This window comes from Lissotriton helveticus (genome assembly GCF_964261635.1).
Source record: "Lissotriton helveticus chromosome 1_1 unlocalized genomic scaffold, aLisHel1.1 SUPER_1_unloc_8, whole genome shotgun sequence".
In the NCBI taxonomy this organism is placed as follows: Eukaryota; Metazoa; Chordata; class Amphibia; order Caudata; family Salamandridae; genus Lissotriton; species Lissotriton helveticus.
In genome coordinates this window covers 1,429,195-1,573,373 of record NW_027611725.1, presented here as the reverse complement: position 1 = coordinate 1,573,373, position 144,179 = coordinate 1,429,195, and the positions used below count along the sequence as shown (strand labels likewise).

The 144,179-nt window shown below is 46.8% G+C and overlaps 3 protein-coding genes and 1 long non-coding RNA gene across 5 annotated transcripts; 2 read left to right on the top strand and 2 right to left on the bottom strand.

The window, feature by feature from the left end:
• The first annotated feature begins 32,202 nt into the window (after positions 1 to 32,202).
• LOC144806488 (uncharacterized) lies at positions 32,203 to 39,560 on the top strand. The gene is made up of 3 exons (XM_078672842.1): positions 32,203 to 32,275; positions 33,286 to 33,339; positions 36,651 to 39,560. Exon 3 carries the CDS (start codon positions 37,884 to 37,886, stop codon positions 39,387 to 39,389), a length of 1,506 nt encoding a protein of 501 aa, XP_078528968.1. The 5' UTR covers positions 32,203 to 32,275; positions 33,286 to 33,339; positions 36,651 to 37,883; the 3' UTR covers positions 39,390 to 39,560.
• A 17,887-nt stretch (positions 39,561 to 57,447) lies between these two features.
• Positions 57,448 to 59,229, bottom strand: LOC144806521 (uncharacterized). Its single transcript, XM_078672862.1, has one exon. It carries the CDS (start codon positions 59,227 to 59,229, stop codon positions 57,778 to 57,780), a length of 1,452 nt encoding a protein of 483 aa, XP_078528988.1. The 3' UTR covers positions 57,448 to 57,777.
• A 368-nt stretch (positions 59,230 to 59,597) lies between these two features.
• LOC144806491 (uncharacterized) lies at positions 59,598 to 105,101 on the bottom strand. Its single transcript, XR_013605812.1, has 4 exons — positions 104,844 to 105,101; positions 95,832 to 95,882; positions 92,997 to 93,116; positions 59,598 to 60,619 (listed from the first exon to the last, which is right to left on the bottom strand). It is a non-coding gene; the product is annotated as an uncharacterized LOC144806491 (long non-coding RNA).
• Positions 105,102 to 105,248: 147 nt separating this feature from the next.
• LOC144806508 (uncharacterized) lies at positions 105,249 to 143,130 on the top strand. 2 transcript variants are annotated; one of them, XM_078672853.1, is made up of 4 exons: positions 105,249 to 105,376; positions 117,075 to 117,209; positions 122,164 to 122,218; positions 137,390 to 143,130. In XM_078672853.1, exon 4 carries the CDS (start codon positions 138,553 to 138,555, stop codon positions 140,728 to 140,730), a length of 2,178 nt encoding a protein of 725 aa, XP_078528979.1. In that variant the 5' UTR covers positions 105,249 to 105,376; positions 117,075 to 117,209; positions 122,164 to 122,218; positions 137,390 to 138,552; the 3' UTR covers positions 140,731 to 143,130. The 2 variants fall into 2 exon arrangements, with proteins under 2 accessions (XP_078528979.1, XP_078528980.1); XM_078672854.1 differs by lacking the exon at positions 117,075 to 117,209 and having other exon boundaries at positions 105,255 to 105,376.
• Positions 143,131 to 144,179: the final 1,049 nt, after the last annotated feature.

The following is a 144,179-nucleotide window of genomic DNA, read 5'->3' as shown; positions in this document are numbered from 1 at the left end:
TCGTAACTTAGACCTATACTCCTGCTGTGGAGTCTTTTCTAGTAAAGGCGGCGCAAAGTCTGTATTGTCCTTAATGTCTTTAGTGTCGTTGTTCTTTGCAAAAGTTCCAGATTGTCCAAAATATCGCTTACAATGCTGAGCGTGGATCCATCCCTTGCGTCCCTCCACCTTGATCGCAGTCCTCGTGGTGAGTAGCACTAATTTCGGTGTCTTCCAGCGCGGCTCAAGGGGGCTTGAACGATCAAAATTCCTCACCAAAACGAAATCGCCTGGGACTATGGCGTGTTCCTTGACCTGGGTGTTGTCAGGGAAGGCGGCAGCAACCTGTGAACGACAAGAGAGTAGTGCAGACATCAAGGAAGCCAGGTAATCTGTCAGCATGTTACTGTCAACATCAGTTATTTTCTTAGGCATAGGCGTACCCCACATATTTGGCGGTCTACCGAAAACCACTTCATACGGAGATAGACCTGTTCTGGAATGAGTTACCATACGCATGTAAAAGAGGGCAACCGGCAAGGCTACCATCCAATCCACGCCTTTTTCTGCACAGATCTTTGCGAGTTTTGTCTTGATTGTCTGATTATGTCTTTCTACAAGGCCTGCTGCTTCAGGGTGTCGGACACAATGGAACTTCCAATTATATCCTAACAGAAGAGACACTTGTTTCATTAATTCAGAGGAGAATGGCTGACCGTTATCTGAATAGATGACACGAGGCAATCCATATCTGGGAAAGTACTCGCGCACCAATTGCCTGGCTGTTGTCACAGCAGTATAATCTGGAACTGGATATGCTTCTGTCCATCTAGATAGTGCACACACAACTACCAAGACGTACTTGTAACCTCTACATCTGTCCATTTGGATGTAATCCATCTGGAGAACCTCGAAAGGGTGGTCAGGAGGATGAAATCCGCCTTGTTCCACCGGAATGCCTTTACCTGGATTGAACTGGCAACAGATCATACATGTTCGTACTTTCTGTTTCGCTGCTGCACGCAGGTGCTTGTTAAACCAAATATTCTATCATTGCCTTCTCTCCCAAGTGTGCTGGACTATGTGTCGTGTTTATGATTAATTGTACCATGGAATCTGGAAGAAACCATGTGCTTTTTCCCTTAGTCATCCAACCTTGGTCAGTCTGGACCCCTCCTTGTTCAGTCCATTTCTTTATTTCGTCTGTAGTGGCATGTGTCTGTATGTCGAGTACATCTCGGGAAGGATCCCTGACTGTCATGCTTTTTGTCAGTAATGGTACCTCTGTCCTTGTCGTGTCTGTTGGTGTCTGGGCTGTCTGGGCTGTAAGTTTAGCTGTTCGGTCTGCCAGGTCATTACCCTGGGAAATGGTGTCTGTAACTTTGGTGTGTGCTTTGCACTTCAGGATAGCTATGGCTGTAGGTAAATGTATTGCTTCCAACAGGACCTGAATAAGCTGGCCATGCTGGATCTTGGTCCCATGAGAGGTCAAAAAACCTCTCTCCCTCCACAGTACGCCAAAATCATGAACGACGCCAAAGGCATATTGTGAGTCTGTATAAATGTTCACTTTCAAGTGCTTAGCTCTTATGCAGGCTTGTGTCAGAGCGATGAGTTCAGCTGCTTGTGCTGATAGTGTGTCTATTCTCTGTGTCACGATGACTTCAGTAGCAGTGGTCACAGCATATGCTGCCACTAACTCTCCTGCACTCGTTCTCATGCATGATCCATCTACATAGAGTGTCAGGTCAGGGTCTGGAAGTGCAATATCTGTCAGGTCTTGTCTTGGTTTCGTCACTATATTCATTACTTCCACACAGTCATGTGGTGGTGCATTTACTGTACTTGAGGGCAAAAGTGTTGCAGGGTTCAGAATATTACAATGTCTGATCTCTATGTGTGGCTGAAATAATGTCAGTTCATATCCTGTCAGTCTCGCTACAGTCAAGTGTTGTGTCTGTGTCCTGTTTAAGAGAACTTCTACTGCATGTGGTACCTGTACTGTCAGGGGGTGACCCAGCACTATTGAGTCACTTTGTCTTATGGCTAGGGCTGTTGCTGCAACTGATTTCAGGCACGCAGGCAGAGCCTGGGCCACTGGATCTAGCGTACTAGAAAAATAAGCACACGGCTTGTGTTTTTCTGCTTGATCTTGTGTGAGGACTGATAACGCTGTTCCGTCTCGTTCAGTTACGAAAAGCATAAAAGGTTTACTGTAACTAGGAGTCGCTAAAACTGGCGCTTGACATAATGCTCTTTTTAATTCCTCAAATGCCAAGGTGTGTTCTTGTGTCCAGGGGAGGACAGTCAAAGTGGCTGCCTCCTGTGTAGTTAACTGTATGAGTGGTTTGGCTAGATAGGCATACTGGGGAATCCATTGCCTACAGTATGAAGTGAGGCCAATAAATGCACGTACTTCCTTTTGTGTCTTGGGCTGTGAAAGGTTAGCAATGAGCTGTATATGTTCTTGTGTTAGCTGTCTACCCTCCTTGGAAAGCAAGTGTCCAAGGTACACCACTTGCTTTTCACAGAATTGCAACTTTGAAGGGGACACCTTGTGCCCCTTGTCTGCCAGGAAGTGTAATACTGTCAGTGATGCATTTTCGCAGTCTGTTTCTGATCATGCTGTAATCAGGATGTCGTCTACGTACTGTAGTAGCGCAGTGTTGGTAGGCATATGAATACTGTCTAGCTGTCTCTTCAATGCCTGACTGTAAATACTGGGGCTTTCCGTAAAGCCTTGTGGAGCTCTCGTAAATACAAAGCTACGACCTTTTAAACTAAATCCGAAAAGGTACTGGCTGTCCGGGTGAATGGGAACACTAAAGAAAGCGTTCTTCAAGTCGATGACAGTAAAGAAAGTAGCCTCACAATCAATAGCAGTCAGTAACGAAGAAATGTCTGGAACCACTGGATATGGCGGTACTACACATTTGTTCAATTCGCGTAGGTCAACAATTAGTCGGTACACTGGTAGTACACTAGGGTCAGATCGTTTAGGGATAGGAATGACAGGCGAGTTACAAACATTCGAGTCTGTCTCTACCACTACCCCCCGTGCAATGAGTTCGTCAACTATTTTCAGTAAGGCTGTTTCGGCGTCAGGTGGCAACTTGTATTGTCTAATACGTGGAAGTAGTACTCCTGCCTTGAGTGTGACTTGTTGTGGCGTTACGTCCATGTAACCTACGTCAGTCGGTCCTTGTGCCCATAGGATCTGTGGCACGTTCTTGAGTCTGTGGTCAAAATCAGTCAGTACATAATGTCCCTTAAAATCACGTAAGAACAGTTGTACTCCTTCTGGAGAACAGCAGATAACTGCTCCTAGATCTTTTAATGTCTTCATACCAAGTACGTTTTCTGGACATGACTTAGTAAGTAGCAAGTCAGTGGTACGTGACAGTGGAGCAACCCCTAGGGAAACTGGTTTCGATACTTCATTAACAATAGGCTTTCCTGAAAATCCCAGGGAAACATTCTGTGAGCTCGAGAGAGGTGCCCCTGGAACCTCGTCATGACTGATGGTAGTTCTGCTCGCCCCCGTGTCAATCAGGAACTTTCGATCCTGACCTAGAACACGACTATGTACATACGGACCCTCTTGATCTACAGGAACCTCAATAAGGGGCAAGCCAACTTCCCTCTCGAGGCTGTTTCATGAGAACTGTTGATATTCTGGATAGTCAGACTGCGTGTACTGATACATTTGTGGTGTGCCCTGTACAGGCGGTGGTGGAGGAAAATTCGCTACTGTCTGTTGTGTGTTCTGTTGCATGTTATTCTGTCTAGGAGTGTACTGTCGTTCTTTTGTCTTGCCTGTCGCCATATTGTGTTTCAGAACAGTGCAGTCCTTTACATAGTGACCTGGTTGTTTGCAATAATTACAGTTCCCTTTGACAGGTGTCGTGTTATTTCTGATCGTGTTTGCCGGTACCGTCTGGGCAACCAGCACCTTCATTTTTGTCTCTTTCATGCGTCTTTTTTCCTGATCCTGCTCTTCTCTAATCCTGTTCTGGTGATACTGTAACATCTGTAACATTTGTGAAGGGCTGTTTGCTTGCCAAGTACTCTCAACCTTCAGTACTCTATTCTTGATCTGGGGTAAGGAATTTTCTACTAATTTGCTCACGAAAAGATGTGGAAACGATTCGCTACCTGGCTTAAGGCCACTATTAATAGTAAAACATTTCTCAAATCTAGAATAGAAATCACTAGTGTCCTCGTCTTCCTTTTGTTTACAGGCTGAAATAGCATCCCAGTCTTCCTTTTTAGTAATCAATAATCTCGGCAGAACTTGTATCAGGAATTCAGGTAGTTCCTTAGCTCTTTCTCCAAGACCAACTCCCGGGAGCCTGCCTTTTTCTTCTGTTTCCAATGCATCACAACTTAACTTTTTCTCACCCACTTCCCACTCTTTTTCCTTAAGCTTTTCATAAATCCCTGCAGGTAACAGTACTTTCAATAGCTTCAGAATGTCAGCGTACGTATAATCTCCTATGCGGAGGATGTCTTTTAATTCACGGTGAAACCCCCCCCCCCGGGTCTTTATCATGGCAAGGCAGCATCTTTTTCATTTCTAGTATTTCTATTTTCGTTAAGGGGGTGTAAACATACACTCGTTGTAACTCATTGGCCGCGTTCTTGACGGGATGAACCTCTCGTAGGGGGTTCTGTCTGTCTACGTGTACGTTATGTCTACCGTGGTGTAAGACTGGAGGCATGCATGTAGTCTGAGAATCCAGATACTTATGTTGTTGATCCAGGATAACATTAATTAATTCAGTACCTAAACCTGTCCATCTGTCTAGTAAAATGTAGTCTAGTAATTTATGAAAGTGACCAGGATCAGAATATCGACTCTCATACAACGTTATCAAGTGTTGGACCATGTAAATACCAGCCAAACGCTGTTCGTTCGGTGGCAGGCTTAAGAAAGTCTGAGCCACTATATCACTGCTATATATATTGGAATTGGACACCCACTGGGTGGCTGACCGGGCCAACTCTATTTTGTGTTGTGTGGGAGGTCGCTCGCTCCCTATCCATTGTTTCAGTGCTTTTTCAGTAGCTTGGAATAGAGCTTCAAGGGAATACCTTTCTTTTATAGCTGGTCCTTGTTTACGGTAATCGAGGCACTTGGGTCTGTCAAACTGTCGTGCTTTGCCTACATAATTACTCTTGCCTTTTGGATCTTCTACCTCTTCCGTGGATGACTCACCCTTCTCGTCAGACCCTACTCTGTGTCTTTCTATTATTTCCTTTCGTATTTTCTTGTACATGCTATCTATCTGTCCCTGTTTATCATGTCGACCGGCATCTATGTGATCGCTCCATTCTATCAGACCTGGTTTTACATCTCCGTCTCCTTCGTCTTGTTCCCTGATCAGGCAGTTAATAATAAAACGTAGGATATGGTTCTTAACCCCTACCTTTCTTTGTACCATGGCTTGTGCTATACTGTCGGGTCCCTCCCCCGTTCTAATTAAACGATACATTCTATCTAGGTGTTCTTTCATGTCTGGTAATGTCTCTAGATATGCAACGGCTTGTCTTAGTCTACGTGAAATCACGAGCATTGAACCCTTTCCTGGTTCTGGATCATATACACAAAATGAATTTCCTGCATCTACAGTAGGCACCCCTCCCACTGCCCCGGGACCTACGTCATCTTTTACGAGCGGCTGCTGGAGTTGCTGGAGCTGATCTGCTGGTGGGGGTGGAGGGAAACCTGCATTTACGTAGTCCGGAAGGGACTCGTCTAGATACGAGGAAATGAACGCCTCGGATGTTGTCGGCTTTATTCTACGTACTCTATATGGTACAGGTGGTGGCGTTCGCGACCTACTCGGTCTTTCTGAGATGGTCACTTTAGCTAGTTCTTCTGCCAGGACGGGATAAATACCAGTAACAACGGCATTTCTTTTTCTATCAACCTGTTCTGTTTTGACCCGTTCCCCCTCCTCCCGTAGTTCTTTTTCTTTGTCTTTGTCCGCTGCTAGTTTAGTTCTCTCTACTTTGTTCAGTTCTTTCTCTGTTCTCCTATGTGACTCTTTTCGCCATAACTCAATGGCATCTTTCTGAGAGGGTCTTGACTTCCTTTTCCATAGCGCTTCCTCTACTCTCATAATGCATTCAGAATCTCATGTTCCCGAGACAGGCCATCTATACTTTTCCTCCAAGTCCTTCATATAGTCTACCCATAAGTCTAAAAACAAAATGGCGTCTAGCCCGTGCTTATTATACATATAATGACCAGGTGTGTCTCTAGGCGGGATGTTAACTGACTCTTCTAGTATACCTTTTCTGGTCCCTATCTGACGCAACTTCGAAAACAGTGGCATGTTGAAAACAACACAATGAAAATACAATACACAAAAAGAGACTGAAACAATCAACAATCATTCACACTACAACATCATATTAAAATATTCAAATTGAATTCTATTTCCATATGAAATGTTCATTGTTCAGTATATTTCTCTTAGTATTTTAGTGTGCAGACTTTATTGCTTAAGGAAAATAATTAGTATTTCTTGTTCTTTATGAACGTTTCTATTGTTGAACTTTAAAGATTGCCCGAAATTAAGAATTGTGCTCCACATAACTTTGCTGTGTTACAGTATTTTATTTTTATGTACAAATTTTGTCTCATGTGCATAGCAACTGATGTTTTGTTTTGCTTTAATAATCAGCTTATGTTTATTAGCTTTTATTATTCAATAAAATGTTACAAACACAACAAATGGTAGTTGATATGTATTTACAACTGCAGCATTTTTATTGTATGGGAACTTTCAAAGGGGCCAAAAATATGGTCTGCGGGATGACGGAGGACCACATTGGCATCATCAGGGGGAGGTTTGGGCAGGTGATTGGGGGTATGTGTAAGGTTGGAAGTAGGGGGAACAAAGCATGTACATTGTGTGGACTGTGACTCCTGGAGTTATTGTGAGGGATACCATGCTACCCTGTAAATGAATCCCCTAGAGATTATTATCAACCTACCTTATTCGGTTTTATAAAAGAAAATGATAAAAGTCATACATAAAATGATAAAACATCTTCCAAGTTACAGATTGACAAATATAATATGTCTAAGTTCATCAAAACACAAGATAAAAATTCATGAATTACAGTACAGAAGTTAATCGCAGCTTGACCTGAGTCTAACAGCAACCAGTAAAAAGTTGTAAAAAGATAAGAGCTGGTCTCACCCTCCTAAAACCCGCTTTTTTGAGAATGGGAATAATCAATAACTTTCTAGGGACAGCATAAAAACTACAAAACATTACAAAGTGCATCATGTCCTGAGGAGACTCACTGTTGCAGCCACAGGGCATGAGGCACTGGCCTCCGTGGAAGCTGCAAGGGTGTGCCAAGAGGTAATGGAAGAGGTTGAGCTGAAACCGATCATGGATGCTTTTAAACCCTAGAAGATAAGGTTCGCTGGTTGGTGCAGTTTTTGACACGATGTACTTACGCACACTAGGCTAACACAGCTCATTTCCCTCTCTATCACAGCGGCTCATTCTTAAAAAAACACTCTTTGACCAGAGAAAGGTCCCTCTTACATATGCGCTCAGGGTTAGCGAATAGTTCCCACCTACCCTGGAGAGGCCAACTCTTCTATACTGGAGCCATCGGATGCTTGAGACACGGTCAAGTGAAAGGCATTCCCATAGGACATCTTTGCAAATTGTATTTTCTTACCTAGCCCAAATATTAAGCCACAAAGCCAGGGGACGGAAAGTCAGTACATCTGAGAGGAAAGGCATCCCCAACTCTTCATGCACAACATAAAATGGGGTGCTTTGTGGGACTGAAAGGCCCATCGCAGGAAAGAGTTTTCAGCACTTTGCACTGCCCCTACCCCAATGATGCCCAATATCTCCCTCCCATAACTAACCTTTGAGATATATTTAGCTTCATATGTCTTCAAAAGAGGCCCTATTGGCTTCCCTCCCACTCTGCTGGCAAAGTTAAAAACAGTTGCAAAAGCTTTCACTAGATCCCCTTTCCTCCAAGTAAGCAAAGGGCACCAACTCAAGGAATCGTCAAACACAACACCCAAATAGGAGAAAACATTGGTCTTTGGTATTGACAAAAGTCCGAGTTTAAAAGTGAACTGTTTAGCTTTACGAGAAGTTGTAGGCCCTTAGCTATCCTCGCCAAGAGGACTGCGTCATCCGCGTATAGAAGGACTGGTAGGCTACGCTTGCCTACCTGGGGACAATCCGCATTTGTGGCCAAAAGGGCCTTGGCTAAGGAATTAATATATAGGTTAAAAAGAACGGGTGCTAAAATGCACCCATGACACATCCCTCTCTTGACGTCAAGCAGACTGGACACTTTCAGGTCCTTTGAATAGCGGACAACCATGGTTGAATCACGGTGAAGATCCCTCAGAAATAAAATGATGTTACTGTCAATGCCAATGGAGGACATCAACTGCCACAGCGTGGACCTATTAACACAGCCGAATGCTGAGGACTGGTCCATGCAGGCTAGGTATATGGGGCTGGAACGAGCCACAGTGTATTTGTTCAGAACCATGTACAGGTGTAAACACTGTTCCACAGTGGAACGACCTTGGCGAAAGCCGTTTTGGATATCGGATAAAAAGTTGTTTTCATCAACCCAAGATACAAGTGTGTCAAGTACCATGTGGCCCACCACCTTCACCACAGAGAAATGAGCCTAAAACAATAGGTACTGTACCGATCTCCCTTTTTAAATGCCGGGACTATATAAAGCCCAAGAAACTGAGCGGCCAACCTGGACTGCAGCATTGAGAACAGTTGTGAGGACAGGCACCCAGGTTTCCATGTGGGCGATGTAGAGATCTGGCGGGATTCCATCTGGCACGTGGGCCTTGTTTTTAGACAGACCCAGAATACCGCCTCTCACCTCTTTCATGGTGAAAATAAGTTCTGACTTGCCTTCCACCCTTTCCTGCCCCTCAATTGGAGGGGTATCCGACTGGAAGATACCCTCGATATTATGTACCCAGTCATCCTCTGTGACATGGGCATCTAGTAATTCTAGTAATTAGCATTATTTCCAGATAGAAATGGGCTGTTAATAATGCCCCAGAACTTTGAGCTATTACGCAGTGTACTAGCCTCCACTAAATCGATCCAGGCCTCCTCCTTCAGGGCAGGCTTGCGAGTTGCTAGAGCAGCCTTATATGCTCTTCTTAGTCCTTTGACCGCCACCCGGTCTTGGTGCTTAACACCCAAGGCCAGTCTCAGATTCCTGGAAGCGTGGGAGCACGTGAGTCAAACCATCGTGGACCTGGTTGCTTACGGCCCCCACCCGGGGCCTGTAGTAACTTCCTTATGACTGTAGACATGGATCCAAATGCATCCATGATGTCCGGAGCACTTGCATCATCATCAAGACAGGTTGCAAACTCGCTGTGACACTTAGTTAAAAGGGACTCGTGGAGTAGCTCTGGGACAATGCACCCCCACTTTACGCTCCTTCCTGCTTCCACCACTTTAAGGGGGACACCAGCCCCCCAGCTCACTTTGGTGTGTCCGAGTGTTCGGGTCCAGCCTGTTAAGACACAAATGGGGTTGTGGTCACTACATTCACTTGCCTGCACAGAAAAATCGGTAACCAGAAAATAAAAGGGAGTCGATGCAAAGGTGAAATCATTAAAGATCTCACACCCTCTCCCAATAAAGGTGAGAGTAATGTCAGCTTATTCATTACAGATGTTAGATCAAATTCAAGCAAGATGGAGTTAATCTCAATACCCTGGGGAGTATGTTCCATGTGTAAGCCTGCTTGTCATGAACAGCCCATAGCTTCCACTCCTCGCCTGATGTCCACACATAAATGAGTGTTAAAAATCCCCTGTTGAAATTTTTTTATGATAACTCTTACCTTTCAAGATGCTATGCTGAAGTACAGACCCCAGCAGAGTTATATTGCCCTCATCCGGGTGTGTAACTCCCGCGTTGTAAAAGTTTACCAGAAGTAGCTTGCTCTTTCCACTGGACAACAACATCACATGTAAATTGAGAGAGACATAGAGTGAGGTAGCGGAGATGCCAAGGACAGCTGAGAAACAAAGGTGATAAGTCCCCACTTGGCTCTCCCTGACCTGGATGGGGTAGCTGGAACGAAGATGGTTTAATACCCATCCTGGTGATAATTATTGTCTACAGCCCATGTTTCCTGGAGGCATATCACATCAAAACTCTTAACAAGGGCCAACCATTCGGTGTTCTCGATCTTGCTCTCCAGCCCCGCTATATTCCAAGAAAGAAAGTGACACCCTCGGTTCACACTCAATACCTGTTCTGGGGAAATACATTTTCCTGGGATGCGGGTGCCACAGGGTCCGGGAGACCCACACATCGTTAATCACAATCTTCCAATGAGCTAGGAGGAGTAAACCTATTTGCTGTGTTTACCCCTGTCACCCCCTCTGCACAACCCCTATGGTCCACCTCTTGGAGCTGCTCGCGCTGGGTCCGTAATTGGTAATAATTGGGTCTGTAGAAGTATCTCAGCGGGAGTGTCAAGATTGCTGAGTTCCAACACCTGTAGTTAGACTGGGCAACAGAGCTTAAGATTCGGTTTACCATGACTGGATTGTTAAAATTGATGATAATGCAGTCCCCCAGCCAGGATCTTGGCGCTACCAACCCACTGTGTCCGGTGCACCATGAGAGTTTGGTTTTCCAGCCTAAGTCCAGGGGCAATGTTGGAATTGAGCCAGTGCACCACCTTATTGTTCAGCTGGTAAAAGTTTTCCTTGCTCCCGGGGTTGAGGCATGGTACTCTAGCTAACACAACAACAAGCGGAGTGGACTCTGGTAGGAGATGAAGAGAGCCCAAACTAGGAGAATAGTTAATCAAGTCCCCGGGGCATGGCTTCCAGCCCTTCCCACCTATCATCAGAACTGTACAATCGCCCACTTTGAAACCCTGAGATTGCAGAGACTGAAAAGATACTGGGTTCTGGGTGCCCCCCGCCCCCCTCCGGTTGGCTGGACGGTGCTGAGGGTCAGTCTTGGGCAATAGGTGCCGTTGTATCTCCTACCATGTGACTGGGCTGCGTCGTAATAGACACTGCTCTGTCTCCTGCTCCCGTGCCACTACCACTGGGACTGGAAATGGTGGTCGAGATCGTAGGCCTTGTAGGAGGGATACTTGTGGAGAGAAGGGCACGATCCCTTTGCAAGTAGCTATCAGTGAAGACAGGTTGCTTTCCAGTGCAGAAAGTCAGAGTAGGCTGGGGTCCAATTTAGTTCCAAAAGCTGACAGCAAGGCTGCTTTGAGCATGTCTAACGAAATACCATCCAGGTTAGGCACTTCTGGGTGGACTGCTGAAGATGACTGTGATCCAATGTTCTTTTTGCGTTTACAAGGGCCTCCAGCAGAGGGGCGCTTCCTCTTAGCTCCTCCTGGGCCCAACCCATAGCCAGGGATCATGTCAGGGGCTGACCTAAAAATTGGCGACTGGGCACCGACCCGTGTGACAACAACTGGTGTAAGGGGGCGATACCCCCAGCCTCGTCTTGAGGCATATCTTGAGGTATGAATGAAATGAATGAAAATTGCACTTGTATAGCGCTAGACTACCCGGAGGCCTCGCAGCGCTTGTGACTGAATACTCAACGCGAGCTCGGGCAGTTCAGCAGATTTTACAATACAGGTGCGTTTTCAGAGCTTTCCTGAAGGACATGTGGTTACTGTTACCTCGGAGAGATAAAGGGAGAGTGTTCCAGAGCTTGGCCGCAGTATGGGAGAAGGAGCGGCCTCCCCAGCGGGCTTTCCTGACTCTGGTGGGGGTGGCCAGCTGGAGGGTGCAGGAACGAAGGGAGCGGGACGGGACATAGGGTGTAGCCAAAGGATGAAGAATTGCGGGACCTGTACGATGAAAGACTTTGTGTAGAATGCACATGGCTTTGAATTGTACTCTTGCCGCTACAGGGAGCCAATGGAGCTCCTTTAGGGCATTCCTCGCTGACTGCCAGCGGGGGAGGTTATAGAGTAGACGGGCCGCACTGTTTTGTGTGACTTGGAGCTTCTGGGTGACGGAAGTCGGAGCTCCCATATAGAGAGCATTCCCATAGTCCAGGCGGGAGAGTATGAGGGCCTGGACCAGAACCCTCCTTGCCTGGAATGGGAGCAGAGGGAGCACCTTCCGCAACATCCTCATGATCCCAAAGCAGGTGGCGGCGGTCTTAGTCGCTTGGGTCGAGAAGTCTAGAGCTTTGTCGAGCCAGATCCCGAGGCTCTTTATTTGGGACTTAGGGACGGGAGGCAAGCCCAAACATGGTGGCCAGATGGATGCAAGGGCAGAGGGAGAAGGGTTACCCAAGAGAATGATGTTTGTTTTCTCCCCATTAAGTTTCAGACAGGAAGATTGCATCCATCTAGCAACAGCCTCTAGACAGGGACCTAAGGTGTGGGACGATCCCTCAGAGTGGTCTAAGGAGACCACCAGTTGGGTATCGTCCGCGTAGGTGACGATACGCACACCGAAGGGATGGACTATCCTGTCTAGGGGATCCATGTAGGCATTAAAGAGGGTGGGGCTCAGGGAGGAGGTATGTCCACCAAGCCTACTTGAGGGGACTGAGTATGGGAACCACCATATGGAGCAACAGAAGAAACCCCTAGGGAAGGGTGGAAAGGTGAGCAAGATAATTGTCTAATAGCCAGTTCAATCTCCTTGTCCAGAACCCAGCAGCATGCTGCAAAAAAAGCATCATATCTATGACTTTTATGGGTTTTTTCCATTTATAAAACCGAATAAAGTTTGTTGAGTCCCCTAGTGTTTGGAAGAAACATAGATTAGACAGTACTGGACCTTAAAATAAGCCTTTTCTGCCTGCTATTGCTGCATTTGGGGAGCTAAGTCTACACAGGAAGTAACTTGATTGGTATGAAATAAAATCTTAGGCATCGCTATCTCCTTATTATACCTTTAGGGCCCGATGTAGGTAATCTCAATTTACCGATTCTTAAATACCGAATTTTACCGATTCAGTATTTAAGAATCGGTAAATATGATGTAGGTAAAAAATAGCTAAAATTTACAGATTCTGTAATATTCCTTATTACCGAATCAGTAATACCGATTCGGTAATGAGGAATACCTTCCCATTCATTCCTATGGGCCTTGAATGAATAGGAAGCCATTCACTATTACCGATTCGGTAAATACCGAATCAGTAATAGCGGGAGCATATTCAAGGGTGGCTGGGTGTCACATTGACACCCTGTTACACCCCTGAACCGATTCCTTAAAATCACGAATCGCTAAATTACCAAATCCTTATTTACAGCCTCCTACATTGGAAAGGGCTAAATACCAGTCTGTAATGGAAAATTCACAAATTTTTTACCATTACCGACCGGTATTTAGCTACCTACATCTGGCCCTTAGTCTCTTATCGGTAAACACTTTGAGTGCTTGGAAACTGCCTCTGTTATAGTAGCGAGTGCTTTAAAAAAATCCTTGTGAATCTCCCCCCCCCCCCAACAAGGTGTTCACTGATTTGGGCAGCCACAAACCTCACTCATTTATTTGTGGCTTCAGCTCTTTGCCAAAATATTGTGGTTGAGAACTCTCTATTCAAGGTCTGGGCAGCTTGCACTCAGTAGCATTTCCATGATAAGAACAGTCCCGGTCTCACCATCACAGACAGTGACATCCACTAAAAAACAAGATGGCATCTATAAAACCAGGAGATTTGTTGTTTTTCTTAATTCTCAGCCTACCCTTGTGCCAAATTGTGTTCTCAAGATCAATCTCTTCGTTTTGAACAGTTACAGGAATAACTTAAATCAAACAAAATATTTGAAGTAAATTTGTAATAGAAAAACAGGACTGTAACCTTGGATAGTCTTAGATGCATACTTCGTATAATCCCACTTGTACCATACAGCAAGCGGCAGCTAAACCGCCACTCAACTGATCGGCCATCTTACACGAGGCCTTTGAACACTGCATGTACACGCTGCGGCTGCCAGCTACATCCCGTTTATGTTCTCTGCCATGTTTCGTTAACCAGAAGCGCGGAGAGAAGCCACAATAATGTATTCGTTCTTCAGAAATCGAATGTGGAGCATTGAAATTTCAAATGAATATATGAATCTTTTACTTATACTTTAAGTTCTTTGACTCTAAGTTCCCTGACTGATTGTAACAAAATGTACATTTGAGCTAGGACAAGTGGATACTGTCCTTATAGAATCCCTTTGGGATCGTAAAGAAGTGCCACACTCAGCGCAACTTCCTGCAAATTCGTTTTTCTACTGCCTTGCACTGAAAAAATAGGAAAGATTACATCAAAGATGGCATTATGAACTTTGGCACTGTATCTTATACAGGAATCCTAATTTAACTAATTTTCCTAATTATGTTACTTTGCCCTGTGGACAAAACATTGATCCACAGTTTTCATCTCATCCCGGCTGGTAAGTGAGTCTTAACATGCTTTCTAGTGTTGCGAGTGTTGAGATGAATACATCTAAGGTAGTTGGGTTCTTTCCTGGTAGGAGGGTTGGCGGGCCGGATGCTGGTGAAGCTGCAGTTCCGGCAGGAGAAGGGTCCTTGGGTGCGTTTCGGGGCAGCAAGGCAGCAGGTGCATGATCGTCCGGGGTTGAGTGCGTGGAGGGAGCTGAAGTAGTACCGGAGACGGGCGTCGTGGCGTTCGCGGTGGCCAGGTGTTCTGACTCTGGGCGCGGTCCAGGCGCGGACGCCATAAGAAGGGGAGGTAAAAGGGAGGAGCAGCTGGGTGGTGGGGGCAGATGAATGGGCGAGCGGGGTCGCAGCGGCCAGAAAACGGGGGAGAAACGGCAAGGGTACAGAAGGCAGAAAAGGCACAGAAATTGCACAAGAGGAAAAGGAGGAATGGGAAGGAAAACAACTAACAATCCAACAAAATGCAATACAAAATACACTAAGGCGGAGTGTAGCAAGTGGAGGGACGGGGCCGGAGGGGACGCAGCGGCGGAGAAACCATGGGAGGAACGGCAAGAAGGCAGAAGGGCACTGGGCACAGAAGTAGCGCAAGAGGCAACCGTGGTAAGGAAACAAACAAAATAAACAATACAACAAGCAATACAATTACACAAAGCAAACTACCACTGGTCACAAGGGATGGGGCACAGGTGGTAGCCTGTAGATGGAGGAGGGCCCGATCTCGCACCTGATCTCGCGTCCAAGGCAGCGGCAGCGATCTGGGAGACACGGGCAGAGAGGTGGTGCTGTTGCGGCGTGGGGAGCCACCTGCCTGTGCAAGGGTCAAAGGTCGTTCTCCTCACCGTGCAGCAGCCACCATAAGAAGGGAAGATGGGAGGGAGGAGCATCTGGGAGGTGGGGACGCATGAATGGGCGAGCGGAGGGTTTGGGCCGCAGGGGGCACAGCGCTGGAAAAACTAGGAACGGCAAGGGTACAGAAGGCAAAAAGTGCACAGAAATGGCACAAGAGGAAAAGGAGGAATGGAAAGGAAAACAACTAACAATCCAACAAAATGCAATACAAAATACACTAAGGCGATGTGTAGCGAGTGGGGGGCAGGGCAGCAGGGGACGCACCGGCGATGAAACCACAGGAGGAACGGCGAGAAGGCAGAAGGGCTCCGGGCACAGAAGTAGCGCAAGAGACAACAGGGGGAATGAAGCAAACAAAATAAACAATTCAACAAGGAATACAATTACACAAAGCAACCTACCACTGGCCACCAGGGATGAGGCACAGGTGGTAGCCTGCGGGTGGAGGAGGGCCTTGAACGCGTGTCCGAGGCAACAGCAGCGAGCTGGGAGACACGGGCAGACAGGTGGTGCTGTTGTAGTCTGGGGAGCGACCTCCCTGTGACAGGAAACCTATTGTCCTACCTTCCCCTGCTCGGCCATGGCCCAGCAGCAGGAGGGCAGAATTGTGTCTGGCATCGGCAGCAGACCTAGGTTGCTGTTAGGCTCTGTAACGTCGGTCCCGGGAGCAGGGAGGGTTCCCCGGAAGAGCTCTCCTGTGATTGGAATCATACCTTCAACACCGGATATGGTGTTGGGGTATGATTCCAACAGGTTTGATACCAAACATGCCCAGGTTCGTTCCAGTCAGTTTCGAGATGCTCATCGTGTGATGACTCCAGGCCTCTCTATTTCAGGATGGCTGTTCCACTTACAAAGCCTGGAGAATGGACTCCAGGGTTTGTAGGGGTGTCCCGCTCATGCAGGGGCACCCTCACACTTAAAATCGAGCACCCTGCCTATGAAAAGACCTGCCAGAGTGGTGACCTCTAGGGTCTAAGTGCAGTGGAGAGAGATATAAGTAACTTATAGCTCTGGTGAGAGGTGAAGGCACCAACTCACACAGTCTGCAATGGCAGGCCTGTAGGCAGGATTTGGAGGGACACTCATGCTTCAGCCCAGGGAGGAACCCTGGTGCACCTATGCCCCAGGTACTTCAGTACCATATAATAGGGACTTACAAGGGTGCACCAGTAGCCAAACAGGAATGTACCAAGGTACTTGCCATAGCCAATTTAGGGAAGAAAGAACAGAGGCTAGGGTACTGGTTAGCAGGATCCCAGCCAGACTAATCAGAAACATTATAACACCGGGCAAAAAGGGAAGGGAGCCACAGAAGCAGATCCTACTTTGCTACACCGCTGCAGACAGCCTTTTTTCAAGTGTCACCATCCACAATTTATGGTGTTTGTTGGAGCAGAGGCTGTGCCTCTCACTCTCTGAGGAGGACTCCCATGAACTTTGGAAAGACCATGGCAGTTCCCTTCAAGAGGCCAGGTTGAATGAATGAATGAATGAATACGCACTTGTATTGCGCATGGCTACCCAAGGGCATCCCAGCACTTCTTGTGACACCTTATCATTCACCACTGCTCAAGGAAAGAGAAACGTCTTCAACTGCTTCCTGAACCTAAGATAGTTATGTTCAAGACGAATATGGTCCGGACGCTGGTTCCAAAACTTGGCCGCGTTGTAGGGGAACCGTCGACCTCCCGCCCGTGACTGTTTAATCCTAGGGACTGCAAGAAGTTGTTTATTGTTAGATCCAAGAGTCAGATTGGTGCGATATAATTACACCAAGGACTTAATCAAAAAGGTTGAAATTCAGTTATTTCAAGGTCCTACAACACTGGCACTGGGCGCCGGAGTGGGTCTATAAAGCACATATGGCAGAGGATTCCAACTCCTGGAGGTGCTGAAGGTGTGGTTCACTGGCCTGTGACATTTTGCATTTCTGTAGGACTGTATAGTACTTTTGTGCTACTAGGGCTCAGTTTGGGATACCTTGATGACCAACCTAGGGGTGACACCACAATTAACGACCCGCTGACCTTGCTTCACAAAATGTCAATATTCCCAGATTTAACCCACCATGGTAAGAGTTGGCTGGCTACGGCCTTCGTAGAGGCAAAGGTGGAATTTTATGCCATTGGTCATCCACCACGCTACCGTCTCATAGTACATGGCTCTCTGACATGCACAACATGGCGACAATACCTATTTGTAAGCTGAAAGACCAACTGCAGAAGTGTGGGGACCCTTCCTACATCGGTAGCAGTATACGCTGACACCAATCGGCCTGGTTCCGTCCTCTGTGCCTGCCCCTTGATTACTTTGGGGGTGGGAGTTGGCTTCTTGAGGGGCTGCCAGGTGGCCTGGCTCCCTGACTTTTCACTCCTGTTCCCATGTCCCTTCCCCTCGTGTTCCCCCTCGTCCTCCTTCCCTAATCATCTGCGGGATCTTCCTGGCCGTAACACCTCTATCTCGAAGGGTTATGCTATTTGTTTTTCCTGTTCTCAATGCATTCTCATAAGTTCCAATTTAAACAGTATCTTGGACTCTGCTTAATAGATGATCTTTCATACCTGTTGATTGTATATGGAAAATCGATAAACAATTGAGATATTTAAAAAAGGCCCTCAAGTTTTTGAAAACTAATTGGCATACTGATGACCTTACAGGGAGTGATGTCACTTAACATTTGACTTTGACTATGTAAAAGGAAGAGACATTACTGAATTTATAGATATGATGAGAACACGTGTAACGTGATACAAGTAACAACCAAGTCTCACTAAAATAAACATTCACATCAGCATTCTATTGAACTGTAACATGTGCAGTGCTCAAGGTGAAATATGAGAAAGCTTTTGCCACCAAAATGTGGACGGGGAGTCTGCTCTGTACAGAAAGTTAGGGCGATGCTACTCAGCACACAGCAGATGTCATGTGTGACGTTCTAGGTCATCTCCATAGTTTTGAAGAATGAGCCAGGTTTGAGTCAGACTTCAGCACAACCTCTAAATGTGTGAGTGTCACTCGTGATGAGTGAGACTTGAGGGCTCTGATGTATGCACGTCTGAACTAATGTCATTGTTGTGTCACCCAAGGCAGCTTGCATGACAATGCTGCAAAGAGTTGATGCACTCACTAATAAACGGTGTATTGATGATGAGTGTACTGTGATATAGGGGCCTATGTGAAGGAGAACAATATTTTCGAGTAGTGAAATGCCCCTCCCCTGTTCTTCAGAGCAGAAACACCCACACATTTTTATGATTCAATGCACGCTGTGAGAAATCTTTGGATCATTATTGATTGCTCTATGATCTTAGGAGTTAATTGTTTCAAAGACATATTGCTTTATTTTTTTGTGACTGAATCTCTGTTGAAAGATGGAGGTGGTTACTCTAAAGATAACAAAGCATGGAAGAGGCTGCTTTCTTAATATTTTAGGAGACAGTTGACCTCTTAAATCAGAAAGTCAAAACCTAATTGGGGCCTACCTTTCAGTCTTTTCTACTGCCCTGCACTGAAAAACTAGGAAAGATGACATCAAAGATGGCATTAAGAACGTTGGCACTGTATCTTATATAGCAATCCTTTTTTAACAAATTTTCCTAATTATGTTACTTTTCCCCCGTGGACAAAACATTGATCCACAGTTTTCATCTCATCCCGGCTGGTAAGTGAGTCTTTACATGCTTTCTAGTGTTGCGAGTGTTGAGATGATTGCATCTAAGGTAGTTGGGTTCTTTCCTGGTAGGAGGGTTGGCGGGCCGGATGCTGGTGAAGCTGCAGTTCTGGCAGGAGAAGGGTCCTTGGGTGCGTTTCGGGGCAGCCAGGCAGCAGGTGCATGATCGTCCGGCGTTGAGTGCGTGGAGGGAGCTGAAGTAGTAGCGGAGACGGGCGTCGAGGCGTTCGCGGGGGTCAGGTGTTTTGGCTCTCGGCACGGTCCAGGCGCGGACGCCATAAGAAGGGGAGGTGGAAGGGAGGAGCAGCTGGGTGGTGGGGGCAGACGAATGGGCCAGCGGGGGGGTGGGGGCGCAGTGGCGCGAAAAAGGGAGGATACAGACGGCAGAAAGGGCACAGAAATGGCACAAGAGGAAAAGGAGAAATGAGAAGGAAAACAACTAACAATCCAACAAAATGCAATACAAAATACACTAAGGAGAAGTGTAGCAAGTGGAGGGTCGGGCCGGAGGGGACGCAGCGGCGGAGAAACCATGGGAGGAACGGTGAAAAGACAGAAGGACACTGGGCACAGAAGTAGCGCAAGAGGCAACAGGGGTAATGAAACAAACAAAATAATCAATACAACAAGCAATACAATTACACAAAGCAACCTACCACTGGTGCTGTTGTAGTCTGGGGAGGGACCTCCCTGTGACAGGGAACCTATTGTCCTACCTTCCCCTGCTCGGCCATGGCCCAGCAGCAGGAGGGCAGGATTGTGTCTGGCATCGGCAGCAGACCTAGGTTGCTGTTAGGCTCTTTAACGTCGGTCCCGGGAGCAGGGAGGGTTCCCCGGAAGAGTTCTCCTAAGACCAATTTCACGGACCAACTGATAGATCGAATTGCTATACATGTGCTCTCCTCAAATATATTTCTTTTGTTGGGGGATTTTAATTTTCATGGTGAAAATCATACGAACCCTGAGGTTAATAAACTCCTCTCTACTCTTGACATGATTGAACTCACACAAAGAGTTACAGGCCCAACTCATCCAGCTGGCCTCTCTCTAGACCTAATCTTTTCTAATATTGATCATCTAACCTGTAACCTCCCAGACTCTCTCACTTGGACCGACCATTCAATGATTAAGTTCTCTATCCAACAGCCATGCCCTAAGAGCTCAGACTTAAGTGCAGGGAAAAAACAAGTGGCGCAAGACCTTGGCGAAATCTTTCTGTAGAAGCCTTTAATGAGGATTTTTACCTGGAATCACCAAAGAAGGATAAGGATGCTCCTACGACGTTGGAAGAATTTAATACCGCCTTTGTGACAGTTTTGGATTCTCCCCAATGTCCACCATCAGCCCCCTGGTGCACTTCGGAGCTAAAGATTGAAAAATCCAAATGCAAGAGATAGGAGAGACTTTGGCGAGTTAGTAAAGACCCACAAAATGAACTACGGTTTAAACAATTCTTGTCTAGCTGTAATCGGAATTTAAAATCAGCCAGACGTCTATTTATTATTAACCAAATTGAACGTGCCAGTAACGTCCCAAAGGCCCTTTTTAATTTTGTATCTCTCCATGTCTGTAGACAATTGCCTATGGAAACACAAGATTTTTGTAATTCGTTAGCAATCTATTTTCAAGAAAAGATAATTGATATTTATGCTAACTTTTCATCGATCACCTCTCAAACCTTGAAGGCTCTATTAGAACAGAGCAGTACAAAAGGGGGTGGTGATGGACGGAGCATCTGAACCAATCAAACAATCACACCCAGTCAAAAGATCTGGGTTTGATCCATCACCGTTCTTTAGCCCACTCTGCCACCCCAGTTCAGACATAGCTATATGCAAATCAGTCTGACCCTGTGCCTCATGGGAACAGTCCAGCCCGAACTGCCAAGCCATGCCTTCCCTGGACCGGAAACAAGCTTCCGAAGACCGGTTTCTGGCATTCCAGCCGTCTTCAGCCCGGCTTGCTTGAATCCAGTGGCAAAGTGAGCAAGGGACTCACGTCTGAGCATACCCTGCCACACTTATGGCAGCCAAAGCGGTACAAAAGGGGGTGGTGATGGACGGAGCACCTGAACCAATCAAACACTCACACCCAGTCAAAAGATCTGGGTTTGATCCATCACCGTTCTTTAGCTCCTCGCCTGCTGATGAAACCCACTGAGCTGCACATTGGCTGAAAGGGAGAAGGGTTTCCTCTTCCGGGTCAGCGGCGACAGAGACAGCACCAGCAGCGTTGGTGACATCACTTCCTGTCTCTCCTCGCGTTCAGCCTGCTGCAGAGGAGGAAGGAGCCCTGTCTGTCTGTGCAGATCCCTTCATCTTCAGCCCCTCACAGACCCCAGATCTGCCCCCCTCAGGTTCCAAGGCGGAGGAGAGTGCCCGGACAAGTTTTTGCTCAGGTAGGAGCTCTCTTCCTGCTGCTGAGACTGATTAGGGAACGGAGGAGGAGGGGCCTGTCCAGGGGTGCAGAGGAGGAGAGGCCTGTCCAGGGGTGCAGAGGAGGAGAGGCCTGTCCAGGGGTGCAGAGGAGGTGAGCCCTGTCCAGGGGTGCGGAGGAGAGGCCTGTCCAGGGGTGCAGAGGAGGTGAGGCCTGTCCAGGGGTGCAGAGGAGGTGAGGCCTGTCCAAGGATGCAGAGGAGGAGAGACCTGTCCAGGGGTGCAGAGGAGGAGAGGCCTGTCCAGGGGTGCAGAGGAGGTGAGCCCTGTCCAGGGGTGCAGAGGAGGTGAGGCCTGTCCAGGGGTGCAGAGGAGGTGAGGCCTGTCCAGGGATGCAGAGGAGGTGAGCCCTGTCCAGGGGTGCAGAGGAGGTGAGGCCTGTCCAGGGATGCAGAGGAGGGGAGGCCTGTCCAGGGGTACACAGGAAGTGAGGCCTGTCCAGGGGTGCGGAGGAGGTGAGGCCTGTCCAGGGGTGCAGAGGAGGTGAGGCCTGTCCAGGGGTGCAGAGGAGGTGTGGCCTTTCCAGGGCTACAGAGGAGGTGAGGCCTGTCCAGGGGTGCAGAGGAGGAGAGGCCTGTCCAGGGGTGCAGAGGCGGTGAGGCCTGTCCAGGGGTGCAGAGGAGGGGGTGCAGAGGAGGTGAGGCCTGTCCAGCGGTAGAGGGAAGGCGAGACCTGTCCAGGGAGGGCAGAGGAGGAGAGGTGTGCAGAGGAGTAGAGGCCTGTCCAGGGGTACACAGGAGGTGAGGCCTGTCCAGGGGTGCAGAGGAGGAGAGGCCTGTCCAGGGGTGCAGAGGAGGTGAGGCCTGTCCAGGGGTGCAGAGGAGGTGAGGCCTGTCCAGGGGTGCAGAGGAGGTGAGGCCTGTCCAGGGGTGCAGAGGAGGAGAGGCCTGTCCAGGGGTACAGAGGAGGTGAGGCCTGTCCAGCTGTAGAGGGAAGGCGAGACCTGTCCAGGGGATGCAGAGGAGGTGAGGCCTGTCCAGGGGTGCAGAGGAGGTGAGGCCTGTCCAGGGGTGCAGAGGAGGTGATACATGTCCGGAGGGGTGCAGAGGGGGTGTGTCGTGTCCAGGGGTACAGAGGAGGTGAGACCTGTTCAGGGGGTAGAGGAGGTGAGGCCTGTCCAGGAAGAGCAGAGGAACAGAGGCCTGTCCAAGGGTGCAGAGGAGATGAGGCCTGACCAGTGTTGCAGAGGAGGTGAGGCATGTCCGAGGGTGCTGACGTGGTGAGGCCTGTCCAGGGGGAGTGGAGGAACTGAGGCCTTTCAAGGGGTGCGGAAGAGGCAAGGACTATCCAGGGGTGCAGAGGAAGCGAGGCCTGTCCAGGGGTGCAGAGGGGGTGAGGCCCGTCCAGGGCTGCAGCGGAGGTGTGGCGTGTCCTGAGCTGGGGGTGCAGAGGAGGTGAGGCTTGTCCAGGAGGGCTGAGGAGGTGAGGCTTGTCCAGATGGGGGGCTGAGGAGGTGAGGCCTTTCCAGGTGGGGTGCAGAGGATGTGAGGCCTGCCAAGAGCAGGTGAGGCCTATCCAGGGGAGCAGTGTCTCTCTTTGGGGCCTGTGTATAGCGCCCGAGACTCAGGGCGAAGTCAGAGGCTCTGCATGGGGTGGAATGAACTCTTGGGTCCTCTGTCCTTAATGAAAATCCTTCACCAGAGCTCCTGTGAGAAGCACCTGAGAGGCCTGTCCAGAGGAGGAGAGGCCTGTCCAGGGGTGCATAGAAGGGGAGGGGTGTCCTGGGGGTGCAAAGGAGATGAGGCCTGTCCAGGGCATGCAGAGGAGGTGAGGCCTGTCCTGGGGGGTTGGGTGCAGAGGAGGTTAGGCCTGTCCAGGGGTGCAGAGGAGGTGAAGCCTGTCCAGGGGTGTAGAGGAGGTGAGGCCCGTACAGAGGAGTGCAGAGGAGGTTAGGCCTGTCCAGGGGTGCAGAGGAGGTTAGGCCTGTCCAGGGGGTGCAAAGGAGGTGAGGCCTGTCCAGGGGTGCAGGGCTGCAGAGGAGGTGATGCCTGTTCAGGGGGTGCAGAGGAGGTGAGGCCTGTCCAGAGGGTGCAGAGGAGGTGAGGCCTGTCCTGTGCTTGGGGTTGCAGCCTGGGTTAAGCCTGCCCAGCTAGGAATGAAGAGAAGGTGAGGCATGTCTGGATAAATGTGCAGAGGATAGATAGATTTATGGTTTGATTAATAAAAATCATTACAGTATTGACGTACAGATACTAAAGCATATATCAATTGACTGTTAAGATGTTCACACACAATGAAAAGAATAAAAAGGAGGTTCACTCATTTCTGAATTCATGCTACATAGTTTCCTCACAATCTATAAAATCCAAATGCGGCCCTTGGGCCAATAAAGGTGTCATGTGTGATAGCAGTTGGAAGAAACTTATGATATTCAACAATAATAATTGCATAAAACCTAGTCAGCACCTGTTCGAATCTTTTTGGCTCTTAAGGTCATTCTACTTCAAGTGGGACTGCGTCACCAGGTGAGTTCTGAACTAAAGACCACTTCAATTACGTTACAGTCAAAAGTCACTAATAATTTGTTACATTTTAACTTCGTATTAAAAGAAGGGAGCTAGGGTCTCGCCTTTACTAAAAACCGACTAACAATCCCACTTATTTAGTACAGATCAACTTTAAAGGGATTGGGAAATTGTGCAAATTAGCATTTTTATGGAGTTGGAGCAGCCCAGTGCTGGTTGATTATTGTTGGCTCATCGGCTCTCACATTGAGTAAGCCTTTGTGCCGCTCTTGGAACAAACCTGGTGAACCGATGTTAAGCATCTGGTTCTCTGGGTTCATGGATGTAAGGCTGGCTTGATGGCAGGAGCAAACACCAAGCTTGTTCCATTCGCCCCGTAACAACATTTTTCGGTCATTAAGAAATACAGGGCAAAGACATACCACGTGCTCAATGGGTTCCTTACAACTCCCGCTCTCCTACACATGGTGTTATCGTTTGTATGGTGCCAAACATATTTTTTTCCAGTACTCTGAATAGGTATATGACAGATATGGGGCCTCAACCCCTGCCTTAAACCCTGATCCAAGTATGTGTACGATATGCCAGTTTCACTCTGTCCGACTGAAAAGACCTGGAACGAATGGTGGTTTTAATCAACATTTTGATGCTTGTTGAGAAGGATTAGTGTCCCAGATTTCTTTTGCCTCCAGAAGTTGTAAAGAATCATCTAAGTAGTATTGATATGATGGTCCCTGTTGACCAAGTGATATTTCCTGCCACATCATAGCCTCCAGGCTCAATTCTCTGGCCGAGCGTAGCTTGTTGCACAGCTTGATAAATGCTCCAGCTCCAACTGCTCAAGGATTTGGAGGCCAAACTCAAGTTGAATCAATGCCGGGGATCAGGATTTTGGTAGGCTCAACACTTGCTTAAAGAGCCTTGTTGTTATTTTATTCACCAGACTGTTGTCCTTCCCTAACATAATCTCCTGACTGTAAGTAAGATAATTGGAGATTCTGGCCTTCAAAACAGGTATTAGAGGGTTTTGAGAAAGTGAAGTGCACCTCCTATCCATGTGGACCCCTAAATATTTGTCTGCGGCGGCCTTTTCGCCCTCCTTGCTATTTCCTTCACCCGTAGGTAATCACCCTTGTCTTTGATATAGATTTAATTCCAGGTCATTTGAGGTGGTGTCGGAGAACAACTGAGCAGGCAGCCTCTGCAGCCCGAACCTGGTGTGACTAATCAGGATAAAGTCATCTGCGTACAAAAGGTTGCTGACCCTGGTTCCCCCGAGTTTTGGAGGGAGGGAGTTCACATCTTCATGTGACTGTGATAGATCCGAGATGAAGAGGTTGAAAAGGAGAGACGACAACACACAACAATGCTGAGTTACGTAGGTGCTTTAATTTCCTAATTTCAGCAGATGCTGTGGTTGAGTTCCCTCTTTTGGTTTTTTGTGAGCAGTTGGCTAGAAAAGATCTCCCATGATGTAGAGAGCGGGGTATCATCAAGGCTCCTTGTCGCTAACTGGGCTCGGCATGCTGTCATTAATGTTGCTATCAAAGGATTTGACCATTTTAACTTTTTAAGGTTCTCTGTAAAAATTCCTTTTGATGTCAGACGTGTCGTGGCGTGCCGAACTACACTAAGTTACAAGATGATTACTTGGGGTCGATGGTCACTATCACCTCGTGCAGCGATGGTGTAATTTATTTCTGATCAGAGGGAGCATCTCCTTATTGCATATAGTGTAGTTTAAAAAAGAATAAGTGCGGCCATTTGTTCTTGTCCAGTTTGGAGGATTGTCCATGGAGAAAAGACCATTCAAAGTTATATAGCCCAGATGTTGAACTGTGGTAACACCTATTCACTAAGTTTACTGTATTTGTTGCTGGTAGGCTTTGTTTGTTCCATGATGGGAGGGCTTCTTGCGTTGTGCTCGTCTGGAGAGTCTTGAAAGAGGTTTGTGTTGTAATCTCCAGTTGTCAGACATTCATACTCACTTAATAGGTTACACATGATTCGGAGCAGGTGATCAAACTTGAGCCTCTTCTCCCTGGCGCTTGGTGAAATATCTACGTTGATCAAGAGCATTTGTTTGGTAGATTTGGAGCTTCTGATTCTAATACCGATAATCCAATCTTTTTCGAATTGTAGCTGCCCTATGTTCACGTTTAACTTGCCATTGCCAGGTGCTGAGGAGGCGAGGCCTGTCCAAGGGATGCAGAGGAGGTGAGGCCTGTCTAGGAAAGGTGAAGGGGAGGTGAGACCTGTCCAGAAGGGCAGAGTAGCTACGGCCTGTCCTGTGCTGGGGATAAAGAGGAGGTGAAGTCTGTCCTGGGCTTGAGGGGTGCAGAGGAGATTAGGTCTGTCCAGGAGGGGTGCAGAAGAGATGAGGCTTGTCCGGAAGTGGTACGGAAAAGGTGAGGCCTGTCCAACGGGGTGCAGAGGAGGAGAGTCCTGTCTTGTGTTGGGGGAGGTGTGTAGAGGAGGTGAGGCCTCTCTAGGGGGTGCTGAAGCGGTGAAGCCTGTCCAGTGGGGTTAGGAGTCGGTGAAGCCTGTCCAGGGAATGCAGACGAGGTGAGGACTGTCCAGAGGGGATGCCCAGGAGGCGAGACCAATACAGAGGTGGTGCAGAGGAAGGGAGTTCTGTCCACGGTGTACAGAGGAGGTGAGGCCTGTCCAGCTGGTACAGAGCAGAGGTGCGGCCTGTCCTCTGGTGGGGTGAGGCCTGTCCTGACTCTGCATGATTTACTAATACTGTAATACTTCTTAGAAATGTTGCTCATTTTGCCCCCCTTTCAGTCCATATTAAACCAGTGTACGCCCCCCCACCCCACCCTCTTGATCCCTCCAGATAATGCAGGCTCACCTGTCGAAAGAACTACAGACAGAATAGAACCTTTCCACCTGGTGGACACTAAACACTTCCTGTTAGTCTCTCATTCGAGTGCACTCCTATTGGTGCTGCGGCTGCCCAGAAGCAAAGCCCTCAGGTACATTCCCTGACCTCACCTGTCAGAATGTCAGGAGCGCCCCAAGATCTTATCCCACATGACTGCCCTCGAGTGTGCTAATCAGCCCCAAATCAGTGAGATCGCCCTCCAAACAAACTTCTCTCCTTCAAAAATATGTTTCACTCAATCAATCAATCAAGATATTTGTATAGCGCGCTACTCACCCGGAGGGTCTCAAGGCGCTTGGGGGAGGGGGGTCCGCTACTGCTCGAACAGCCAGGTCTTGAGTTGCTTCCTGAAGGAGAGGTGGTCTTGGGTCAGACGGAGGTGGATGGGGAGGGAGTTCCAGGTCTTGGCTGCCAGGTAGGAGAAGGATCTTCCTCCCATGGTGACTCTTCGGATGTGTGGAACGGTGGGGAGGGCGTGGCTGGTCGATCGTAGCTGGCGGGTGGGAGTGTAGAAGGTCAAGCGGTTGTTGAGGTACATGGGGCCCAGGTCGTGGAGGGCCTTGTGTGCGTGGGTGAGGAGTCAGAATGTGATTCTCTTGCTGACGGGGAGCCAGTGCAGGTCTCTCAGGTGTCCGGAGATGTGGCTGTGTCGGGGGATGTCCAGGATGAGTCGTGCGGGGGCGTTCTGGATGCGTTGGAGTCTTTTCTGTAGTTTGGCTGTGGTTCCGGTGTAGAGGGTGTTTCCATAGTCCAGTCGGCTGGTGACGACTGCCTGGGTGACTCGTCATCTCAAAAGATTTCACCAGGTTCATCTAAAGGATGAGAGGTGAGCAGTGCACATTCGAACAGCCTCCTCGTATCCGTCAGGACACACCAAAGCTGCTCTAATGTATGTAAAAGTTGAAGATGCATCTCGTTAAAGAACCCTACATCACAAGTGCATTAACCGTCAACAAACTGCCTCCTCTTCTATCACTTTATGTCATGTTATACGCACTTGTAGAGCGCATGGCTGCCCAGCAACAGGGCGTCCCAGTGCTAAATCTGACAGATCAGACGGTGAGGAAGCTAGTGGTTGGAGAAAAGCTACCTCTTGATCATTTTCCTGAAAGCCCAGTGGTCTTGCGTGCTACGGGCAGCAAGGAGAATGGAATTCCAAAGGGCTGGTGCCAGTGCTCTGAACAAGCGCCCCCTTGCTCTTGTCCTGTGCACTCATGGGACACGGGCCAAATGCAGGTCCGCAGAGTGCAAGGCTCGAGCCGGGACATACAGAGAGCACAGCTCGCTCAAAATTTGTGGACCCAGGCCATACAGGATCTTGTGTGTCATACACAGATTCTTACAGTAGACTCTCTGTTCTTTAGATAGCCAGTGGAGCTAGCGGAGAAGGTCTGAAACATGGCAGTACTGAGGTAGTACAAAGAGCGCGTGGGCAGCCACGTTCCGGGCCCATTAAAGTGTTGGTCACAGCTTCATTAACACCAAGTAGCAACCCATTACAGTAGTCTAGTCGTGACAGCGCGGATGATTGGACAATCACCTTTCGAGCAGGTGCGTCAAAAAGTCCCAAAATGGGTTTCAGGCCATGTAAGACACAAAAGCAAGTGCCAGCCACTGTCTTAGCGTGCCCCTCAAATGAGAGAGCACATCCACCGAAACTCCCAGGTTCTTGACCATGGATTTCGGTTGAGGTGGGGTTCCAAGGGCCACAGGCCACCATTGATTGCCCCATCGATGGGCATCACGGCCCACCAGGAGCACTTCTGACTTGGTGGACTTCAGTTGAAAGTAGTTAACTACCATCCATTCAGAGATGGCCGTGAGGTTGTCTTTGATTTTCGCCTGACTTTATGCTTATCTTTGACCATCTACAGCACTCCATTGCCTTTTCCACTGGGTTCATGCAATAGTAATACCACAAAGCAAACACAAGAAGATGATGGACGGAGCGCTGGGACTTTTCAGACACTCACCCCAAGTCACAGATCTGGGTTGAATCCATCATCGTTCTTTAGCTCACTTCGCCACCCCAGTTCAGACACAGCTATATGCAAATCAGTCTTGACCCTGTGCCTCATGGGAACAGTCCAGTCCGAACTGCCAAGCCATGTCTTCCCTGGACCGGAAACAAGCATCCTGGGACCGGTTTCTGGCTAATCAGCCGTCATCAGCCAGGCTTGCTTGAATCCAGTGGCAAAGTGAGCAAGGGACCCACGTCTGGGCATACCCTGCCAACTTAGGGCAAACAAAGCAAACACAAGGAATGATGGACGGAGCGCTGAAACTTTTCAGACACTCACCCCCAGTCACAGATCTGGGTTGAATCCATCATCGTTCTTTAGCTGACTTCGCTACCCCAGTTCAGACACAGCTATCTGCAAATCAGTCTTGACCCTGTGCCTCATAGGAAGAGTCCAGCCCAAACTGCCAAGCCATGTCTTCCCTGGATTGGAAACAAGCATCCTGGGACCGGTTTTGGGCTAACAGCCCTCATCAGCCAGGATTTTGGTTCGGGCTGGACTGTTCCCATGAGGCACAGCGTCAAGACTGGTTCAAGACTGATTTGCATATGGCCAGGTCTAAACTGGGGTGGCATGGTGAGCAAAAGAATGATGGATTTAACCCAGATCTCTTGACTGGGGGTGAATATTTTAATGTGTTCTACATTTTGTCCATCAATTATGTGTCTTTGCTTCCTCGCCCTAAGTGTACCGGGTATACCCAGACGTGGGTCCCGGGCTCACTGTGCCACTGGATACAAGCCATCCTTGCTGAAGAGGTGTGAAACCCTGAAACCGGTCCTAGGATACTTGTTTCCAGTCAAGGGAGGACCTGGCTTAGCAGTTCGGGCTGGACTGTTCCCATGAGGCACAGGGTCAAGACTGATTTGCATATGGCCAGGTCTAAACTTGGGGTGGCATGGTGAGCAAAGGAATGATGGATTTAACCCAGATCTCTTGACTGGGGGTGAATGTTTTAATTTGTTCTACATTTTGTTCATCAATTATGTGTCTTTGCTTCCTCACCCTAAGTGTACTGGGTATACCCAGACGTGGGTCCCGCTCTCACTGTGCCACTGGATTCAAGCCATCCTGGCTGAAGAGGTGTGAAACCCTTAAACCGGTCCTAGGATACTTGTTTTCAGTCAAGGGAGGACCTGGCTTAGCAGTTTGGGCTGGACTGTTCCCATGAGGCACAGGGTCAAGACTGAGTTGCATACAGCCAGGTCTAAACTTGGGGTGGCATGGTGAGCAAAATAATGATGGATTTAACCCAGATTTCTTGACTGGGGGTGAATGTTTTGATTTGTTCTGTGTTCCGCCCTTCAATTGTGTGTCTTTGCTTCCTCGCCCCAAGTGCGCCAGGTATACCCAGACATGGGTCTGGGCTCCCTGTGCCACTGGATTCAAGCTATCCTGGCTAAAGGGGGGTGAAACCCCGAAACCGGTCCTAGGATGCTTGTTTCCAGTCCAGGGAAGACATGGCTTTGCAGTTCGGGCTGGACTGTTCCCATGAGGCACAGGGTCAAGACTGATTTGCATATTGCCAGGTCTAAACTTGGGGTGGCATGGTGAGCAATAGAATGATGGATTTAACCCAGATCTCTTGAATGGGGGGGAATGTTTTGATTTGTTCTGCATTGCGTCCATCAATTGTGTGTCTTTTGATAGTAATACCACATACATATATACATTCATCCATATTGGCATGCCCAGTTGGCCCTTGTATAGCTTCCCTGTTCGCTCATATACTTGCCTCACCCTATGCTGGGAAGCCGTGCTGCCCTCCATTCACTATTGCCAGCCATGGAAGGGGTGACCATCCATCGTTCAAGGCATTGCTTCACCCCTTGCCTTTCCAGGGCAGAGGTCACTAATTGCACATCATCATCCAATCTGCATCTTTTTCACGTGATCATGGGCTGTCTGGTTCCCATCACAACGGAGGGCCTTCAGGTCCTGCCATCTCGAATGTTCCTCATTTGACTCCAACATCGCCCACCAGCCATTTGGCTCACACGTTGTTCCTTCAGGTGGGTCTTCTCGCTTCCACTCCTGGTTCACCTTAAGAGCAGGGATTGGATGCATTGATGCCTTGTTGCTGCCATTTCTCAGCATTCGGTCGGACACTGCATCAGCTTAAAGTTGCTCAGAGAGCATGGTGTCTGTAAATCTGAGTGTGGTTGACTGATTTATGGAGGATGGGCAGAAATATGTACAAAGACTTAAACATGCTGTTTTGTTTTAATTTGTATATTTCATGGGCTCTAAATAGAAAAATTGTGTAATGAAGAAGTGGGCTTAGCTGTTTGGATATGCTCTCTGAGACTGTGAATACACTGTATGTTGTCTCAGACCTTGTTCAGCCTGTGGGTGTGCTGTATGTTGACTCAAACCTTGTTCAGCCTGTGGGTGTGCTGTATGTTGACTCAGACCTTGTTCAACCTGTTGGTGTGCGGTATGTTGACTCGGACTTTGGTCAGCCTGCGGGTGTGCTGTAAGTTCACTCAGACCTTGTTCAGCCTGTGGGTGTGCTGTAAGTTCATTCAGACCTTGTTCAGCCTGTGGGTGCGCTGTATGTTGACTCAGACCTTGTTCATTATGTGGGTGCGCTGCATTTTGACTCAGATCTTGTTCCGGCTGTGGGTGCGCTGTATTTTGACTCAGACCTTGTTCAGCCTGTGTGTGGGCTGTAGTTTGACTCAGACCTTGTTCAGCCTGTGGGTGCGCTATAAGTTCACTCAGACCTTGTTCAGCCTGCGGGTGTGCTGTAAGTTCACTCAGACCTTGTTCAGCCTGTGGGTGCGGTGTATGTTGACTCAGACCTTGTTCATTATGTGGGTGCGCTGCATTTTGACTCAGACCTTGTTCCGCCTGTGGGTGCGCTGTATTTTGACTCAGACCTTGTTCAGCCTGTGTGTGGGCTGTAGTTTGACTCAGACCTTGTTCAGCCTGTGGGTGCGCTGTATTTTGACTCAGTGCTTGTTCAGCCTGTGGGTGGGCTGTCTGTTCACTCAGAATCTCCTATACCTGTGGGTGCGCTGAATGTGCACTTAGACTTTGTTAAGCCTGTTGGCGCGTTGTCTCGTCACTCAACATTGTCCAGCCTGTGGGTGCGCTGTATGAGCACTCAGACCTTGTTTAGCTTGTTGGTGGGCTGTGTCTTCCCTCGGACCTTGTTCAGCAAGTGATCATGGTTCCTTATGTGTCCTTTGTAGTGCAAGGTTTGGATTTGGAGGATGTTGTGTGTTGTGGGTTTGGTCGTAGATACCAGAAGAATAAAAAGGTTAAAACAAATATTCTATTATTCATAGACCAACGGTGCTTCACAATGGTTTTGTAGAGAACAAGAGTTTGTTTTCCTTTGTAAGTTAAGGACAGTTGTTTTGGAAGATGAGATGAAGTGTGATTCACGTTTGATACAGATAAGCTCTTGGTTGACGCGTCTCTTCACTTACTTTCAAGGTATTCTGGGACGGGCCAGGTGGTGCGCTGCCTCCCTCGGAGGAATAAACAAGATAACTGTCAGGTAACGTTTCCTAGTGCATCCTGTTTCCTTTTCTTCTATTTCTTCTCAAGTCTCTCTCTGTGTCTGTTTTTTATCTCTCTTCAGCTTCAAGAATTTGACTCCCTCTCCAGACCATTCTCTAGCTAGATAGCATATGATTTAAAAAAAATAAAAAAAATAAAACAAATACGTGGCTTTAACGTAGTCCTCTTCCTTATTTGTTTTTATGCTAGCTGTTTTAAGCGTGTTTCGTGACAAATGTTGGTATACTCCAGGGTCAGGCTATTTATCTTCGGGTTCCTAAATTGTGTGATGTTTTTTGTTATAATTAACCTACATGGTACAACCCTCCTTTCCCCCTTTGTCCTGCCACATTTGGAATGCTCTATCATCTGTTGGCCTGAAGGTATGGAAGCTAATAAGGCACTGTTGAACTCTTTCAGTGTATTCTCTTCATACCAGTTTTATTCTTTCTGCCTCTTACTTTAGGGCTCTTATAAATGCTAAGGTTTATCTGGCAAAGCGTGCCGCCACACATGGTTGTTGTAGCAGTGGGCAGCCTCCCCATGTTCCCGCAAACCTCCCCCATCAATTTTTGAGTTTCCACTAACCCTGGCACCCACCTGATGCAGTCACATTCTCAAGGAATATGAATGTGGTGGGGCCCTAGCGCAGGTCTGGGCCCTTCTCGGGTCGGGAGGCACTGGGCCATCAACACGATTGCCTCCCATGTTCCCAAGCAGTCCCTTGACTGTCGACACATTTGTCTCCTCAACACCCCGTGATTCTATCCTCTCCTTGGTCTATACCTGCCCCATCCTTTCTCTCTTGATCTGACTTCCAGCTCTTTGCGTCCTCCCAGCCTGCCCTTTCCTGTCCTGTTTTTCACCCCCAGGGCCACACTGGGTCTCTTTGAAGAAGAGTGGAAGAGAGCCTCTTTTTTATTATTCTTCTGTCTCTGTAGTATTTGTCTTTTCTTATCCCATTTTAGTTTCCTTTCCCGTTATGCTGTTTTTTTCCTCTTTTTTTAGGTGTTGGAGTGTCTGGGTCCTGTCAAAGGAATGTGACAAGTTCCAGTCCACCAGGTAAGTCCTTATCCTCAACATAATTTGAAATGGTGAATTCCACTGAGCTTACTGGACACAGCCTCAGTCTACGGTGGTGATCCAGGGGAAGAGGTGTAAAATTTGTGAGCTCAGATATATGATACCCACCACATCGTAAACTCAGTCCTCAGCAACACAATTCACAATAACACAGAGTTTGGCCCATAGAAACTCTACAATTTAATCACAATCATATGGTCCTCCTTATGAGCTAATAGGGACTCAGATAACTAGAGATGGAAAGCCACTCCTTCATGAGGACCTGTAATAAAGAAGTGCCTAGCTAATAATATTCACACACTATTAATAAAATCAGCAATAAGTAAGGACAAACACATGGAATAGTTATCAAGTTATCTTTATCTAAACTTCAAGATTGAATGGTCAAAGCACAAACATGCACTAGAATGATTTAATAACGGTTATTCTTTTGTATACAGGTAAATCACAGCACATCACAGCTCAGACCAAATACATCGTCAAATAACACCTACTGTGGAAGGAAGAAAGAAAAAGAGAGAAAACATATTGCAAAATAGAACACGCAATTTGGAATCATACAAACTAAGAATTGGTTGTAGACTTATCAGGACACAAGGTGGACCCAGTAGAACGCTAGAGCACAGCGTGCAATAGCGGGAGTCATAAATTCTAAGGGTAGGTGAAGTTGGCGGAGTACCACTACGCAGAATTCTGCGGAGTTGAACAAAAACTCGGTGAAACTCCACTCCGTAACTCCGTCTCGTCTCATCCCAATTAATGAAACAGAAACCTCACATACTTTTGGTAAAACAACAAGTAACTCTATCATTACATGCTAAAATGCATATAGTCATCTCACAAAAGTGAAAATGAAAATTGAGCAAGCATGGGAGAGTTGATGATTTTGGGGTCCTCCCTAACCTAAGGAGAGAACTAAGCAGAAGCCTTGGACACAAAGAGCATATCAGGCTGAACGATTCAATGGTGGTCCCATCCTCCTAGGACCACCCCAAGCACAGTCAGTTATGGTCAAAATTACAATCCCAACCAAAGGCCCTGCAAAGCATTATAGGACGAGATTCTAGAGTGCAGTGAATATTATAGTATGCAATATCAAAACATTCCTCAAGCTGCATCTCTCCCGGCTCAGCTGAGAGCTAATACTATAATATTCACTGCACTCTAGAATCTCACCCCATAATGCTTTGCTGGGCCTTTGGTTAGCATTGTATTTTTGCCCATAACTTTGCTTGGGGTGGTCCTAGGAGGATGGGACCACCACTGAATGATATGCTTTTTTTTGTTCTGGGCATCTGCTTGTCCCTTCCCCTAGGTTAGGGGTGACCCCAAAATCATCACCTCTCTCATTGTCTGATATTTTAAGAAGCTCACTTTTGTGAATTGGTTATATGCTTTTTAGCATGTAAAAGTAAAGTTATTTTATCAAAGGTTTGTGGGTGTAGTCAGAGTTTTTGCATGAACTCCGTGTTTCAATGTAATGCGTAGTTAGCAAATCTCCGCAACCTCCACTAGCGGACCTGAGTTCATTGCCCACGGTTAATATATTCTTCAGCTGAAAGATTTGACCTGCTCAACTTCACCATCTGGTAAAGTGCGGAGGTAATCAGGAGATTTCAGTTCAGACCGACAGCAGGTCAGGCCAAGGATTTGCAAGGGAAAATAGCAGCGTGCCGTCCTTTTCCCAAGGGGCAATTATGCCTCTAAATGATTTCAGTTCCTGCCCACAAAATAACTTTTAGGTAGTTTGCATGATTTCCATTGGTCGAAATCCATAATGTAACCGAGGTGTGATCGTTCTCTAACCCAAATCGTCTGGAACCCAGACGTAATACCTTTGTTCAGTGGTCATTGTTCTTTAAGAATGTGCAATATCACTTCCCTTCGGAAATAGTAAATACATTTGCAACTCAACGTGTCCACTCCACTCGCTCTCTTCTGACTTTGCAACAAAGTCAATACAGCTTAATTCTAACAGAAAAGATGTCCATTTTTCAAACTGTAGGACAGAAACTTCAGGGATAATACTCATTGCTACTGTGCAATCAGGTCAACATTTTTAGTCCATTCGAAGGAAATAATGAAAGACTAAATACATTTTAGAGGCCTACATGGAAAACCACTAAATCACTATTTTCTAAAGAAAAAACATGCTAATGTTGAAAACATTAAAGAACTAGAGATGCACAAGAAATAATATAAAAACACCATTTCATTATACTTGTAAGCATTGCCTAGTTACGTTTCAATAAGAAATATGCAAGCACATTCTCTCAGAATTACATCTCAAAGAAAACATAAGCAGGACTCATTTTACTTGTGCATTTTCATAATCATATTTTGTTTTAAAACTACAGACTGCATTACTACCTTTCATATTATTTTCATAGCACATTAGTAGGTTTCTCTCTCTGCACACTGTTAGTCATGTTTCTTAAGTATGTATTATGTATTAGTATCACACCCAAGGGTAAGGAATTGATCAACCAAAACACTCTTAATAAAATTATCACACCAGTGGCGTTTAAAGCAGTGATTACAACAAGGCAGATTCCTTTGTTGGAAGAAGTGGAGTGGAGTGGAGAAGTGTGGCTGAATGGTTAGAGCAGGCAGACCTTGATGCAGAGCTCTGGCCAGGGACCAGGGTTCGACTCCCGCCTCGGCGGGTCTCCGGCTCATTAATTTCCCTGACTGGATATTCTCGCCTCAGTGCCTGTTCTGATCATGGGTCCCACGCTGCAACTCTGGGCAATAGCTTGCTTAGTCTCCACAACGGCCCCAAAAGTGCTGGGATGCCTGGCTGCACCTGGGGGGTGCCCAGGAGTGGACATTTCCCAGTAAAGCCAGGAAGGGTTCCTAAGCGGTATACGGACAGCGCCGGGAGACCTCCGGTGGAGGTAGCTGTGCGCTTTACAAATTCCGACATTTACATTTTTAAATTTTTTGTTCAATGAAATGTCCCTTCAAGGATGCCTGAAATAAGGAAGAGCAGAGTCCTTTAAATGGGCAGGGGAGTACACAACATCTGATAATTCATTAAAGGAGGTACAAATACCCTACTGTGATGCCAGTCGTCATCACAGAAAGAGTAAATTGTTGGTGTTGGATGCTTCTGAGAATCTGTGTCATGATGCATGTGTAACTTGTGTTTCTTTCTACAGTATTCACTACTTTTGCTCTCACGACATTGAGTTTCAGTGGTCCCAAGTTCCCTGTCTATGCAGTATCCATGAACTGTTTAACCCCCTTGGAGTGCAACTCATTTATAATTTCTAACTCTATTTTTACAGGTCACTGAAGAAACAAAAAGAAAAAGAAATGTTGTAATGCTGGAAACATTTCTAAAAAGGGTTATTATGAGGAAAGTAGAAACATTCTAGATCTCTAAAGAAGAAACCAGTTCTATGCACCAGGAATGGTGAGGAATTTGATGCGGAAGAAACTGCTAAATGTGAAAGTGATTTATCGACTTTCTTGCAATCATTATTTGTGGTCAAACCTTGAAGTGCAATGACCAGGAACATTTACCAAGTGTCAGTTATTGGGATTGAATAACCTTTGAAATAATAACTGTACCCGCAAGTAAATTGAAAATCTACTGCAACTACTAATTATAAGAATATTTTAACTTAAAGGAAACATTTCACGATTGGTCAAGCAAAGAACATCGGCAACAACTGATCCTCACACAGAGCACTTTGGAATAATCAGTGTTGCAAATTCTGTCTGATGGTTTATGAGAAATGCCATGGAGACCTAACCCTCTCTCAGCAAATCAGTATCCGTAGACGTGATGTGATGTGACAGAACTGTCAGGAAGGCTAATAACCTCAGTTTACACGAGCAAGTTTATGTCTCCGTCTCCTGTGAATCGGAGGAGAGAAAACCTTGTACTTCAAAAGTAACTGAAAATGTTCTTCTCAGATGTCATTACAGCAAAGACACTGGATTAACATCGACAATATGGAAAGATTTTTCCCACCAACTCTGTCTCTTGGGTTGATCTATGTTGTTTCCAAGTGTGCTAGACCTCCAAAGTTAATGGTGTACCTTTATGGGCCTCACCGGAATAGGAAGCTTAAAAAGGGCCAGTGTTACACTATTGATAATTCATAAACGACCCTAGCATGTTCTAATCCCTGTTCATTGGTTGTATAAAAAATTTACTTCACTTGTAAGTACTAATCCCCAAAGATCCAATCACTGCTTTTCAAACTCCTAAATGAAATGCGATAAACTGCAGTCAGAATGAGCTTAATTCCACTTGAGGGAATCCTTGTGGGCATTACTTGGAAAAAATGAATCCATGAGGGGCATCTTAATAAAAATAAGGGCCCCCTCAGTGAAAGTTTATAAGACAAGTTAGATAGGCTGGCTTCAAAGGTAAGAACATTGATCTCCAAATAAAAGCTATAATTAGTTAAATGCAAATGCAAAGAAGAGCTTCAGCAGCGTAGTTTAGAAGTTAATGTTGAGTTTTAACATAAACAAGTACAGACTCCGGAATTAGATTCAGACTTAAGATGGCATGTATCCAGGAACAAACCCAACTTGGAGATACAAACAACTTGAATAAGAGCAATGAATGTGAGAACAGCTTTGGTTATCAATCCCACCTCACTAAACACAAGAGAACTCACACTGGACAAAAACCGTATCAGTGTCCTGAGTGCCAGAAAGGCTTCAGTCGGAAAAGCGATTTCATTCAACATGTGAGAATACACACTGGGCACAAACTTTATCAGTGCACTAAGTCCCTGAAGTGCTTTAGTCAGAAAGACCATCTCATTCAACAAGAGAGAACTCATACTGGGCTCAAACCGTATCAGTGTTCTGAATGCTGGAAAAGCTTCAGTCAGAAATCTACTCTCTCACAACGTGCGGTAACTCACACTAAGCAAACACATTATCAGTGCTCTGAATGCTGTAAAAGCTTCAGTCGGAAATTCAGCCTTACTTTACATGAAAGGACCCACACAGGGCAAAAACCTTTTCAGTGCTCTGATTGCAGGGAAAGCTTCAGTCATAAATTTGGTCTCACTCATCATGAAAGAACTCACACTGGACCAAAACCGTACCAGTGCTCTAAATGCTTGAAAAGCTTCAGTCAGAAATCTGGTCTCACTCAACATGAGAAAACTCACACTGGACTAAAACCATATAAGTGCTCAGAGTGCCAACAAAGCTTCAGTTGTAAGGCCAATCTCATTCAACATGAGCGCATACACACTGGGCAAAAACCTTATCAGTGCTCTGAACGCTGGAAAAGCTTCAGGCACAAATATGGTCTCACTCAACATGAAAGAACTCACACTGGACTAAAACCGTATCAGTGCTCTGAATGCCAGAAAAGCTTCAGACAGAAAATAGCTCTCACTCTCCATGAGAGAACCCACACGGGGTACACACCTTATCAGTGCTCTGAATGCTTGAAAAGTTACAGTCAGAAATCCGGTCTCACTCAACATGAGCAAACTCACACTGGACTAAAACCGTATAAGTGCTCAGAATGCCAACAAAGCTTCAGTTGTAAGGCCAATCTCATTCAACATGAGCACATACACACTGGGCAAAAACCTTATCAGTGCTCTGAATTCTGGAAAAGCTTCAGGCACAAATCTGGTCTCACTCCTCATGAGAAAACTCACACTGGACTAAAACCGTATCAATGCTCTAAATACCAGAAAAGGTTCACATTGAAAAAAATCTCACTAGACATGAAAGAACTCGCTCTAGGCAAAGATCTTATCTCAGCAACATACCACCACATCATTCTCCAGTCTCTGTGTCTCTGTGCCACGAAAGACAAGACCAACCATATGCTAACCATTCCTGTCACCACCCGAAATAGTCCTAATGGCTTCTGTTCCAATGGGACACAGCTTCGTATTACAAAGATCAACTTTAGTGACCTCTTTCCAGCTCCTTTTTTGTTACAAATGGAACCTACTTCCCATCTGCTGAGGACAGTTTCAGTTTCACGAGCTTTAAAATCACATCAGACATACCCAAGAGAGTCTCACAGCTAATCTGAGTTGTACATTTTTAGTACTACAAAAGAACTACAAAATGCTTTTCACAAATTACGTGCGGTTGTTCTGCCTCTCCTATCTTTTTCTGTGTGTAGTTGTCTGCCCCGACTACACAGTTTCCGCACACGTTAGTATAGTTTTTAGTAGTAAATGTGGGAGGGACAGAGGGAGTGGCTGAAAAATGGAAATGCTTATTATTAAAGGGGAGGGATGAAGGCAGAACTAAGGAGGAGTATAGGGAGGGGTTTAGGGAAAAGACAGGCACTCACCCACTAAAGAGTAAGCCGATTGCTGTTTATAAACTACAACTCTAAAGTCACTAAGACATAATGTACCTAAAACAATCGTAAATGTACTTGTGCTCAGAGCGGGATTAAGTCCAACATCACACATGGCCATCCACTGGAACTGCAGAAAACTCCCATAAATAATAATGGTGGTAGGGACATAAAATAAAACCCCATAGGAAATAATGCTGAATTAAATATTTAAAACTAGTTAAAAAAATCTATATAAATGTAATTTAATGGCAAACAATAATTAAAGAAAACATTTCAATATTGTTTAATGTTTTAATACATTTTAAAAATGTAAACACTAGTACAACATTCATTATTAGTAAAGTCAAGTTACATGTGTTCAGCACATTTAATAATTATTAATACATAAACAAAATGTTACTTCAGATGGGAAACCTTTAATTTAATCTTAAGAAAAATTATAATCTTTAATATGTTCAACTAGGGTGGAGATCTCCCTGTGCAAAAATATATGGGATATTTTGAATGTTTTTTAAATTAAAAAAAGAAATCTTTTTAAGTTAAATATTATTGTAAATTAATTTTATATACTTTAAATGTAGAACAAAATGCTTGAATACTATTAACTTTTATTTTAATTAAATATGTATTTGATTTTAAATGTGTTAAAAATGTTTTTTTAAAGATTTGTTGAAAAATCCCACTGAAAGTATAATCCCTGTATTTTCTTATTATGTACTCTAAATTACTAAATTGCCTCTGTTCAGATGGGACGGAGCCTTTAAAAAAGTTTTGTGTAGAATTAATTGAAATTACTTTTTGTGAAAAGACAAAATACATTATTTTAATGTACCTTTATTTCTTAGGAGGTTCTATTTCTAGGTCTCGGCTAGACACTTGCTTGTGCTGTCTCAAAGAGACATGTTTATCTCCTTTATGGGCTTCAGCCCACCCACAGACTTACCATTTGCTGGCTCCACCATCGATCTAATATGATTTATCCCCATTTGTCCATGGCATACATTTGTCATGTCTCTACCTACTAGAGCATAGACCAATTACTACTATCCATCCCCAGCTGCCATTTTAGCATTTGTTTTCAGTGCTACTTTTTTCTTTAATTCAGAGCACTTGAGACGAACGCTCATGGTTTATGGAGCACCGCTGTAAACCGGAATTAAATTCTTGTTCTTATCTCATAATATTTGCTGTCCATTCAAACACCAAGATCAAATGTCAGATGCTGTCTCATCTGCTGCCTGTTATCATACTCAATGGTTCCGCCGTGTGTTTCGCCCCATTCAGGTTACCTGCACCCCCCCACTGCCACCACCATCCAGCGTGTTTGTGCCTCACAATGTGCATGAAAACTGAAGTCCGAAATCAAATGTCAGATGCTGTCTCATCAGCTGACTGCTCTCTGCACAATGGCTCCGCCCTGTGTTCTGCATCTGTCTCTCTTATCCCTTACACCGTTCTTCACCCCCCCACTGCCACGCCTTACAGTGCATTAGCGCCTCTCAATGCGCATGAAAACTGAAGACTGAGATCAATTGGCAGATGCTGTCTCATCTGCTGACTTCTTTACCCTAAACGAAGCGCAACACGAGGCTGCTTAAATAACAAAGGAAAACAAAGGAACAAAACTTGCGCAGGTCTCCCCAGCACAGCGAGAGTGCCCCTGCTACCGTATTTACTGCTTTCTCAGAAAATAGATCCATAATGCCTTCGGAGCCTTGCTGTTTGAACACCTTTTGGCCCATATATCTGTTTGTGGTGGTACCAGGATGACTGGACCACTACCAAAAAGTCAACACAATGCAGTCTTTCTTTTAAAGGTACTGTCAGAGTCCACACCCTTTGTTGGGGGGACTGCAAAATGATCACTTCCTCTGGATTTCCGTGTCTTTTTGAGATCTCTCACTGCTGTAGCTTTTACTCGCAGCCAGTAGTGTTTCAACTTATAGGGGCCACATGCATGGTAATTTAATGGCATTTATTCAGACCTGGAAATCCACAAATGTGATGTTGCTCTTATGCCCTCTAGAGGCTGACTATATAGTTGCAGTGCAATGCTTTTTCAGTGTGATGGCCTCTACGGGTTGTTTTTACCATTGCAGCTTACATATCAAACCCATGAAAGAATACACAGACACAAGGTTAATTACTGAAAAAATCTTAATGGGGTTACCATAATGATTTCAAATGTTTTATTGATTATCACAGTAATGTGAATGATTTTTGCAAATGGTATGCCTTTATTACAAAACAAATGATTGGACTAACTTGAGATGTTTGGGTGACTCCTCTAAGGGCTCCCCAGTGATTCATCAATGGCATCTATGTATGTTCCATCTGACAATGTACATATTTGTAAACTATTTTGTAGTTTTTTTAGAAGTGTGTTTTAAATAAATTTACTTCTGCTTTTTCTAAAGAGAAGGTACTGACTGGACAATCAGTTATTGGGTAGAATTTGAGGTTAAAGCAATGTCCCAATGGACATAAAGTTCAGAGTTCAAGGGCTCTGTGCTGTGCTTTACCTTCGCTCCTACAGCCCTGAGGAGTCGCGGAAACATGTTGGTTTCTTGCGACGAAACACGTGTCGGCTGGCTTTTGATAAATTAAAGTAAAAGAAGAATCGAGACTATTGTGGACCACTTCTTCGCCCTTGAACTCTGAACTTTATGTCCATTGGGACATCGCTTTAACCTCAAATTCTTTCCTATAAGTGTGCTGCAGCATTTGTGTTTCGTTTACCTGGTGTGTCCCTTAAACACACCTTGAGGGGTTTCAGGGCCTTGCCTCTCATCTGCATGCACCTTCTGTTTTAAAGCATCTAATAGTGCGCTAACCTAGCAGTGCGCCCAGAATTTCCCTCATATCTAAAACCCTGTTCCTTACAGTTAATCAGTTATTGGGTGTTATCAGTTCGTGCCAGTGATTGATGATTACTAGCCCACACCACCTCCCTTGAGTAGACCGGGGACTGCTCCGCCAGCTAACCTGTGAGAGTCGAGCGCTACAATGGGGTGTTTGGTTCCCAGTGAAGACAATTGTGGACAAATCTTTAGATATGCCTGACTGCTCTGTCCCAAGCTACCAGAGGTTGAACACAGGTTATCTTTTAGTGTGTATCTAGCTTACCCTGTAGAGAGCAGTGGTTCCTGCCTGGCTTGGTTGCATACCTCAGCCAACCAGGAATCCCATTGCTAACAGTCTATCAACCATCTTAAATCAGCTATTTAGGGTCAACAAGCCTCCTACAGATCATTTCATATAACCTGAATATCAACATTTCAGAGCAGCTTGAACGATGGAACCCACACCTGCAGATCTTTGAGCAAAGCAACATCATAGGAAGTGAACATTACATGGTCTTTGAGTCAGTGACCTCACATAACCTTTGACCAAGTGACATCGCAGAAAGTGACATCACATGGTGTTTCTTATACATTTCAGTCCCTTATTGCATGTGGTGTGTAATTGGTGATATATTTATTGCACCAAATAAAATACAACTCTACTGAGTCAGAATGTGTCAAGTGTGATAAATACCACCCAGTGTAAAGATACCATGTTTGTAACACACATCTTCAAAACAGGACCCAGTGAAAAATCCTTAGCTAAAAGACATTCACATCAACAACATCTATAGCTCTCAAATTGCTGAGACCTATTGGATTTGTCAATGCTTGTTAGGTCTCTGTCTCCCTTATTTTCTAAGGGAGGGTGTTGTATTACCAGTGGTTAGCCATGCGTGGTGCTGCACTCTCTATTGCTCCACTTTGGCCCTAGTAAATTACATTTGTACATTTTACTCCACCTCTGTTTAAGCGTGTACAGACGTGCAAGTCTACATTTTTGAGTAACTTTATACTCGTAATGGTGAATAGCTAAAACTAGCAACGTTACTCTATGAGCATTCTTGCATGTATAGATTACTCACAGGTGTAAGGTACCTTTGTGAATAGCCTTCGAGGTGTCCAACTCAACCTGGGTGTTTCATTGTTGTGGTAACGCTAAAGTGGACACAGCACTTGGGCTGTTATTAGAGCGAATGGGATGATCCTGCGCGAACACCAGAACATTCGTCCGATGTGTTTGTTTGGCTGGTTCTTTGAGTTGGTTTGGATCATCAACCTTGGACCATATCCATAACCTGGAAGGTCTGAAGACTTCACACCTGTTATAACTGCCTGACGTTTCACACATTTTGATGGCCGTAGATTTTGGTTTGACTTGATGATCCAACTCTTCTCTGAGAATTTTGTACTTCAAGCCACTTCTGTGCGGCTCGTCACCTTCTGTGATTGGTTCAGTCCAAACCCTTGCATCAAATTCCAGTGTTAATCATTACCGGAGACTAGACTTACCTTTCTCCCTTGAGCATTGACTATTTCATGTGTGGCTTCAACATTGCATCAGTGGATCGGCATTTTAATTTTATTTTTTTTAGCATTTGTTTTTGGTTTAGAATACATGACTAACTGTATCCTTTATTTCCATTGGGACAGTTGTTTTTGCTAATTAATAATCCCTAAATCACAATTATTCTTTTGATTTTGCTTCTGAATAATTATTAAATATTCTTCTTTATCTAAACTTGGTTAGAATCTTGAAGTCCTTGTCTCTTTTTTCTTTGAGATTTGTGACTTCCACTGTTTTGCTTTACCATCAAACGAGGCCGTACTGCACAAGTCATGTTACCAAAAGTGAGCTAAGGACACTTTGGTAGAAGACTCTTTTACCTTTTCTGAAAGAAGTATGAGAAGAACAAGGCAGGCTGACTCCACCGAGCTGAAAAGCTTACTGTCTTAGGTGGAATCAGCACTGAGTGTGGATGCAAAAAGTAAAGACTATGAGGGGAGCTGATGGTAGCTGTGTCTCCAGAATTTGAGACTGCCACCCTCTCTCAAAAGTTGAAGTATTTAAAGATGCATCCGTCAGACATTCAGGTCTCAACAACTAAGACTGCCCGCTCCTGTCATACAACACTTGCACTGGTACCTGAGTCACTTTACCCTGTGCTGTGTATAGGCATTTAACATAAACAAGTTTTGTTGTGCTTTGTAAACAGACAGCACCCCTCTTTGTAAGTAAATGAGCTTCTATGAGCTGACACCCCAGGCTCCCATCTCTTCTAGGGCGGATGATAATGTGAGCACTGTAAGGTAATCACAAACAAGGGCTGAATTGAGAAATAATTGAGAAAAATTGGGAAATAATCGGCTTCCAAGTCACACAGCTGTGGATATGTGGTTCTTTATGAGTTTTGATTTATGTTAATTTGCAGCAGTTCTCCAAGTTACTTTATTCTCAGTTCATCACTTTATATCGCTCTTTGCTCCATCAGTTAAACGTGAGGTTTGATGTAGGAGATGTTGTTAGTGTTCCTCAACCTTGTCACAATCCCTTTGTCCTCGATTTGACGGCATGTGTTTTGTCTTCACATTGGTCCAGGATGAGCCTTCTCAAGGCAGAAGGCGCTGTAATACGGATAATATTTCAGAAATATATGAAATTATCAGAGCTGCAAATTGTGACAGAAAAGAGCTGAAAACGCACCTCTTTAAAGATTATCACATCATGACACATCAACAGTCCTCTCACTCTTAGAAACCATCTCGCCCGCCAATCACATGTTGACTGTCTTTGTCTTGGACCATGTGCAGAGCTCTGATGCCTTCGAGTGATAGTCATTTGTATTTGTGGGTATTTATAGAGCGCAACCTATCGCTCCGGAGGGAGCATCTTGGCGCTAAGCGTGTGTATGAAATTTGGTGGAACATCTAGATGGCTGCCATCACAAAACTGTCAGATTGCTGATAGATCCATGTTTTCAGGTGTTTCCTGAATATACTTTCAGAGTCAATAAGTCTTAGGTTTAGTGGCAAGCTGTTCCATGCCCTTGCTGCCAAGACTGTGAAAGTTTTACCTCCCCTAGTTTTATATTTATACCTCGGGATTTTGGTGAGGTTGCCACTAGAAGATCTAAGGCAGCGCACTGGGTCGTAATGCACAAAACGCTTTGAGAGATACTTTGGCCCTGTGTTTTTCAAAGCTTTAAAAACTGTTAATAGAAGTTTATAGAGAATCCTCTTATGCAGTGGCAACCAATGAAGAATATTTAATGCTGCGGAGGCTGAGGATTTCCTGGGTAGTTTTAGAACTAGTCTTGCCGCAGCATGTTGTACACTCTGCAATTTCATCAGAGTGGCCCTTTTTACTCCCGCCATCAACCCATTGCAATAGTCGAGTCGTGAGAGTATTAAAGCGACCGTGACAGATTTCCTAGCTGCAATGGGGAGAAAAACGAAGAATTTCTTAAGGGATTTGATGAGGCCGAAGCAACGACCAGCTGTGATTCTAACATGCTCATCGAAAGAGAGGGCCGCATCAAATTGAACTACCAGATTTCGCGCCGCAGAGACCACTGAGCTAGGTGGGGCCACTGAATCCTTTGGCCACCAATCCTTAGGGCAGAAGAGATGGTCTTTGCCTAGTGGGAGGATTTCCGTTTTTCCGCTATTGCATTTCAGATGGTTCTTCCTTAACCACTGAAACACCTCCTTGAGGCAATTCTGGAACCTCTGTTCTGTGTCCGTACAATTTTTGTCGATCGAGACGACAAGTTGGGTGTCGTCCGCGTATGACGTGACTAGGATCCCATGCGACTCTATCACAGCTAGGAGGGGTGCCATATAGATGTTAAAAAGTAATAGGCTTAAAATGGACCCCTGCGGCACGCCGGATGAGATGGTTTTCTCGCTGGATAGATGGGGACCCAAAGATACAGATTGGGACCTATTAGTCAGGAAGGATATTATCCAAGCCAACGCTGTATCTGTCACGCCAATCTCTCTCATCCTATCAATCACGATGACATGAGAGATGGTGTCGAGCGCTGCCGTTAGATCAAGCAGGATGAGGACAGCTTTCCTGCCCTCATCCTGTAGGAACTTGATGGAGTCAGTGAGTTCAATCAGGGCAGTTTCGGTGAAATGTCTGGGACGAAAACCTGACTGTTGTGGGTGGAGGATGTTGTGTTCGTCCACAAAAGCTTTTAACTCATGATACACCATCTGCTCCGTGATCTTTCCCAACACTGGCAGGAGTGATATTGGGCGCATGTTCGACAAGTCCGTTGTTGCTTTGTTGGGTTTCTTCATCAGGGGCTTCACGATGGCTTTTTTCCATTCATTTGGAACTTCCCCTGTGTTTAGAGACGCGTTTACGATCGCATTGATGTTGGGGTTGACTGCGTCAATTAAATGATGCAGTATGCGGAGAGGACATGAGTCCATAGGAGCCCCGGATTTACAGGCCAGGATGGCTTTACGGGTCTGTTGGAGAGAGACAGGTTGAAAACAGACCAGAATGTGTTGAGTGTTAACGTCCTGATTAAGTGGTTCTAAGATCAAAGTGGCTGAGGGCGGAAGGAAATGGTTTTGGATGATTGTGATCTTTTCCTCGAAAAAATCTGCAATTTGATTGCATAGAGTTTCCGACGGAGGAATTTCGGGTTGAAGGGCCTTGGGGTGGGTGAATGATTTTACGATAGAGAAGACCATACTTGGCTTCTGGTGGGCGTCATTAATGAATTTGATATAGTAGTCTTTCTTGGCAGCTTTTATACTTGAGAGATATAATTTTCTCTGGTGGATATAGATGATTTTAGATGCCTCATCGTATGTTTTCCTCCATTTCCTTTCTTTTATTCTGCAAAGCAGGTGGCTCTCTGTTAAAGCCTGTGTATACCACAGAGCACTCAGTTTCCTTCTAGAGGACTGAGCGTGGCCACTTTTGGGATTTGAATTTTCTAGGATGATTTGATCCATCCAGTCATGGAAATTGCGTGAGTCTACAGACGCATTCCCCACCGGCTTTGGTGCCTGCGTCAATAGCTGAGAGTCCAACTTAATGCAATCAGTAACCTTTTTCCAGTTTACCGCGAAGGTTGGTGAAGATCGCTTTTTTGTTGGAGGTGTTTGCTCTCGTTGGTGGATTTCAAAGGGGATAAAACTATGATCTGTCCAAATTTGGGGAATGGGTGCGGACGTGGTCATAGTGCCTAAATTGGAGCAAATGCCATCAAGTGTGTGGCCGGCTTGATGGGTAGGGGCAGTCACCAATTGTTTCAGGCCGAAGATGTTCAGGGTGTGTTGAAAGCAGATGGCATGTGAGTCATCGGGCGACTCCAATTGCAGGTTCATGTCTCCCATCAAAGTAAAGTGGGGATAACGTAATATGAGTGTCCGTAGGATGTCACCCAGGGAGTCTAGAAAGGGGGTGGCGTTGCCTGGTGGGCGGTATATTAAGCCCCCTGAGAAAGAGGTAGAGGCATTAAGCTTGATCGAGAATCCGATACTCTCTCCTCCCTTGTGTATGCCCAGGTCAAACGTGTGGCATGGGAGGGACTTTTTTATGATAAGTGCAACTCCTCCTCCACGTCCGATTGGTCTGTCCTGTCTGAAGATGGTAAAATCAGGTGGGAGCGCAGTGACAAAATCAGGATTGGAGGAGTCGTTAAGCCACGTCTCTGTTATAAAGAGAAAGTCAAGGTAATGATCCATAATTAGATCATGAATGTCTTGACTGTGACAACACAGTGAGCGAGCATTTATTAAGCCTCCCTTACGACAGGGGCTACTGGAATTTTTCTGAATGACATTTTTGGGCGTCTATGGATATATCCAAGGGGCCGTCCATCGACAGCTAGAACATGAAAAGGGTCCCCAGAGGTGGTCCATGGGGAGATCACCCTTACACGTTTCGCCTGATCTAGGCCTTAAAGCCAGTAATTCCCTTCTATCATACCTAACGGGCAGTGATAGTTGCCCAGAGTGCCCAACGCCCGGCGCGGTCTTGGCGCGGACGGGCGCAGATGGGCTTGCCTTTGGTGCGCCTTTGGCGCGCCCGCCCCCTGCGCCGTCGGGGCCAGGTACTCATTATATAGGCGTAGAGGAGGGTGGGAGTAAGCGCCAGGCTAGTGCGCTGTCCCGGAATCCTCCTAAGATGGCGGTCCCTATAGTGTGAGAGCGCAAATTCCCCTGCAACACTGCTTCCCAATGCTGTGATGAGCAAGCTAAGAAATGCTGCAAATAGTCAGCTAAATGTAAGTGAGCCCTAGTACGGATTTTACACAAATTCGAGTGTCACAGAATAAAAACAATTTTTTTTTTTTTAAAAAGAAGGCAGTTTGTCAATGTGGAGATAGGCTGCTAAAACCCCCGGCAAAGCCTGCGGGGCAGAAAATATCAATGAGCACGCTAACTGGGCGCGCAAAAGGACTGTTGTTTAAATACCCTGGAGGGCGGGAGTAAGCGCGAGGCTAGTGCGCTGTCCCGGAATCCTCCTGAGATGGCGGTCCCTATAGTGTGAGAGCGCGAATTCCCCTGCACCCACTGCTTCCCAATGCTGTGATGAGCAAGCTAAGAAATGCTGCAAATAGTCAGCTAAATGTAAGTGAGCCCTAGTACGGATTTTACACAAATACGAGTGTCACAGAATAAAAACAATTTTATTTTTTTTAAAAAGAAGGCAGTTTGTCAATGTGGAGATAGGCTGCTAAAACCCCCGGCAAAGCCTGCGGGGCAGAAAATATCAATGAGCACGCAGTCATGGTATATTAATCGGATATACATAAGGTGAAATGTGTCCACACTTCATTAGCACTCATCCCTCTTACAGTGTGATGTGAGGAGCTACGCTCTGTATACTGGTTTCCATTTGTGATTCAATGTTGTGACCTGATATGTCAGACACATGATCTCTTATAAGGTCTTCCTGTTACTCGGTGTGGAGCTTGTAACCAGCTGGAGCTACCAGGTACCTATGGTATTTACGGATCGGTATATAGAGCGTTGAAAGAGGACAGAGATGACACCAGACTCCACATGACCTGGTTCGGATGTCAGCAGGATTATGGTTGGCAACGGGCGCCAAGAACAGTCTGTGAAACATAATGTTTCATGGAGGTTGGACTGAATATCCATCACGCTGCAGATTGTCAGACCCTGGCTTTCTTTCATCACCTAGCTCCTCTCCCTGTGCATCGTCTGTAACCAGGCGCCACCAAGCTCACATCTCCCACATATGTAAAGGAACACTAGGCTCCTATCCTCTTCCCTGTGTAAGCACGCTAGTGTACCATCTCTAACCAGGAGCCACCATGTATGTAAATGAGCCTGTGTGCCACCTGTAACCCGGCTCGCTTGTGCATATGTACACAAGCACCAGGCTAATGTGACTCCTCGCCGTGTAAACAAGATTGTGTGCCGTCTGCAACCTGAATCATTATACTTTTAGTAACCAAGCCGAGGTGTGGGGCCCTTTATAATCGAGAACAGCCTCTCCCATTTCTCATCTCTATGTAAAGAACATGGTGGCACTCTGTGAGCAGGAATAACCAGGCTCCTATCCTCATTCTGTAAATCGCCCTATTACGTCAGAGGATAAATCTGTGATACATAAATGCTATGGTGTTAGTGCACCGCCAGTGTTGATGGTCTCCGATAGCACCCAGTGATGAACATCTAAAGCAGACAGGCTAAACAAGGGGTAAAGTACCTTCTGTCATACATTATACGGATATTGCAAGTCACTAAGGAGTTCTGTGCCCATACAGAAGAACGAGACTGACGATAAAGCTCCTTGTTAGGGTCATGGAATTAGGAGATGGTTTAAAATATCCTTTCAATTAAGTCTGGGCAGTGAGCTCCGCTCAGTTCGCGAAGTATGCAGAGTTTTCCACACTCTGCGGAGCAAGCGGAATTTCACAGAGCAGAGTTTTTTTCCTCGCTCGTTCTCATTCCTCCACTCCAGGAGTCACAGTCCACACATTGAACATGATTTGTTCCCCCTACTTCCAACCTTACATGTATCCCCAACCACCTGCCCAAACCTCTCCCTGCTGATGCCAATGTGGTCCTCCGTCATCCCGCAGACCATATTTTTGGCACCTTTGAAAGCGCCCATACAATAAAAATGCTGCAGTTGTAAATACATATCAACTACCATTTGTTGTGTTTGAAACATTTTATTGAATAATAACACCTAATAAACATAAGCTGATGATTAAAGCAAAACAGAACATCAGTTGCCATACACAAAAGAGACGAAAGTAGTACATAAAAATCAACATACTGTAACACAGCAAAGTTATGAGAGTACAATTTCTAATTTCGGGCAAACTTTAAAGTTCAACAACAGAAACGTTCATAAAGAACAGAAAAGGAAAGAAGGAAGGTGGGATACAGTGATTTCATTGATGTAATGCTTCCTACATATAGAAAAACAAATACTATTATTTTCCTTAAGCAATAAAGTCCGCACATTACAATACTAAGAGAAAAATATTGAACAATGAACATTTCATGTGTAATTTGAATTCAATTTGAATATTTTAACCTCCTCAGCATTATTTGAGTCATGATTACAATCTGAATGCTTTCTGGAAAGGAACCGCCTCATGGGGTTCAAAATCACATCTTTTCCAAATAGGATTCAAATGATAAACATGAATTTCAATTCAATTTATTGATTTAGGCCATTTTGGAGATCAACAATTTTAAAATTCACACGTGTTTGCAAAATTGTCACCTACATTTTAATTCAATCCACTTTCTGATTAAACACTGCCCATTCCAGCAAGCATCACAGGACCACTTGTCGTTATCTTCCTAATTAGTGATAATGTTTCGGATGATTTTGAGGGAGGAGATTATCCCGGTCTGGCTAAAACTGTTTAATGGGATCTTAGAAGGTACATCTCCCCTGCCTGACTCTTGGAGTGATGCAGTTATTGCACTGATTTTAAAGCCAGGGAAGAACCCAACTCAATGTCAGTCATACCGCCCAATTTCTTTGCTAAATATTGACTATAAAGTCTTTGCTGGAATTCTGAATGCCCGGCTTAGCAAAGTTGTTGGGCCAATAATTCACACGGATCAAAAGGGTTTCTTGCCAGGCCGGCAGAACATACATACCTTAATTGGGTCGATTGACTTGGCTTTGTCGCAGGGTCTCCCTCTAGCAATCATTACTGTTGATGCAGCCAAGGCCTTTGACCGGGTGAACTGGCACCTTCTGGATAGGGTTCTTAAGGTCTTTGGTTTTGCCGATAGTTTTTGGGAAGTGTTAAAAGAAATATATAAATCCCCTCGGGCCCAGATTGTGGTTAATGGCAATCTCTCCCCGGTAGTTAAGATAGGGCATGGAACTAGGCAGGCCTGCCCGCTTTCCCCCATCTTATTTGATTTATATATAGAGCCGCTAGCTCAGAGCATAAGGCTGAATCAGAAGATTGTACCTTTTTAAATAAATGGGTTTGTACGAAAGTTAGCACTGTATGCTAACAACCAGATTCTTCTATCATCCAATGTCAGCACTACACTTTCAGAGCTTGAAGCTGAAACCCAAACTTTTGGAAGCCTGTCAGGTTATGAGATAAACAATGAGAAAACCGAGGTTATGGCCTGGAACATAACCGATCAGGAGGGGAATTTTGCTAAAGAACTTAGATACTTAGGAGTTATAATATCTCAGGACCCCGCATAATCCCCAAGATTAATCTAGATAGAGTTTCAAAAGAGGTCAATGTCCTACTAAAACGATGGCAGAGCATCCCACTATCATTGTATGGGTGAGTTAATCTCATCAAGATGTGTGTCCTCCCAAAATACGCTTACCTTTTTAACAACATTCCTTTAGAATTTGGAAAATCTGATATTCTTAAAATCCAGGGCAAGATATCTTCCTTTATCTGGGCAAGTAAAGCGATCTGGTTATCCTGGAATAAATTAAGGCGCAAACTCCAGCGAGGGGGGGTGGCCCTACCAGACTTCCAACTGTACTGTTGGGCTTATCAACTAAAGAACTGTAAATGCTATTGCTCTCTCCGGAAAGTTCGCTGATAGGCTGCATGCTTAAAGCCATGTTAGTAGGGGAAGAGGAGCTAGGTTTTATGTACAAGTTTGGCTCTCCTAAATTCTTTAAAAAAATGTGTTTAAAGACTCTGCGTTCGGCGGCTAGGTTGTGGTCGGACAGCCAAAATTGTTTAGGACTATCCTATTATAGTTATTGGGCGCCAGTTTGGGATCCTCCTGGTACAGCGGAGTGTCTTTTGGACTCTCTTGCTTACCCACTAAAAGAGGCAGGAGTTGTATATTAGAGAGACATTGTACTGGGTGACAAATGCCATTCCTGGGAATACTGGAACCATATTACTAACTGTACTTTGTCCAGGTTCAAGTTTTATCAGCTCTCGTCCTGCTGTAAGAAGGAAAGCTGGCCACTTATAGAGGATAGCAGTATGGAAAGCGAACTACAGGATCTAGCTCCTAGGAAAAAAGAAGTGGCGCAATGGTATAACCATCTTTTGGCAGCTACAGACAGAAAGATGGATCAACCATATAGAATCTGGGAGAACTACTTGCCGAGCGAGGAGTTGGAAACTTTATGGAAAGTATCTCTAGATACTCTTTACCCCCTGATTAAATCTGCTGCACTGAGATAAAACACTTTTTTACACTCCATAGAATCTATTGGTCTCCCCTTAAGTTATCCAAGATAAAGGGAGGTGGAGAAGCCAGCTGTATGAGATGCGGCCTTCAGAATTAGATGATGTCCATGTATTCGCGTCCTGTTTCAAGATACAAGAATTTTGGACAAATGTGGGTAAGACTATCTCTAGATCCCTGGGTCGCATCGTGGAGGTAAGCCCAACTCTTATACTATTTGGTTTTACTCCTGCACTGGGGGGAGCTTCAGACCCGATAGGGCCCCAACAAAAACTGGTGTTTTACTTAATTTTGCTGGCTAGGAGGGAGATTTGTAAAGCATGGCGCCAGACGACATTTCCGACTTGGACTGCTTGGTGGAGTTCTGTTAGAACCAATAGGATCAAGGCCACATTAATCTCCTCTATCCACAATGGATCTGATCTCTTCAGTTACTGCCGATAAGGTCGACTCTATACAGTAGTAGGGTCTGAACTCATGTTGAGCAGGATATTTTCAAAGAAGGTGGTGATTACCTGATTCATGTCCTTTTCTAAAATGTTAGCAGGAAGTGGAAGGACCAATCTGAGGGATCGAGGGAAAGAGTCTTTAGAAGGGGCAAAATCAATGCCTTTTTCCAAGCATCTGGAAACAAGCCAGACTTGAGCACCATTGTAATAACAAAGTGAGATGAGCAGAAAAGGTAGCTGAAACTAAATGGAGGGCAAGAATCTGCAGGGCTCCAAATTTCATGGTGTTGATAAAATTAGAGACTTTCTCTTCAGGAAGTGGGGTGAATGTACTCATTACCTGGAAATGGAAAGTTAGTTTATTCACCGTACGTTACCCCACTGTATCTGTCCCTGAAGATTATCTGGTTTTATCTTAAAATTCAGGAATATTTTTTTTACTTTGGAAAATAGAATTCGGTTAGTTCATCACAGCTTTTCGGCTGGGAGTTGCTAAGTTTTTATAACCAAAGGATGAAAGTGATTTAACTGTGTTGAACAGTAGGCTGTAACTCTTCCTCCAACATTGCTGTTGGTGCCTACATTTTCTTTGGCATTTCTTGAGATCATAGAAGTACCATGGCATGGAAGGCGCAGACAGATGGTTAGTCTTCAATCTAAAAGGCCCTACTTGACAAACTGTCTGGTAATGTGCAAGATGATTAGCCTTAAGTGGCTCAAGACTTTCACTGATCAGAAGTAGCTCTCACTTCAGAAAAGGTTGAAGACCCCTGTTGTAAACACTTAATATCCCCAAAATCAAATAATTGATGAATGCAAAACAGCAGGCAGGCCTTTTATTGGCCCATTGGCGAGCGCTGGCTCAATGCAAGGACGAGGTAGCATTCACTGGCATTTTTATGAAAAGTGCAGGCTTGTTACAAAACTGGCGATTTTTTTTTGCACATCGCTATATCCAGGAGGGTCTGAATGACAATGCTCCCAAATATAATCATGCCGTGTGGGAAACAGTGGCCTAAACTCTGCCGACGAACACAAGCTATTCAGGATAGATGTGTTGCAGCTGAGTTTGTACTATGTTGTGACTTGGACACAGCCAATTGCTTTGGTCAGGCGATTGACAGGAGTGTGGAACTTCAGGGCATTGCCTGGATTAGATCTATATGCTTCTCTAAAGATACCCAAGCATCGTTAATGGACAAGCTATTCGATGGCTCTCACCTTTTAAGCAAGAAAGCGGACTAGGCTCCATACAGATTCCTTGGGTCTGTCTGCCTCCGCCACGCAATTTCATCACAAATCTCGTCCCCTTTTGGCTACAGTAGGGTTTTTCAACACTGCCAGCGCCAGACCCTGCTGCAAACCCAACAGGTCTCCCAGTTCTTTCATGGCCATTGCACACAAAGGCAATGTCCAGGACATCATGCCACTGCATGACCTGCCTCTACAACTGGTGCAGCTGCAAAACCTCTTAGTGTCCTGCCAGACACTGACTCACCCTATTATAGGCAGTATCCAACATATTCTCCAGTGAATTAGATTATGCCAGTGGCAGACCCATCTCCCTATTCCACCCAGACATAACAGTGGCGACGGATGTATCACTTCTGGGATGGGAAGGCCATTTGGCAGACATAGATTAAGGAACCCTCGTCAGCGGCAGAGATCCAACTCCACATCAAGCTGTTGGAGTGGCGAGCATTTCACTTGGCGGTGAAGGTCTTCCGGCCCACCATCACAGGAGGGCTGGTGCAGCTTCTCACAGACAAGACAGTCAATGACGATATCTCATTAGGAAGTGTCACACTTGAACTTGTTTGACAGCGAGCCGAGGATTCACTGGCTGCAGTTGTTTGGTCCGAAGAACGGGCACTGGAACTGCTTAGTTGAATTTGACTTCCTCCCAGGTACGCTGCCCCGAGTTACAGAAGAATCCTTACTGGGGTGTATTGAATATAGTTGAGAAGCATTTTGGAGAGGCGGCGATCTACCGGCCTGATGAGACCATGGTAATTAACTGGAACGGTGAAAATATTGACTATACAGGGGCTATTTCATATAAATTATGTCTTCTAAGAATCGCCTTTGCTTAACTTGTATTGTACAAAAGTATTTACAGCCCTATTTCTGTGTGCAAAATGTGGATCAGATTGTTTCATCATCATATCACTTTCATCTTGAGCACTGCGCAGTCATCACTCAACGCTTTGTATATACCCTTGCTGCTGAGAACACAATTAGAATTTTTGGAAATGAAAAGGCCTCATCTGAATTCTAATCATGATAAAAATGGTGAATTAATATATGCCCAGGGCCTGCATATGTGATACAGACCTGTGAGTTAATGAACTCACAGACCCCTGTATTTGTTCACAGTGCGCATGGGAAGTGCTTCTATGCGTCTACGCTTGTCACTTCTGGAGCCGAATGACGTCGACACTGAGCTGCACAATGTCTCCTACTGCGTGTAGCAGGACTGCTTTAAAGTTTGCAGATCTAGTCTGGCATGTGGGGAATATTCACAAGGTAAGGAATCTGCAGGTAAAGGAGTATCCATCAGAAAGAGCGTTACCAAAGGCAAGTAACTGGTTTGTTATGTGTTCCTGCTGTTGTATATTATCTAATTCTGGGTGGTGAACTCCGCGGAGCTTGCAGAGTTCCTAAAAACTCCGCTCCGTGAAGCGTAGCAAGGTTTTTTTTTCAATGCTCATGCTCTTCAACGTCATGTGCTGGAGCGAGGAAAATCCAACACCTGATGAGATTTTTCCTTGCTCGAGCTCGCCAAGGTCTAGTTGGCGAGCAAAATAAACCTCCTGGCGAGATTTCTCAAAGTTGGTAGTCGGATTTCTCAATGCAAGTGGTCGCGGCAGTTCACAACCACTCGCATTGAGAAACCTTCCTTCGCATTGACAAAGCTGCCACTCGAGTAGAAGCAACTGCACCCTCTTGTGCTGCACATGGTGCCTTTGGCGATTATTTTTACAGGGCGGGACAAACACCCCTGGATCAAAATCACCAAGAAGGGCATGACCCTAACGCACTCCGCTGCTCGTGGAACTCCGAGTAGAGCGCCAGAGTTTTTTCGTCACTTCGCTGAGTTCTTCATTGAGGAACTCCACCTAAGCTTAATCTTATCATGAAAATATAGATATCAGTCATATGTTAAGAAACAAGGGTGTGTAGAAACATTTTGGGTGGAGTAAAATTTAAGATATTAATATTGTGATTTTTTGGGCAATTAGTTGATTTTTGCAAGCAATAACACTTCTCTGTGTAAAGTAAAGACCTTGAGAGTTATGTAACTTTCAGATACTCAAATTGTGGATTTTGTTGCAATTAAAAATGTTCAAGGCCTGAAATTTCTTTGGAGGTTGCATGTGGGCAGCCTAAATTATCCTGCAAGAGTTTCTTTATGAATCCTATTGCAACTACAATATGTGCTCTCTCATCTAAAGTCAGGTTGTTAGAAGCTTTTCTGCAACTCAAGATACGCCTTACTATTCACCTGGTGTGGATGCATTTGTCATGTTTAGTGAGATCTCCTTTCTGAGTAAAACGTTTCTGGCTTTCCCCTCCTGTATAAGGCTTTAGTCCAGTGTGAATTCTCTCATGTGAAGTGACATTGTATTCGTAATTAAACCTTATCTGACACTCAGAACACACATAAGGCTTTTTTCCCCTGAGTGAGTTCACTCATGTCAAGTGAGAAGTAATGTGTAACCAAACCTATGCTTGCATTTCGAGTACTCATAAGGTTTTTCCCCAGAGTGGGATCTCTCATGAAGCATAACACTGTCTTTCAGATTCAAGCTTTTAAGGCATTAGGATTTTCTCCAGTGTGGAGCTTCTCCTGGTGAGATAGCGCTTTTCTCTGCAGCTTTTCTGGCATTCAATGCACTCATAAGGTATTCATCAGTATGGAGTCACTTATAGTTAGTGAGGCTGTGCCTATCAAATAGGAATTTCTGGCTTTCACAGCATTGGTAATGTTTTTGCCCTGTGTGCGTCTGCTCATTGTAGAGTGGGATTGAGTTTAAAATTGATGCTTTTCTGGCATTCGGAGCACTAAATTATTCTGATAGTGTGGTTTCTTATGGCGCTTGTAACCATCTCTACCTCTGAATCTTTTCTGACATTTAGAGCACTGATAATTTTATTCACCAGTGTGGATTTTCACATGTACAGTGAGATTAGATTTTTGTCTGAAAGACTTTTGGCATTCAGAGCACTGATAAGGTTTTTCCCCAGTGTGGATTCTTATATGCTGAGCGAGAGTCTTTCTTTCACTGAAACATTTCTGGCATTCAGAGCACTCATAAGGTTTTTCCCCAGTGTGGATTCTTATATGGTTAGTGAGACTGCTTTTTTCACTGAAACATTTGTGGCATTCAGAGCACTGGTAAGGTATTTCCCCAGTGTGGGTTCTTATATGCTGAGTGAGATGTCTTTTTTCACTGAAACATTTTTGGCATTCGGAGCACTGATAAGGTTTTTCCCCAGTGTGGGCTCTTATATGGTGAGTGAGATTGATTTTTTTAATGAAACATTTGTGGCATTCAGAGCACTGATAAGGTTTTTCCCCAGTGTGGGTTCTTATATGCTGAGTGAGTTTTGTTTTTTCCCTGAAACATTTCTGGCATTCAGAGCACTGATAAGGTTTTTCCCCAGTGTGGGTCCTTGTATGTTTAGTGAGATTTGTTTTTTCACTGAAACATTTCTGGCATTCAGAGCACTGATAAGGTTTTTCCCCAGTGTGGAATCGCACATGTGCAGCTAGAAGTGATTTAACGTTGTAATCTTTTGGGCATTCAGAGCACTGATAAGGGTTTTTCCCTGTGTGGGTTCTTCTATGCCGAGTGAGACTGGTTTTGTCAATGAAACATTTCTGGCAATCCGTGCACTGATAAGGTTTTTCCCCAGTGTGGGTTCTTGTATGTATAGTAAGTCGTCTTTTATCAGTGAAATATTTCTGGCATTCAGAGCACTGGTAAGGTTTTTCCACAGAGTGGTTTAATACATGTCGAAAAAGACTTTGTTTGTTACAAAACCTTTTCTGGCAATCCGTGCACTGATAAGGTTTTTCCCCAGTGTGGGTTCTTGTATGTATAGTAAGTTGTCTTTTATCAGTGAAATATTTCTGGCATTCAGAGCACTGGTAAGGTTTTTCCACAGAGTGGTTTAATACATGTCGAAAAAGACTTTGTTTGTTACAAAACCTTTTCTGGCATTCAGAGCACAGATAAGGTTTTTCCCCAGTGTGGGTTCTTGTATGTATAGTAAGTCGTCTTTTATCAGTGAAATATTTCTGGCATTCAGAGCACTGGTAAGGTTTTTCCACAGAGTGGTTTAATACATGTCGAAAAAGACTTTGTTTGTTACAAAACCTTTTCTGGCATTCAGAGCACAGATAAGGTTTTTCCCCAGTGTGGGTCCTTGTATGTTTAGTAAGTCCTCTTTTGTCACTGAAATATTTCTGGCATTCAGAGCACTGGTAAGGTTTTTCCACAGAGTGGGTTAATACATGTCGAGAAAGACTTTGTTTGTTACAAAACCTTTTCTGGCATTCAGAGCACTGATAAGGTTTTTCCCCAGTGTGGATTCTCATATGCTCAGTGAGATAATATTTACTGCTGAAACTTTTCTGGCACACTGAGCACTGAGAGAGGTTTTTCCCAGGGTGCATTCTCTCAAATTCAGTGAGACGATATTTATGGCTGAATCTTTTTTGGCACAAGTAATTTTTTTCCGCAACTTGGGTTATTTTGCTTTGATTGAGGCAGGTTTGAACACTGAATTTGTTCTCACAGCCAGTGTTTTTATAAGGTGTATTCCTAGAGTTACATTTAGTTTTCTCTTGCTTAAATGCCACGGTAAGAGTGAACCCGATTTTAGAGTCGGGCTTGTTTAGATAATGTTCAGCATTTATCTCTAAAATAAATTGTGTGTAATCTTCTTAACACTTGAATTGAGCAAAATATGTCTGGATGCAGCCCTGTAACACCTGTTGAAATTGTTGTAGCAGACAATAGTCTTTAGGTAATAGCCTCTCTGGCAGCAACCTATTTTGTGACTGAAGTTTTTCTCACATCTATTTGTATAGGTTCTAAGCAATGCAGTGATAAGGTGTTAATCTGATATTTAATTATTAAACTGAGAAGTACCTTTTTGCACTGACGTAATGGCAGTAACTGAGGGAGTAAGAACGTGCACAGTACTATTGTGGCTCACCAGTCGCAGAACATCAGTTCCTTTTACCCTTTCTATGTCTGGTGTAAGGTTAAGGCTTGTAGTTCTGAAGACGAGGATTTATTTACATTACAGATAATGTTGAGGCGATTTACATAGAATTACAGAACAGTACACAATAAAAAGGAAACAATCTGAGATGGTCATGAACACAATAAAGTGGTGAATTTTTAAGGTTTTCGCCAGAATGAGCAGAGTGGGTCAAGGTGTTATATCCCGAGGCAGATAGTCTCAAACTTGTGTAACTGGTTAAAAACAGTTGTTGAACAAAGGTGATTTTCCAATCTTTTGGTTGTTAGCGTGTCAGGTTCTGAGTCTTCTTTCAGCGTCTTTTCTTCTATGGTTTGCAGAAGAAACCTTTTGTTTTATCTTTCTTTTATGCAGTGTGTGCTTCCACTCTGGAATTACATGATGCCTTAGATCACGCGTGATTTAGATGAACGTTATTCTGTCATGCTGAGGCAATTCGTCTTTCTGATAATATTCCAGATGAGGATGTTGTGATTGGTCTTTATGGCATTATGTCTTATGCTGTGTGGACAGATATGACTTTGCTCTGGGTTAATGAAATGCAAAATTAGAGACTTCAATTACAGGTATAGTACTTTCCTCGCCACACCTAGATTTTGGAAATTGTTTAAACTTGGAATGCTGGATGTCCTTCAGTTTTTCAAAATAATCCTTCTTATGGCACTGACTTCAGTTGCCTGGTGCTAAATCTTGCTTTCTTCGTCCGTAATTGCAATCACCTATAGTATTAAAATTAAATAGTTAATATATGTAAATTTCCCCAAAAATAATTTACAAGCCAAATCAATGCAGAATTGCAGAATTTTGAAAATGTTGAGCTGTTTTTCAGACAGAGCAGAGTGTAGAATGGTAGCCTGAGAGTACTTGGATGTAGGAGTGAGGATTTGTAGAATTTTCAACATTTCATTAAGCTCACAAAGGATACATGTACCCTATGGAGTTGCAACATAGAATCCCAATGACAGAAATTAAAGTCATATGGACTGGCACCAAACAGATATTTAAAAAAGAATACTATTAATTAATTTTTAATGTAGATTTCTAGGATGGGAAGTTCCCCTCCACAGACAACAGGCGTTTTCCCTGCCCTGAGTTTGCACCTACTTGTATCTGGTATCCTGACTTTTGGCCTCTGCCTCAAGCAAATTTATTGTGTGCTGCGAGGACTATGCCTAGACCTATCCCTCAACTATGTCCAGAGTATGAATCAAGGACAATGAAATTAAGGCGTACTTTCATGTGTTCATTTTATTCCACCTGATTATCAGTTGTTAGGCTTTTCTGCACCTGGATTTACCGGGTGCAGAAAAACAAGACACCATTTTTTCCAGACTGAAAAGACGCACAAGACTCTGGGTGCAGCAGAAGCAGCCAAGACTCATGCTGTTTTTTTACTAACTGGAAGAAACACACAATTCTTCCCTCTGTTAGAAAATGCTTTCCTCTTCCCACCGGCTTCACCCATCTCCCCCCAACCAACCACATGCATATATCTACCACCTGCTTAAAACAAGTGGTAAATAGAAGCAGAAAAACACTATGAAATAGTGAATGGCATGTGGTTTGACAGGCAGAAGAATCTGTTCCTCGTGGCAACTCCCCAGTCCATGGCGTCAAACTTGTAACTGCACTTTACTGGGGTAAATCTACCACAAAACAATTACATGAGATTTTTCTGCCACCCCAGTACTGTGCAACTTCTAACAAGGGACTATGAGAGATCTTGGACCGGTCCTGTGACCTGGAGGGTCACACCAAGTGTGCCCTTATTTAAGGCAGAGAACTGTCATGGGTTTAACAGCTAGAGCGGTGGTGGCAATGCACCCTGTTGTAAGGATCAATAGCCTGATGAGATCTTTGCATCATGGTCAGTGGAGGGGCATTCTACTGACACACCCATGTAATGCTCCATTTCTATACCTGTGCCCAGACTTTGCGCTAACATCAAGTGCATGTTTAGGGTGTTGGTGTGCCTAGCATAAATGCAATGTGAGAGTGCAACAGAGTAAACTGCATCTCCTGCCTGCCAGTTGTGTATACAAGTGGGACCACCTATCCCTCTTTTATACCCTAGTTCAAAGTCCTCTGGTACCAAGGAATAATGTGCTCTACATAGTACTCAGGTGCCTGCTGTGCCACCAGGGATGGTGGCACAGCAGGCACCTGACAGGCGCCTGACAGTTTATCTAAGTTGAAGGGACATCACCTGAAGGCTGAATTACTTAATGGAGAAGCTGTGTACCTGTCCTGAAGAGCCTAGAAGTCTGCCTATCCAGCAGGTGGACAAGGCTATCCTGGAAGAAGCAAGGTCCGAAACATCCCCGTTATCTGTAGGGCGGGCCGGAAACCCATCCAGCAGGACCAGCTAGTCTGAGGGACACCCCCCCCGCCCCGCCAAGACTCTCCCAACAGTTCAAGGCTGAGAATAAAACTCTACGACAACATGATTGTTGAGGCCCAGTCGGACGAGTGTGTGCTGCCAACAGGCCCGTTCAAGGTTGCATTTGCCAAAATCCTAACACAACAGGGTCTGAATCTATTGACTTCCTGGAGAGCCTGTGTTGGGCCTTTAGCTGCTGAATTTCTGTCTAATCTGAGGCCCATGAGGGACTACAACTACTCCAGTGTTGAACACCCTGTCTGAGCTTATGCCTGTGGTCCAGCCGGCCAGAGTGTGGGCTCAATTGCTGATGGTCGGGCCTCCAGAGGGGGCTACACTTCAGACAGGCTAGGTGTGACTGCTACCTTGGGACGGCTGATCTTCAGGCAACTGCAAAGAAAAGACAGATTGGGTGCCCTACTGAATGCAGCCCTACATCCAGGACAAAAGCGCTCCACAAAAGCCTGCTGGTGGTTCACTGCTCTCTCGAGTCTTCGGGCGTGCCATTCAAGTGTCGGGAAACAGGAAAAGACCCATACAAGACTGACTCATCCTGTGAAAGGGTAAGACGCTTACGACAGAGCATATACGCATTGGGATGACTGGATTGACAGAACTGACCCTATATTATATTCATGATACTCCTAAATGTCCCTAGAGGGGAAGAGGGGATCAGAACCGGACGCACCTGTCTGCAGCACATGGTAGTCTGGCATGCCTGCACTATCTTTTCACCCAAACTGTCCATAAAGATGATTTTAGAGCCGCTACGCACATAACAGGGGGAATCTCAGACCATTCGCTAGTGGAGGTGCAACTCGATGGTCTTGGTGTGGACTTCATGCTACCCCCAAGGGTTGATCCATAATATTTAAAAGACAAAACGTTCAAAGCTCGTAAGTGAGATGGAGCAGACTTCTATTTTAAGGTGAACGGGCGGCCTGTTGAATCAGCTTGCGTGCTATAGGATGAATTCAAGCCAGTGATCCTTGAGGACACTGACAACAAGGGGACGGAAATACTGGGAGAGACTTCATGAAAGACCTGACCCTGACAATGCTAACGAATGAGGACCGAGACGCACTAGACCACGAACTGACAGTAGACTAAATATATAAGACAATAAGAACCTTGCCAATAGGGCAAGCGATGGGGCCTAATGAGCTCCCCATAGAATTATATAAAAGCATGATGGATAAAATCAGGGAGTGCCTCCATAGGAGGTTTCAGACTGCCTGAAAATCAGAGGACCAAAGAACGTCTGAGGTGGTGATCATCCCAAAAAAGGACGAACCAGCAACTGAGTGTGGGTCTTATAGACCTATCTCCCTGCTTAATTTTGAGACTAAGGTCCTTGCGTAGGCCCTGGCGATCTGCCTGCAGACAATAATTGCAACAGTGGTTCATCCTGATCAATCGGGATTTATGCCACACCAGGGAACGCGCTTATATCTCCGACACCTTGAAGGTATACCACATGCAACAGGGGATTCCTTTGCTGAACCAGTGGCGCTGCTGTCAAGCTCTTGTATGTGGCCCCTCTAGCGCGCATGCGTGCCAATAAAACAGTCTCCCGAGTCTTTGCCGTCCGACAGGGATGTTCTTTGTCTCCTATGCTCTTCACGCGTGCGTGGGTTCGCCAGGACCTCTCATATGGGGTATTCCAGTTGATCAGGAGTGGGATGAGAGAATCTCCCTCTACGCTGACGTTTTGCTGTAGGACACGTAATCAGCCTTCTCGGTGAACGAATCCTACACATTTTTCACATATTTAGAGATTATTCAGGATATAAGATCAACTGGAAGAAGTCCTTAACATTCCTGCTGGTGGCAGGGACCCTGCGGCTGCACTCTAGGTGCACAGTTCGGGTGACACTACATGGCTTTAAATATTTGGGCGTGTTTATTACAAGAGAGCCACAGGCAGAAACATACTTCCGAAATTAGACCAGCTTTGCTGGGATGCTCCACACTTGCGGGCACTCCCGCTTTCCTTACTGGGCCGGGTGGTCCTATTTAAAGTGATGACCCTCGAGGGTCTCCTGTACATTGTGAAAAAAACGTCCTTTAAGATCCCACCAAACATTTTCTTTCAAAGGGTAGACTGAGAACTTTGGCTCCTGTTGTGGGATGGTGGCACTTCGCGCTGAGTAAGGTGCAGAGGGGAGTTTATTAATGTGGACCGGCGGTCCGGAGCATTCGCAGGTATTACTGGGCCACGCAGCTGGTGGCAGTCAACAACTGGGTTTTTGCAGACCGTGAGGATCCTGCTTAGCTTAGAGCAGCCGGGCGATGTGTGGAGGGGATAGGCGTATGTGTCCTTCACAATCCTACAACAAAGGTATATTAGGTGACTAAAGACGGTTCTGACATTTGCAGGTGGCCACGCTCTGCAAGGTCACATATGGGAAGGGGGGAATTTGCCTGATGCACCCCTACTGGAGGACCAGCTGCTAACTAATCCACTGACCGAAAAAGCAATCTCAACCATCTATAGCAGTGTTTCCCAAACTGTGGTCCGCGGACCCCTAGGGGTCCGTGACACATTCCCAGGGGGTCCGCAGACAGCCGTTTTAAAAGCACTGCAAATGTTCCAAGCATAATTAAGTTTTCGAGCAACAATAAAAGTGTCAAGACCAAGATAACACCAGTGATTAATGTTCCTGCTGGAGAGAGATGAGTTTTGTCCAGTGGCAGCTTGACTTATTTAATGTAGCACAGAGGGTTAATATGCCTCTTGCAAAGAAAGTGTGCCTATATTTATTTTTTTAACTGTGTTTGATCAGCATTGGTCAATGGGTTACTGCTTTTGTCACAGAGATTCTTTAGTTACTGTGCAGTTTATAAGTGACAATTGTGATCTAGCACAGAGACGTATAAAGCGGCATCAAAAAGATGTTTGCAAACTGCATGGTACAAGATAGTAACTTAAGTTTCTTCCCAGTCTTTCATTATCCTGATGCTGCTAAAAAGGTTTATTTGAATGAAAATAAAGTTTCATTGTTAAAGTCAATGCTAAGCACTGTGTTATGCCTACCAGTATGAATGATGTGAATCCTACAACTAGTGGTCACCTTTGCCTTATGTTATTACATGTATGATTCATTGTCTCTATGGGGCAGATTTACAAGGAAAGTGACTCAGTGAGTGCTGCAAGCCATTTGGCTGTGCTGCACTTAGTCACTTTCAAAGCACAGGATACGACACATTTACCATAGTATGTTGCATCTCAGTGCTCTCCCTGCGCTGGTGCACAAACTGCTGCCATGCGCCGGCACAGGCACCCTTGTACCATGGTGCAAGGATGCCTGCGTTGTGGGGAGATTGTTTATGTTCAGGTAGGATTCCCTTTCTGCACATAAACAATCACTAGAGGGGATTTCATAGTCCTAAACAAAGAGGAGAAATTAATACATTTCTTCTTGTTGCACCTCCCTACGCCTCCCTTGGGGAGGTGTAGCATTCGGACGCATTTCAAGATTCATGATTTCTCGTAAATCTGGAAATGTGTCTGGCTTCATGGGTGTTGTTTGGCCACTACAGGTGTGGCAGGGTATGCTCAGACATGAGTCCCTTGCTCACTGCATCACTAGGATTCAAGCAAGCCAGGCCGACGACGGCTGAAATGCCAGAAACCGGTCCCCGGAAGCTTGTCTCCTTACCAGTGGAAGAATTGGCTTGGTAGTTTGGTCTGCCCTGTTCCCATGAGGCATGGGGTCAGACTAATTTGCATATAGCCAGGTTCTGAACTGGGGTGATGCAGTGAGCTAAAAAACGGTGATGGATCAAGCCCTGATCTATTGACTGGGTATGAGTGTCTAGATTAATTCAGACATTCTATCCATCACCACCCCCTTTTCTGAATGGGAACACTCACAGCAAAACCCATGAAACGCACCTTTCACGCAAAGTCCTGTGTGCAAAGGCGCCATATTTATAAGAACAGGAATAGTCACACAGGGTGGCTTTTCCTGTTCTTATAAATATGGGGTACTAAAATGCGCAGCCGGAGCGTCACTTTTTGTGACGCACAGGTTGCGTAAGGGTCTTGTAAATCTGCCCTATATGTGTGTGTGTTGTAAAGTGCTCTGACATCCTACAATGGTATGAGAGATGCTATAAAACAAATGAAATACATGTGACAGAGGGACTATGGAGAGACAAGAGGCACTGTTGGAGTGTGATAAAAAGGGAATCACTGAAGAACCCAAACAAAGATTATCGTATCCTAGTGCATAGTAAAGTCATCATTTACAATTCTTTTCAAGCTAATACAATTCAATATATAATGATAAATGTGTTGTAGAATGCACTATTGTTTCCTAAGTTGTCTTGGTGGGAGAACCTCCCAAAGTCCCCTTTGTAGTGGTTTGACTCACTCACTGCACTTGGTGTGCACCCTGTGGGGACTGGTCTGAAAACATTTGCCAGGGCTGCTTTGAGTTTCCAGACTGGCCCTGGCAGGATCAGGAGCCTCGTACTGTGAAATAAAACCAACCATTTAAAAGTTAGTCATGGAGATGCAGCACCAACCTTCCCAATAAAGGTTTTTGTTTTTTGCAGATTCTTGATTCTTTCAATATAAAATACTAAAATTCAGGTAATTCGACTATTTGTTTTGTGTTCACACCTGTACTTATTTTTTTCGGATTGCTGTTTAAAATTTAAATTATACAGATTGCTTGGGGGTCCCCGGCTTCCAGTGCTGACTCAATGGGGGTCCTCAGGAGCCAAAACTTTGGGAACCACTGATCTATAGGAAGTTGATCTACAATTCTCTGGTGGCCATTCACCAACTTTTGTGTTTTTCAAAAACAAGCTTCCAAAGCTGAAGTTGGTTTTTAAAAACCAATAACTTATCACCCTCACACCCTTGGAACTTTCTTCCTGATTAATTTTCTCCCAGGAAGTGGGATTCATTTAAAAACAAATTCTCATCACGACTGCCAGGTATTCCCTGGTGGTCCTGAATAAGAGAAAAATACATCAGACTGCTTGATCTAGAGAGGAAGGGCCGTCCAATGTATTTACATCAATGCCACTCAAGTAAGGCTGGACACATGACAATCCAGCTGACTTGCATTAGGTCAAGCAGACCATCCGTTTGTTGGACAGGGTACTCCACCACGCTTGTGAAGGCGTAACCTGCTCACCAAACTCTAAATCAAGACCTTCATCTTGTCTGTGCTATTCATGTATCTCTAGGTCTGCTTCATTATGTCCATCAGTCTTTGTATTATTTACCTGTTATTGAGGCTTGTGTGTTTAGTACAGTGTAATCTTACGGTGTGTGTGGGTTTATTTGAACCCTGCGGTTTCATCTGCACTTGTTGTTTATGCGGTGTAATCACACCCTTGTAATTATAAAAAGTATGTTACAGGCGGCCAGGTGTCTCTTGCCCGTGACTTCTGAGGAAGTAATGGTGCACAGTTAACAGCAGCATCTTTGCAAAGTGTCAAGAGCCTGATTTAGAGTTCGCTGGCCGGGTTACTCAGACACAAACTTGACGGATATCCTGGCCGCCGTATTACAAGCGGCACTAAATATAATATATGGGAGCCTCATTTCTTTCTTTCGCACTTTCTATTTCCCTTGTTTTTATTATCTTTACTAGCTGAACCCGGCCACGCATTGCTGTGGCTCAGTCTGGTTAAATGGAAAAGAAAGAAAAGAGCAAGCGCACGTTTCTAATATGTTTAATTTCACAATGCTTGTGGGTATACAATATTTTTTGTTGTTCCATTGTCTGTGCAGATGTAGAGATTGTCTGGTTTGCCGACTCTAGAACACGCAATAATTGTCCCTGTGAGAAGCAATCCGTGTCCAGATCTAAACCGCACAATTCTAAAGGCCCTGAGTTTTTTTTTTTTTTTTTAAACAAAATTGTATTGAAAACCACAGTTTGTAGTACATGTATCATAGCAAGTACTCATGTTTTTTTTGTTTTTGCTGCTTGTTATCCTGTTTTTACCGATATCAATTTGATACATATTTAAATCACATCACATCAGTTAATAGGACAGAAACAATCAGTACAGATGGTAGCTTTTGGACGCATCCTTAAAATATAACATGTAACAGAACCGCAGGTCGCGGTTGCATCGTGTTCTTTTAAATTATGTTGCAAACTGAACCATCTCCTCCCCCCTTCCTCCACCCACCAACTGTCCATCCTAATACATGTAGACTATTGTGTCTATGCGTCCCTTGTAGTTGTTGCGCATCAACCAAATCGATAGGGTCTGTTCTGGCTTTCGATTAAAAACACGTGTGTATGCGACATGCGCGTTTCCGAATCCAACGTTGTGTATATAACAACACGCGCGTATTCGAATCCAACGTCGTGTAAAAATTTTAAAGCAATCAGTGAAGAACTTTTGGAGATTTAAGATTTTGAACAAACAAACACTCTACATTTTTATTTGTCTGTTCGGGTTTTCGATTAAAAACACGCATGTATTCGACATGAGCGTTTTCGAATCCAACGTTTTGTCAAAATTTCAAAGCAATCAGTGGAGTACTTTCGGAGATTAGAGATTTTGAACAAAAAACAGTTACATTTTTATTCATATAGATAGATTTTGCTTTTTTTGTCCTCTCATTTCTTTTTCTGTTTCTCTCTATTCCTGGCATACCTTTCATTCATTTCTTAATTTAAGAATGATTAGCCTCCTAAAGCATTTTATTCATTCATTTGCATTTATTCTTTCCTGTCATGGGGATGACTGCATAGATATCCTTACAAGTAGGATCTTTTGAATTCTGCATGAACCTGTTTACTAATGGTCCTAGTTGAAGTTGTCATTTAGAAGTTAAATATATGTTTCTTATGTGAAGTAGGGAGGGTATGTGTGAGAATGTGTGTGTGAGAGAGCGAGTGTGTGTGTGTGTGTGTGTGTGTGTCTATGTTATGTTATGTTATGTTATGTTATTTGTACTTGTAAAGCGCACTGCTACCCTAGGGTGTCCTGGCGCCGAGTACTGGTGACCTGGGGAGCATCAGCTGTTTAGTGGGAGAAGAATCATGTTTTCAAACCCTTGCGAAAAGAAAAATGCTTTGGCGCATTTCTGAGATGAAACGGAAGTTCATTCAATGCTTTGGAGGCGCAGTGGGGAAAACCTCTGCCTCTCCAGTTAGTTTTCTTAAAGGTGGAGGTTTGGACTAATTTGAATCCAGAGGAACGCAGGAACATACCATGTAAGTCTGGTTTTAAGAAACTCCGGACCAATCTCATTAACCGCCTTAAAGAAGACACAAAATTCCTTGAAGCGTGATCTAAGTGGAACTGGGAGCCAATGCAGTTTCTTAAGTTCTCCTTTGACCGAAGCAAACCTACGGGTTCCCGTCAGCATTCTCGCTGCCGCGTTCTGGACCAGTCCAGACGGGACATAATGAGTGCAGTGACAACCGTCCTTAGGTTGTCTGCCGATAGGAAGAAATTGATTTTTTTGCTGAAGTTACCCGATTAACTTGGTCCCCCATGGTGAGTTTGTTATCCACCATGACTCCCAAATTTTTAGCTTTCCTAGAGAGTGTAGGGCACGATCCCAGATCCTCCGTCCACCAGTCCGGGATCCAGACCCAGGGATTATTGCCAAATTTTAACACCTCAATTTTAGCTGAGTTGAGTTTTAAACAGTTGGACGACATCCAGGTGGAAATAGAGCTCATGCAATTATAGAACCTCTCCCCCGCCTCCCTCTCCGCTCCCTCCGTCACCGATACCACAATTTGTGTGCCATCAGCGTAGGAGGTGAGCAGGAAACCAAACGACTGGATGACACTGGCCAGGGGTACCACATAGATGTTTAAAAGCGTAGGGCTCAACGCCGAGCCCTGTGGCACTCTGCCGAGCCCTGTAGCCATCTAAATCTACCGTCTGAGCTCTGTCAGACAGGAAGGAATGTAGCAGTTTCCATGCTGAGCCCTTCACACCAATATCAGAGAGCCTGTTCAGCAGGACCTTATGGTGGACCCTATCAAAGGCCGCGGATAGGCCCAGGAGGATTAAGATGGCATTACCTCCCCTATCCACGGCTTCTCTGATTTCCTCGGTTGATTTTATTAAAGCCAGTTCCGTACTGTGAAAAGCTCTAAACCCATATTGCGATGGGTCCAAGGAGTTATTGGCAGAGATAAAGTTGCTGATTTGGCTATTTATTTCTTTTTCCAGTAATTTGGCAGGTAGTAAAAGCATAGAGATAGGACGATAATTAGTCAGGTCCTTGGGGTCAAGAGATTACTTCTTTAGAAGAGGAAGCACAGAGCCTTTTTCCAATTGTTGGGAAAATTCCGGACCGGAAAACTGGATTAAGCAGGGGTGTGAGAGCCGTTCCAATAGTTTCCGGAATTTGCTTAGCAATTCCAGCAGGACACGGATCACTAGGGGCACCCGATTTTATCGTAGACAACAATTTGACCAAATCTGCTTTCTCAATCGGGGTGAAATGCTCCAGTAGTTCTGCCGGGGCACCTAAGCTTCATGATTCTGTTAGAATGAAATCAGTCTGAGTATCATTGATTAGACCATCGAGTGAGGTAATAATTGTTTCTACTTTAGTTTTAAAAAAGCCAGCTATTTTATTACAAAATTCTGCATCCCCCTGTTTCTTTGGAGTGGCAGGGTTCGCTAGTTTAGAAATCCCATTCCACTTTTAAAAAAGCCTTCCTTGGAGTCATCGGACCCGAGTAACTTTCGTCTAATTTCCCAGCTTCCTTTTCTGGCTAAGGTTACTGAGGCATATGTGAACTCAGTCCTGGCAGAATCTGTCGAGCATTTCAAGTGGTGGCACCACCGTTTCATTATCACACACATGCTATTAAACATGGGGTTCCTCAGGGCTCTATATTGAGCCCTGCACTTTTTAACATCTTTGTACAGCCCCTAGCCCTGCTGGCAAAAAGCAGAGGTTGTCATTTGTTTCATACGCCGATGACACCCAGCTAGTCATCACTTTTTAGAGGAACTGCCAAGACAATCTCATCACATTGAAAGAGGATTTGGTAGCTATCCCTGACTGGATGGCAGCTAATTGTTTACAGCTGAATGCTGCCAAGTTAGAAATTCTAGTGCTGGGGAGAGACAGCTCCCTCTGGTCAGAACAGTGGTGGCCTGTCAAACTTAAACCCGCACCCCAGCAAAGAAGGCTGTAAAAAATGTGGGCTTTTGGATCGATAGCGAACTTTCATTTGATGTGCAATCCAAGGCCCTGGCTGGATCCTGCTTTGGTCTCCTAAGAGGGTTGAGGCCCCTACTTGACTATTTTGCACCAAAAGTTCACCAAACCATCCTTCAGGCTACAATTTTGTCAAGGCTGGACTATGGGAACTCCTAATATTTAGGCGTCAACAAGTCCTGTATTGTCCGCCTGCAGAGAATCCAGAACCCAGCAGCTCGCGCCCTGCTAGCTTTGCCCAGATCTTGCTCAGTCTCGCACCTTCTGCCTAAATTGCACTGGCTACCGATAGCGAAAAGAATCCAGTTTAAGTCTTTGTGTGGCCCATAAAATATTGAGCTACCAAGAACCGCAGATTATGGCGGATCTGCTGGCCCATTATGTGCCGAATCGCCTTTTGCGTTCGGCTAATGCGGGCTTGGCTTGCACTTCCCGTTTTCTCAGAGCTAGAGCGGGCGGTCGATCATTTAAAGTTCAGGCGGCACGCCTCTGGAACTTCTCTTCCTACATCTATCAGAGGACTCCAGAACCATCTGGCCTTTCGTAAAGCGTTAAAGACCTGGCTCTTTCCAGCTTAGGCTCTTCTTTTTCCTTTGAAGTGTTTCAGCCATGGCTTAGTTAGCGCTGGGACACCCCGTCACTGGGGCAGCTATGCGCTTTATAAAACTTAAAAAATTAAAAATAGTTCTAAACAATTCTTTGGAGTTGGATTTGGCCATGGTACTTTGTAACGAGAAGTACTCTTTTAACTGGAAATACAAGTTTTGTAATTCTCCTTCTCTGCTTTGTCATAAAATTTCTGCCAATTCATCTCTGCATGTTTACAAACTAATTTCTTGGCCCTGAGCTTATCCGAATACCAGGGAGCGGTTGGAGAGGCCCGTTTGGGAGTCCATTTTTTGTGAGAAACAAGCTGATCACAGGCATCCAAAAGCCAATTATTATAAATGGTCGCGGCCTCCTCCACATCCAGCGGGAGCTGGTACATTGAGTTTTCCAAGACATTTCCCAGTCCCTCCACATCCAGCTTGTCTGAGTGTGAGTCTCAATATAGTATACCATAGTGTGCAGGGAGTCCAGTGGATCCCCAGAGATTTTCCAGAGGCTAAAGTAGATAATACTAATGCTCTTTTGTGGTAGTGTGGGGGAGCAGTTAGATGTATCCGAGGGTAGTGTTAAGCATTTGTTGTACACACAGTGGCAATAAATGACACACATTGTTATACACACAGTGGCAATAAATGACACACTGTTGTACACACAGTGGTAATAAATGACACACACTCAATGAATAAATCTGAGACCAATTTATAAAATGATACTTGGTTAGATTTATTTTGCAGAACCACAGAATTTCATCTTGAATAAATATGTTTTGCAATAGAAATACTGTTCAATATAAAAAAGTGGATAATTAGTGCAATTTTCAGACTTTGCAATGGTAACCTATGGGGTGAAGAAAACATTCAACATACGTATAGGCAATACTTACAAGACCATTCTTCGGAAGTTAAGGTTAGTATTGGACAAGGTTCAGTTCAGAACCAACAGTGCACCACCAGCGGCACGTGGGCGCCCGGGTGCAGTTGCAAGTTCAAGGTTGGAAACCCAATACAAATTAAAGGGGACTAGAGCAATCGGACAGAGGCTGCTTACAGGTAAGTAACTAGGTGGTCAGGAACTGAAGTTCATGGACTGGGGATGCCACCTAAAAACTAGATTTAAGGGCGTTACCATGGAGTGACAGGTAGTGTCCAATGGGCCCTTTGCCTGGGGAGTCTACGCCCTCTAACATGCCCACCTTCCACGAGAGGACACAGTCCTAGCCCTAACTGAATAAGTCCCATCATCTTCAAGATGGTGGGCACTGAAAAGTGTACTTGACCTAGCCTCCAGCACCCGAGAGGTGGAGTTGGTAGAGGGGGGCACATCTCCTCTTCCATCAAGGGTTTCCCACCTGTCCTGCCGCCAAAAAGGGGGTGAGGACAGGATGGAGGCCAGCTCCTTCGAACAGGAGAGGCTAAGGTCGCATTACAAAGGAGTCAAGACCTCTGACGCTCCCCACCACGAATGGCTCTTCCTGTCCAGGGGGGGGTCTGAACACCTCCACCCAGGAAAGGCATTGTTCTCAGCCTCAGAGTGCGCAGGCACCCTCCCCTGAGGTCAGAACACACTCTGGTGGTAGCAGGCTGGCTCAGGCCAGTCAATGACCACACTAAGGATTGGTAGGTTTCAGGGGACCCTGTGTGCAATTTTTTAATAAAATCGACACTGGAATCAGTGCAAGTTTATTATGTTGAGATGCTTGGTGCCAAACATCACATATATCAGTGAAGCCATCATGGAGCTGGCAAACTCATAATGACGAGTGTCCAGCCTATGTAGGTACTATGACTTCCCTGGTCACTTACAATATACAGGAATCAACTAGGATATTGCAGGGGCATTTCATGCAGATATGCCCTCACAGGGGGGAGAGGATGTGGTGCAGCAGCCAGAGCTGCCGACTCGGGAACTGGGGATTCGGGTTCAAGTCTCTGCTTCAGTGCAAAATCCTGTGATTCTGGGCAAATCACTGAATCTCCCGGTGCCCATAGACAGCGTCTGTAAACCCTCACATGTGATGAGCTGGAATGTATAAATCTGTTAACTTTAACTCACTGCCTGCGATATGTGTAAGTCATCCCTCTAGCAGTGTTCATGGGAATGGCACACAGGGATGTGTGCCAGGTCGGCTCTTCAGTTTTGTCAGTAAGTGACAGTCTGAATTTAATAATTGTCCCACTCAGTAAGGAGGGATCAATCACCCACTCGCCTTCTTCTCTGTTGTCGTCAGTTGTGTGTGCGTCCTCCTGGTGATGAGACATCGATGCCATCGGAGGGGGCGGCCCGATGATCGATGAAGGCAGAGGAAGAGGCGTCTGTGGGACAGATGAGGCAGACTCCGAGGGAGGAAATCGGCGGTAGTAGTCATCAAGCACATGTTGCAAATTAGAGATGAGAGACATGGGTATCTGCACAGTTGGATTCTCAAGTGGTGGTTGAGTATTAGGCTATGGGTAATAATCATATCCTTGGTCATCATCAATATCTTGCCATTTGATGAGAAGCTCAGAAAGAGTACGAGCAGCACGGAACCGGTCATCCTCTTCCGAATCCTCCTCATTAGCCCCATAGTCAAAAAGCTCCACAGAAAGATTTGGAGATGGTTGAATTGGCAATAGATCCAAAGAAGAGTTCCTACGTTGAAGTAGGGAAACATCCGTCGTTCCTGAAGGCAGCAAAAGTGTTGCTGAAGATTTCAAGGGGACAAGAGACATCAAAGCTGAAGGTGGAACCAAGGATGCGGCAGCCGACTCAGCGGTCGACGATGAAGAGCATGGTTGAAGTTCCGTAAGGAAAGTCTTCTGTGCTGTCAACGAGGCAACTGTTGACGAGGCAACTGCCGATGAAGCAAACGTCGACGAGGCACCCATCAACGACGAGGCAGCCTTCGATGACGAGGCATCTGTCGACGAAGTAGGTAGAGCCTTGAGAGCCATCGACCGTTTCGTCGGCGAGGAGGCATCCATCAACGACCGACCGGAGACAGTTCTCTTTTTCCTCGATGTGTGGGAGGTGGCAGACAAGCGAGGCTTCACCGACACCATGACAAACATCGACGGAGAGGGCGCCGATGACATATAGAGGAATCACTCTCAACATCTGATAAGGGATTATCCTCGGTCTTGAGTTTCTGTAACCACAGAAGTAGACGTCCCTCTCTGTCTCTTAAAGTCTTTTAAGGAAAAGTCCTGCAGATTTTGCAATCTCTCACCTGATGTTCAGGGTGGAGGCAGTAGATACACTTTTTGTGGTGGTCTTCGGAATGAAGCTGGAGTTTTCCACAAGACTCACAGTGTCTGATGAGTGACCTCTTTGTAGTAGACAAAGCAGTGAAGATATTCTGAAGAGTTTCTGAAGAGAAAAGGTAGAGGTACTGAGCAGAGCTCAGAGAGACTCCCTTCACACGACGTGCGGTAGAAAATCTGAGAGCCTGAGCCTCTCAGAAGAAGGTTCCAGAGGGTGCTGTTTCCTGATTGGCTACAGTTTGTACCATATCTAATGACTTGGATAAGTTATTAAAGTGACAAGTTTTTTCCTATTAACGTCCATGTTACAATACTTCTGTTGCTCTTTTAGCTATGCTTTCGCTATGCTATTGCTATATTGCTATTCTATGTTCCGTGGGAATCCCACTTCGACGACGGGAAATAATTCAAGCATGTGAATCTATGAAAGATACCCCATTACTGGAGAACAGCAGATTTCTCACTACTGAAGCTCTTACCCAAGTTGCTTTAGCTGTAGTCATCTCTCACATTGACTACACTAACTCTTTACTTGTCCATTCCGGCATATCAATCTAAAAGTCTGCAACTAGTGCCAAACCAGGCTGCTAGATTAATCTATCGCCAGTCAAGAATGCAGTATATCAACCCTCTTATGAAAAAGTTACATTGGCTTCTGGTAGTCGAACGCAGTGCATTCAAGTTGGGATGCCTTCTCCTTAAAGCGCTCCATGCCAACTGCCCAGTGTCTGTAACTACTCGGGTCCAGAGATATATCCACACTTGGGATCTTAGGTCTTCCCATTTAAATCCCCTAGCTACTCCATCCTTTAAATGCTAGAAATTGGGGGGACTAAGATTTGCGGTCCTGGCTCCTAAATTTTAGAATTCTCTCCCTCAGGACACTAGATAGATGATATCATATCCTCAATTTTGAAAACTCTTAAAGACTTGGCTATTTCGTCAGGCTTATGAATGAATCACTTAGCGGCAGGACTCCCTTGTCCGCAGCGCCATGAAACCTTGTGGTGTGAGCGCGCTTTATAAGTATTTTTAACATAACATAACATGTAACGCCGAACAGGAGGTAAAGCAGCCCACCACGCAGCCATCCTCAGGAAAGTAAGAGTAGCATTGTAAGGAGCTGTCATTTGAGTAGTTGCACCCTCCCGCAGCAGGCAATCGAATTATGATCAACCACCCAAAACCCACCATCATAGGTCCATAAAACAGTTATGCCTGCCAACTTATGCACTAGGACATTGTTAGAAATGGGATCCCTGGCTGGCCAGGGCTTGCGCCAAAGTCAGTCAGAGACCACCACTCCCAAGTCAGGGCAAGGGAGTTACACGCCAAGATAACCCCTGCTCACCCTCTAGGTAACGTGGCGCGAGCAGCAAGGCTAAACTTGGAGGCGATGCGAGTTAAGTATTTGCGCATGCACCCCAGCAACAACACCCAGGACCCACCACAAAGGAAACTCCACACAAGGTTATATAAAAATAGCCTTTGTATTACACCAAAACACATTAGATAAAAACACACACTTTACAATGTGCCAGAGGCACGGGCAGAATTTACAGGGGATATGTACAAGACAGGGCCACCTGGACCACTGTCAGGAATCAGCACTTTTAGAAGAAACACTTTTAGAAATAGCACTTAGAAAATAGAACATAGAATGTAAAATCACTGTAGTACACAATAGCACACAACCAGTAATCACTGGTAACCAGGACCTCACTAGCACCACCTGCACTAGGAGAAAAACAACCACCTAAGTATCACAATACCTGTAGGGGTGTAAGCACATAACACATGATGCATATAATACATTCAGCGGTGTAAGAACATGGCACATGACGCATTAAAATACATTCAGAGGTGCAGGACAACCCAATAGCGCCAAAATCACATTAGCCACCACCTGTGGCAGTCCCTAGGCCAACTGGCCTCTCTAGGGCTGGGACGCCCTGTGTCCCAAAGTCAGGGGGCCTAAACGTGGCAGTTGCCCACAAAGTGCTGGGCAACTGGGAAGCGATGCTGGTGGGGACAACGTTGGAGCCTCTCAGGCTCTGCACAAAGCACTTGTTTCCCCTTGGAGCCTCGCTGGGCCTTTCACGCAACCAAATGCCTCCTCTGAGCCTCTCAGGGCTCTAAATAACAGTGTGGGCACTCACGAGCCCCTCTCAGGGCTCTACACAAATGACTGGCCCTCCTGAGCCTCTCAGGGCTCGTAAAACCACTGTGCCCACTTGGAATCCCCCTCCTGGGGACTCAAAGCAAAATGGGGGCACCTAGAGCCTCTCTGGGGCTCTTAAATAATAGTGGGCACTTTGGAGCCTCTCGGGCTCAACTAACAAATTATGCCCCCGGAGCCTCGGGGCTCGAACACACGATATGCCCCCTGAGCCTCTCGGGCTCTCAACAGACAAAGGTGCGGCTTTCTGGGGCGGTGGGGCCCCTCACGGGGGACCCGCGAATACGTGGGGCGCCTCTGTTGGGAGTCCCCCCCCTCTGGGGGACTCTAGATGCCGGTAATGCCCCTTGAAGCCCTCATGGCTTCACTTTAGCAATGAGCGCAAGATCGCGCTACCGGGGGGGGGGGCGGACACCGACAATGTGTCCCGGTGCCCCTCCCTTCCCTTCTGCCCCACTCACCGGCTCTCTGCTTCCCGGGCGGCTCTGCTACGGGCTCCCTTCGACGGGCCTCTTCACCGGCTGCTGGCAGAGGTCCGGGGCTCTCCTCTCCCTCGGGAGCCTCGGCAGGACGTGCAGGCTGCTTCCTGCTTCTCCGGCCTGGCCCCGTCACGCTGCAATCCGCCTGACTTCCTCTGGGGCCGCCAATGGCAGCGCGGCCCTGGGGGTATTTGAGGCGGGACTTCCGGGTCGCACTAGGCAGCGGCCCGGCCACGGTTTCGATGTCCCTGGGCTGCGGCGGTGATTGTCGAGGGGTGGGCTCCCTCGGCCATTAAATCAAAGAGCGAGGTGGGCACTCGATATGGGCCATACACAGCGCAAGGTCCCTGGCAGGGTGGGCACCTGCCAGGGGACTTTAAAAATCGGCAATAAGCGGCAAATAAGCGGGGTGAGCTACCGCGCCGCAAAATGGGCAAAAAGGGGGATCCCCACGCCGGGGAATCCCTCGAGGGCAGCACTTAAGCAGCTAAATGCCTGGTGGGCACCGGCAGAGAAGATACAGCGCTCCCAAGCGCTATAATAGCAAATGAAGCGCTTCCAGGCGCTTAGAGGCCTCCCCTCCTCCCGGTCAGCTCCACTCACCGGTGTGCAGCACAGGGACTCCGGAGGGGTCAGCGGCGGTGAACTCAGATTGGTGCGGGCGGACTTCCTCAATCTCCGCTCCGCTCACCAGACGCCTAGGCAGGGCTCTCCCCCTTCTCAGGTGAGCCCTGCTGGAACCGACGCTGGCGTCTGGACACTTCTTCTCCCTTCTTGCACCGGAGCACAGGGTGGACTCCCGCCAGCTTTCGGTTTGTCTCTATGTCCTGTCCCCGGCCTGCCTGACTTCCGGGTCGCGGGGGCGGGACTTCTGTCGGGCCGTGCTCGGATTGGCCGGCCGGCCAGCCACTTCCAGGTCGTCGCTGGCAGCGCGGTGGCCCGTTCCAGGCACTCGTAGGCGGGGGATAAGCAGCAAAGGCCGGGTGGGCACCGGCTCCTTCAAAAGGACAATAAATCGAGGTGGGCACTTGATCTTAGGGCGGCAATGTCCCTGACAGGGTGGGCACCTGCCAGGGGACCTCACAATCGGCAACAAGCGGCAAATAAGCGGGGTGAGCTCCCGCGCCGCAAATGTGCAAAAAGGGGGATCCCCACGCCGGGGAATCCCTCGAGGGCAGCAATTAGGCGGCCAAATGCCAGGTGGGCACCAGCAGAGAGATACAACGCTCCCAAGCACTATAATAGCAAATGAAGCGCTTCCAGGCGCTTAGAGGCCCACAAGTACAACAAAAGTCCTCCAGGAGTGCAGGAAGGCAGGGGGGGGCAAGACTGGGCCAGGGGCCAGCTCACTGGCCCTCCAGGCAGGGAGGCAGTCCAAGTGGCGGTTCCTCCTGGCCCCAGCAGCAGCAGCAGCCCCCCTCAAGTAGGATCAGGAGAGAACAACTTCTGTGGGGACACAGCCCCATTTTTATACAGTAAATCCTTTGTCTGTAGGTGCAGGGTGGGGGCAGAACCAGTCGCAGCTGGTCTGTGAGCACTGCTGATGGGCTCAAGCACCGTCTCTACTCACTGGCAGGGCTAGGGTCGTTAGACGCACCACAGGGGGGCAGAGCCAGCATTGTCAGGGGAAAACCCAGCCTCATTCAGGACACAGGTACACTCCTCCCCGGCCATCGGCATGCTAATCTCCACACTCACCACCGGGCAGACCCACCCAGACTTCCTGGAGCCTGGCATCCCAGCCAGCTCCAGCCAATCACACGCCAGCACCCTCACAGCACACGTACAGCCATGTCTAGGAATGGCACTTCCCTACTAGACACATACATGCCGCATACACCATCTCGCAGCATTCAATCACACAGGTTCACACATACCAAACTCGAGCCTGTACACCCCACGCATCAGGAACTACCAGGGACACATACATTCCCCATGCATTCCTATGGGAGGGCAGGCCTATCTTACTCCACGCACTCAAAGTGGCACGCACTTTCCACTGGGACACAGTAAAAGTGCGCAGAACCCAAAAATCACCATCACCAGGTCACCATTAAAAACAAAAAGTCTAGGGGTGAACCTGCCCTAAGGGCCAAGTCCAACAGACATAGACCATCTGAATAAAGGAAAGAAACATTTAACAGTGTGCACAATGGAAATGTTGCCCCACCAAGCCAGTGGAGCCACCGATTTGTAGTACACAACAACACAGGGCCCATGTACTTCTCACAGTTCACTCATCAACGTCAGACGTGGGAGATGGCCCTTTGCGGTGCTTCTGTAGGGATCTTGCATGTTCCATCGCCATGTTCCAGTGCCTGCTTCCCCAATGCGCAGCCTCCCTGGGTAAAGCATGGCATATGGTATCTGTTCTTTGAGTAGCACCTTCTTGACATTCTGAAAGTCCTTCCGGGCCGCCTGCACCTGTGCCGTAAAATCTGGATAGAACAAGAGGGTATTGTTTTGGTACGTGATTGTTCCCTTCTGGCGAGTGATCCGTAAGACAGTGTCCCGGTCTCTAAAATTGAGTAATCGAGCGATTACGGGGCACGGTGTAGCACCTGGAGGAGGGTGCGCCGCCAAGGAGCGATGAGTCTGCTCCACCGCAAACATAGGCGACAAGTCATCCGCACCCCATATCTCCCGCAGCATCGCCTCCATGTAATCTTCAAGGCAGCCCACATTTGTTGATTCCAGCAGACCCGAAACTCGAATATTATTGCGCCTCGATCTCGCATCAATGTCCTCATTCTTCACTTGTATGACAACGAGAATTTTTGTGATATCTGTAGTCTTCGCAGCTACCTGTTGCAGCCCATCCTCTGCATCTGATATTCTCTGTTCCGCTTCCCCAATGCGTTCCGCATGTTTGTTGAGTTTGGCCGAAAAGTGATCCATTCTCCCATTGAGGACCTCGATCTTACCGTCATTAGATTGAAGACTGACCTGAATGGCAGCTAGCGATTTTTCCAGTGTCGAGGGTCCCTGGGAGGCCGATTCCAGCTCTGAGTCAGAGGCCGCGTTTTGAGTATGTTTGCCCCCCTTACGCAACTCACGGGTGACGCGTGGTTGATTCTTCTCTGGTTTTCCCATTAAGGCCTCACCCTTCAACAGTCCGCACTATGCAGACCACAAGTACTGCCCCTCGTTGTATGTAAACGATTCACTCCTAGAGGCCGGTCAGAGGGAGTAGTGATGCAACCCAGTTGGTCCCAACCACTAACTGCTTCACAATAAGTCCACAACAGCAGGGAATGTTCAGCAGGAGACCGTGAGTGAGACACTTGAATGCTGCGCACCATACAAACAGGTCAGAAGGGTGTAAGGAATCCAACAGTCAAAGGTGCCTCGCAGCCCAGTACGGTGCGCTCGCCCGCAGTGCAAAGCCACAACAACAATCCAGCTGTCTGAAGAAATGTCCGTTATTCAAAACCGTGAGGAATACCGCAAGAGGGGACCCGCTCCCAGGGGGCCAGCGCAGTCGCACCACATCCGCGTGCAAGTTCCAGCCCCGCTAGCCACTCAGCATCCCCCAAGAGGTCCGGATCATGAAGGCGCCACCTCCCGCTGCACCGAATTCGGTCTCTGAGGGCGCCAACTGGGCAAAGGTGAGCGCGTGCAGCGTTGCTTGTATATACCACCGGGGAGAGATGTAGATGTGGGCGGGGGGGCTAATCTTCTGAGCGCCTCAGCAACGAACGGCCGCTCTGACACCACCGCCCCTCACGAGGCCTAGGCGCGGCCTAGTCCGCCAGCTCACGCCAGCCGCAAGCGTGTCTCCAGAACCCAGCACGGCCGGCCGAATCCCGGTACGGCACAAACTAGTGTCCGCAGCCCCCCGACAGGTCACTTATCTGTGGTCACGGCACAGCTGCAGTCTGCAGATACTCCATTGTGTCTCAAATTAATCTCCGCCTTCCCAGATTGCTGCCACAGGCAGTAAGGGACCACAGCGCACTGAGCCATGAGAGTCATGCCGCCATTACACCTGTGCAGACGGCTCGCCCCTCTCACGGCTTAACAATCCTCCGGGCATTCGCGGCAATCGAAAACCACCTCAGCCGATCAGTCGCTACATTAGCTACACAGCTCCAGCGGCAAAAGCCATGGATAGCGTGGTGAAGGCAGGATAAGTGAAGGATATTTATCGGCGGCCGGCAGAGCAACACTATAGTGCCCCCATCTTGCCGATCGCCAGGCAACGCCCCACCTCCTGGGGATTAGCCTTCTACTGATGAAAGCCAGTAGCTGATATTGACCTTGGGCATGTTTTTGTGATAGCACTGCTCCTATACCACGATCCGAGGCATCAGTCTGTACAATGAATTACTTGACATAATCTGCAGATTTCAGAACAGCTGTAGAGCACATTGCTTCCTTCAGCGTGTCACAAGCCTTTAGACAGCTCAAAGTCCAGTTCACTATTTGTGGGGATTCTTTTGGAAGTCAGCTCTGTGAGGGGTGCCACAATGGTGCCATAATCCCTCACAAACCTCCTATAGTACCAGGGAAGCCAAGGAAGGCCCTCACTTGAGTCGGGGTAGTTGGAGCCACCCAGTCCAGAATGGTCTAGATCTTGGGATATAAGGGTTGAACCTGGCCTCCACTCACAAGGTGACCCAAGTATGCAACCTTTCCCAGTCCTGTATGGCACTTGCATGCCTTGATAATGAGGCCGGCACTTCTCAGAGCCTCCAATACTTTCCTATGGTGGATCAGGAGAGCAATATTGTGTAGATATGCTGCACTCAAGGATTCCAATACAGCAAGGGCTTAGTTCACCAACCTTTGAAAAGTGGCAGATGCATTTTTCAAACCAAAGGGAATTACAGTGAACTGATAATACCCATTTGAGATTGAAAATGCAGATATTTCTTTTGCTCCTGGAGTCAGACCTATCTGCCAGTACTCTGATGTGAGATCAAACATACTCAGATACTTGACTGCTCCCAACCTGTCAATAAGTTCATCTGCCCATGGAGTTTGGTATGCATCGCTTTTGGTCACAGCATTCACGCCCCAATAGTCCACACAAAAACTAATTTCTTTCTTACCATCCTGGCTATGAGGTTTGGGGATTAAGACAACTTGGCAGGTCCAGGGGCTCTCGGAAGGCTTTAGAACTCCCAATTCCAGCATCATGCTTACTTCAGCTTTGATGCTCTCTTTCACATGTTCAGTCTGCCTGTATATTTTATTCTCGACAGGTAGTCTTTCTTCAGCATCTACATCATGGATACACAGCCAGTCTGTCGAGAGGTCAAAAAGAAGAGCTCAGCAAACTGATTCAGGACTTTCCTGTAATCTAAAGCTAAAATAAGGAGGACCCCACTCCCTTCTGTGACCCTTCCCAATAGGCAAAAAGCAGGCAAGGAAGTAAGACATCCAATCTTCTTTTGAGTTTTTCAGGAAGTCTAATGATCATGCCCTTCATGGTCTTGTTAAATCTTTCAACAAGGCCATTACATAGAAGAGTGGCTTTGGCCACACTGACCAGGACTTATGCAGCGGGGGATTGGAGGTCCCACATTTGGACCCCTAATATTATGCCGTTCAATTGCAACACGCAGCTCGATGGCTCAACACAGTCCCTAGTTGGGAAATGTGGCTCTTGGTGGGAATGGTGGACGCGGCGGGTTGTCTTCCAGAGCTGTTAATGGAGGAATCAGGTACACCAAGAGATACTCCATATATTGTGCGACAGATGGCCAGAGTATGGCAATGGATTGTAGTGAGAGTACTTAAGCGCGCACCATAACATAGGGAGCTACCAATTTGGATATTAAAACCAATCAGGCAGATAGCACTCAGTATGTCCTTCCAGGCATGGAGGGAAGGGGATGCAAGCAATAGGGTGAATTGAACCCAGATGAGTTTGGTCTAAGCCAGGGGCAATTTTTACAACATGCGGGCTTGGCAGACAACACTAAGCACACCTGGCCATGCTATCCGACAGGTCCTCCGCATACTGAAACCCTTGAGATACTGCTAACATATGGAGCGTGTGGACACCTAATTATGCATCTTTACAGAACAATGCGATCAGATACAGTAGGCACTACACACGGGCCCGACATTCCAATGGAAGATCAAGACTGGCAGCGGGCTACGAACTAATATGCATGGTTTCTACTAATGCCCATTTTCGACTGATACATTATAATTTTCTTCAAAGAACCTACTTAACGCCACAACACCTTCATCGAATGGTCAGGTCTTGCCCAGATATATGCTTGCGCTGCAACACTGTGGGGTCTGATTTCTTACATTAACCATGGTCCTGCGATGAAATACACTCCTTCTGGCAACTAGCTGTCGAAGAAATGGTGCATGCCACACAACTAAGTATTGAGCTGACACCCAAATGCTGTTTATTAGGCCTCTTTAGATGCCAGAAGGGCGCTAGATAACCTATACATTTGGTCAGTCGCCTATGGAACTGGCATGACGTAGAATTGCAATCACATGGCTGCCCCAGCATGCCTTAACGATTGAGCTCTGGCATAGAGATGGGCCTCTTCTTCTATGGCGGACGCTTCTTCCCAGAAGATATCCAGAGTGTGTTGAATGCTTTGACGCTTCCTCTCTCGTCATCGAGCCTGATGATCGGGTAGAGTCCTCTTGGACCGAAACGACTTACAAGCGCCGCAGTCTTCCTCCTTACAAACTTGATGTAGGTCGGTGCGAGGGTACTTGGTGTGGCACCCAGGACAGAAATGGAATGAAGTCCATTCCATTTGCAGATGGCTGGCCCTACGCAGCAAGGCCCGACGGTTGCCCACGAGGTTTTCTATCGAAAATGGAGAGTTTGTCGACCTGTTTGAAATGCGTAGAACAGGGAAACGGTTACTGACACAATACCGTTGAGGGTATAGTGGACTGCGGGGAACCCAAAGAGCAGTTTCGGAGCCCAGCAATACACATTCGAACCCATTTGGGGTAAAAAACAATCTAACAATGGAGTCGATGGCCATGCGCACTATCACCGAAAGGTGGAGTTACCTTACCTCGTGATTGTAAAGCCTTCTTCAAAGAAAAACAACTTGCAAACATCCGGACCGAACACAAGATGGCAGGAGTATGCAAAGCATGTGCATCTACAGCACACAAGCCTCGAACAGAGGATTAATGGCCCCAAATCCCTGCCGTGGTATCTTGTCATGTTGTGGCTGAGTGTGCCATGTGATGTGGCAGGCTATAGTGCTTGGTGTGATTTGGTCATTTTTTAACAGTGCTGAACAGTTAGGCAAATTTTGATTTTCTTTGTTTTTGGGATCGTGTGATATAGTGCGGTAACTACCGTATTATGTAAATAAATTACATTGCTAATATACCATAAGGATGTGGGGTGAGTATTATTATGGCCGAAGCCTTGCTGATTATATGCAGAATAACAGGTCTGGGAGGTCACTACTGACTAGAGCAGGTTAGCAGCTGCACAGGCCTTGGCCATTGATCCTACTCAGGATAATATGTGACGGGCACTAGTGACTGGAGCTGGCTAGCAACAACGCTGACCTCTGTTATTCATTACAAGCCGGGTAACAATACATGTCAATATTGACTGGAACTGGTTGGCAGTAGAATTGACCTCTGGTTTTGAATATTTGCAGGATTTAAGGTACAGGGGTCACTACTGACTGGAGTTACTTAGCAGGATAATAGGTCTCAGGGAGCCAATACTGACTGAAGCTGGTTAGTATGATCACTAGTCCCAAGGTGCTACGAATGACTCAAGTTGGCTAGAATGATAACAGGTCCCAGGGGCCAGTACTAACAGGAGCTGGCTAGTAGGCGTACATACAGGCCCAAGGGGCTACTACTGACTGTAGCTGGCTAAAAGAATAATAGGCCCAAGGGTGGTGGGGGTGCGAGTGGCACCAGTGACTGGAGTTGGCTAGAAGCATTGACAACCTTTGGTATTGATTAAATGCAGGATTCCAGGTCACAGGAGGCACTGCTGAATACAGCTGGATAGCAGCAGTGGTGGCCTCTAGGAAGAAGGAATTGAGAAAGCATAACTGGATAGACTGGTTTCTTTAATACCGATAATTGTTTACACATCATACACATCACTGTCACAACGTGCATTGATATATTACATTACCAAATTACAATATTCTTATATTAATTTGGCGTGTCTGTTCGCCTTAATATGCCTGCAAAGTTACATGATTCTATTAGGGCCCAGAACCCTTTCATTTTGTGAAGTCCATCTGCACACTTTCCTGCATCTATTGCTATTGGGAGCGTGTGAAATAGTGCGGTACCTACCGTATCTATTGCTATTTACTTTCCCCTGAGGCGGAAGCCGGGGGCATTCTTCCTATCCGTCCTCACTCGCTGACATTGCAGGAAATACCGCGATTGTTTATTTTAAGAAATGTAAATATTTTAATTGACGCTGTTTTAATTTCCTGTTACTCACCCACCCGGCCGACTCCTTGGACGAGAGTTACATCGTTCTAGGGCTTGGGCAGCGGGGGTCTCATTTTCGGTGCAGCCATTTCAGTGCAGGGCTGACACCAGTCGCTGAGGGCGAGGTCGCCATTTTGGGGGGAGGCAGGGTAGCGTTACAGCTCTTGGACGCCTCCCGCCCTCCCAGGCTACTTAAGGTGCCTCTATCCGATATTCTGGCAGATTACTTGCTATTTACTTTTCCCTGAGGCGGAAGCCGGGGGCATTCTTCCTATCCCTCCTCACTCGCTGACATTGCAGGAAATAGCGCGATTGTTTATTTTAAGAAATGTAAATATTTTAATTGACGCTGTTTTAATTTCCTGTTACTCACCCACCCGGCCGACTCCTTGGACGAGAGTTACATCGTTCTAGGGCTTGGGCAGCGGGGGTCTCATTTTCGGTGCAGCCATTTCAGTGCAGGGCTGACACCGGTCGCTGAGGGCAAGGTCGCCATCTTGGGGGGAGGCAGGGTAGCGTTACAGCTCTTGGACGCCTCCCTCCCTCCTCCAGACTGGATATTAGAAGACGGACATCCCGTCCGCGCAGCGGGCGCGCCGATGGCGCGCCTAAGGCAAGCCCGGCTGCGCCCGTCCGCGCCGGACCCGCGCCCAGCGCCAGACCCCCTGCCACTCTGACTTCAAATATCCACTGGTCGCGCAATCAGCTCCTCAATTTAAGACAAGGTACCTGTTCCCCTCCCGACCTATGCTGTCTTTTCAACCCGGTTGACCTGCCTTTTAAATGTAGTCACTGTGATTTCATGATTACTTCCCCTTCCAAATGTCGTGCCTCCCCTATAGAGTCCTCTTTTCCTCGCCGCTCCCCCAGCTCGATAAAAGCAGCGTTAGTCAATTGTCGCTCCCTCCCTCGGCACGCCACTGATATTTGGTTATCCATTGTCACCTTGACTTGGGATATTCTATTCCTTACCGAAACGTGGATCAAAGACTCGTCTCAACCTGATATTCACCTGGCTACCCCCCCCCCCGGGCTACCGTCTGGTGGGTATCAACCGTGAGAACAACAAAACAGGTGGCGGCCTTGCCATAATCTTGAAATCTCATTTCCAGGTTACTGTTAAAAAAACTTCCGAATCTTGGGCTTATAGAAGCCATGTACTTCACGATCCTGGACTCTTCCATTATTACTATGGCGGGTATCTTGGTCTACAATCCCCCTAATGCCTCTGCTACCTCACTTACTTTCCTCTTGCACACGATCGCTGATCTTTCCCTCAGACATGCGTATTTTACGATACTAGGAGATTTCAATTTACATGGTGATAATCCCGCTTGCGCTCAAGCATCTCACCTTACGGAGACTCTACTTGGACTAACTCTGCCCCAATTAGTTAAAGGCCCTACCCATACTGCCGGTCACACTCTCGATCTTATATTCTCTAATCACCCAGGCATCTCATCCCTTCCCTCCCTGCCCCTTACCTGGTCGGACCATTTCCTTCTTCCGTTTGGCCTGTCTGTCCCCATCCCGCCCCCTCATTCTACTTTGAATTGAGAGACGGGGAGAAAATGGCACAAAATCACCTGCGATGCCATCGATCCCTGCTTTTCCTATCAATTCGATTCAACTAGGGACCCTAACGAAGAAGTTGTTAAATATAACGCTGCCGTGTTGGCCGCTATTGATACTATCTCCCCTGCTAACGTCATTACTTCTTCACGAACTAGACCCTCGGCCCCTTGGTTTTCCCCTGCGTTACGTGAGGAAAACACCCGGTGTAAACAATTGGAGCGTAAATGGCGTCAGACTTACGATGCCGACTCCAAAGCTATTTACAAGCTGGCGCTGAATAAATTCCAAAAACTAAAATGCACCACGATGAGAGGTTACTTCTCACAGTCAATTAAAAACGCTGAGAACTCTTCCAAAACCCTCTTTAAAATTGTGAAGGATTTTGTCAGCCCTCCTGCCTTGACTACTTTGTGCACCCCTAGTCAGGCGCTTTGTGATGACCTCTCTGATTTTTTTCAGGAAAAAATCACTAAATTAATCACACCTTTCGAACCTGTTCTACCCTCCCCTCCACTGAGGGATATTGTGCCTCAGACAGGCTTATTTTCCTTTGAAGAGCTAACTCTTGAGCTGGCCACCAAATTATTTATCCAAGGCAAATCCGGGTCTCCCCTAGATCCAGTCCCTGCTAAGGTAATGGGCAATCTTACCCCTATCCTGATTAACCCTCTTCTTTCCATTTGGAATTCTTCATTAAATTCGGGTCTTTTCCCTCTGGTATGGAAACAGGCTATGCTGGTTCCCATCCTGAAAAAAACAGATGCTGATCCATCACAACTTTGTAATTATCGTCCGATTTCCCTCTTGCCTAAGCCAGCTAAGATCTTGGAAAAGACGGCTCAGTACCAACTGGCTAAATACTTGGAAACCGAGCAGTTGCTCCACGACTCGCAGTCGGGCTTTAGGACCGGCTACAGTACTGAGACCGCTCTTCTTGAGGTGTCAGAGACCATCCGGGAGTGTGCGGACAGGGGTGAGGAGGCCATGTTGGTTCTCCTCGACCTGTCCGCCGCTTTCGACACTATATCCCATGAAATTCTTCTTAACCGCCTAAGGCAGTTGGGAATAGGCGGTAAGGTTTTAACTTGGATTAGATCATTCATCACTGACCGGACTCAGAAGGTCTTTCTCCGTCCCTTTGAATCTGAGGGCAAACCTCTCCTGTGTGGAGTACCTCAGGGCTCTGCCCTAAGCCCCTTATTCTTTAATGTTTATTTAGGCCCTCTGGCACGGGAGGTCGAATCCTGGGGGGTCAGAGTGATCTCCTACACTGACGATACTCAGCTAGTATTTTCATTCCAAGAGCACTCTGATGCTAATTTCTCCAATTTTCGGAACTGTCTCAGTAACATCTGCTCCTGGATGGCCACTAATCACCTTGTTCTGAATACTGACAAAACTGAGGTCTTGTTTTTTAATCAAAAAACAACACTCTCCAGCTCCTTGTGGTGGCCACCTGTCTTGAATCCCCCCCCTACTTCTGCCCTGACAGTACGCAATCTTGGTTTTCAGTTTGACACTGATCTATCCTGCAAAGCCCAGATCAATAAAGTCTCTTCGGCTTGTTTTGTCAAACTCCGCATGATTAGGAAAATTTTTCCTTACTTGCCAATAGACTGTCGTAAAACCGTTGTTCACGCTCTGATCACGTCGCATTTAGACTATGCGAATAGTCTCTATGCCAGCGCTCCCCGGTACCTTACAGATCGTCTACAAATGGTACAAAACGCTGCTGCAAGGCTGATTGGAAATATTCCGTTTCGTCACTCAATAACTTCATACCGGAATAAACTCCACTGGCTTCCTATTTCCCACCGCATCCAGTTCAAGGTTCTTGTTTTTGCCTTCCGCGCGCTCAACAGCTCTGGTCCGGTCTACTTGCAAAAAAGACTCAAACTCTCTCAATCTATCAGAACGTTGAGATCCAATAGCCTCCGCCTCTTGGTAGTTCCTCGATTTTGCCGTTCCAGGTGCGGAGGCAGAGCCTTTGGTGTAATTACGGCCAAACTGTGGAACAGTCTTCCTCTTGACCTGCGGTTTACTGAGACCGAACCTCTGTTCCGACGTAAACTTAAAACCTGGTTGTTTACCTCTCTTTAACTCACTACTCACTCTTTTAGCTGTTAATCTACCAGCGCCGGGACACCCCCGTCTTAGGGGTAGCTGCGCGCTTTATAAGCTTCTTAAATAAATAAATAAATAAAATCTTGTAGTAAATCGAATATTGACAAACAGAAGTGTTATTTCCAGAAACAGTGAATTCTGCAGCTTGTCTGTGTATCTTTTATCTGCACCTCACGGACTCCTCACATTCCTCTCGAGAGAAGATCCTGCCTCCTACTCATTAGTGTTGTTTCAGTAACTGTTTCTATCACGTGTTCATGTTTCATTGACTTGTATTAGGAGAAATGTGGTTCCGTGAATTCTGGACCCATGTTATAAACATCATCGTAGCATGACGATTTTGGTATCAGCAGACCGAAAATGACGAGTATGATATATACGAGTATTTTCGGCGTATTCGAGTGACAAGATCACCATAAAATCAGAGATTCCGTTCTGAACCCTCAGGTTCCATTTTGAGTACGGCAGCCATTTTGTGGTTGCCCTCACATAGGCCGATGACTAAGGCCAAAACGAGTCTTAGGGACACGTACACTTTTGCTGACTTCTGTGTGACCTGGGCAAGCTGACTCCATTGCCCGAAGCCAAACCTGTTTGGCCAGTTCCTTTCCCAGTGGCCGATCGAGATTAGGAACCAAGGCGCAGCATGCCATAAACCCTTCATTGCACACAACTATGTCTAATCTTACTCACACCTGTCTCTGTTCTTTTCTTTATGACCTGTTTTACGAGGAGGAGGTGCCCGTTTTTGTTAGGGGTCCAGCCGATTATCTGATGAAAAGTGTTGGGCCTTGCCGGGTAATTGATTGTGGGTTGAACAAACTGAAAATGAGCTTGCCATCATGATTCTGCTTTTCTTTGTCGAAGAAATATGTGAATGGTCAACTGTAAAATAAGGAATGTTTGCCTGAAGCATAATATTTTGTATAAAAGGGGAAGGCTGGTTTTGTAAGGTTGAGCAGTCTCCTGAGAATATACACCGTGTTGTACTTCTAGGATACCTGTTACTGGCTGCAGCCAATAAATTTGATCTTTGAAGTCACCAAGAAGTCTCTGCGTTTCTGTAGTCTGAGACAGGAGAACTCGAACTCTTTGGGTGTGTCCCCTGGCACCGCTGGGTTCTTAAAAACCCAGTACTTCAGAAACGTGTATAAAAATACATTGTGTAGCATTAGCATTATATACTTCAACTTGCTTTAGGGTGGATGCTCTCGTCCATTGCAAAGACAATTGTCATTTGGTAGTTTGCTTGGCCTTTTGCTATTTTTGCATTAAATGTATGATAGATGTGTTGGCCTCCCGGTGTGTTGTGTTTTATTTTAAATAGCACAAGAGATTTATTTATTTATTTAGTGTATTTTGGTATCGCGCACAGCTACCCCAACGGGGTGTCCCAGCGCTTCTGTGTAACTTCATACTGCATAGAAGGATGTTAAAAAATAACAATCAACAGAACAGGTGGGTTTTTATGGCTCTCCGGAAGGGTTGTTCCTCCTCGATCAACCGGATGGCATTGGGTAATTTATTCCAGAGAGCTGCCGTCAGTACGGGGAAAGATTTTCCACCGGAACGAGATTTCCTAAATCTAGGAACAGTGAGGAAGTTTTTTGAAGAGGAGCGTAGGGTCCTGGAGTTGTTATAGGGAATCAGGCACGTGGCAAGATAGGCAGAGCCCTTGCCTCGCAAGGCACGATGAGCTAGGATCAGAGCTTTGAATTCTGCCCTTTTTTGGACCGGTAGCCAATGGAGTTCATGACGGTGAGGCGCTATATGCTCACGTAGGGGGATACCGCTGACCAGTCGCACCGCAGCATTCTGAACCGTCTGGAGGCGATGACAGAGCCCTACAGACAAGCTAGTGTACAGGCCATTGGCGTAGTCAAGGTGTGAGGTGACTAGTGCCTGATGAGGAATGTTGAGGAAAATGACAGTCCAGGATATGCATTCTTCATATAAATCAACTCACAGTATACTGTTCTGGAGGTTCAGTCCCACAGACATTATCTCTAACTGAACACCCTCGGAAGCATGTGCTTTTCAAACCAGTTGCCCTCTGATGCGGCGTCCTCGCTATTGGATAAGTCAATATGTCCTGAATTTTAGGAGGGTTACCGTATCTAGTGCACTCTGTTAGACAGTGCTCACCTGTGGTAATAAGATGTTAATATGCACCTTATCACCTATGCACGGTGCAGGGCTTTGAGTTACAGAGCTCCTCATACTGTGGAGAAGATTAGGTCACATTTACCCATTTTCTCATATTTGGTTCTGATTAAATGGCAACAGATGGCTCCATGACTACAGAAGGCATTAAAAACGTTGACCTGAAGTATAGACCCCAGCTTACCAGCAGGTTCATAGGTGATCGACACTTTCACACCGTGATAGGGGCCATTAGTTCCTCAGTTTCTCTGCCACTGTTTTTAATCTCAACATGGACCAGGATGATCACATTAACTATATTGCGGCAACTGGTCAATAGTTGATCTTTTATTCAGACTTCACCAATCTCACATCTTATGACACAACATCCTCTGTCCTACTATGCTCATCCGGCATACTTAATAAAAGATCTCCAACAAAGTGCCCTCTGGTGGTGCCCGCCAGGCATTGTAGCGCCGGCCTGGTGAGGAGTATAGCCCAATAATGAAGCATGTCACCTTCAGGTGAGTGAATGCAACTGGTCTTAAAAGCACATGCTTCCTAGGGTGTCTGCGTTCAGTTACAGATAATGTCGCTGGGACAGAACCTCCGGAACAGTATACTGTGATTTGATTGTGTTTTATTTTAACAAATGTACATAGCAGATATTGGCGCTTGCTTGTTTCACAAAAATGATCGGATACCTGCCTCAGAGCGCACTTCTTACAGACGAGTATGGGGTTATCATGTTGCTGTTACAAGCTCCTTACCTGAGCGAGTTATCGGGAACGATGCAGGGGGCAGAACCAAACCAGCCACACGTGGAGATCAATGACAAATACTGAAGAATGAACAGAGCTTCCAAGCTGGTGACCATTACTTAATTGACCCTGAAAATAAAAGAAGTTTTTAGTATTCTGGTGACTCAAGATCATTAAAACAAAGGTTATAAATTCAATATTATGTCAAATACTTAAAAAATTGGAACTGGATGTGCTGAATCGATATTGCCCCAGGTCATGCGTGACACCTTCCACCACTATTGCTTATGGGACTTGTAGTTTTGTTTTTCTCATTAAACGGATGGGTTCTAAAGTCCCAGTGTTCTAAGCGATGTTAGTTAAAATCAGAGGCCTGAGTGAGGGTGAAGCATGACACTGCTCTGCTTAGCAGTGAGATGAATGACAGTTCCTCAGCCCTTCCATTCTTTGACAGACAGAGGCTCGTCAGCCGTTCATATTTTCTTGCAATGAGAAAGAAACTTTTATTGCAGCTTGTGTCAACTGAAGAGATAAAACCCCTGGGCGTGTTTCATTAACTACTGACAAACATGAACAATCAAGAACTTGAGTTTCTGGAAAACTATCAAGCACCCAATCAGAATCAGCCGCCCTTCACACCCAGGAATTCTTGAGGCTTTGGAGAGAAGTAATTGCACGTGGTATAAGAGGAACACTACATCGAATCAAAGCTCACTTCTCAGGGATGTACTGAAATGCAAGCCTCATGGCACACTTAGCCAGCTCTTCACCTCCTCCTCCTCAAACTGTTGACCAGCTATCAGGGCAAATGAGCCTGCAGCAAAGCATCGCTGGCTTGGTTCCACACCGGACCAGGCAATGTGGTCAACTCCATACTCCTCCAAGTCAGCATGCTCTCTGGTCGAGCCAGTCCTAACCCCACATGAATGTTCCCCATCACAACTATTTTAATGGTGCTAAGTTATGTTTCTGCTAAATGTAGGAGTCAAAAAGTGAAAGATTTTACTAGGAAGTACTGAAAGAGAAATAATGAAGTTTTTCAATATTTCTGAGTCTGCCACAGTACACAGGAGCATTATTTCTCTACAGCAGCAAATCATGTATGTGCCCTGTAGAAAGCTTGTTTGAATGAAACATGGAATTTATTGCAGCCTACAATTCATGCAACAACATAGAGTGCAAGATAACTTGTGTTATTATTCCAGCAGAACGAAATGCCATTCCTAATGTGTACGTCATTTTAAAGACAAACCCAGAAAAATGTACGGTCAGTGTTGTTCTTCTGCCTGTTAAAAGACAATCTCCATTAATGTGTCAGTAATTAAAACACTATGAGAAATCCTACTCTATGGCAGGGTGCTGCCTGCCACTATATTGCAGGTTACTTCCAACATAATCTGATTTATTCATACATACTCCAGGGTACTGCCAGCTATCGGGTCTGCACACAGCAGTCTGGAGCCACTCAGGAAGGAGGTAAGCTCTTCATTTCATCTTAAGCCCTTAGGGTACATTCACAGCCTGATGGGTCCGGAGAACTTTATCCTCGCTCTAACTGCGCCGACATAGCCCAACATAGTCTGTGTTGTGTGCTGGGTGATGCCTGGCATCTTATTATCGTTGGCGGATGGATGAAGCTCTGATAAGAGCTACTACAAGAAGAGCAGAGAAACAGGACCACAGATCGCCACAGAGTGATAACTGCCCAGAAGCTGAAGAAAGAACTCTGGAACAGCAAACCTCCTACACCCTGGAGATTCTCCAGAGTAAGCAAATGATGGTAATGAAATGCAAATTGCAGCATTAAGGTCACTGTAACACTGGGCAGGGGACGGGAGGAAAAGAACCGGATAATGTTGAGTGGTGGCGTAGTGAACTGACGTCCTCCCCCTCTCTGCCTCATTATCAGCATGACTGGAACAGGGGAGAAGCCTGTTCCTGGGATCTAGCCGACGAATTGGATGTCGGCCCCTTTAACTGGAGGACACACGAGTACGCAGCTCCACCCCCTGATGACGATGCAGGATTCCTAGTGGGTAAAAACGCGGAAGAAGATGTCCTGGTGTGTGACGTCACCGACCAAGGATCGAGAGTGGGAGAGCGGCCCGGAGGAGCATAGAACGGAGCTTTTGGAGGCGAACCCGAGGACGACAGGAGTAAGCCAGGAGGCCACCGGATCCGTGAATCGCCGTGCCACACTCCCGAGGGAGGAGTGTGGCTACAACAGGTACAGCAGCGTTTGGCGGGCTGGGTAGGAAGACGGGGTTCTTCTAAACCGTAGCCGCATGTGTGCCAGAATATCTGCCCAACCTTTCTTTGTCCTCACCGAGTAAATATACCCCTCCTCACCAGTAATCACGCTTCTGCACCCTCGCACGTTTAATAAAGTGTTTAGCATCTTAGCACGGGTGTCCCCTGCACTTGCCCGGTTCCCTGTGGGAGAGTCCAGATAGGGTACATATCCTGATGATCTGTACCTGTTTCTTTTCCCTGGCGGAGTCCAACGAGGAGTTAGGAAGAACGGAACATCCCCTGAAGTCTGCTTCCTAACCATCTGGAAACAAGACCATAACCAGACGCCATCACGGACCCCAGAACTTTTCAGAGAGACACCTTGACAACCCGCCATAAAAATATGTTTTCCAAAATAAAACCTTACCTACCCCGAACTGGTCTTAGATCCCACGCCACAGTCACACACTACAACATATTTCCCTTTAAACCGAAGATAACAGCCTACAATAAAAAACTAACCAAAAAGCAAAAAAACTAGAAAATGCATTTCCAAAAGCTGCAAAAGAGAAACTGTTAATACAAATGAACAATATTAAACTTTGTTGGTACCTTAGTAATGTGCTTACTTCTTGGCTTCACTCCATCTGCAGCAATAACGCTCTGAAAGGAGAAATTACTGCTGTGAGTCTCAGAGTCTTCAGTATTACTGGTCTCAGTCACGAAGACTGTGGTGTCGGAAGATAATTTTCTCTTATTTGGCTTCATAGATCCACCAGTCACGCCATCGCTATTAGCAGACAGGCCACTGTCAGCAGCATCATACCTTCAGGCAGACCAGCAAAGCGGATCTCACCACTCACATTGGGTGAACAGACTCGCCTCTGCTATATACATCCACTCTGTTCTCAAATTTGCTTGGGGCTGCCAAAATGCAAAGAGCTGCAATATATTCGCCACACTTTCCTGACTACCTTGTTTTAAAAAGTTGTGACATTCAAGCGTGATTCTTGGTTCATCACCAAGCTGAATTTTTTTAGAGGTTCTATTGCCACACAATACTATTCCCATATTCCAGTTTGTCCACAGGGTGCTTCAAGCCTGGTAGGTTGTCTCCTGCCTGTTTTGCAGATAATTTCAGATAGTTTCTGTAAGAAACTGAATTAATATTTACGGTAGATGAGGAACAATCACAACCGTTGTCAGAATGAACTTTCAAAGCCATTCAATTAACCTAGGATCAACCCCCTGGTACCTAAGCACGGAACAGGCAGGCTTAACTTAAGGTAATATGTCAAATATTTATGCAGAAACCAAAAAAGTAAAAGTCAAAATGCAAAACAATAAAAAACCCGAACCAAAATAGAAAAAAAAAGGTAAAATGTATTGAATAAAATGACACTAAAATGACAAAATCCAATAAGGGGAATGAGATATAAACTGTAACGCTGTAAGAATCACAAGGTGCCAATGGATGAGGGGCCCGAGCATGGATTAGTCTCTCTGGGGCTGACTGCCAAGTCTGAGTGAACTTGTTCTCCCAGCTCAGCAGGAAATCACTATACCGGAGGAAGGGCTTTAAGTGGAATGAAAAACCTTGTGATGGCTCCCAGAGGGAAGTGGTCGAAGTAATGAAGGGCGTGGCTTAAAAACCCAAACTGAAGTCCATGCTCGGCATAGTGTGTCGCCCCACTGGTATTTTGCTGCTTCGCCATTCCATCCATATACAACAAGTAACATTACATCTACTACAAGCCAGGACTATTGGCTTTGTCAATGGTTGTTAGTTGCATAAGATAAATATGCAACAGCGATGGCTTCAAAGCTAGAGGGGGGCTGCTAAGGGTGAGAGAGGGCTGCGAGAGGTGAGAGAACTAGCTGGTGTGAGAGCGGCGCTGCAAGGGTGTAATGGGTGCTGTGAGGGTGTGATGGGTGCTGCGAGGGTGTGATGGGCGCTGCGAGGGTGTGATGGGCGCTGCGAGGGTGTGATGGGCGCTGCGAGGATGTGATGGGTGCTGCGAGGATGTGAGAGGCGCTGTGGGGTGGTGAGAGCACGCTGTGAGGGGTGCTGCTGGGGATGAGAGTGGCGCTACTAAGGGTGAGAGCGGCTCTGCTAGAGGTGAGAAAGAACTCCAGGTGGTGTGAAAGCTGCACTGCTTGAGCGGGAGAGGGCCTGGTGGGGGTAACAGATGTGCTAAAGAGGGAGCAAAAGGGCACTGTAGTAGACAAGCAGTAATTCGGGGGTTAGAAAGGTAACACAGGGTTCAGGGACGGGGGCTGCAGGGGGCAAGGGATGCCCTGCAAGGGGGGAGAGGGGACATTGCTGATGGGAGAAGGGCACTTACGTGTACCTGGGAGCTGTGCACGAGAGGGGATCGCTGCAGACTTCATCGAGGGCATTGAAGAGGGGAGGCTGGGGGCACTACCACAGTGAGGAGTGCCATGGCAGTGGCTAACAACAACAAAAGGATGGAGCAGATAGTGTGATACGTGTGTAAACGGGCGCCCCTCTGGTGTGAGATTGGATGCCCCACGGAGGGAGGCCGATCAGCGCGTCACTGGTTGAAGGTGTAACTCGGGGAGTGATCAGAGGTGCGCGTCTGGTAGTGAGCCGTCACAGTGAGATCTTGAAAGGAGTGAGTTTGTATGGGAGGGGAAGTCCCTGTCTACCGGGACTGTGTGTGCACGAGTCTGGTTGAGGTGTGAATAGGGCGCACACTGCAAGAAGTCACTGTGGGGAGAGTGGATGTGTGCACGGGTGATAGTGAGTGTATGGAATCACCGAGTGAAGGTTGCATCCGTGCAGGTGGTGAGGAAGCAAGGAGAGGGTGAACCAGTGTGTTTAATGACTGTCTGCTGGAGGGCTGTGTGCAGCGATGAAGGGCTGCTCGTTGACGGTGTGTCCAGCGTGATTGTGAGGGGACTGTGAGTGCAGGTAGTGTCTGAGAACAACTGTCTGCCAGCAGTGCGTGATACGGCACTGATGCCCTGAAAACGCGCTGGCGGTATATATATATCGCTGTGACACCCCTCATGGAAAGGGCGTGCAAGGCGCGTGTCTTCAGAGAAATGTGTGCACCGGGAACCATTGTGCAGACGTTATATCAGAGGGAGTGTGACAGTGAGATTGTGCATAGAGAGGCTTCTTGCAGAAAGTCACTACAACAAAGTGTGTGCAGGGGGAGTGCGTGTATGAGGGTCACCAGCTAGGAAGTCACCACAGCCGATTAGGAAGTCACTGCAAGAAAAGTGTGTGCAAAGGGGGTCACCAGCTAGGTAGCCACTAGCCACTGCAGGGAGAGTGCGTGCAGGGTGAGTGCGTGCATGGTGAATACCAGCTAGGAAGTCACCGCAAGGAAAGTGTGTGCAAGGTAAGTGCGTGCATGGGGGGTCACTGGCTAGGAAGTTATTGCAAGAAAAGTGTGTGCAGGGTGAAGGTATGCATGGGGGTCACCAGCTAGGAAGTCGCTTTAAGGAAAGTGTTTGCAGGGTGAGTGCATGCATGGGGGTCACCAGCTAGGAAGTCCCCATTCAGTTGAGAGTAGAGCCAGATCATATGAAATTCCGAAAACAACTAAAAACCTGGCTCTTTTAGTCAGCTGAGCTCTCCTACTTCCTGGATCAGTTGGTCATAAGTATCCTTGCTATCTGCCAGCGCTCTGAGACCTTCGGGTGATTTATGCGCGATACAAATGAAATAAAATGGAGAAAAAAAATGGAAATTAAGGAAAGTGTGTGCAGGATGAGTGCATGCATGGGGGGGTTACTGGCTTGAAAGTTATGTGGCCTACACGGTCATCCACTCGAAAGGGTGCTCTGTTCTGTATTTTTATATGTGTGGTATACGAGTCTCCTTGTCCACCACCACCACCATGTCCACCACCACCACATCCACCACCACTACATCCACCACCACAATGTCCACCACATCCACCAATACCACCATGTCCACCACGGCCACCACGAGGCCACCACCACATCCACCACCACCACATCTACGTCCACCACCACGTCCACCCACACATCCAACACCGCATCCACCACCATCGCGTTCAACACCACTGCGTCCATCGCCACCACGTCCACCACCACCACATCCACCACCACCAACTCCACCCCAAACACCACGTCCATAACCATTACCATGTCCATCACCACCACATCCATCACCACCACGTCCACATCGTCCACCCCCACGATGTCCACCACCACCACATACACCACCACTACCTCCACCACCACCATGTCCACCACCACCACACCCACCTCCACGTCCACCACCACCATGTCCACCACGTCCACCACCACCATCACGTCCACCACTAACACGTCCACCACCACCATGTCCACCACGTCTACCACCATCACCATGTCCACCACCACCACGTCCACCACCATCACCACGTCCACCACCATGTCCACCACCACCACATCCACCAACACCCCATCCACCACCACCATGTCCACAACCACCGCATCCACCACCACGTCCATCACCACCACCACATCCACCACCACCATTTCCACCACCACCTCGTGCACCACCACCACATCCACCACGTTCACCACCACCATGTCCACCACCACCACCACGACACCCACCTCCACCACCACGTCAACCAGCACCACACCCACCACCACCACGTCCACCACCACTACCACCACCACCACATCCACCACCACCACATCCTTCATCACATCCACTACCACCACCACGTCCACCACCACATCCACCACTACCACGTCCACCACTACCACGTCCACCACCATGTCCACCACCATCACGTCCACCTCCACCACCACCACGTCCATCACCACTACGTCCACCACCACTACGTCCACCACCACCGCGTCCACCACCACCACCACATCTACCACCACCACGTCCACCACCGCCATGTACACCACCACCATGTCCACCACATCCACCACCACGTCCACCACAACCACTAACAACACCATGTCCACCACCACATCCACCACTACATCCACCCCCATCACGTCCACCACCATAACATCCACCACCACCACATCCACCACCACGTCCACAACAACCACATCCACCACCACCACCACCACCACGTCCACCACCACCATGTCCACCACCACGTTCACCACGAGGCCACCACCATGTCTACCACCACCACGTCCATCACCACCACATCCACAATGTCCACCACCACGTCCACCCCCACATCCACCACCATGCCACCACCACTACGTCCACCACCGCGTCCACCACCACTGTGTCCAACACCACCGCGTCCATCACCACCTCGTCAATCACCACCACGTCCACCACCACCATGTCCACCACAATGTCCACCACCACCCCCACCACCAGCATATCCACCACCACCACGTCCACCACCACCAAGTCTACCACCACCATGTCCACCACCACATCCACCATCACCACCATGTCCACCACCACCGCATCCACCACCACCATGTCCACCACCTTAATTTCCTATGCAATGAATAACGTTAAAAGATTTTTCAGTGGCGCATCTGCAGAAAAGTCCTCTTCCTGTTGGAAATTAAGAGGAACTTAACCCCTCACCCAAACAATACATTTACGAAAAAAATTAACTGAATGAGAGCCGTGGCCTGCGGCCTTGGTGCTACAGTAGTATTACACCTGGAGGCCAAGAAACCAAGCGCGTAGAAGCCCTGAGAGCACGGCCGCCACGCCGCAGATGCACGCACCGCGGCGGCCATCTGTGGGTTCTGCCCCGGTAGCTCGCGTGGTTTAATGTTACAGGCCATTGGCTTTGAATAGATCCCACGGGCTTCCCAGGGGCGGGATACACTTACAGGGGCAGATTTAATCTTCCATGAAAAATCAGTGGGATGCCAGTGGAGCATGGGACAAAGAGGCGCGAGTGGTTTATAGCCGCTGCCAAAAGGACCACTGGACATAACTTCTTCAAACAGTATATGTCCATCTTCACCATTGACCCAGTAATGCACACCAGAACCGGAGTCCTCAAGGACAACTGTGGCAATCAAACCACACACACAGGTATCTAGGTAATCCATAGGATTGCTTCTGTTGTGGGGTGGGAAGGGGGAATTCCATAAATCTAATGCCATTTGAATATAATTAAATTGGGGACTTTACTGTAAGGAAAATAGTACTTCAAGGTAGAATTTATGCCACACACATGTTTATTTGTTGACAGGAAAATACACTATGCAAAATGTTTCAGTAACTGACAGCTTTTGGTTAAACCTGGGCAGAATCATTCAAATTCAAACTTTGTTGACAACGAATTAGAAATGTATGGTTGTGTGTACAGCGCCCTAGGCCATTAGGGGCCCACACAAAAGCTTCAAATTTAAGTTTTCTAATGTTACTAAAAAGACCATGAGACTGAAGAACACAAGCATTTGCAATGCAACAGGTAGCGCATTTACACGAGTTTAAGCTATTGGGATTGTAAATGACAAAGCATTTTATTTATGTTTTGAAACCCAAAACATAAATAAAAGGCATTGTCATTTACAATGCCAATAGCTCAAACTTGCGTAAATGTGAGACCAATTGCATTGCAAATGCTTGTTCCAGTTTGTTGTGTGTCCAAACACCCATTTGGTAGCAAGTAGCAGGTTTACCCCAACTGCCTGGTATTTAGTAAACATCAAATGAATCGCTAGTGGGCTGCCAACTATCAGGGTCGCACTGAGATAGAGAATATTTACGGGCACCAAAATAAAAATGCTCACCATTAGTGAATAGCTGAAGAAGTGGCATCTATAAGCTAACTGTAATGCACAGCTATCATGCAAAAGGAAAATAATATAAGACTACTGCATAGAATATCTGTGCAATGCAGTAAAAAAAAGTACATAGATATGCAAGTCAGATTCAGAGAGCACTATATTCATTCTATATCATGCATTACAATATTTTAGCTTTCTCCCACTGGAAACTTGCTCAGCCCAATGAAAGTCAATGTTAACATGTTCCCCCATGTTTCATTAAAACTCTCCCACATTGTTGTACCAAAATACATTTAAGACTTCTTTATTCATGTACATGAGGGTATACGCTGCTCATGTGCGTGCTTATATTACGTGAATGACGGTTCATTACCATTAAAGAGAGGCATAATAGATGTGCAATGTCCCTCTCTGTGACATTACTGCACACTGCCTATGCTAATTAACAAACCCTGCCCCTCTGAAACCTATTTTTTGTTTTGTTTAGGGCTCGTGCCCCCTGTACTTTTCATTTTTGTACTTGCGGTTTGCTGTTTTGAGTATCTGTATGGACTTAATATACAAAAGTGATGTTATTACAATCCTTAAAATAGCAAATGTGTCACAAATTGTGGATTACGTGAGGACGGAGGGACAGGAGACTGATTAGTTAAGTGGTGAATAAATACACCAGCCTCGTCACACTCACACTTCCTTGAAGACTTGACAAGCCTGTCTGCTCAACTGCGACCTCTTTTTGAAGAACATGGAAATACACATGTAGCTGGGGTGGTCGCCGGGAGGATCTAGATCAGTGATACTCAAAGTACGGCCCGGGGGCCGCATAAGGCACTTCATGGTCTTTACATGCGGACTCCTGGGCAGCAGCAGCACTGGGCTGCTGTTTACTCGAGTCAGAACTAACATGAACAAGAAACGTACATATACAGCAAACACTTACTTACAGGTTAATTGCAGTTAGGAAAAGGAGGTAACTAGGCCTTTAACTTTAGGAACACCTTCATTCTTAAAGGCAGCCACTATATATCCATGCTTTGTTTCCCTACCCCGACTTTACACCCCACTGGCATCAGTGCGGGCCTCGGTCACAGCACAGACGAAACTTTGCGGCCCCCGGGAAAATGTTTGTGAGTACCCATGACCTAGATCAACAAAAGGCGATAGTAGTTAGGCACGAGGACGAAACAGAAGCATGCATCTCTAAAAGGCTCAAACAGGAACCAATGAAAACAAGCATTGGCACAGCCAATAGGTCTCGCCTTTGGGACCTTATAAGTGTTTAGCCATGCAACAGTTGTCGTTGCACCAAGGATATTGTGCTGGATAACTAAACACTTATAAGGTCCCAGAGGCGAGACCTACTGGCGATGCCAATGCTTGTTTACCTGATGGGCATTGGCTGACCGCTGCCTGGTCACTGAGGCCCTAGTGAGGTTGAGACATATTTGGGGGAGTTTTAGCCTCATCAGATGATGCTGTGCAGGCCCAGGCCCAGGTACAATGAGGCGCAGACGGTGCTGCCTGGTTACTGAGGCCCTAGTGAGGTGGAGACATATTTGGGGGAGTTTTATCCTCATCAGATGATGCTGTGCAGGCCCAGGTACAATGAGGCGCAGTCGGTGCTGCCTGGTTACTGAGGCCCTAGTGAGGTGGAGACATATTTGGGGGAGTTTTATCCTCATCAGATGATGCTGTGCAGGCCCAGGTACAATGAGGCGCAGTCGGTGCTGCCTGGGAGTGCGTTGCCAATGCTTGTTTACCTGATGGGCATTGGCTGACCGCTGCCTGGTTACTGAGGTCCTGGTGAGGTTGAGTCATATTTGGGGGAGTTTTATCCTCATCAGATGATGCTGTGCAGGCCCAGGTGCAATGAGGCGCAGTCGGTGCTGCTGGGAGTGTCTTTCACTTTCGATTGGCGGGGCGGCCCCCCTTCACTCTGGGGAAAGCCACAAACGGGATTCAAGTCGATCTTCTTATCACACAGACTTTTCAGGTGAAACAAATGTCCCCGTTTGCTGAGGCCTTGAAAAGAGACCCAACTCCAGCAGAGAGGGACAATGAGCATTGTGGAGACAAAATAATCATGTCTGAGGATCGATGCAACAACAACAAACAACAGATGTACCCCGGAGCAGGGCTTTAAGTGGGATGAAAAAACTGAGGGGTCTCTCAAAGGGGCGTGGCGAGTGTACTTAGGGGCATGACTTTAAAACAGTTATGCAAAAAATCTGTGCTTATCATAGTGTGCCGCCCAACTTGTATTTTGCGGTTTCTGTCATTGCATCCAAATATGTGATACAACAAGTAACATCATACCTACAATAAGTCAGGACTATTGGCTTTCTCAATGGTTATTAGTGGCATAGGATAAACAAGCTGCAACTATGGCTTGTTACATATAATATTGAAAAAGTTTCCAATTAAAGCCTTGGTGACCCTACCACAATGTTGCTGCTCTTTCGTTTCAGAAAGAGAAGGGAAATCCAGAAAGCAAATAACTCTTTAAAGGATTTCACTTCCCCCACAATGCTCACCTGGCATGACGTCATGCCATCACTTCTCCACTAGTGAGAAGTGAGCAGTGTGGGCAGCACACATCCATCTGCTTACTGTCTCCAAACGGGTCTCTATTCGGCTGTTTTGCGCCCTGGCACTTTTTTTCAGACTGCAGTGACAGCAAACTGCTGTCACTGCAGTCCGGAAAAAAACGGACCGCCTGAACCAGGGCTCAAAACAGAGCCCGATAGGGACCCGTTTCGAGGACCCCTGAAAAAAACTGCCGGTGCTCAGACCCCTTGAGACCTGGCCCACTTAAAGCCCTGCCCCGGAGAGCAGGCTCGAGACCCTCCAGCAGCAGACAGGCTTTGTATCTCTTGGCCTCACCTGGTCGGGCCTCACCTGGGGTTTATTTCGGGGCCTGGGCTCCCTGCTGAGCCCGAGTGCAGGACTGAACCATGAGCGCGGGGTAAAGAGGCCTTGGATTAACTGCGCATGCGCGGAGGACAGACACCTCTCCCCCCAAGGACCACAAGGCGCCTCGCGACACAGCAAACGCTGAGATTTCAGTGCAAAGCGTCTCGGGTTGGCTCCTCTATATTGGGGGAAGTGTCTTTCCTCTGCGCAGGCGCAGTGAGGCTGGGCGTCCTCTCTCCAGGGTTGTTCACAGGCTGTACTCCGTGCAAGGTTCTAACTCGGCGATAGGAAGTAGTATCTTCGGTCCGCACATGCGCAGCAGTGACGAGTGGTCCTGCGCGTGCGCAGCTGTGAGACGCCATGTTTTGTTCGCGCGCCTGTGGATCGGCGTGAGCGTGCGCGTCACTCCGGGGGCAATAACACACCGGGACACACTCCTCACAGGCAGCCGGGCCCCCAGCGTGCCCCCACCTCTCCCCCAGGCCCTGCAGCCCCCACTGAGCGGTGCACAAGGAGAGGTGAGCCACTCTAATGACAGTTTCCAAGCTCCATTGGTACTGGACTCTTTGCGCGTGCTGGAGACGGTGTCTGTTTTCTACGCATGCGCAGTTGCACGGCGCGTGAGACTGCGTGGCTGCAGCAATCCCCGTTTCTAAGGTGCATTGGCACTGTCATCTTTGCGCGTGCAGGAGACAGTGTCTGTTCTCCGCGCATGCGCAGTTGCACGGCGCGTGAGACTCTTTTATAGACCTGTCTGCAGCATCCCGGCTTCTAGGGTGCGTTGTTTGTATCTGGGACATTTCAACGGCCGCTGGGGCTGGGAGGAGGTTGGAGCCCCCAGTGTGGTCATGGGACGGGCGGGGGGAGCATTGAAGTGTTGAAGAAGCCGAGTCAGTCACCGGTCACTCCTTGTACAGACCCTCCCAGGGATCATAAGAGGGTCAGTCACCGGTCACTCCTTGCACACACCCTCCGAGGGATCATAAGAGGGTCAGTCACCGGTCACTCCTTGTAAAGACCCTCCGAGGGATCATAAGAGGGTCAGTCACCGGTCACTCCTTGCACAGACCCTCCGAGGGATCATAAGAGGGTCAGTCACCGGTCACTCCTTGTACACACCCTGCGAGGGATCATAAGAGGGTCAGTCACCGGTCACTCCTTGTACAGACCCTCCGAGGGATCATAAGAGGGTCAGTCACCGGTCACTCCTTGTACAGACCCTCCCAGGGATCATAAGAGGGTCAGTCACCGGTCACTCCTTGTACAGACCCTCCGAGGGATCATAAGAGGGTCAGTCACCGGTCACTCCTTGTACAGACCCTCCGAGGGATCATAAGAGGGTCAGTCACCGGTCACTCCTTGTACAGACCCTCCGAGGGATCATAAGAGGGTCAGTCACCGGTCACCCCTTGTACAGACCCTCCGAGGGATCATAAGAGGGTCAGTCACCGGTCACTCCTTGTACAGACCCTCCGAGGGATCATAAGAGGGTCAGTCACCGGTCACTCCTTGTACAGACCCTCCCAGGGATCATAAGAGGGTCAGTCACCGGTCACTCCTTGTACAGACCCTCCGAGGGATCATAAGAGGGTCAGTCACCGGTCACTCCTTGCACACACCCTCCGAGGGATCATAAGAGGGTCAGTCACCGGTCACTCCTTGTACAGACCCTCCGAGGTATCATAAGAGGGTCAGTCACCGGTCACTCCTTGTAAAGACCCTCCGAGGGATCATAAGAAGGTCAGTCACCGGTCACTCCTTGCACACACCCTCCGAGGGATCATAAGAGGGTCAGTCACCGGTCACTCCTTGTACAGACCCTCCGAGGGATCATAAGAGGGTCAGTCACCGGTCACTCCTTGTACAGACCCTCCCAGGGATCATAAGAGGGTCAGTCACCGGTCACTCCTTGCACACACCCTCCGAGGGATCATAAGAGGGTCAGTCACCGGTCACTCCTTGTACAGACCCTCCGAGTGATCATAAGAGGGTCAGTCACCGGTCACTCCTTGCACAGACCCTCCGAGGGATCATAAGAGGGTCAGTCACCGGTCACTCCTTGTACAGACCCTCCGAGGGATCATAAGAGGGTCAGTCACCGGTCACTCCTTGTACAGACCCTCCGAGGGATCATAAGAGGGTCAGTCACCGGTCACTCCTTGTACAGACCCTCCGAGGGATCATAAGAGGGTCAGTCACCGGTCACTCCTTGTACAGACCCTCCGAGGGATCATAAGAGGGTCAGTCATTTCATGGTTTTGCAGATTTTGTTTTCTGAGGAAACCAAAGCCCCCTCAAGACGCCGCATTTGTCATACACCAGATACTCCTGCAGTGCAGTTAGGATGATGATACTAAGATATGGGCTGGATCTGAGCCTATACCTGCGTAAAATTAGTGTCATTTAAGCAATACATATTCGGAGGGCACGAATGTGTGTTTGTCGACATGGCCGAACATACTATTCAGTGGACTAATAATTACTGTATCGAGTTACTCTTTCTCTTAACTATAATACACTTGCACCGATTATATGGGCCCGGACTGAAAGCTGGGTGTTTCCGGTTATCATACCAGGTTTGGGCACACATACTCATCCAATATGGCTGAGTTTACTAAACCGTCGAATCGGAGAGGGGGAGAGGTGTCATATCTCCCATTAAAAAAAAAAATAATAATAATTAATGCACCTTGTTTTTAAACTGCATAGCTAGAATTTGACATTTTACTGAAGGTTTTATGTTGAACTGACTGGAGTAAAAAAAAAATTAGGGAATATAACTTATGTCGTTTGTTAGATAACTGTTTTTATATTGTCAGCATATTGTAATGATTTTAAATAATCGAACAATAAAAGCTTTTTCACCCGTCGAATCAAGCGAAACGGTCTAGCTATTGCACGGTTGGCACTCTTTTACAGTGCTTCTGGCATCCGGCTCTGAACTCTCGACCATACTGAGTTGCCGGGTGACGAGTGAGGATCACAGAGGATGCCGCATACAGGTTAGAAGTGACGCCGGTTAGAGTTAACTCGCACCACGCGCCCTTTTTCTTCCTAGATATGGATGTTTGCTCGGATACTAATGGTAGTCCCCGTTTGTCCTTTGTATTTGCCTTGTAGCATCCAAGCACGGACTATAATACCAAACCGTGCTTTTTGAAAATAGAAGGATCTTTACAGCGCGCACACATATTGTGCACTGATTTTGGAATAAGCCTCATTTCTGCTTCTAATCAATACACAGGGTATAAATAAAAACCCTCTGTAGACTAATGATTCCCGAGCACGTAATTAAAGCCACAAACCCCAACACTAGAAGTTGATGTATGTCACCGGATATGAGCACTTACCATATACTCACATAATAGATGCTATATAAGTATGATGCAAGGGCTAAATTTACACTTGTATGATAATCATAGTACCCATCATCTTTGTACAGATAATTTAACAAGATTGACGTTCAAGATTACGTTTATTACCCAGCCGATCTTAGGCTGGGTCGGAACTATAACCAGCCAGAAGGTATGTTTCTTACCTCCTGGTACTAAATAAATTCACAATCTTGGGATAATGAGCAGTTACTAAATATGGTCACATCTGGCTACCCTCTTTAGGCATACAAAGAGAAGTTGTACTTTACAAGGTAGGCCTGAGCTTTTCTGCTCAGTGTGTGTTTGGGAGAGGACACAGATGAGTGTATTCTCACTGACGTATATTATTAAGTATAGTAATGCGCTTGACCCTTCCTACACTTTCCACCACGAGCACCATGGTTTTTCTTTGTGATGTTCTTGATCTGTTGCTTATACTTCAACCTTTAACCCTTTAACCCAGGATATTGGGGGCTTTTGTCTCTTCCTGTCCCTCACCCTTTTTTTCCCCATCTACTACCTCCAAGTGCTGGTGGGATTTGTGATGTTGTATCACAACTTTGGAAATGTCATAGCATGGATTCTGCTAAAGTGATTTTAATGTTACAATGCCCGAGGAATTGCTGGATTACATGAGGTTTTCTGTTTTTCTTTCTCAGCCCTGAGGAAGTCGTGGGCCCTTCCCCATACGACGAAACACGTGTTGGCTGGATTCTGAGCAAGATACTAATATTAAAAGCATCTTGTCTAACTATTGTGCTCATTCTGTAACTTGAAAGTAATTTAACTTGAAAAAATCTGTACTTTGGTGTGATAGGGCTTTACATGTACGTTTGAGATCTGCGGATCTATTTTAGGGGATTTTGGATGATTGCCCCTCCCTAAGCACCCACTAAAACAAATAATCTCCAGTAACCCAATATTGCCGAAAGACCTGAGAGTGCCATAATCCATCCAGGATAAAATCATCCCAGCTTTTCTCATAGAAAGTAGTAGTCTACTTTTGTGTGTGGAAGTGGTAAGTCATTCACCAAAGATTAAAGCCACAGGTTTGGATTCGGGCAGCGCTCTTTCAATGACGAGGCTTCTAATTTGTTACTGTGTCAAATCCATTGGGTCTGGGAACGAAACTAGAATATCTGCAAGAAATGTGAAATACATTGATTGCAACTGTTGTATGTATTCAGGAATTGCTGCTCCCCATCGGAATTGATACACACATGTACATTAAATAATGCGGCTGGTGATACTAATGTTTCTGCGGAGAGATTGGATTTTTGTTGAGTAGTAGCTCTGATTGTAAATTATCCAGCTCCAAAGAATGCGTACCACACTTTTATCACAGAAATGACTGTATTTTATGAGGATTATAGCAATGAGTTACTGGTTTTGTCATAGAGATCCTTTTGCTATTCGTGCAATGTCTGGTGCACTACAGCACCTAGCACTGAGCTGGGAGAGTGGAGGGTCAGGTGCTGTATATTCAGAAATAACATGGGTTTAAAACCACCTGCTGACGAATTCCTTGTGTGTCCAAGAGTTCTCAGGCAACAATAAAAATGTAAAGATGCCTCCTGTGAATAATGTTCCTGCTGGAGAGAGAGAGGCATTTTGTCTAGTGCCTGTTTTTCCTCATCATGAAGTAGCGGAAAGGGTTAATGTGACTACTGCAAAGAACGTGTACTATGCAGACCACTTAAGAGCATTTTATGTGGCTAGCTCAATGAGTTACAGCTTGTCGCAGAGGTCCTTTTGTTACTTGCATTTCATTAGTTACAATCCTAAAATGGCACAGTTAGGTATGAACTGTCTTCAAGAACTGCATTCAAACTGTGTGTATAGGTTAGAACATTCTTTTCTCCCCCAGTTTTTCATTATCCTAATGCTGCTAAAAAGGGTTAGTTCTCGTAGATGAGCATTCTTTTTACTTACGCCAATTACTGTGGTATGTTTTAAATCCTGAGTTTACGCTTCTCCAGACCATATACTCTTAAAATATACTGCACACTTATATCTATGACGTGATTCCTACAACTTGCAATCCTCACCGTCATATGTAACATTTCCTATAGACTACATTTACACAGATATGATTAATTGTCTCTGTATAATGTGTGTGTGATGTATCGATCTCTGACACTCCATATTGTTATGAGCAGCTCTATAAAACAAATAAAACTTATATGAGAAGGTAAGTACCCTTCCATTTTCATAACTTAATTTTGATAGCAAGAAAGTGTCACTCTAAGTGTCACACATTTGGTCGTTGGAAGACATTCATAAGTACACTGAAACTATGAAAATGTCACACATAAGCAATCTGAAACCTTGGCAGCTATGGAGATTTAGTGTGCCTCACTCACATAACCGTCCTGACCCAGTCAGCCACGGTCGCTCCACTCGCTCCCTGAACCCTTTTGCGCCTGATTGTGCTCCGATCTCGCCTGGAGACGGATATTGCCCTCAGCCCTGCTGCTTGCTTGCTGATTGTGCCCCCGAGATCGCCTGTGGTCATATTGTTGTGCCTGGTATCGTATTTGTATAGATATTGGTATCGTATTTTGTAGCTATTTATTTGTTCTGCCTTGCATTGTGCCTGGTTGTGCCCCCGATCCCCTCACTACATTTTGGACATTTTGGACCGTGCCATTTGGTCCTAGCACCCTACCGCTGCTCCCCCGCGGCCCCACCCACGTTCCCTCAAGCTTTCCCTGGACATCGCCTCCCCGCTCCCGCCTCCCAGCTGCTCCTCCCTCCCACTACCAACAAATAGATAGTCCCGCGAGCGGAAGCGCTGTGACCGTCCTGACCCAGTCTGCCACGGTCGATCCACTCGCTCCCTGAACCTTTTTGCGCCTGATTGCGCCCCGATCTCGCCTGGAGACGGATATTGCCCTCAGCCCTGCTGCTTGCTTGCTGATTGTGCCCCTGAGATCGCCTGTGGTCATATTGTTGTGCCTGGTATCGTATTTGTATAGATATTGGTATCGTATTTTGTAGCTATTTATTTGTTCTGCCTTGCATTGTGCCTGGTTGTGCCCCCGATCCCCCCCACTACATTTCGGACATTTTGGACCGTGCCATTTGGTCCTAGCACCCTGCCGCTGCTCCCCCGCGGCCCCACCCCCGTTCCCTCAAGCTTTCCCTGGACATCGCCTCCCCGCTCCCGCCTCCCAGCTGCTCCTCCCACGCTCCGCCCCCTCCGCTCTCCACTTATGACAGATACATTCGCGCGCAGCGGTCATGCGCAGCGGACGCGCCCCATGCGCGCCGAAGTCCCGCCAAAATTAAGCCCGTCTACACCCGTCCGCGCCTGGACCGCGCTCAGCGCCAGATCCCCTGGCCCCCGCTAAAACCTCTCCACCCGCCTAACGTACGATGCCGCAACCCTCTCTGCACTCAACACCGGCCGACTCCCCGACTGCCACCAAGCCGCCCCAGGACGTACCCATGGACCCTTCACCTGCCAATCCGGCAAGCTCTGCTGCATCAGGACCAACACTACAACCACTAACGCCAAACTAAGCTCAAACAACAACCACCTGAAGTGCATCCTGCTCAACACCCGGTCGGTCCACAGACCGGGTGTTCCATTGAATTATGGAACCTACTCGACACCATAACACCGAACGTCGCCTTTCTTACAGAAACCTGGATGAACGCCTCATCTGCGCCCGACATCGCCATAGCCATCCTGGACGGTTACAAGATCGTCCGAAAAGACCGCATCAACCAAACAGGAGGAGGCATCGCCATCGTCCACAAGACACCATCCGCATCTCGACCAGCTCCGACGACACCCTCAAAGCAGCCGAACACCTTCACTTCCAGATACACACCGACCCCAAGGCCACACTTAGAGGCACCCTCATTTACAAACCCCCAGGACCCCGCACACAATTCAGCAAAGACATCGCTGACTTTATCAGCCCACACGCCCTCCCCTCCGAGGACTACATTCTCCTAGGAGACCTCAACTTCCACCTGGAAATGGACAACGATAGCAACACCACCTCCCTTCTGGACAACCTCGCCAATCTGGGACTCAAACAACTGGTAAACACCCCCACCCACTACGCAGGACACACGCTCGACGCAATCTTCTCCTCCAGTAAGCACGTCTCCTTCAATCACGCCACAGAACTCCACTGGACGGACCGCAGCTGCGTCCACTTTCAACTTCAGAAAGACCACGACCCACCACCACCCACAACAAGTCTCCCGCAGAAACTGGAACAAAATCACCACCAACCAGCGCACCACATTGCTAAACCAAAATCCTCCCGCCAGATCATCGGACCCAAATCAAGCAGCCATCAATCTCGCACAATGGATCACCCACTGCGCTGACGAATTAGCACCCTTGAAAAACCATCACAACAAGCCAGGAAGAAAAAAAGCCCCCTGGTTCAACGATTGTTATTGTTATTGTTATTATTAATTCCGGCTTTTATAGCGCCAACTCACCGGCAGGTCTCAGGGCGCTTATGACCGAAGGGCAACAACTACATAGTTATCAGAAGGAGGGGAGCAAACATGAAGTTTAAGCTGAGCTCAGTGCATCCCTAAACAAGAAGGTTTTTAGACTTTTTCTGAAGCAAAGGAGATTACCTTCTTTACGGAGGGTCTCAGGTAGTTTATTCCAAATTTTTGGGATCAGAGCAGAAAAGGATCTCCCCCCTTTTGTGGCCAGCCTAAACCGGGGGCACACCAACAACTGTGCGTCTGAGGATCTTAGTATTCGTTCCGGTTTATATACCTCCAGCCTTTCCTTTATGTAAGCGGGTGCTTGCCCGTAGATTGCCTTATGGGCTATACATAAACTTTTGAAGACAGACCTTTGCCCAATAGGTAACCAATGGAGGTTCTGCAACAGTGGAGAAGCATGAGATCTTCTTGGAAGCTTGAAAATAAGACGTGCGGCGTCGTTTAGGACCACCTGCAATCTGCTAATCAGGGTTTTTGGAAGGCCCAGGTAAAGGGCATTTCCGTAGTCCAGCCTTGAGATTATCGTGGCAGAGACTACAGTGCGAAGCATGGACTGGGATAGGAGAGGGACTAATTTTCGCAGTTGTCTAATTAGACCATTGCAGGTGCCAACTATAGAGGAAATCTGGCTACACATTGACAGTTCGCTGTCAATCTTGATGCCCAGGCTTTTCACCTTATCCACTGGTGTAGGCGTTGGACCCAATTCCTGGGGCCAGTACAAGTCACTCCATGGGGAACCTATAGATGATACAACTAGAACCTCTGTTTTTTCAGGGTTGATTTTCAGAAGGTTCATAGTCATCCAACTCACTGTAAATCTTAGAACATCTTGCGCGTAGGTCTGCGCCAGCGCTGTGTTCTCTATGCTCAACAATAGTTGGGTGTCGTAAGCGTAATTGAATACGCGACATCCCATCTTTGCCAGGGAGCTTATCAGTGGTTGCAGATATAGGTTGAAGAGGAGTGGAGACAATGCGGAGCCTTGGGGGACCCCGCATGTCAGGTTTCCCACCTCCGATACCTTATCCCCCAGCTGAATCCTCTGTGTTCTCCCTACTAAGAAAGATTCCAACCACCTATAGGCCGTATCTCGAATCCCGAAATTAGCCAGTCTATCCAAGAGCAGGGTATGGCTGACAGTATCGAACGCCGCCGACAGATCTAAAAGTATTAGGGCGCTCGGTTTCTTACTGTCAGCCATCCCTCTGAGCTCGTCCAGCACCGAGAGCATCACCAACTCGGTGCTGTGATGTGCACGAAACCCCGCCTGGAGATCATGGAGAGAATGATGTAACTCCAGAAACGCGGACAGGGACTTCAGCACATGTTGCTCCAGGATTTTTGACAGGAACGGGAGTTGAGAGATAGGCCTATAATTTTTCAGAATCTTAGGGTTTGCTCCTGATTTCTTCATTAGCGGCTTCACTCGAGCTTCTTTGAAGCTAGCTGGTAGCCGTCCTGTGTCTAATGAGTTGTTCAGGAGGGAGAGGATGTGGTCTTCCAAGGTAGGGCGTGCTAAACGAAAAACACTAGGGGGGCAGGGGTCCGCCGGGGAGCCGGATTTAACTTTGTTCATGAGTTGCTCAAGACTCATCGCATCCATCATTGGAAAATTTGAAATATGGGTTTGGGTTTCCATAGGAATCTAGGCATCCTGCAACTTGATGGATTTAGTCACAGTACCATTCCCAATGTCCTGTAAGATGGTCTCTACCTTCTCTAGAAAGTAGCTTTGGAAAGTGTCGCAGCTGATTGCTACTTCCATATTTTCGGATTTTTTGCTCAGTTCAGTTAATATTTTGAAGGTTTCCTTCTGGACATTTTCAGCTTGTTTTATACGCTTTTCATAGTATTTAGCTTTAGTGTCCAGGATGAGCTTTTTATGGATATTGAGCAAGGATTTATATTGCTCTCGACTTTCCTCATTTTTTTTCCTCCGCCAATTGATGACCTCAAGAACTCCAAAAAGAACTGCCGATCCCTCGAGAAAGCCTGGCGAAGAAACCCAACCACAGACAACATGACCGCCCTCAAGGACGCCACCCGCAAACACCACCAGCTGATCCGATCCACCAAGAAATCAGCATTCAAGGATCGACTCGACAACAACGCCCACAGCAGCAAGGAACTCTTCAACATCGTCAAACAGCTTACCAATCCCAGCGCCGGCACCAACGACATCACTCCCTCTCAAGACCTCTGCGACTCTCTAGCATCGTTCTTCCACAGCAAAATCACTGACATAAATAACAGCTTCGGCGACCAGCCCACTCCCCTTACCTCCGAACTGAAGCCCCCCACCACCACCCTCAGCGCCTGGAACCCGATCAACACCGAGGACACCATCCGCTTGATGAACTCCATCCACTCCGGATCGCCAACCGACCCATGCCCCTACCACATCTTCAACAAGGCCGACTCCATCATCGTACCCCAACTCCGAGATATCATCAACTGCTCCCTAAACACCGCTACCTTCCCGGAAAGCTGGAACCATGCCGAACTCAGCGCCCTCCTGAAAAAACCTACAGCAGACCCCACTGAACTTAAGAACTACCGCCCCATCTCGCTCCTCCCATTCCCTGCCAAAGTCATAGAGAAAACCGTCAACAGTCAGCTCGCCGCCTTCCTCGAATCAAACGGCTCCCTCGACCCCTCACAGTCCGGCTTCCGAGCCAAACACAGCACGGAGTCCGCCCTCATCGCAGCAAAAGACGACATCCGAACACTACTCGACAACGGGGAAACAGTTGCCCTCATCCTCCTGGACCTCTCCGCAGCGTTTGACACGGTCTGTCATAGCACCCTTGTACAACGCCTCAGCAACGTCGGGATACAAGGAAAAGCATTGGATTGGATCATCTCGTTCCTCGCCGGAAGAACCCAGAGAGTACGCCTCCCCCCTTTCAGATCAGAGGCCACCGAAGTCATCTGCGGCGTACCACAAGGATCATCACTCAGCCCCACCCTCTTCAACGTCTACATGAGCCCCCTCGCGACCTTCGCACGCCAACACAACCTCAACATCATCTCATACGCTGATGACACACAGCTGATCATCTCCCTCACCAAAGACCCAAACACCGCCAAAACCAACTTACACGAAGGGATGAAAGACGTAGCCGAGTGGATGAAGAACAGCCGTTTAAAACTGAATTCAGACAAGACGGAAGTCCTCATCCTAGGATCATCCCCCTCTGCATGGGACGACTCATGGTGGCCGCCGGCCCTGGGCAGTGCACCCAAACCAACGGACCATGCTCGCAACCTGGGATTCATCCTAGACTCCTCCCTCTCGATGACCAGACAAGTCAACGCCATCTCATCATCATGCTTTAACATCTTACGCATGCTCCGAAAGATCTTCCGATGGATCCCCGCCGAAACAAGAAAGACGGTCACCCAAGCACTCGTCACAAGCCGACTGGACTACGGAAACACCCTCTACGCCGGAATCACAGCCAAATTACAGAAAAAACTCCAACGCATTCAAAACGCCTCCGCCCGAATCATCCTAGACATACCCCGCCACAATCACTTATCCGGTCACCTGAGAGACCTTCACTGGCTCCCCGTCAACAAGAGAATAACGTTCCGTCTCCTCACCCACGCACACAAGGCCCTCTATGACCTAGGACCCAGATACCTCAACACGCGCCTGACCTTTTACAACCCCACCCGCCAACTACGATCGTCCAATCAAGCCCTCGCCGCGATTCCACGCATCCGAAAAGCCACCATGGGAGGAAGATCATTCTCCTACTTAGCGGCCAAGACCTGGAATTCGCTCCCCACCCACCTCTGCCTCACACAGAACCACCTCTCCTTCAGAAACCAGCTCAAAACATGGCTATTTGATAAGTAGCGAACCCCCCTCCCTCAAGCGCCTTGAGACCCTCTGGGTGAGTAGTCGCTATATAAATTTTCGACTTGACTTGACATAAATGCACGTTTTGCATCAGAGAGTGATTGACACTGCCAGGATTCTGTTCCAGTGTTAGCCAGCTAGGTGTTCGCTTGGGAACATTTAGGGGATGCTACTACTATTATAATAGTAGTATACCAGGGGTGTTAGCGTCTTCCTTGTGGCTTTATGTAGCTCATACAGTCCTAATCTCCCTGATGTACGTACTGTACTATGCAAAGGGAGACCAACTTGGCCCATCAAAAGAGGTTGGAGTACCAAAGATCATTCATGGAAATGAATTAATAGTTCAAAATGTAATTTTAGATTAGGAATCTAGGAATAGGTTATCTGATTTAAAATAATCAATACTGTGTCTGTCAAACTGTTTTTTGTAAAGAGAGTACCACCAATCATTGTTCTTTTCATCTTTATTCCTTTCATAAGCACCCAAGGGCAAGAGGGCACCTTCATAAGCAGCTGCCACCACCACCAGCGCCGCGGAACGTTTGAAGACAACCACAACCAGGTTGACTCCCACCACCAGCTCTGCAGCCTTGGCAGATGGTTCTGCCGACCCCAGTAAATCATGTTTATTATTATTTCTAACGTGTAACTATTCCCACTAGTAAAAGTATGGCCTTGTAAATTTATACTATTTACTTTTCTTCAACTTTACTATCAAAGGTTTTTTATCCCTTCATTTTCCAGTGTTTTTCTATCTTGTGCGGCTGACTTTCTCCTGGCTGTAACTTTTTTTCTGGTCCCCTGTTAGGTTTTGCAAGGACATTGATTCACCAAAATGCCAGGGGTATCAGAAGTGACATCACACAGCCTTTGACCTTAATGAATCATAGCATTTGTAAAGCGCACTACTTACTCTGGTTTATAGACGAGGGTTCCTCTGAGAGTGGTATTGGGGTCGGTGTGGATCTGGAAGTGGAGATGTTCGGTGGTGCTGAGGGCTTCGTCGGTGCTGGGCGATTCCTCCTCCTACTCTTTTGGTGCGGATCCTGCTGGTGATCTTGTAGCCTTCCGGGATGGCTATGGCGATGTCGGGTGCCGAGGAGGGGTTCAGCTAGGTCTCCGTCAGGAAGGTGACGTCTGGGGTGGTTGAGTCGAGTAGGTCTCAGAGTTTAACGACGTGTTTGCGGGCAGAGTAGGTGTTGAGAATCAGAGGAAGTTATATCACATGACCTTTAATCCTGAGTCTTTCTAGGAGGTGAAGTCATATAACCTTAATACTTAGGACATCGCAATAATTGACATCACTAACATTCTATAATAACTGCATCATTATTATGAAAATACAAGTTAAACAAATGTCTGTTTAATTTCCACCTGTATTATGGTGCTGATATGATCTTCGAAAGGGGTGGGAAATAATACTAGCTCTGAATTGTAGAAAGTGAAGCAAATGAGCCAAACCTCCTCTACGGAGTGCGCAGAGAGGTTCAGAAACTGAGGAAATGTTTTTAAGTATTGGGTCAAATAGTGCATTGTAAAGCACATTTTTCAAATAGATTAGCTAAAAAGGTCTCTCATTAAATATTCATGTCTTTTGCTATTATGCCAAGCCAATCGACCCCATTGTTTCAAAATGTGATCTAGGGCCCCTATATGTTAAAAAATATCTCTAGCATGTCAGGACCAGCATTTGATCATGGCTGCCCTGCTCCAATATCCCACTGTTGTGCTCCCATATGCAAAGACTTACCGCCAATGTGCAGTAATCATATCTACAAAAACATCAGCGAACACATACAGAGGAAAAACCCTTTAAGTGCAGCTAGTCAATCATCAGTCTTACACAGGCATCAGCAAACACACACTGGGGAAAAACCATACCATTGTAATGAATGTGGAAGTAGTTTTCATGACTCTTCCGCATTAAGGATTCATCAGCAAAATCGCACAGGGGAAAAGCCTTTCCAGTGCAGTGAATGTGTGAAAAGCTTTAGTCAGCTATCAATCCTGCAGAGTCATCAGAGAACACACACGGGCAAAACCATACCATTGCAGTGAATGCGGAAGTAGTTTTAGTAACTGCTAAAACCTAAGGATGCATCAGAGGACACACACGGAGGAAAGCCATAAGTGCACTGAATGCAGGAAAGGCTTTAGTCGCTCATCAGTTCTACACAGCCATAAGCAAAAACACACCTTCATTGAACACACATGGAAATAATCCAAGAGATGCAGAGAATCTGGCAAGACCCTAAACGCATCAACAATAATACTGACCCATTTGTGGACACACACAGGAACATAAAAGTGCAGTTAGTGTGATGGAAGACTTGACTAGAAGGAAAGAAATAAAACAGAAATATTTGTGGTATTATGAAAGTGTCTATTCTCAGCAAATGTTCATTTCTCTACATGTAGGAAAAACCAAGAAGTACCAGGAAGCTTATTGGGAGACTAGCATAATGTGGAATAAAAGAAAAGAAACATATCTTTTCGAGTGAACCAGACATAAAGGAAAGCATCCAAGCACAATGGATCACGCTACTGGTTAAAGCAACACTATGAACAATACTTGGACTCATGGGTATTTTCAGCTAAATTTAGAGATTACTGAGAAAACCCGTTAAGCCATGAACCCAAAACAAATGTACTCCCATGGAATGCTCATCCAAAAGTCAAAGGCAGTTCCTAATAGTGAACAGTGCAGTATACACGTCATCCACTCAGCAGGATGGTAAAGAGGCTTTACTCCAGGGGAGTGACAAGCACAAGAAGAGCCAACACAGGCTGACGCACAACATGCAAAATAGGCAAGCTACTGACAACATTTATCAAATAATATCCTAGGATAAAAGCTAGATATGAGCATAGTTTTTGTCTCTCCACTAAATAATACAAACAACCACTTACTAAGTACATGCCGTTCACTCATGTCTCTCTTCAATGAAGAGTGCTGTTACCACCAAATTTCCTGATACTCATTATACGAAACATAGATGGAAGAAAGGCTGAGTCAGTCATACCGAGCTGACTGGTGTTCTGCCAGTTTATATTTCTATAAACCCTACCATGGGAAGGCAAGAATAACACTATAACGCTATAAACTCTAAAGTAGAAAATCACTTGTGGGAGGGAGGCAGCAACTCGAGTCAGTCACACGTAATAAAAGAGGCACATATTTCCCCTATTGGAATTTATATCATAAGACAAACATATATGTTCAAAATCTGACTCAATGCCGATGAATATAAAAGATATTTGAAAACTGAAGACTGTATGAAATGCTTTTTTAGTGTCATCACTGCCAGACGTTCATGGGCATGTGGCATTATTAAGAAATCGTTTTGGTGTAATAGTGGAGGAAGAAGGTGTTAGACAGATGCTGATAACATAACATATAACAAATCGAAATTGATCAGCGTGTGGGGGCCATCGGTATATGTATTACACTGAAAGCGGGACTACCTGATCAGGATTTTTTTTTTTGTCCTCATCTTGCCAACTCTCTTGCTAGGGTTGATCTTACCCCACAAATGTCCGGGAGGGGACGGAGTACATCTCTGCAGAAGAATACTGCTGGTTCCACTTCCAACTCCTTTACGAAAAGGGGACCACAACACAGGAGAGGCCAGGACCCACATCATGTTTGGCTTAATCATTGGACCCACTGATGTTTTCTCTCCAATTTACCAACATTGTCCAGATCTTATCCTGACTCCTTGGGTCACAGGCCATATCAGACTGGCTCGTATAGATGAGAATTTTGAGGCACTCAGAAAAAGATGGGGGACTTTCAGACTTCCAAAGCCTCCTTATCTCCCGCCTCGCCACCAAAACCACATAGAAAATAAACTTGGGAACAGCAGAATTTATTCGTACATCTTCCTCTTGGTTGAGTCCAAAGAAAACAAGACGAGGGCTTACCTTAATCTGTTTACCTATTACTTCCCCAAGAAAATCACACACAGGACGGTAGAGTGGTAGAGTGAGGGCAGTAGCATGAGGGCGGTAGAGATGTAGAGTGAGGGCAGTAGAGTGAGGGCGAGATGGTGGGAGAGTGAGGGCGGTAGAGTGAGGGCGGTAGCGGGTAGAGTGGTGAGGGTGTGTGTGTGAGGGTGAAGGAGTGTGTGAGGGTGAGGGAGTGTGTGAGGGTGAGGATGTGTGTGAGGGTGAGGGGGTGTGTGAGGGTGTGTGTGAGGGTGAGTGGGTGTGGTGGTGTGAGGGGGTGGGGGTGTGAGGGTGAGGGTGTGGGTGAACGGGCACTATCAGCGGAGCAGAAGGCAAGAAAAATTAGTGCAATCAGGGGAGCAGAAGGCAAGAGAACAGGCACAATCAGGGGAGCAGAAGGCAAGAAAAACGAGTACAATCAGTGGAGCAGAAGGCAAGAGAACGGGCACAATCAGGGGAGCAGAAGGCAAGAAAAACGAGTGCAATCAGGGGAGCAGAAGACAAGAGAACGGGCACAATCAGGGGAGCAGAAGACAAGCAAACGAGTGCAATCAGGGGAGCAGAAGGCAAGAGAACGAGTACAATCAGGGGAGCAGAAGGCAAGAAGAAGGAGTGCAATCAGGGGAGCAGAGGCAAGAAGAACGAGTGCAATCAGGGGAGCAGAAGGTAAGAACGAGTGCAATCAGGGGAGCAGAAGGCAAGAGAACGGGCACAATCAGGGGAGCAGAAGGCAAGAAAAACGAGTGCAATCAGGGGAGCTGAAGGCAAGAGAACGAGTACAATCTGGGGAGCAGAGGCAAAAAGAACGAATGCAATCAGGGGAGCAGAAGGCAAAAGAACGAGTACAATTAGGGGAGCAGAAGGCAAGAGAACGGGCACAATCAGGAGAGCAGAAGGCAAGAAAAATGAGTGCAATCAGGGGAGCAGAAGGCAAGAGAACGACACAATCAGGGGGGCAGAGGCAAGAAAAATGAGTACAATCAGGGGAGCAGAAGGCAAGAAAAAGAAACTGTCTCACACCACTGCGGTTTTGTGTTTTAAACACAACTAGGACATAGATTGCATGACCAGAGTTTTCCTAATGCAGACTGCATAAATGAAACCAGCGGCACCGTTCACTTTTCTAAAACAAGCTCTTGGCATTGCTGTGGGGGGGGCGGGGCGGGAGCGGATTGCTTTGAAGTCTGATGGCGGGGGAGCAGCTTGGGAGGCAACATTCCATTGCGGTGCGAGGCTGATGGGCTTGACGTGCACGCGCGTCTCACACGACTGGTCCACATGATCTGGACGTAATCCGCGCTTGGTCAAGAGTTTGTTTCGCCTACTATATACTCTCGCTATTAATCCCTGCAGGATATAATAGCGAGACCTAACAATGTACATATGCAAGCATATAAAAACTGTATATAGCGTTTACTTACTATGCTTTCCCGTATGTGTCTGTCTCTGTGTGTCTGTTGGTCTCTGTGTTTCTGTCTTCCATTCCCTGTAGGGAAAGTACGTAGCTCCTCGTGTAAAAGAGTCGGTCAAGAAGGAGCTGTCTGCATTGAATAATTTCTTGGTATGCACTTTTTATTAGTATTACAGGAAATCACAATGATTGATTGTCACTATTCTTCAGTCCCTTAGGTGTGCCTTGGCCGCCACCGTCCCTCGGACAGAAGGAAAAGACTCAGGTAAGTGTTTTTGCTTTATGGTTTAGTTAAGGGTCTGTGACAAAGAGGAAAAAATGTTGCTTTCATTCTTAAATCTTTTTTATATTTTCCTGTATTGGTGGTGCCCAGGTGCGCAGCGCCCCTACCCACTCCCTCCCCCGCACTCCTCCATGCCCAAGGCTCACACGGGCATTCTCCATTGAACTGAATTGTTTATGTTTTTGTTTTCGTAAGGTCACAAGCCGCAGCGTGCAGAATGATGTAAATGTGAAAGCTTCTATAGGGCTTCTTGGCAGCTTTTCTTCCCAATGCACCGCGATCCCGGGGCTGCCCCAAACCCCAGGCCAGCCCCCTGGACCCAATAACCCACCGTATTCACTCATTGAAGGGCCCTTTGCCAAATGGACTATCCACAAATGAAGACCATTTAACGTGCTAATAAGGCTTTGTTGTTATTCATATAAGAGCCCCTGCAGCGTTGCTGAAAGGCCCGCGGGGGTGATCTAAACAGCATACTAAAACCGGGACATTTGGATGTTTTACCCGGACGCTGTTGTAAAACCCGGACATTTCTCTACTTTGGAGAAAAGTGTCGGGACACTGGGACACTCCGCCAAAAACGGTGGTCACCCTACTTCAGTACCCCCTCCCCCCGCCCCGTCGTGTGTGACAGCCCGGGACCGCTCACAGCCGCACCCGAGCACTTCACAGGTCTTTAAGACCTTGTGCATGTTAATAGGGCTTTGTTGTTGCTTCGCCCCTTCTAAGAGCCCCTGCAGCTCGACTCTGCCGATGCGACACACCTACATATGGGTCGCGCAACATAGTTTGGAAAGCTGTGGTGTAGAGGTTGGAGCAACCAAAAGAAAAATAGTATCCGATGATTTCTGCTCTTGTCTTTGTTTCCGTCTTACTTATTTTTTTTTCCCTGGGTCCCTTTCACCCCTCAGCCTCCCCTCCCGTCCCTCTCTTACTCAGCCCCTTTCCAAAAACCCCATAGACGCCCACGCACCTGGAAGAGCCACATCCCTCTGGGGCCATGGCGTGGTGACTCCGCGTCCTTCAGTGAGGTCTGGTCATCTGCTTCAGCTTTCCCTCCTCCGCCAGGTTCGGGTGTTCTGCTCGCCGACAAGCTGTGACCTCCCCTGGGCTCCGGTTCTCTCTCTCATAAGGCTGTTAGTCCTTGTCTGTCTTTCCAGCCTTCCCCCGCTGGTTTCTCCGCCTTGCCTTCCCATGCCGCGTGTAGCTGGACCAACTACTGACCAACCTGACGCGCTCTCCACCCGCCTTCTTCAAGCGTTTATTCTCAAATGTCCGTCCTCAGCTCCGGCTTAAAGGGGCCGCCTGCCGATTCCCCTCTCTCCACTTCTTGATGACAGCAAAGTGGACAACTTTTAAAAGGGGACTGTGAATATAGGAGGGGAGAAATATATGAAGGGATGGCATGGCGCTCCTTATCCTCTATCCCATCGTCTACCTCAGGGGCTACCTGACACACCCCACCGCCAGACGCACCCAAAAATAGCTTATTCTAAAAACCCACCTCCCAAAAACAAGATACCAAACAAAAGGAAAATCTTAGGAGCTTCAGGTGATGTCCCTCGTGTCTGATTACTGGTGTTTGTTTAGGTTTACAGGAGTCCAGATGTTACATAGCAGACCTTGTCTATGCATGCCGTGTATTTTTCATTCATTATTGTCGTGTTTATGTAATCCACTCATCGCATGCCAGAAGGGAGATGTATTTGGCTACAGTTGTTTATATAGCGCCAGACTAGATCTGATCTGTGTCTCCTGCTCCACAGCTTGTACCCGTAAAAGTGCATCAATGTCTCCTTCCCTTGGAAGAAAATCCACTTGTATTCCAGTTTAAGCATATTTATTCTCATAGAATCACTTTTAAAGTTCACTGTTCCGCAAGTAAATTCAAATTCAGTCTGCCCCGATTCATTTTGGGGGTTCCCCCTTCATCAGGGGCGCACATGAGGAATCTATGTTGTATGTTGTGTGCGGAAAATAGTGACATAAGAATTAACTTGCAATGCAATCTAATCCTACAGATACATAAATGAATAGTTTACTACATGTCGTGGTAGAGCCTAACCGCATGTCTGTGTTTGTGTTATACCAGGGTCTTCACCTTTTCAATAGTGAGAGCTACTTCTGATCGAGGAGAATCATCCTGATCTACTGCCTTTAACACGTGGCTTAGCTAAGGGTAGATAAAAGCCAAGCAGCTTAATTGCTGCCCTAGAGCGCCCAGTCCTGCTGCAGTGAGCACATAGCATTCGTAGCACTGGGTTAGGAAAGGTTTACCTGTAGGGCCACAAATTATGCCACCCTAAGGGACCCCCTCACCAAGCACATACATACATACATACATTCATACACACTGCCACTGCAGCTGTGTGTCTTGGTGCAGACAAAACTGAAGAGTCGACATCCCTGTATGCGATACCCATAGGGACTGTCTGAGATATCGGTAAGACACCCCTCTAGCAGGCCTCATAGTGCACGCTGCTTTAGGGATATCTCCTGTGAGGGCATATCTGCTTGAGCAGCTATGCCCCTGCAATATCCTTGTCGATTCCTGGATATTGTAAGTGACCAGGGAAGCTCTATAGCAAGTACGTTGGCTGCACACTTGTCATTACGAGTTCCACAGCTCCATGAAGGTTTCACTGAAATATGGGATATTTGATACCAAACATCTCAGCATAATAAACCTGTGCCGATTGCAGTGTCCGATTTATTAAAAATTGCAGTGTGGTCATCGACTGGCCTGAGCCAGCCTGCTACCACCAGACAGTATCCTGTCCTCTTGGGGAGAGTGCCTGTGCACTTTGAGGTCGATAACAATGCCTTTCCTGGGTGGAGGTGTTCACTCCTCCCTTGGTCAGGCAGAGCCATATGTGGCAACGATTTTCAAAGGACTTGCCGCCTTAGTAATGCGACCCCAGCCTCTCCTGTTAGAGGGAGCAAGCGATCTTCCTTTCCTCACCCCCTTTTAGGTGCAAGGACAGGTGGGAAACCTTAGATAGAACAGGAGGTGCGCCCCGCGCCCCCTCTGTCAACTCCACCCCTCAGGTGCCTAGAGGCGAGGTGGAGTACACTTTGTAGTGCCCACCATCTTAAAGATGGTGGGACTTATCCAATCAGGGCTAGGACTGTGTCCCCTTCGCACAGGAGGTGGGCATGATAGAGGGTATAGACACCCCAGGAAAGGGGCCCATTAGCCTCTACCTGTCACTGCCTTGTAACACCCATAAATCAAGATTTTAGGTGGCATCCCCAGACCCTGAATTTCAGTTCTTGGCGACCTAAGAAGAGCCGGGCACTGCAGCCTTCTCTGCTGGTGAAGATCTGTGGAGAACTATGGACTTGCAGCCCAGCGACCTCCAGAACCTTGGGAGCACTACCTGCCTTCAATAAAGGGCAATCTAGTTTTGTGTAGTGGGATTTGGCCAGGGAGTGTCAGGACAAGCCAAGCTATGTTACTCACTCTATATTTGCAGACTTTGTGTTTTTGGTCTAATCACTCTCACTAATGTGCCCCGTATTTTCGGTGTCAACACTATCGATTGAGCACTAGTTCAATAAAAAGAGTTTTACAAAGTACTTGTGTCTTGGCAAGGTAAGCAGTGTGCAGGTCATTTATTCAATCGAGTCTGTTGTTGAGCTCTGAGTTCAAGCTGCCCTTTAATGTAAACAGGGTAATTGATTTGGCAGTATCAGTATCTGCAGTTTAATTAGACAAAAATGAGTTCTAAATGCCACCTCCCTGGCATCCTGAATGGCCTCCACCAAATCGCCATCGCGAAGCTTGCCTAGATCCCTCTACCGCACAGCTCTCTGCGTCCCCAAGGGATCCAGAGAATTGTAGATCAACTTCCTATACATGGTTGAGATTGCTTTTTCGGTCCGGGATTAGTTAGCAGCAGGTCCTCCAGTAGGGATGCATCAGGCAACTGCCCCCCTTCCCGGATGTGACTTTGCAGAGCGTGGCCACCTGCAAATGTCAGAACTGTTTTTAGTCACCTAATTTATACTTTTGTTGTAGGATCGTGAAGGACACAAGTGCCTGTCCCCTCCACACATCCCCGGGCTGTTCTAAGCTAATCAATCCCCATTTTATGAAGCCCTGCAATCCTCCCACTGCACTTAAGAGATCACCATCTTACACTGGAGTAATTTCAGTCAGCTTACCTTCCCAGCCTAAATACTTGGTAGCCTCTTTCCACACCCTTACCAATGTTTGGGTATGAGTAGGTAGGGTGCACTCATGCTTTCTTCGATACAGCACCGGGGAGGGGTAACCTCTCTTGCCCATGGCCAATCTATCTACCCGGTAAGCAGGATCCTCACAGTCCGCAATAAACCCAGTTGTTGACTGTCACCAGCTGCGTGGCCCAGTAATACTTGTGAATAGTCCGGACCGCCAGTCCACCTTAATAAACTCCCCTCTGCAACTTACTCAGCGTGACGTGCCGCCATCCCACAACAGAAGCTGAAGTTCGGAGACTACCTTTTGAAAAAAAATGTCTGGTGGGATCTTAAAGGACATTTTTTGCACAATGTACAGGAGACCCTGGAGCGTCATCACTTCAAATAGGGCCACCTGGCCCAGTAAGGAGATCGTCCGCAAGTGTGGGGCATCCCAGCGAAGACTGTCTAATTTCGGAAGTATGTTCCTGCCTGTGCTCTCTTGTAATGAACACAACCAAATATGTAAATCCATGTAGTGCCACCCTAACTGGGCACCTAGACTGCAGCCGCAGGGTCCCTGCCACCAGCAGGAATATTAAGGACTTCTTCCAGTTGATATTATATCCTGATCAACTGGAATACCCCATATGAGAGGTTGTGGTGAACCCAAACAAGTGTGAAGAGCATAGGAGACAAGGAACATCCCTGTCGGACGGCAAAGACTCGGTAGACTGCATTATTGACACTCATGCATGCTAGAGGGGCCACATACAAGAGCTTAATAGCAGCGCCACTGGTTCATCAAAGGAATCCCCTTTTGCATATGGTATAAGGTGTCGGAGATTTAAGCGCGTTCCCTGGTGTGGAATAAAGCCCGGTTGATCAGGATGACCACTGTTGCAATTACTGTCCGCAGGCAGATCGCCAGGGCGTTCGCAAGGACCTTAATCACAATATTAAGCGGGGAGATAAGTCTGTAAGACCCACACTCAGTTGCCGGTTTGTCCTTTTTGGGATGACCGCCACCTCAGACGTTCTTTGGTCCTCCGGGAGACACCCTTATTTTCATATACTCTGGAGGTACTCCCTGATTTTATCTATCATGCTTTTATATCATTCTAACGGGAGCTCATCAGGTCCAGTTGCTTGCCCTGTTTCCAAGGTTCCTATTGTCTAATTTATTTAGTCTACTGTCAGGCCTTGGTCTAGTGCGTCTAGGTCCTCATTCGTTAGCATTGACAGGGTCAGGTCTTTCCGGAAGTCTCTCCCAGTATTTCCGTCCCCTTGTTGTCTGTGTCCTCAAGGATCCAGTTCCTTCCTTTGTCTTGTCTCTATAACCATGTAAGCAACTCATTGGCTTTATTTTTTTCAACAGGCCGCCCATTCTCCTTAAAATAGAATTCTGCTCTATCTCTCATACGAGCTTTGAACGTCTTGTCTTTAAATTTTATCACGGATCAACCCTTGGGGGTAGCATGAAGTCCACAACTGGACCATCGAATTGCACCTCCACCAGCGAATGTTCTGAGATTTCCCCTGCTATATGTGTAGCGGCTCTAAAAATCAACTTTATGGACAGTCTGGGTGAAAAGATAGTGCAGGCATGCCAGACTACCATGTGCTGCAGACAGGTGCGTCCGGTTCTGATCCCCTCTTCCCCTCTAGGGACATTTAGGAGTATCATGAATATAGTATAGGTGCAGTTCTGTCACTCCAGTCACCCCAATGCGTGTATGCTCTGTCATAAATGTCTTACCCTTTCACTGAATGAGTCAGCCTTGTCTGGGTCTCTTTCCTGTTTCCCGACATTTGAATGGTACGCCCGAACACTCGAGAGAGCAGTGACACCCCCAGCAGGCTTTTGTGGAGTGCTTTGGTCCTGGATGTAGTGCTGCATTCAGTAGGGCACCCACTCTGTCTTTTCTTTGCAGTTGCCTGAAGATCAGCAGTCACAAGGTAGCAGTCGCACCTGGCCTGTCGGTAAGTGCAGCCCCTCTGGAGGCCCGACCGTCAGCAATTGAGCCCACACTGTGGCCGGCTGGAACACAGGCGTAAGCTCAGACAGGGTGTTCAACACTGGAGTAGTTGCAGTCCCTCATGAGCCTCTGACACAGAGTAGTCAGAAATTCAGCAGCTAAAAGCCCGACACAGGCTCGCCAGGAAGCCAGTAGATTCAGACCCTGTTGTGTTAGGAATTTGGCAAATGCAACCTGGAATGGGCCGGTTGGCAGCACACAATCGTCCAACTGGACCTCAACAATCATGTTGTTATAGAGTTATTTTTTCTGCCTTGAACTGTTGGGAGAGTCTTGGCGGGGATTGGGGGGTCCCTCAGACTAGCTGGTCCTGCAGGATGGCTTTCCGGTCCGCCCTACAGATAACGGAGATGTGTCGGACCTTGCTTCTTCCAGGACAGTCTTGTCCTCCTGCTGTATAGTCAAACTCCCTTCCCTTTCTTACCAGACAGGCAGGCTTCTAGGCAGACTTCTAGGCTCTTCAGGACAGGTACACAGCTTCTCAACTAAGTAATTCAGCCTGCAGGTGATGTCCCTTCAACTTAGATAGACTGTCAGGCTGACACCATCCCTGGTGTCACAGCAGGCACCTGGGTACTTTGTAGAGCACTTTATTCCTTGGTAACAGAGGACTTTGAACGGGGTATAAAAGAGGGATAGATGGTCCCACTTGTATACACAACTGGCAGGCAGGAAATGTGGTTTACTCTGTCGCACTCTCACATTGCTTTTCTGCCACGCACACCAACACCCTAAACACGCACTTGATGTTAGCGCAAAGTCTGGGCACAGGCATAGAAATGGAGCATTACATGGGTGTGTCAGCAGGACACCACTCCACTGACAATGATGCAAAGATCTCATCAGGCGATTGAGCCTTAAAACAGGGTGCATTGCCACCACTGCTCTAGCTGTTAAATCAATGACAGTCCTCTGTCTTAAATAAGGGCACACTTGGTGTGACCCACCAGGTCACAGGACCGGTCCAAGACCTTTCATAGTCCCTTGTTAGAAGTAGCAAACTACTGGGGTGGCAGAAAAATCTCATGTAATTGTTTTGTGGTATATTTACCCCAGTAATGTGCAGTTACAAGTTTGGCGCTATGGACTGGGGAGTTGCCACGAGGAACGGATTCTTCTACCTGTCATACCACATGCCATTCCCTATTTCATAGTGTTTTTCTGCTTTTATTTACCACTTGTTTTAAGCAGGTGGTAGATATATGCATGTGGTTGGTTGGGAGGAGATGGGTGAAGCAGGGGAGGGAAGAGGAAAGCATTTTCTAACTGAGGGAAGAATTGTGTGTTTCCCCCAGTTGGTAAAAAACATAGCATAGGTCTTGGCTGCTTCTGCTGCACCCATAGTCTTGTGGGTCTTTTTAGTCTAATTTTTCTGTCTGGAAAAAAAATGGTGTCCTGTTTTTCGGCACCCGGTAAATCTAGGTGCAGAAAAACCTAACTGATAATCAGGTGGAAGAAAATGAACACATGAAAGTACCCCCTAATTTCATTGCCCTTGATTCACACTCTGGACATAGTTGAGGGATAGGCCTAGGCATAGCCCTCACAACACACAATAGATTTGCGTGCGGCAGAGGCCAACTCAAAAGTCAGGATACCAGATACAAGTAGGTGGTAACTCAGGGCAGGGGAATACGCCTGTTGTCCGTGGAGGGGAAATTTCCGTCCCAGAAATCTACATTAAAAATTAATTAATAGGGGGGGCGGAGCTTGCCGTCAGCTACGATGGCCGCCTAATCCCGCTCCTCCGTCAGGCACTGCCAAACATCCTTAAATATCCTCGCACAGAGCTGCCGTTTTGACCCCCCAGCCCCCTCCCCAGACGTCGGAAGCGACCGAGACTCCGGGGAACCCAGTGCGGAGTAGATCCGACGCGGAGGGACGAGTGCACGGAGCAGCGGAGAGCCGTGCGCTAGTAGGCCGCAAGCCGCGACCCCCAGCAGTACATCGATCCGAGTGACGTGCCCGTACGTGCGGCTGCAGGATACGCGACTGCCCCGGGGACCTGCGGACGGACCCCACGCTGTATGGTTCTCAACAGCCCAGCAGGGACGCGCTGTGAGAGGCTAACGGCGCAGTCCTGAAAGGGACGATACTTCCTCTGTAGGCACCATAGAAGCCCCGGGTGGCAGAGAAGGTAAAACGCCGTGGGGAAGCACCGTTACCGGAGGCAGCCCTAGCAAGGAGAGAGACTTTGAATCGGCGGGGCCGGGGGCTGAGGGGCCGGACCGGGGACACATCTGGAAGCCCCTGGTTGACACAGTGTGCCCTACTATACAAAAACTTGACACGGTGGGACATTTATTAAGCGGGGAGCCGCACACTAAGCACGGATATCCTAAGGGTGGTTCCCCCAGCCGTGGCCCAATTCGCGACACCCATAGAGTGACTGTGGCGACGACTCCTAGATGCCGACACGCAAATAGTGCTAACCCAGAAGTGTGGAGGCGACGTTGGCCAGCACGCACAAGCTGCAGCGCTGAGTGCTTGGGAACGTGCTGGAAGGGCTGCTGATTGTATTCACGGCGCCTAGCCCTGTGTGAAGGTCGGACCTTGCCTATCCTAAAGGGACACGCAGAGACGAACCGGTGCCGAACTTTGGCACGTTGCTGAAAACGCCAAAACAAGTGGATTGCGCCAGACACCAGTCTGAACTCGGTAGTGACCTGCTCCGGGGGGTGTCGACTGGACAAGGCGTGGGTGTTTCCGGTGAAGCCGGCTCCAAGGTACTGGTCTTTGGGAAACGACCGGCCCATCACGATGGGAAAAGGGGACAAGACGCAAAGCAGACTCCCCTTTGCGCAGAGACGAGTGCAGATACAGAGTCCTGCTACGCAGCGTGGGGAGGTCACACACCCGGAAGAGGAGCAAGCGGAGGACTCCGACATCAAGTCCATGCTTCACTCCATGGAACAGAGCCTGCAATCCAGCATCTTTGCGCTGGGCACCAAAATGGACGCCATGACATACAGGATGGACCACATGGCCGAACGCCTAGACAAACACGCAGAGAAACATGACATGGCGAAAAGGAGAATAACGGAAGTCGAGGAGGCGCAGACAGAGCTGGATACGGCCCATAAGCGAGTGGAGAACCTGATGAGATCCCTCCAAGACAAGACGGTAGACCTGGAGGAACGTTCGCGACGCTGTAACCTCCGCATAACGGGCCTGCCGGAGTCCACTCAGACTGGCAAGATGGAACTATTCATTGAGAAGCTTCTCACTACTCTCCTGGGCGAGGGGGTGTTCTCGACACTGTTCGTGGTGGAACGAGCGCACCGGTCTCTGGGCCCCCAGCCGCGCCCGGGGATGCCCCCCCCACCCAATCATAGCAAAATTGCTCAACTACAGAGACAGGGACACGGCACTCCGGCTGGCCAGAACCAAAGCGGATCTACAATATGAAGGGTCAGCGATATCAATATTCCCAGACTTCACGGCCAGAGTGCAGGAAGCACATAAACACTTCGCCCCGCACAAGAAACGCCTCAGGGAACTGGGACTGGACTACGCGATGCTGTACTCTGCCAAACTCCGTGTCAACAAACAGGGCCACTCGCACATATTTACAAACCCTTACAAACTGCAGCAAGCACTGAAGAAATGGTCAAGAGAGAAGAGACATGGTAATGCGGATGTGCAGGAGGAAGGGGACAATAGCCATCTAGATGACAAGGAGTGACCAAGATCTTGGACTTCTGCGGCAGACTGGACTAAATGCGGACCATCGCCGTCTGCTGACATTTCCCGTCTGGCTGAAGAGATGGAGATAACTGAGCGACCCACTCCACGGACGGACAGACGCCTTGCAGATAAGTAAAGATAAGGAATAAGGGAATTGTAAAGGACCTATATGTAGATGACCGAAAGTGGAAAGACTGAGGCGGACTTGTATGCATAATGTCTCATGGAGACGTAAAAGGGAGGAGTACGCAGCCGATTTGGGGGGGGAAGGGGTATCCCTGTATGACAATTGGTGGTAATATACAGCAGCTCTGATTATAATGCAGGGAGTGCATGGCGGAGGGAGGAGGGGGCCTGACTTAACACTCTGAGAATATTGAGGGACATGAGCTGTTAGGCGACCTTGGTCCCCGAGCGCAATGCTTTGTTGAAGTTCGAGTCACCATGTTTGGTGGTATGACAATGGGTTGGGATGGGCGGGTCGGGGATCGGCGAGGCCAAGTTGGGGAGGGTGTGCTGTGGGAGGGGGAGGAGGGCCGGGGAATGTTTTTGGTACAATGTTGTGTTTTTTGTCTGCTCACACTGCCTGCGCTAGTCTTGTGCTTCCTGTTGACATATATAGACCAGTCACACTGCTAAGATGTCTACAGCAAACAAAGTGACTATGGAGAGAGAGGTGGGGACATTCAGAGCTTTGACGTGGAATGTGAGGGGTCTGAATGACCACCGCAAACTTAGGAAGGTAGTGAACTATTTACAGCGTCAGGACGTGGACCTGGCACTCATCCAGGAAACACACCTCCAGATCACAAGTAAAATGCTTTGTAGTAGGGGGCTTGTGGGCAACATCACGGTGGCAGGATTCACGACACATTCCAGAGGAGTATTGACATGGGTAAACCCTAAATCTAAATTGTCATTGTCATTGCTGAGAGCAGACCCGGATGGCAGATATCTAATATCCAGATGCACAGGGAAGGGATACGATCTCATTGTGGTAAATGTTTATGGTCCTAATTATGACTCCCCAGACTTTTACGATACTTTGGCTCAACACTGCCGGGCTTACACTAACGCACTAATGCTCTGGGGGGGGGAGACCTTAACCTAGTGTTAGACCCAGAGCTAGACAGGTCATCGGGCCCGCCGCGCAAGATTTCGGCCGCTGCACTGACAGTTCAATCGGAACTCATTACACTAGACCTAGTGGACGTGTGGAGGAGTAGACACACTGGGAGGAGGGGTTCACCCACTATTCCGCCTACCACAACATCCACACCAGAATTGATTACTGGCTGACTTCTTCCCCAGTAGCAAGACGCGCCAGCTCCTGCACGGTACTGGCGCGAACTCTTTCGGATCACTCGCCCCTTCTCTTGACACTGGAGACCCCTGCGACAAGAATCCCACCCTTCACATGGCGCTTTCCCCCGTTCTTCTTACTAGATGATCAATTTAGGGGGGAGCTAGCGGAAGAAATAGAGAGGTACTTCGACACTAACATAGGGTCGGTTGATAGCTTCCACACAGTCTGAGAGGCATTCAAGGTGTACATCTGGGGCATTGCAATGTCAAAACATTCGAGTGTCCTCAAGTCCATTCGCCAGAGACTACAACACTTAGAGAAGCAACTAACAGAATTGGAAAAGCGACAGCTGAGCAATGTTACTGCCAACGTGGCGGAGGACATCAAGTCCCTTATAGCGGAATACAACGAAGAAGCAGATAGGGAGGTGCGGCACATGGGAAAGTATGCCACCGCCCGGTCCTACGGTGAGGGGGACCGCCCTAGTTCCCTCCTGGCCCGGATCTTGAAAAACTCCAGACGCACACAGGTCATATCCGAGCTGGAAACGGCCGACAGTTTACTCCTCACGGAGGAAGCTGAGATAGTGGACGAGTTCAAAAAATACTACTCGGGGCTTTACACTTCCAAAACTGGGAACATGGAGGACGATATAGATGACTACCTGGGCCATATACAGCTGCCTTTTCTGAAGGATTCCGACCGGGAATTCTTGATGAAACCAATACACAGGGATGAAATTGCGGAGGCGCTGGCGAGCATGCGTTTGGGCAGCGCCCCAGGGGCTGACGGGCTCACTGTGAGTTTTTATAAGGCATTTCAGGATATTCTACTCCCGCACTTATCCACATTGTTTGGCGACGTGTGTGTCGAAGGCAGTATGCCGCGATCAATGAGGGAAGCACTGATTGTAACCATCCTCAAACCTGGCAAACCCTCGACCTCATGTAGCTCTTACAGGCCATTGTCCTTATTAAACGTCGATGCCAAGCTTTATGCTAAGGTGCTGGTGACGCGACTGGCACTACTGGCCCCGGAGTTGGTAGCTCCGGAACAAGCAGGGTTTGTACCTGGCAGGAATCTCACCTATAACATCAGGACGGTACTGGGCACTATACAGCATGTCAGGCAGGACACAAAAGCAATAGCCATCTTCCTAGATATGGAAAAAGCATTTGACTCGGTGGAATGTCCCTTCATGGTACCAGTCTTGCGGAGGATGGGACTGGGCGAGCCATTCTTACAAATGATAGGGGCGTTGTACCACCACCCCACGGCTAGACTCCGCATAGGCGATCGAGTGTCAGACTCCTTTTCGATTAGCAGAGGCACCAGACAGGGCTGCCCGCTATCGCCGCTATTATATGCGCTGGTGGCTGAACCACTTGCTTGCGCCCTCAGGGAGTATCATAGTCATGAAGGGATTAGCTTCCCTACGTACAAAATTGTCATATCAACATACGCGGATGACACATTGCTATACGTTCGCGACCCGGACATGAACCTCCCATTGGTGCTGAGGGAGGTGGTGCGCTACGGGGCTCTCTCCGGTCTCAAGATAAATTGGGCAAAGTCTGTGGCGTTCCCACTGACTCCGAAAACGACACAGTTCGACATGGAATACCCGTTGCAATGAACGACAGAACCGGTCAGATATCTCTGAGTTATGCTGCATACTGACTCGGAAACTCTCGTACGCGAAAATTATGGTGCCTTGTACAGCAAGCTGGAAGATGAAGTGGAAGTGTGGTGTAAACTGCCGTTATCCTTGATGGGTCGAGTGGCCATCATGAAAATGGTAGTACTCCCTAGATTTTTATTCCTATTTAACAATCTGCCCATAGTGCTCTCGAGGACTTTTTTCAAAAATCTGACGCAACTTCTGATCAAACTGGCCGGGGTGGCAAACAGCCCAGGGTGAAATGGACGACTCTCATGCTTCCGTACGAACTTGGGGGGCTTGGCGACCCGGACATGGAACGATACTTTAGAGTGGCTCAAGCTGCCCACATGCATACGTGGATACATGGGCAAGAGATGATACCACATGTCCGATTGGAGCTCCTGTTCGCGGTCCCCATTCCGCTCCCTGCCATGGTCTTCCAACCGGTGGACCGCAGAATCGGCATAGTAGACTTGATCACGACCACCAATCATGCATGGCATGCGCTGCTGCGGGCTCGCGACGGAGCGTTACTGTATTCACCTCTAATGCCTATTGAATGGACATTGTGGTTGTCTCCCATAGAGGAGAGGGGAGTAGTACAGGCACTCCGAACGATGGGCATTCACACTGCAGGTGACTTGTTTCTTGGGGGCGCAGTGAAAACCTGGGACCAAGCCGTGCCCAGCCCAGAGGGGGCCTCACTTCTACTCCGATTTCAATATCACAGAGTCCGCAGTGCCATGTTGGACCTCTTGGGCCTGTAATTGGCGGAGCCTTAGGAGATCCCGGAGCTCACATATGTCATTAAAACGTCTCCCCCCAGGAGACTGGTGGCAAAACTATATAGCATGAACAGAGAGCAAGGGGTGCACTCGCTCTCGAAAGCGAGGATGGACTGGCAGAGAGATCTTCAGATCACAATAAATGATGGTATGTGGGCATATTGCTGTTCAAGTACCAGAAAACTATCACTAAACGGCAGACATAGGCTGATTCACTTTAAATATCTCCAACGAGTGTATTATACCCCGGAGAGGCTCCATAGGTACGGCCTTAGACAGTCGGCTGCTTGCGATAGGTGCCGCAAACCGATTGCGGATTTTATGCATCTTGCTTGGTGGTGCCCCGGGATACGCAAGTTTTGGGACAGTGTGTTTGCAGAAATGAGCTTGGTCTTAGCCACTGACCTGGCGTCCGATCCGCCTTTGGCACTTCTAGGCCACTCCAGGGGCCTCCCGAAAGCCCTGCGACGGTTGACGGATATGGGCATGCCGATGGCCAGATGGGTGATTGCAATGTGTTGGATGAGAGGGCCACTTCCTACCATGAAAAGGTGGGCACATGACATGCTATACTGCTGTACACAAACAGAGTGCTATAGCGAACTTCTCCCACCTGTGAGCCGCCCTAAGAATTTTTGGGGTCTATATCAGGAATATTTGAGAGTGAGGGATGTGGAAGGACACGCTCGGACGGAGGAGGTCGAGGCCCAGGCACACCTAAACGTAGCTGACGTGGTAACTGAGACTTAAGCCACTACGACAGAGCAGAGGACCTCTCTGGGGTCACAGGGACACACGGGTAGATGTAGAGTAGAGCAGATGTTTACTAAGTGGGGAGTGGGTTTGACATGGGGGGGTGCGGGACTGTTGGGGGTTTAGTCTGCGGGAAAGTTAGCTTGGGACACACAGGGTAGACCTTCCATGCTGTATAGATCTGGTACTCAGAGCAGCCAGGACATGAAGCGTAACGTTCATTAAGTCTCAACATATGCCCTGAGGATGGGGTACAAGACAATCCTGTTTCTTATGCATTTTTTTTTGATCATGCGCCGCCAAACCTCCGGGTTGTCGGCTAAATGGCTGTGTCAACCAGACCCATGGGGGTATACAACTGAGATGTCCGCTGCCGGCCCCTGGGTTGTGGCAACAAGCTGTGTAAAATACTATATGGATGAATAAAGCTCTGTTTAAAACCCAAAAAAATTAATTAATAGTATTCTTTTTTAAATGTCTGTTTGGTGCCAGTCCATATGACTTTAATTTCTGCCTTTGAGATTCTATTTTACAAGTCCATAGGGTACATATATCCTTTATGAGCTTAATAAAATGTTGAAAATTCTACAAATCCTCACTCCTACATTCAAGTACTCTCAGGCTACCATTCTACACTCTTCTCTGTCTGTAGAACAGCTCAACATTTTCAAAATTCTGCAACTCTGCATTGATATGGCTTGGAAATTATTTTTGGGGAAATTTACATGTATTGACTATTTAATTTTAATACTATAGGTGATTGAAATTACGGATGAAGAAAGCAAGATTTAGCACCAGGCAACTGAATGTTAGTGCCATAAGAAGGATTATTTTGAAAAACTGATGGACATCCAGCATTCTAAGTTTAAACACAATTTCCAAAATCTCGGTGTGGCGAGGAAGTGGGAGCTGAGGAAAGTACTATACCTGTAAGTGAAGTCTCTAATTTTGCATTTCATTAACCCAGAGCAAAGTCATATCTGTGCACACAGCATCAGAAATAATCCCAGAACGACCTCATCCTCATCTGAAATATTATCAGAAAGACAAATTGCCTCAGCATGACGGAATAACGTTCAGCTAAAGCATCATGTAATTCCAGAGAGGAAGCACACACTGCATAAAAGAAAGTTATAACAAAAGGTTTCTTCTGCAGACCATCAAAGAAAAGACGCTGAAAGAAGACTCCGAAGCTGACATGCTACCAACCAAAAGATTGGAAAGTCACCTTTGTTCAACAACCATTTTTAACCAGTTACACAAGTTTGAGACTATCTGCCTCGGGATATTACACCTCGACCCACTCTGCTTACTCTCACGAAAACCTTAAAAATTCACCACTGTATTGTGTTCATGACCATCTCCGATTGTTTCCTTTTTTATTGTGTACTGTAATTCTATGTAAATCAACATTATCTGTTGTGCAGGAGTGATTTGTAAAAACTGATTAAATGAGCACCGTTGTGCTATAGCTAATGTAAATAAATCCTCGTCTACAGCACTAGAAACCTTAACCTTACACCAAACATAGAGAGGGTAGAAGGAACTGATGTTCTGCGACTGATGATCTACAATAGTACTGTGCATGTTCTAATGTTCTCAGTTACTGCCATTACGTTAGTGCAAACAGGTACTTCTCAGTTTAATCATTAAATATCAGACTAACACCATATCACTGCATTGCTAAGAACCTATACAAATAGATGTGAGAAAAACTTCAGGCACAAAATAAGTTGCTGCCGGAGAGGCTATAACCAAAAGACTATCTGCTAGAAACATTTCGACAGGTGTTACAGGGCTGCTTCCAGACATATTTTGCTCAATTCAAGTGCTAAGAAGATTACACACAATTTCTTTTAGCGATAAATGCTGAACATTATCTAAACAAGCCCGAATCTAACATCGGGTTCACTCTTACCATGGCATATAAGCAAGAGAAAACTAAATGTAGAGATATTAACTTTATGAATACACCTTATAAAAACACGGGCTGTGAGAACAAATTCAGTGTTCAAACCCGCCTCAATCAAAGCAAAATAACCCAAGTTGAGGAAAAAAGTTACCTGTGCCAAAAAAGATTCAGCCATAAATCTCATCTCATTGAATTTGAGAGAATGCACACTGTGAAAAACCTCTCTCAGTGCTCTGAATGCCAAAAAAGTTTCAGCCGTAAATCTTATCTCACTGAGCATATGAGAATCCACACTGGGGAAAAACCTTATCAGTGCTCTGAATGCCAGAAAAGGTTTAGTATCAAACCGAGTCTACTTCGACATGCATTAACCCACTCTGTGGAAAAACCTTATCAGTGCTCTGAATGCCAAAAAAGTTTCAGCCGTAAATCTTATTTCACTGAACATATGAGAATCCACTCTGGGGAAAACCCATATCAGTGTTCTGAATGCCAGAAAAGGTTTTGTAACAAACAAAGTCTTTCTCAACATGTATTAACCCACTCTGTGGAAAAACCTTACCAGTGCTCTGAATGCCAGAAATGTTTCAGTGACAAAAGAGGACTCACTCATCATACAAAGACCCACTCTGGGGAAAAACCTTATCAGTGCACGGATTGCCAGAAATGTTTCATTGACAAATACATTCTCACTCGGCATAGAAGAATCCACAGTGGGGATAAACCTTATCAGTGCACCGATTGCCAGAAATGTTTCATTTACAAAAACAGTCTCACTCATCATAGAAGAAGCCACACTGGAGAGAAACCTTTTCAGTGCTCTGAATGCCAGAAATGTTTCAGTTACAAAACCAGACTCACTGAACATACAAGAATCCACTGTGGGAAAAACCCTTATCAGTGCTCTGAATGCCCAAAACATTTCAAACTTAAATCACTTCTAACTGCACATGTGAGAATCCACACTGGGGAAAAACCTTATCAGTGCTCTGAATGCCAAGAAAGGTTTTGTAACAAACAAAGTCTTTCTCGACATACAATAACCCATTCTGTGGAGCAACCTTATCAGTGCTCTGAATGCCAGAAATGTTTCATTTTAAAAAGTAGTCTCACACGGCATACCAAGATCCACGCTAGGGAAAAACGTTATCAATGCTCTGAATGCCACAAATGTTTCGGTGAAAAAAGCTGGCTCACTCGGCATACAAGAACCCACACTGGGGAAAAACCTTATCAGTGCTCTGAATGCCAGAAATGTTTCAGTGAAAAATGCCATCTCACGCTGCATATAAAAACCCACACTGGGGACAAACCTTATCAGTGCTCTGAATGCCAGAAATGTTTCAGTGACAAAGGAAGTCTTTCTCGACATACAATAACCCACACTGGGGAAAAACCGTATCCATGCTCTGAATGTCAGAAATGTTTCAGAAACAAACTCAGTCTCACTCAGCATATAAGAATCCACACTGGGGAAAAACCTTATCAGTGCTCTGAATGCCCAAAAGATTTCAAACTTAAATCACATCTAACTGCACATGTGAGATTCCACACTGGGGAAAAACCTTATCAGTGCTCTGAATGCCCAAAAGATTTCAAACTTAAATCACTTCTAACTGCACATATGCAATTCCACACTGGGGAAAAACCTTATCAGTGCTTTGAATGCCAGAAATGTTTCAGTGAAAAAAGCAAACTCACTAAACATACAAGGACCCACACTGGGGAAAAACCTTATCAGTGCATTGAATGCGACAAATGTTTCAGTGAAAAAAGCAGTCTCACTCAGCATATAAGAACCCACACTGGGGAAAAACCTTATCAGTGCTCTGAATGCCACAAATGTTTCAGTGAAAAAATCAGTCTCATTCACCATATAAGAACCCACACTGGGGAAAAACCTTATAGGTGCTCTGAATGCCCGAAATGTTTCATTGAAAAAAGAAGTCTCACTCTGCATATAAGAACCCACACTGGGGAAAAACCTTATCAGTGCTCCGAATGCCAAAAATGTTTCAGCTGTAAATCTACTCTCACTAAACATATGAGAATCCACACTGGGGAAAATAATTATCAGTGCTCTAAATGTCAGAAAAGATTCAGCGGTAGAGATGGTTTCAAGCGCCATAAGAAAACACAGCATCAAAATAATTCAGTGCTCCGAATTTCTAGCAGAAGAATATAAGCTGGAATGCTGACTAATCCTGGAGCCCTACCTCTGGTTATTGCATCCAGAGCTGAGGATGTCGGCCAGGTCAAGGAAAGAGCCAGGTATAGCTATAGAGTTGTCTGTTTACACAGTCCCCAGCACAGTGTCCGGCTCATTAAATGGAGTTACTGAATAAAGATTGTAGAAATGATCAACCAAGGTCTGGGGATACATGTTATTTTGCAGAGGTGAAGCAGAGACCTCTCTCCCCTCCACTTTACAAGTGCCCAAAACCTGGTGGAGTTCTTAAGAGAGCAAGCCAATTTGAGTTCCTGCCATCTTTCTTCCTTCCATTCTTTCTTAGCCCGAGCGTGGGCCCTTTTGTACCTCTCTCCATCCAGACTGATTTCTGAGATGTCCTTTGTGCAAAGTGCCTTACCAAGATATCTACATATTAGTCTGAATTCCTTATTAAACCAATTGTTTACTTTAGGAAAATTCTGTTTGTGCCAGTTAATAGGAACTATAAGATAGGACAATATTTTCTTGAAGTTGTTGTGGAAGCAGTCATTGGCATGCCACACTCTTAGTTCTTGCAAATCAATTTCCCGAAGGTAGTGATAGATTGATCTTCACCTTGCCAGATGACCAAAATATCGTTGATACACACATATAACTGAAATCCCAATTGGCACAGACAAACCATGGAAACAAAAGCAGTGATTGGGATAGGACCGGGCCTGAACACCATTTTCCCTTGTCCATGTAGGATAGTACCAAATTTCCATTGGTTGCAATAGGAACAAGGGAGTTGTCCCTTCTCTGACGGAGGGGGCCCCATTAGACTTGACCTTTTCCACATTTTTCAGGGTGTGTGGTGAAGTGCCACAGGTCACCTAACATGCAAGAGAATACGTAGGGCTAACCATATAGAACTATGGCTCCTGATAACCAGGGGCCTTAAAATATGTGCGAGGGACACTGCCTGTTCTTTTCTATATTTTCATATATATTTATTTTTTTATTGTCCTCTCATAAGCTCAGAAGAAGATTACCACCACCAGATACCTGTAGCAGACTGTCTCTTGGACATGGTCCAAACATCCTACACTCATCCATACAAGATTGGGCACTCTGATTCGGGTGCACTGACATCTCAATACCCTTAGACATATGGGGCTGACATGCGTAGTACAAGGGACATGGTTTACACACCCATCACTCATTTCTACTATGAGCAATCTGGTTTTCGGGTGTGCTGATTTTCCTAATGGGTCTTCGCCCTTGGGTATACAGTGCTGACCCTTTAAAAACACATGCCAGTACATCGTGGTATTTGCATTTAATTTCGATGGAGGTCCGTCTTTAGTGATTCTATTCCACGTGAAGAAGCGGCTGTGTGTGACAGACGCACGAAAGCCTTCAGCATTTAGTGCGCGTTCATTCAGCTTCATGCTGCCAGCATGGGACTACATTTCCCAAGTACTCGTGGTCACGTGACTGCATCAGAGTGGTGCGATTATACAACCTGAGTGAGTAGACACACACCAAATTCGGCATTAGCTAGCCCCGGGTCCTCTATTCAAGCAAAAGCAATTACTCTGGACATCTGCTGTGGTATAACGGATTGCTGGCTCCCCGTATATAGGTATGGGTCTCTGACCCTACGTTTGTTATATCTGTAATTTGTTCTGTACCGAAGCAGCGTGTTCCTTGTATACAGGAATGGGTCCCGGAACCTACCTTTTTGTTTAACTTGAATCTTTTGTGCCTTGAGACGTCTTTTCTTTTTTTTCTTGGTATGAAAACGTAAAGAATGTTGCATTCGTGTTAAAGATATGGAAGTTTCAAAGATCACTCTCTCATGTCGTAGGAAAGTTCTCAGTGCACATGTGGCAGGTGTTGTGTCTTGAAAACAAAGCACGCTGCACCCATGCAGAGGTCAACAATTTTAAGTGCTTTTTCTCCATTGCATCGCAGCTTTGTTATTGCAGTGCACATCAAACACGTCCGCTGATTTCAACTTGAAGAATGTTGCATGTATGTTTAAACTAGGCAGTGTTATCATGTGCCTTACCGCTGCATATTTTGATGGGGCAGTTGCTTCTGAAATCAAAGCACACTGTACTTGTGTGTTAGGCCAACTAGCTCTAAGTGTCTTTTTTTCCCCATGAAGTTACTGCACTAGGTTAAACTTTGTTCACCCTGTGCTGCCTTAACACACACCTGTTATGAGGCTCGAGCCATCAAATGCATTAATACACAAATTTCAAGGCTGACACACAACTGCCTCCACGGTCTTGGCATGTCTCCCCCTAGTGTTAAACATCATAACGCTGCCCGCTTGTCTCGATAGACCTTAGTGACATCTGAATACATGCTTGGGGAACCTATTAGGGACTTCACAGCCATATGAAAATACCCTAATCACTATTGCAGACACCGCCTTTGAGTATTTGGACGGTTTTTAATCTACATGGGCACACTTTATCTTTACACTTGTTTGTAAAATGCCTAGAACACTTACAGCCTTCCAAAATACTTATTTTCTTACCATGCTCCCCTTCCTATAATTATTTGATAGGGCGGAGAGTCACCCTGAGCCGCATGCCACGGTGAGTTGAGGCACATTTCCCAACGTCAGATGATTAACCCTTCTACAGTATATTGTTATTGTAGTGAATCTTGTTGTCTAAAAATTATTTTATTTTTCACCTATACTAAGAATAACAGACATTGACTATACAGTTTATGGTAGTCCCGTTCAGATGGTTTTTTATGTCCTGGACTGAATAGCTTTGAAATGTAACGCTTGCACAGTTGTTCAAATGTCTGACCTAGATTTTTTCTTATATTTCCTATGTATGTATTCTTTTAGGTACCAGCAGTAAATTCACCACTCTATGTAGATTATTATGATCACTGGATGGTTTTGTACATTAAAACCCTTCTGTATACTTATATTGGTTCGTACACCATTTTCCGGTCTCGCCTGAGCCAGCGTGCATGCGCTGCTCTGCAAGGCTTTTAGTAAGGGCTTTAAATTCTGAACACACGCCTGTGCGTGTACTTTTTGTTTTTTTCATCACTAGCTATCAGCCTTTACATTTGTCTTTCTAAGAAAGACAGCATGCGATTGGCCAAAGGGGGGTGCATGTACCGCCTTCCGCAGCAGCGCCATGTTTTTCCAGTTATAATGCCCGCGTCTCGCTGTCACGTTAATTGGAAACAGATGGCGGTCGCACTGGCCCTGGTGCACTTTTGCTCCAAATGTGGCGCTTTCACTTTCGCCGCCAACTCGCTTGTTCATCCTTGCTGTCTCTTGTCACCTTCCTCTTTTCTGCCTTTCCCTCTCTTGCTTTGGGACCTTTTCAATGTTTAACAAAAAGCTGTAAAATCTGCTGACCGATCGTTGTTCTTTTTTTTATCACCCTTTGCCTGGAAGCTATGGCAGATTGGGGTACGACGAACCCATGAAAAATGGA

Excerpts from the sequence above, each read along its gene's own strand:
- LOC144806488 (XM_078672842.1), top strand. The coding sequence starts at position 37,884 with ATGGCATGTATCCAGGAACAAACCCAACTTGGAGATACAAACAACTTG.
- LOC144806521 (XM_078672862.1), bottom strand. The coding sequence starts at position 59,229 with ATGAGAATCCACACTGGGGAAAAACCTTATCAGTGCTCTGAATGCCAG.
- LOC144806508 (XM_078672853.1), top strand. The coding sequence starts at position 138,553 with ATGGCATATAAGCAAGAGAAAACTAAATGTAGAGATATTAACTTTATG.